We start from the raw sequence: 144179 nt of genomic DNA, 5'->3' as shown, positions 1-144179 counted from the left end.
CCTGCCTCCGACCAAAAAATAAAAGTATTTATTAATGTGGTATCTCTACAATGTTTTTATGTCCCTGTTGTGGTGCTTTGAATAAGAATGACCCCCATAGGCTCATAAGGATTAGGAGGGGTGGCCTTGTTGGAGGAAGTGTGTCACTAGGGGTGGGCGTTGAGGTTTCAAAAGCCCATGCTAAGCCCAGAGTCTTTCTTCCTGCAGATCCGGATGTAGAATTCTCAGCTGCTTCTCCAGCACCATGTCTGCCTGTGTGTCTCCATGCTTCCCATCCACCATGACGATAATGAACTAAAACCTCTGAAACTGTAAGCCAGACCCAATTAAATGCCTTATTTCCTGAGAGTTCCCAGGGTCATAGTGTCTCTTCACAGCAATAGAACTCTGATCAAGACACCTATGTATACAATGTTTTACTTAAATAATTGTATAGCAAAAGAAGGAAAGAAAGAGGGATGGAAGGGGTCATGTACACTGTGTCATCAATGGCTCTGGAAGACTGGTGCCTTACTTTCTCCGTGGTTTGTTTGCTATCAGTGTGATAAAGAGAGCGTCTTATTCCAAGTCAATGACTGAGTAGATTTTGTTGCTATCCATCATTATTAAAATAGAGTTTCTAAGCTTGGGGTTTCTCAGTTTAACCCAATGTGTGTGCAGCCTCCATCACTACACCCACGGGACTTGAGGAATCTGTGTAAACATGAAGTGCATACTATCTGCTGAAAAGGCAGTGCTTTCTCCCAGAACAAGGAGCCTGCAATCAGCACCCTGTGAGGCTGTGGCAGGCTGACTGGTTAGGTAAAAGTTTCTGTCTTCCACAGCTGTTGACATGCAGGTTAAAGGGGGCAAGAAACTCAAAACCTCGTGGCAAGTGAGGGAAGCCTGAAACAAAAGACCTCCGTCTACACAGAATACCCAGAAGAGCTGGGCTTGCGGGGTGGGAGGCAAGGCCGTCCCCAGTTCCTTAGGTGCAGAGAAGAGCAGAGACTGAGGCAAAGGGCCACCGCAGTTTCTGGAGTGACAGCGATCTTCTAGATCTAATTTGCAGCGAGGGTCACATGACTATATTTTGTAAGAATCATTAAACTGTACATTAGAATGATGAATTTTTATTGTATGCAAATTAGACTTCTCTAAAGCTATGTGCTGGGCAGTTTTATGTCAACTCCACACAAGCTAGAGTTACCTGAGAGGACAGAACCTCAACTGAGAAAACGCCTTCATAATATTGGACGGTAGGCAAGCCTGTAGGGCATTTCCTTAATTAATCAATCAATGGGGTGGGGCCCAGCCCATTGTGGGTGGCCCTGGGCTGGTGGTCCTGGGTTCTATAAGAAAGCAGGCCGAGCAAGCCATGTGGATCAGGCCAGTAAGCAGCATCCTCCATGGCCTCTGCTTCAGCTCCTGCTTCCAGGTTCCTGCCCTGTTTGAGATTCTGCCCTGACTTATTTCAGTGATGAACAGTGGTGTGGAAGTGTAAGCCAAATAAACCCTTTCCTCTCCAAGTTGCTTTGGGCGTGGTGTTTTATCATGGCGATACTAACCCTGACTAAGACAGGCAGGAATGCCAGTGGGCAAAGGTGCAGAGTCTTTTATGCATTGCTGGTGGGCATGTAAAATGGGGTAATCACTTTGGAAAAAACATTTGGCAATTTCTTGCAATGTTAAAACATGCTGAGCCTATGAGCCAGCCATTCTGCTTCCTGGGTGTCACCCACGAGAAGGAACAGGAGGATATCTGTCTGTGAAAGAGAGTGCTTGAACGTTTGTGGCAGTTTCATTCACAATGGCAGATCGCCCAAGTGTTCACCAACGGGTAAAGACACAACTCAATGGCAGCAATCAATACAATGGTGTGCTTTATGTGTTTAGAGAACATGTAGCAACATGGAAGAATCTCATAGACATTACACTGAACAAAAGACACCAGATGTGAGCTGAGGGGGTGGCTTTCTATGCAAGCATGAAGACCTGAGTTCCAATTCCAGAACCACATGAAGCTGCTGTGGTGAGACAGGAGCTTGCAGGCCAGCTAGCCTGGTGCACACAGCAGCAAACAAGATTCTGCCTCAAATAATGGAGAAGGTGATACCCAAGGTATCATCCTTTGGCCTCTGCACAATGCTGAGGCATATACACACCCCCATAAAGACAAGGTTTTCTGTTTCCGTCTCAGCTACCTGGTACAAAAGAGTACATGTATTATGCTGTTTTTATAAAGTTCAAGAATAGATAAAAATTGATGTCCAAGATAATCAACATCTAATTAATGGCTGTAGGGGTATGATAAGGAAAAGAAGGGACACAGGGAAACTTTCTGGAGACCTCCAAGTATTTTATCTTAATTGAGATGGCAAGTACCCAGTTTGTGCATTTATCAAAGACATTGACCTATGTTCCACATGTATACACTTTACTTAATATAAACTCTATGTCCATAAAGTAGAATTTTTAAAATTGGCTTATTAACTTTCTTCCAAATCATCTCTATCATGGAACAATAACATCCAACAAGTTATCAAAAGATTTTGTTAATTTCCCCCCTCTCCTTTATCTCCCAAATCCAGTTACCAGTGGATCCAGTGGATTTTCCCTTTGAACGCTCTCCATCAAATGCCTCCCTTCTCTGGACTACATTGTTTAAAGCCGCCTGGCCCAGAGGGGAGTAGAGGCAGTGTGGTGGAGGGGAGGCCTTACAGCAATGAATTCCTTGGTGTGTGTGTGTGTGTGTGTGTGTGTGTGTGTGTGTGTGTGTGTGTGCCTTTGAACTCAGTGATCAGCCTCCTGAGTACTGGCACAGGACTGGGTCATACACCCAGTTACACAATTATTTAAGTAGAAAACAAACACCCTGCGTTGACGCTGTAATAGGAGGCATTGGGGGGAGCAACGAAGAGGAGCCCCACCCACTCAGCCCAACGTCAGAGTCCGAGGCCACGGTCCCTGAGATACCTCTCACCAACTTCAGCTTTAGTTTCCCGAAACCACTGTCAGATTCTACCGTGCATCATAAAGACTCGGAACTCACAGAGCACGATCAGGCTTACGGTGCAGTTGAATTACCGGAAGTAGACACGTCTGTCAAGGGAAGAGACGCCAGCGGCAGAACGTGAGAGGGTTCCAGGTGCCAGCTCATGCTGTCCCCTCTCCTTGGAGTCAGGACTTAACCCAGCACAGTCTGTGTCAACATGTATGGAATATGACAACCAGGGATGCTCATCTGGGCTTCAGTATCCCGCGTTCCTTCAGGAGCTTCTTTACATTTTCGATTTACGGTTACTGATAGAGTGATGACCATGCTGTTGAAGCCAGCCTCCTGTTCCAGTGGTACCTCAGGACCCTAAGTCTTTACCCAGATTCACATGGCTGGGTTTTCTGCTGTGGCCAACCCCCTGCCCCTGAACAATGCTCCTTCTGTCAAGTGTGACAGAGTTCGCCCCCTCCCTCCTTCAAGGAAGGACTCCAGACCTTCCCTTTGGGTCAAGCCAAATTCTTCACCATATGAGCAGCCAACCTCAGATTTGGGAGCCAGTGGAAGTTTATGATCAGAGTTGAGACAAGCAGAAGCCTACAAAAATAAATAATATATAAAATTCCTGTATATTTTAACATTAAAGACCAGAATCGTTTAAATATTTGCCTTATTGAACCATGTGTGAGGAGGCAGAAGAAGGTTTCAGATGCCCTGGATCTGGGGTTATAGGATGTTACCAGCTGCCTGGTGTGGGTGCCGGGAGCTGAATTCGGTCCTCTGTGAGAGCAGTGCACATTCTGAACCTGAGCCGCCCCCCAGCCCCGTGGCCGCCACCCCTGCACTTGGCTCTGTTATCCTGGTGGGTTTTTTTAGTTTTTTTTCTTGTTGCCTTGTTATAAACACACATTGTTTTCCAAAAAATTAGTGCTTTATTTTTCTTTCCCCTTCTCCCTCTTCTCAATTAGAACATTCCAAAGTTTCAAAGAGTTGTAAGAACTGAAGGTTCAACACATTATCTTCAAAGAGGAAAGTTAAAAAAAAAAAAAAAGGAATAACCAAAATCAGGTTGGGACATTTATATGCTTTTAGCAATCTGTGCTTTGAACTCAATCAGTACAGACAGCTAAGAGCTGAGGGTCTTCTTTGTAAATGATTTTACTTAATTTTTGTGAGATAATTCTTTAGCAAAAGAAATTTCTAAATTAATTCTCATTTTTGCAATAATAGGAAAGAAAGATCAAATCCTTGAGCTGGTTACTTACATGAACAGAAATACTTCTTTTTGAAATACTGGATATGTAAGATTTAGTCATTAAAGGGTTAGGGTAAAATGTAAATCCTCTCAGTAATAGCTGAATCTGAGAAAATCTTCCAAAGAAATTAAACACTTGATCAAAAAGAGGAAGGGTCGTTGGTGAGAGCCGAGATTAAGCAGGAGAAATGTCTGAGAAGAGGCCCAGTTATACGAAGCAAGCTGCTAATGCTGCCCTCTCCAGGCTTGGCCCTTTCTCCAGCTGTCTCCATGAGAAAATGCAATAGAGTTTCATTTTCTTTTTGTTAAGATAATAAGACACCATACCTTTGAAAAAAGATAACTCTTTAAAAATTAAATATTGAAGAAAGTACGTAACCAGGAATTCAGAGCTCAGAATTATCATTCAAGAGACAGGAATGCACAACTGGAAACTGAGTGGTCAGACAGTCTGAATACATGCTTGACTACATTCTAAGCTGTAAACTAACAGGTAGAAGGAAATCAAAAGTGAAGGTGGGAGAGACTCACCTGACTGCATATCTATCATTTGAGCACATAAGAACAGAGGATTTAGGCTGCAGAGATGACTCAACAGCATACGGTGTCCCTGCAGAGGACCTGAGTTCCATTCCCAGAATCCAGGCCAGGGGCTCACAGCCAACTGTCACTCCAGCTCCAGGGGATCCAGTGTCCCTGGCTCCATTAGAACTGGTGTACACACACACACACACACACACACACACACACACACACACACACACACACACACACACTTTAAAACAAACAATAAAACAAAACAGAATTAATGTGGGTGAGATTGCTAAGCAGGTAAAAGAACTTGTCACCTGTAGCTAGAGTTTTCCTGCTTTGCCCACAGTCAGGACAAATCTCTCTCACCCGCCAGTCCCACAGCCGCTCAGACCCAACCAAGTAAACACAGAGACTTACATTGCTTACAAACTATATGGCCGTGGCAGGCTTCTTGCTAACTGTTCTTATAGCTTAAATTAATCCATTTCCATAAATCTACACCTTGCCACGTGGCTCGTGGCTTACCGGCATCTTCACATGCTGCTTGTCCTGGTGGTGGCTGGCAGTGACTCCTTCTGCCTTCCTGTTCTTTCTTTTCTCCTCTCTGTTAGTCCCGCCTATACTTCCTGCCTAGCCACTGGCCATTCAGTATTTTATTTATTAACCAATCAGAGCAACACATTTGCCATCCAGAACATCCCACAGCAGTCACCCAGTACTGGACCTGAGTTCAGTCCTCAGAACCCAGAGAGACAAGGGCAGCAGTAGGCACTCCATCTTAGTGTGATGGTCAACATGTTTCTACTGCAGGTGGATCCCAGCAGCAGACAGTCAGGCCCTGTGCCTGGAGGGAGAGACCACTTAGTCCTGGCCTTGTTGTTTGGAAAACTGTGCCATGGTAACAGGTATTTGGTACTTCATAATATTCAATATTATTCTTATATCATTTCAGTGCAGCATGACTTCTATTATAAAATGTTTTCTTTTAAGTAAATACAACATTAGAAATATTTCTCTGGAATATTAGTTGGAATTTCTTGGTAGCCTAATACACAACCTCACCTGTATATTCCTTCTGCATTGGGTCTCATATAGCCCATGCTGGTCTCAAAATCTCTATATATCAGAGGCTGACCTTGAACTTCTGATCTTTATTCAAAGTGCTCAGTGCTAAAGGTTTGTACCACGGGGCTTGGTTTTATGTGGTGCAGGGACTGAACCTGAGGCTTCATGCATGGTGAGCAAATATTCTACCAACTAAACCATATCCCCATCTCAAAACTAGCAACTCAATTGAGGCACGCAGATACATCAGGAGGAAGGTAGGATGATGCTTGCCCAAAGAAAGACTGGATCCAGGGCCTTAAGCACCACACGGATTGTCTCTATGACTCTGTAAGGGAGGTACAAATGGCTCAAGGCTTCCCCTTTCAGACGGCCACTCACACAGCTCCACTTTGAAAATTCCCAGGCAAGGGTTGTGTTACTCCATATCAAGCTGTATACCAATCTCTTAAGCCAAACATCATGGCCCAAGAATCAGAAACACAGGAAAAGATGGCCAAGCCATTCTGCCCACGTGACTAGAGTGCAGAAGAGAGAGAGGTGTAGAGTCCCAGAAAAGACGATGATGTCTTCAGGGCTCCATCCCAGCGGAATTATCAAGGCAACACTGTGATCCTAGTCAACCAGCTGGAAACCATATATAGCAGAAACATTTTTAAAAAGCATATTATGACATTATTTGGTCATAAGTACCCAGAGGACTGAAAAAAAAAAAAAGCTTCATTGAAGGAAAGAATATATCTCCAGGCTGATGCTTGGGTTAAACAAGCTTGTTTAGTAGGAAGTAGAGAGTCAGTGCTCTAAGTAACGCTCATGAACCACAAGGTGTACTCTTCTACCACCCCACTGACCATCTATTATCTTAAGGAATATCAATAAAATAATTGTAACAAGAGAGATCAGTGAAAGTCTGCATACAGCATAAGGTTCAGACACAGGAGAAGATGTTCAGCTCAATTCAGCTCTGATCTATCAACCTGGAGATAACATCAGATCCTTCAAGTTGAGGGCTTCATCCCACAAGGCCACCTCTGGCTTCATGTTCCAAGTGCAGGTTGTGACTGACCTGTCCTTCTGATTGGCCAGCTACAAAGTTGGGCCCCATTGACCCCTTTTCTGTTTGATTTATTTGCTAAAGGAGCCCACAGAACCCAGAGAAACACTTCAATTTACCAGCTTATTGTGGAGGATATAACAAAAGATAGCAAGGTCCACAGGCGAGTGTGAGTGCAGGGCATGGGACATTACACTTTCCAGGAACCCGCATGTGTCCAGCTCTCCAGAAGGTCCCATAACCCAGTCCTTTGGACTGTTTATGAAAGCTTTATTATGTAGGCATTAATGATTAAATAAATCATTGGTCATTGGTTTATCAGCTCAACCTTTAGCCTCTTTATCCTCCCCAGAGATACAGTGGCAAGATGGGACTGAAAGTCCCAACCCTCTAATCGCTTGTGTGGTTTCCATGGCAACCAGATCATTCTTGAAACATGGTAAGGACCCCAGCCACCAATCATCTCAACAGGACAGAGAAGACACTCAGCACCTCAGAGGCTCCAGAGACTTTTGGAGCTTTGTGTCAGGAACTTGGAAGGAGGATGGGATGGATATTGTGTAATATCACACATTGAATTTTCTTTCTTTTCTCAAGGTTTTCCTACTTCATTGTTTATTTTATTATTGCTCATTACAGTGTAAGCTCCTGTGAACACGTGCGGCACCTGCTATGTTGATGAGGAAGCTTTTTTGGCTACAGAAACCCAGACGTGGTACAAATGCAGCACACAGCCCCTGGAAATGCCTGGGTTGGAGAGCGAAGCCAACATGGGATTAATTTGATGTAATTCAATCTCTTGGAGAGATTTCCTGATATAATTGCTTTAACATTACACTTACTGATTGGTTAATTTGGACAAAGTGAAAGTCCTTCCTCTCTTTTTTTTTTCTTCCTTGATAAGTGTGAATTAGAATCCTAGGCTGATTTCATAGAGGAGATTAGGTTATTCATTTCACTTTAATGGCCTTCTAGGACTCCAGCTCAATTGTTGGTGAAATTTAACATTGCCCAGTAAGTTGACACCCAGTTTTAATTAGTTTCCTGGGAAAATTATTATAAGGAGGCAAAGACCCAAATGGCAGACCCCATTTAAAAAACACGTATCATATGATATTTATTTTCTTGGGTCACGTCTCCTGCACCAATTTATCTTACCTCTGGGATATATATTCCTCTAAAACAAATAGAACATCCGTGATCTCTACAGATGTTAAAATACCTGCACCCTAGAGTAAGATCCACCATGGACCTCCAAATTAGAGAAAAGGTAGTGTGGCATAAACTCACAGAACCAGTTACTCCACCTGGTCAGAGGTGAAGTGGACATGTGCCAGAAACCAGGGCAAAGTCGCATACCCATGTCAGTGACTTTTAAATACAAAGCCAAGATTTACCCTTCCATTTTCTTTTTCTTTTTTCTTTTGGATGGCCCCCAACTCCTGATGTAGCTAAGGACAGTTTTGGATTTCTGATTCTCTATCTGCCTGCCTCTTGGTAGGAATACAGGCTTGTGCCCTACACCAGGTTTGTGCAGTGCTGAGGGTTAAACCCAGGACTCCATGTGTATTAAACCAATGCTCTACTGGTTGAGCCCCATCTCCAGCCCCAGATCCAGCCATTCAGCAACCTAGTCCCTTCCACCTTCCTGCCTAGTTCATGTTGCGATTGCATCCAATCACAGCACCAAGTGAGTCATAATTTATCTGTGTCGGTGTGAGCTTGAGAGTAAAAGGTTCAAGGTAGACAGAGACCTAACGGGTAAGGAGTTCAGGGATGCTGGGGAAGAGTAATACAAGGGCAGGTCAGGAGGAGCACGGCCGGACGCTGCAGGGGGTTACCTCATTATAGGGGCAGTGGGAAGCCACTGACAGTGTTAAGGAACTCATCTGATTAGTTACTCACAGGGTTTTCTCTAACTGCTAGATGGAGAAAAGATCGGTAGACAGTGAGGTAGAAGCCTCTCAGATTTCCACCTGAGCCGCTAAGGGAGACAATGGACCAAAGGCAGGTGTTTGGGTTGTTTTGTTGTTTGTTTGGAGAGCATGGGGGCAGAGGATGAACTTTTCAGACACATGGAATGTGTGATGTCTGGAGCACAGAATGTTAATTAGGTCGAGGCATCAAAGCAGAGACCACAGCCTGGGTCACTTAAGCAACAAACAGCAGGTTTCTTAAGGTTCTGGAGGGTAGGAAGAGTAGGTCTCATTCTGAAGCCTTTTTTTTTTAATAGTCTGTACTTTAAATCTGCATTATGACATTGTACATGTTGTACCTAGAGTCCCCTAAAGACCACCAAGAGACCAAATCCGAGGCAAAACCAAAGAGTCTTTGTATTGTTACAAGTTAACTTGGGACTCTGTCTGTCTGACGCAGCAGCAGAGCAGGAGAGACCCTGAGCAGCAATGGGGCAGGGTTTTTAAGGCAAGGGGGGCTTGGGGTCTACAGACTGCATAGGAACAGACTCAGGATTGGTTTATGCCAGTGGCAATCATGTTAGGAACTTTTAATTGGCTAGGGTTAGTTGGGGGTCACAGTTACCATTTTTGGGCAGGCCTGGACAAGTCCCAGGCTTTGTCCTTGAGCTGCCATGGAGGCTGGCTGGCCTAGCACGTACTGACTGTGGGGGCTGACTCAGTGGCCCAGGCTTTCACAATGACCCATGCATGTAGCTCTAAGTTGGTAAGGGGTCCCAGCCAATAAACAATTGGCTGATGTTTGAGCAGTCAGAGTACGTGCAGAAAGGGAGCAAGGACTATGTCTTTTGTTCATGGCCCTCCCAGAAACTGCTTGCTCAAGTTTCAGGAAATTGAAATTGAGGCCTCATCTCTGAGAGAAGACTGAGCAGCCTGTTATGGCGTCTGCTTGGTCCTTTCAGTACATAGGGTAAAAACCATTGTGAAAGACCTGTGTAGACTGTATTAAGTACTGTAGCAGGAATCTTAGAAGGTCTTATTAATAAAAACATATCCAGGCTGGGTATTGGAGTGAATGCTGGAAGATCAGAGAAGCAGAACAAGCCACAGCCACCTCACCTTGCCAATTCCTCAGCTGATCCTGTTTCCTCAGACTGGAAGGCTCTGTGTCGTCCGAATGGATCTCAGCTAAACTGCTGGTAAAAGCCTGAATGCTTAATCAACCAAAAGCTTCTAGTTTTTGGTCTTCACGCCTTATATACCTTTCTGCTTTCTGCCATCACTCCCTAGGATTAAAGGCTCACTTCTTGGGATTAAAGGCATGAGTCACCATGCTTGGCTGTATCCTTGAACAGATGGATTTCTGCCCCTGGAATGCTAGGATTGAAGGCGTGTGCTACCACTGCCTATCCTCTATGTTTAATATTGTGGCTGTTCTGTTCTCTGACCCCAGACAAGTTTATTAGCGTGCACAATATTTCAGGGAACACAATAATAGAAAACTCAGGCCTCAGGAAAGACTCCAACCTGGTAACTACATCAATATTGACTCTTTGACCCTTGACCCTTGTCCTACCAACAGCCCTCTCTACCACAAGTGTAGGCTACTTCCAATCATTTCAGGCCCCCTTTCTCAGTGAACTCAGGCTTCAGCTGCCAGGAATAGTGGTAAGGCCTGGGCGAAGGCCACACTTGGTAAAGCCTGGTGTCCATCATACCGCTGTGCTACACCATGGGCTCCGAGCTTTCCCCTCTGCGGTGTCTGGAGGATCCAGAGCCCTGCATATCGGTCCTAGTGTAAGGGAAGAGTCGCCACCTTCGGCTGGCCCTCTGCACGTCATTTCCTCCTCCCACCCCTCGCTTTCACTTCATCTCTACTCTCTAATCCTCTGCCTTTCTTTCCCCTTTGCTAACAGAAGAGAAACTATTCAAGCTTGGCGGAGAAAACAGAAGCCATCTAAGAAGCATTCCTTGACTTCCTGAATCTTAATCTTTAAGTGGACCCGTGCCCCCACCCTGTTCCAATGGGAAAATCCCCTTCCTTCCAAGGCTTGCATTTCCTCCTAATTTCTGCTCCCAGTCTCTTCTGCCTCCTCAAGAACGTCTCCCTCCTGTTGTCCCCTGTCTTTAAGTTCTAGAACCTTCTTTTCTCTGCTGCAGCCTCCTCACCCCACATTGCCTTGAACAGCTACATCCTCTGGAGGCAGAACTTCTCATCCAGGATCTGCCAGGAACTACTGGTCTACCCCTTTCCTTCCCCTAAGAGTCACACAGGAAAACACTGGTCCATACTGTTCTGTCTGCTTGCCTTTTCCTACTCACTCCTCCTGCTGGGGTCCACTGAAGGACGCCTGCTACAGCCACCATGACCTCGGAGTCGCGAAGTCCAATAAACACTCGGGTTTGCTTGATTTCTCTTCAGTGTCTCAACTCGTAGCCCTTGGAGGTGCCTGACCTTTGGACATTGTGATATGACCCTGTCGTTTACAAGTGAAGCTTTTTTCTCCCACTGACCCTTGGGATATCACCCTTTACTGAGTTTTCCCATGTGTCTGTGGCAACTACTTCTCAATCTGTGTTCACTTTCTGCTTTTCTAAGAGAATGTAGGAAACCAGATATCCTTGTTAAAAGTCTGGCACTGACTCCGCCTCTATATGGTCCTTACGGCGATTCACATCTATGGTATCCAGATGATCAGCCCTAAGAGGGAAAAATTCTAGCATGTGTCTGTCTAAGTCAGAAGTAGAGCAAGGAAGGAAAATAACACTTAGATGTTTATTATAAGATGCCAGACATTCTTTAGACACATTTTATACATGTTACTTTACCTAATTTTTATGATTATACTGAGGTAAATATTATCAACATCATTTTTACAAACGATGAAATTATTTAACCATCCACAACCACAAAGCTAATAAGTAGAAGAGGTAGAATTTAAACCCACCTCTTCTGAGTCCTACGACTCTCTTTTCTGTGGTAGCAACTGGCTTGCTGGGATTCAGTGGAATATACGAAGGGCTCTGTGATGGTTAGTTTTAATTATCAAGTTGGCACATAATAATCACCTGGGAAGAGAACCTCAATGAGGAGTTATCTAGATTAGGCTGGCCTGTGGGCCTGTCTGTGAGGAATTGTCTTACGTTAATTGGTGCAGGAGACCCTAACCTAACAGTGGGTGGCATGTTCCCTGGACTGGGTTTCAGAGTGTATGTTAAAAAGGAGAATGTGAGCTGAGAGCATGTATCCATCCTCTCTCTGCTGTGAGCTGTGGGTGTGACGATGACCATCTGCTTCAAGCTCCTACTGCTTGCTGGCTAGGACTTCCCTGCAAGAATGGTCTGTGACAGAGAGTCGGGAGCTAAACAGACCCTTTCTTGTCAGGCTCTCTTATTACAGCAACGAGAAATGAAAAGACAGTCCCTTAAGAGGGTGACTTGGGGGAGAATGTCTTGCAGTCATTTGCATGGCGCTGGACTTGATCTGACCAGCGTCATGAGGGACACATGTACAGAAAAGCTGGGACCTGGTGGGCCGTGGGCTCTGACGGAGACACACCAGTAGCCTGCAGACTCAACTTGTTTATTTGATACATCTGGGTCAAGAAGGCAGCAGTACTGTACACGGCTGAATACGGAGGCAGGTTTAGCTAATCTCAGGAGGTCTCTTTGGGGGAACAGTCTCAGGATGCAGAAATCCAAGAAGAGGAGGCTGTAGCTGATAGTGTCTGTAGACTGACTCAGCATTCACACTGGGACCAGGGAAAGGCCTTGCCATTCCCTTGGGTCTGAGCCATCTGGGGTCCTTGACGTGACTGTGCCCATGTCAACAATACACATTGACCCAGGACTCTGTCCAGTCTCCACACAGGGAATCAGTGGCTTTGCTGGTGACCTCCGGGCAAGACTTTTCAATATAGCAGTATGTCTGAAAAGATCAGAGCCAGGGTAAGGCCTCAGCTCAGCAGACAGAAGCAGACAAGCCTCACACCATATGAACCCTGAAGACGACTAAGTAGAGAAGAATGCAGCTTGTGTAACTATTAGACTCTAGTATGCACTCACTGATATATCCCAAGCCGGGGAAATTTCTTTATGAGAACTACACTTCTAATCAGCAAGGTCCTGGGCAAGCAGCTGAGCTAAGGAATCAGGAGCAGAGAGTGGCCCTGATCCTCTCTCTTGCCAGAGCAATTACCCGATCATCTTTAATAATAAAAGGGGAAATGGGGAAACAAGTGTCCCATACTCTTCATCATGGATCAGGCAGGCGCTCACCCCAGAAACTGTAGACTGATCCTCATTCTGCCATCTTCCACCATGTATGGTTTGGGGCACATGGCAAACCATTGGAATAAAAACATTGCCGGCGCTGTGAGTCAGAAACAATGGTAGACTGTGTTGAAGCCCTGTACCTGCAAGAGCTCCAGGAACACGATTTCCTTTTGTCTTGATCACACACTGTCCCCAAGGCCTCGCTACTCAGCCCTCGCAGGGAAACAGCTGCCATTTGCACCTGATCAGCTGTGTCTGCTTGCAGGGGACGGTGACCAGCAAGCTGGCCTGTTGACTGCCATCATGCCTTCAGGGAAGGAGGCAGCAGGGCGGTCGCTGGCCCTCACCTGAGATTCCAGCTGCTCCCCTCTGCACTTCTCCCCACTTGTACACCATTCTGGCCTGACTGCACGAGGCCTCAGAATCTTGGGAGGTGAAGTATGCAGGCTAGAAAAGGTTAATGGAAGGAAGACTCCATCCATGTGGCTATGGGGAAGACTTTCTTGCTCTGCATTCCCCACAGTCCTGTAACTAGCCCCTCATCCATGCTCTGTAAGTAAGCACAGTAAACCCATTGGTTCCCCAGGGTGAACTTAGATGGAATTGTACTTTGGTTTGTGGTTGGAGCCATAAAAGGAGGGAGTGGACATGTTATGTCTCCATAGGGAAGGAATTCTCACAACATGACTCAAACTTTCACAGCAGTATAGTAGCCCAGGCAGTGTCTGAGAGCGTGTGAAGGGGGTGGACGTCCAAACGGGCCAGTTTATGTTTGGATAACATGGCACTGATGTGGACTTATGTCAGCTAAAACATGGCTGACACTGAAGGTCTGGGGAACCCAAAAGTAAACAGAGATGCAACATTGTATCCCCTTTCCTGGCAGAATGTCACTTTGTAGAGATTTCATACGAATAAAGCCTCAGGGTCAGAGGTTTGCCTTCCTGTGAGTCTGTGCTCACTTGAATGTGGGTTGGGCGTGCTGGCGTGTGTCTGGGTGCCTGCCATCATCTGTCTGCCTAGTGTCCAGTTGTCTTAGTCACTGTTATTGCTGTGAAGAGACACCATGACTATGGCAACTCATGAAAGAAAGCATTTAGTTGGGGGCTTGCTTACCGTTCTAGAGGACTGGTCCACAATCGTCATGGTGGGAAGCAGATAGGCATGGTGCTGGAGCTGTAACTGAGAGCTTTACATCCTGATCCACAGGCAGCAGACAGAAAGAGAAACCTTGGGCCTGGGGTGGGCTTTTGAAACTTCAAAGTCCACCTCTAGTGACACACCTTGCCCAACAAGGCCACATCTCCTAATCCTTCCCAAGCAGTTTATTAACTGGGGACCAAATTTTTAAACATATGATCCTATGGTGGTCATTTTTCAAACCACCACACCAATGTACTGGTGAATAAAATGTCCTATCTGCATACAACTCCTTAAATTATCTTCAGCCCCCGGCATCCCTAGGTGCACTTCCTTTCCTGATTGTAGTGCTTAGACCCCACAGCTTGTTAGCACTATGGAATATCATTCAGATACAAACCTATAGAATCAAAATCTACATTTAACATGGTTTCCCCAAGTCAGGATTGAGAGAGAGAGAGAGAGAGAGAGAGAGAGAGAGAGAGAGAGAGAGAGAGAGAGAGAAAGTTGATGTTTTTTGCACCACCATAGGTCTCTCTGCCAATGCAACAATCCAAATTAGACCAAATCAGACTGAATTAGAAAAAGCCCCAGGTTAATGGGTAAAGCTTTCCTGGGTGATTCTTTGGCCCCCCAGAGAGGAGATGGGGATGAGAGACTGGAAAAACCTCGTGTCTGTTTTCTGGGATGCAGCTTAAATACCCCGTGGGAGTGGTCTTGAGCCTCTCTGGAGAGGAGTTGTGTTTGGCTGGCTTTGAAGGGGCAAATTTGGGAAAAGAGATGGGGGAGGGGAGTTGAGGTGGATCTTCCACCAGAACATTCCAGACTCTTTGGGTATAGGATGCCAGGGTGCCAGGGGCTGAGGTGGAGCTCCCACCCACACAAAAGTCCAGGTGCTTGTGTGCTTATGAACACTCACATGTGTTTGCATGTTTGTGCAGACCAGACATCTGCTTCAGGTGTCATTCCTCAGGTGCCCTGTGCTAGTTTGAATGTAATTGGCCCCATAATCCCAAAGGGAGTGACTCTATTAGGAGGTGTGGCCTTGTTGAAGTAGGTGTGTCCTTGTTGGAGGAAGTGTGTCACTGTGGGGGCGGGGGAGTTGAGGTCTCTTTTTGCTCAAGCTTCACTCAGTGTGACAGACAGTCCACCTCCTATTGCCTTCTGATCAAAACGTAGCCAACACCATGTCTGCATGCCACCATGCTTCCTACCATGATGAGAATGGACTGAACCTCTGATATGTATGTGAGCCACCCCAATTAAATGTTTTCCTTTATAGGAGTTGCTGTAGTCATGGTGTCTCTTCACAGGAATAGAAACCCTAACTAAGAGATTCCCTTTGTAGTATTTCTTGTGTTTTCATTTTGCTTGAGACATGGTCTCTCACCTGCCTGGAGCTTGACAAGTAGACTAGGCTAAGGGCCTGTCTTAGCCTCTTCACACCACAAACACTCAGATATATCTGTCTGTCTGTCTGTCTGTCTGCCTATCATCTATCTTGTCTATCTGTCTATTTATCTATCTATCTACCTATCCATCTACCTATCTATCTATCTATCTATCTATCTATCTATCTATCTATCTATCTATCTATCTATATTTTAAGCATGGGCTCTGGAGATCAAATTGTCCACGTCTGCTCTGTAAGCACTGTGGTAGCTGAGTATCTCCTAAGCCCTCTGGTTGGTTCTTAACACTTACTAGTTTGAAAAGAATTGCCCTGTCATTCTTGACCATAGAAAGGAAACATATTATAAGTCATTAATAGAAGCTTACTAAGATCTTGTACAAATGAACTAGGGAGATAGATTTAAATACACTTAGTCAAGCCTGAGTACCACAGAATGAGGATTTGCTCAGTCTGTCTTTATCCTCTGCCAGAATACCGGTTCTGGTGCCCTACCCTAAGATAAGCAAGTAGAATTTTGGGGATCAAATAATATATTATTCATTGTTATAAGCTCTTCAGGTAATTCTTATGAGAGAAGTTTGGGAAAACTCAACTAAGGTGTGGCTCTAAATTAGATTTTATATATTCCCAGAAATGCCTCTTTTCTAATGCCTTCTCACCTGGGATATTCACTAGCAGAGCGCTCAGTTATGAGATCTTATTTCTCAGTGCATCTTTTCATTTGCCTCATATTTATCATACATATTCATGACACCCTTACTTGCATACTTAGATTACCATAAAGAGTGTATAAAACTTTAAAAACCCTAAGAAGGCTTGACAATCTAACCTTCATAAAAATCTTAGAGGCTGGAAATCCAATTATCAGGTGAATGGGGGAATTTAAACCGCCAAGTATAATTTAAGTTGTAAGTCCAGTATCCCTTAATCAGCAAAAACACATTCACAGTTTCTAGAACAAAGCAAACCCCAAAGTAAGCAATTGCCTTCATGACAGGGGGAAGCATCCAGCAGTCTGTGGGTGCTGTAACAGTATCTTTGGGGGGCTGGGGAGTGTAGCTCAGTGGTAGAGCATGCTTGAAGCCTAGCTTCTGTTTCCAACCTCTCTCTCTCTCTCCCTCACACACATACATACACACACACACACTCATGTATTGAATATATATATATATATATATATATATATATATATATATATATATTCATATAACTTGACTTTATTGGAAGTCCAACTTCAAAAATAAACACATAAAGGTAATTTATTAGCCCCTCAGGGTTCTCAATAGTGTGTACTGCTGCTTTCTTGTTTGAGTGTGTGTTTGGAAACATGGGTGAGTGATAATGCAGTGGGTGGGGCCTGGAATCCATATGTACATGTCACTGTGATAGTCTTCCAGCATAGTTTTATGCTTGAAATTTTTATAACCAAATTTGTGACAGAAGACCTCAATGTCTACCCATGACTGACTGCTGCACTATAGGACTGCACAACTCTACACAGCACCCTGAGGGCCACCGTTTCCTCAGCCTGGGATGCTCATCCCACCCTTGACCTCTAAGATCCTATTCCAAGATCAGGTCATTTCTGTTACACCATCCCAATGCAGAATCGCCCGGGGCTTCCTCTGTGTTGTATTTCCTAATGTCTCCTAATATATACTTGGGGGTACTTCCATGGTGAAGGCAAAGCCACATTCCTCTGGTTTTGAGGCAACCGTTTCTCCAGAGCTGGGTCATTTTCCAGGTGCCCTTCCTCATCAGCATCCTAGCACATCAGCACCACACCCTTCTCTCAGAGGAAGGCCTGCTTAGGGCCCACATTATCCTCTTACACAATGAAGCACTTGGAAAATCATCCTAAAGCTGGATGGTCCAAAGGAAGTAGTTAGACACGATGCCTTCCTTCCTCAAGCATCATGGTGCTGTGTCAAAGATGGTGACACCGTGTTGGGAGGCCACATTCATGAGCTTGCCTAGCAAGAGAAAGTCCTGTGCTAGTTTTGATACAAGCCCTGTAGTGGAAGCCTGAGTCCCAAAATGAGGATTATATTATGTTAGTACCATATCCACAGTGGCCTAAAGCAAAACATGTGTCTTCTTTCGCATTTCTGTATTGGAGGTAAGAAGTCCAGATCAGTCTAGTCTCCCCAATGCATTGGCATTAGCTCTCGGTGGGGCTCCTGTGTCACGTGGGTCCTGAACCTTTTGTGTCTATCTGGAGCATCCTTCCAGCCCCTGCTTCCACCAGGCCTTCCTCTCTGTGCAGCATGATCTCTGGCTCCTCCTACATAAGGACACTTAGGATTATGACATTAACGTGCTCGGCTAATCTTCTCATCCAAGTTTATTATGTCCACAACATGTCCTCTGAAGTAGACTTCACAGGTTGGTGATGTTAGGGTGAGCCTAACTTATGGGCCACTTTTAAGCCTACCACATAGATATTTTGTAAGAACAAAAATTTAGACATTGTTCATATATTCCCGAAGTTTATAACATTATTAGTTTTCAGTATTTTTCTCTTAACTTGCTTTTCTTTGTGCATGCAAAATATGTATTTGCAATATATAGCAATACAATCATTCCAGATCTGGATCGCAGCAATACATTTCAGAATGTTTTGTAGATGAGACTAATGAGAACCTAAAAATGAACAGGGTTATGATATACATTAGATAGTTTAGAGATTGTTTACAGTCAATGAGTATGCTCTCCCAAACACACACACACACACACACACACACACACACACACACACGCACACGCACACGCACACGCACACGCACACGCACACGACTACTGTCCTTTCACAAACAAAAGCAAACTCTTCTCTTTAGGAAAAAAATTTAAAGGCTATTTTATTTCTTTATTCATTGGGATGTGCATTCCGCCCCTGTGTGAAGTTCAGAGGACAACTTGCAGAAGGAGGTTCTCTCCTACCAGGCGGGTCCTGAAGTTCAAACCCAAGCTGTAGAGAGTGGCAGTGTCTTTCCCTGGTGAACTATCTCACCAGCCCTCACAGGACAAACTATTGCTGTGATGAAACACCATGACCAAAGACTTCCACTTCCACATCGTAGTCTCACTGAAGGAAGTCAGGGCAGGAACCTGGAGGCAGGAGCTGAAGCAGAGGCCATGGAGGGGTGATGCTTACTGGCTTGCTCCCTGGGGCTTGCTCAGTCTGATTTCTTATAGAACCCAGGACCACCACCCAGGGATGTCCCTATCCACGATAGGCTGGGCCCTCCCATGCACATCACAGGCTAAGCAAGGGCTCTAAAGGCTCGCCTGCAGCCAGATCTTCCGGAGGCAGTTTCTCAGTTGTTGTCCCCTCCTTCAGAGGACTTTAGCCTGTGCCAAGTTGGCACAAAACTCTTAGGGCACATTTACTCTATGGATTTTATGCACAGTAGATTGGATGAAAACTAGACCCATCAAGCTAAACTAATCAGATTCTTTCTTCCCGGGGATTTGGAATTTTATATTCAGAGAAGTAAATGCTTGAATAGTAAGTTCTAACTCTCTGAAAGCTGGGCTCAGGTAGTGATTTCTCCTCTCTATATATGAAAAAGCAGAGAAAATTGTCTGCTGAGAGAACAAAAGAAATATGCAGAGAAGGGATGAGAAAACCTGTCTGTCATTTCACAGAGAAAAATATGGGTAGAGCAAATGGTTGGAAGCCCTTGGCAGGTTCTAACTCTCCTTGATGTTCAATGGTTGGTTCTGCTCATGGGTTTGAGCTATCCTTATATTGTCCAGATAACTCCCTCTCCTGCCCTCCCTGCCTCCCTCCCTCTCTCCCTCCCTCTCCTGCCCTCCCTGCCTCCCTCCCTCTCTCCCTCCCTCTCTTCCTTCCTCTGTTCCTCCCTCCCTCTCCCCCTCCCTCTTTCCCTCCCTCCCCTCTCTCCTCCCTCTCTCTTAACTTTTTTCTTTTTTAAACTGTGTCCTCCTCCTTCTTCTCCCCATCATTTTAATTATGTATGTTTTTTGTAATGAAAATAAAATCCTCTCACACAGCATAGTGACTTGGGTTTCAGAAACAATGCGTTCTGATACTAGATAAGGACGATGGCTGTGAGTGTGTGCATGTAGATATACACTTCTTTCCACACATTCTCAGCTGTAATGAAACAAAATAATATTTATTTGAGCTTTCTCCCTGCCCCTCCATGAGCTCCCCCTTCTCTCTCAGCAACACCTGAAACTGAGCCCGGGACTTTCTCCACACTCTGCCACTGAGCTACACCCCTTATTTTATCTTATTTCCCTCCCTCCCTCTTTCCCTCCCTCCCTCCCTCCCTCCCTCCCTCCCTCCCTCTCTCCCTCCTTCTTTCCTTCTTTTTTTTTTCTCACTTTGTGGCTCTGGTAGCCTGGAACTCATCATGGAAACCAGGCCAACTTCAAACTCACAGAGCTCCACCTGCCTTGACTTGGATTAGAGGCATGACCAGCTTGTTTTTTTTTTTTTTTTTTTGTTTTTTTTGTTTGTTTTGTTTTGTTTTGTTTTTTGTTTTGGATAAAACTGTCTAGCTGGGCAATGGTGGTTCACACTTTCAATTCCAGCACTCAGGAGGCAGAGGCAAGCGATATTTGTGAGTTCAAGACCAGCCTGATCTACAAAGTGAGTTCCAGGACAGCCAGAGCTGTTACACAGAGAAACCTTGTCTTGAAGAAAAAAAAAAAAAACCCCAAAAAACTATTTATAATGACTAGTGGCTTTCTAGGTAGAATAGTATACTTTCATTAATAAATGAAAGGTCCTAGTTAAAGAAAAATTGTTTTCCCTGTGGTTTCTTTTATTGTCTAATACCATATTCTAAGTTTATTTTATCATAATTTTAATTTTATGAGGTATAGTATGAGATATTAACATTTGTATAAAAGTGTATTTATTGAATCGTGGGAAATTAATACTTCCATCTCCTAATCAGTGTTTTGTGCTTGGTACCTTTAAGCTTCTCTCTTTGGTTATCCCTAAACTATAAAATATAGTTCATTGTAAAGTAAACTAGTGTAAGGTGTTCTAGAAGACAGCATCGCATCCTGGCATCCGCCTGTGTCTTGCTAGTCTTTGTCTAACACCCCAGTTCTTCCCTCCCCCCCTTTTCTACCACCATCTCCAACCACCAGTGACCACTACTGTACACTCAGATCCATCTTCTGAAGCAAATGATGTACGTGGGGGAGAAACATGGGGTCTGTCTTTCTGTTTCTGACTCACATATCCCTCCTCTTGTGATTGCAAATGTTTCAGTTTAAACCAATTGTCCATAAGTTGTGCTGTTAAAACTCTGTCCCTTTACCTACAGCTAAGTAAGTGCCCGCTTCGCTTTGCTGTTAAGACCTTGGGTTTGTGGGCAGGAGGGGCAGCGCAGCACTGCAAGTGCTTACTGCTCTGGCAGAGGCCTGGGCTCTGTCCCCAGCACCCCCATGGCGGCCGGCCGCCCTCTGAACTCCACTCTGGGGATCTGATGCCCTCTTCTGACCTCCACAAGTATCAGACATCCATATGATGTGCGTACATATACACAGACAAAACACTTATACACATCAACATTTTTAAAATTTTAAACAAATTGACATTTGCAACCATCTAAATTTTGAGGGTTTTTTTTTTTTTAATTTAAAGATTAAGACACAGGAACCAGTTGAGAAGCCTTCTCTAAAGCTTGTATTTCCACTGTTTGGACACTAACATTTCGTGAAAGAATTTGTTGTCGTTGTTTCCCTTTCTGCTTCGAGTAAAGCGAAGTGAAATCTTGAGAAACCCCTGAAATATCAACCTTTATATTTGTTCTTTATTATGACTGAGATTTTCCCATCTGGAAAACAGAGTAAGATCTTGGGTTTATCTTACAAAGAATCATGGGATAACAAACACACTTGGCCCTTGTCTGTGCTGTTCTTCCGAGAGCTCGCTCAGTCTGGAACTCTCACGTGCTTGGTCGAATCACGTGAAGTGACTGATGTCACGCTCATTTTGCTTTTTGAAGACAATACTTCATGTCATCAACCTAAAATTTCCTTGCTTCAATAGCAGACTCGCTCTATTTGGCTGGACTTGAAAGAAAGCATCCATTGTTGTATCTATTCTTGGATACGATTTCTATTTGGCAAAATCCGCATGGCTATCAGATATATATATTTTTTTGTTTATGACGGCAAAAAAATATTTCTGCTGCTCCTTTCCATTGCTCAAGCATTTTTAAAAGCCGAGGGAAGCCATATTGCTCTTGCACAGTCAGTTCTGAAAGACTGTGTAAGCCGTTCTATTTTTGCTTCTCTGCTTGAGTGAAGGACATCTGTTTTTGTTTTCAGTGCCGCCGAAGAAGTAGAATATTGAAGTTCTCCTTGGACAAGGAGGAATGCTTCAGTTGCTTTTTCATTTCATTTTATTTATTTTAACTGGTTTAAAAATTACAAATGTTGCACAAAATGGTGGTTGGAGATGTAGCTCAGTTGTTAGAGTGTTAGCTTACCATACACAGGGCCAGGTCTCTGACCCCAGTACCACATAAACAGAGCATGGTAGTACATGCCTATAATCCTGTCACTCAGGAGGGAAATGAAGAAGATCAAAGGTCATCCTTCAATAATACTTCAATACACAGTGAGTTCAAAGTCGCCTGGGCAAAAACTGTAACACACACACACACACACACACACACACACACACACACACACACACACACGAAAGCCCCTGGGTATATATAATTGCCTTAGTCACTGTTCTACTACTATGAAGAGACACCATGACCAAGGTGACTCTTATAAAGGAAAGTGTTTAATTGGGGGCTTGTTTACAGTTTCAGAGGGTTAGTCCATTACCATCATGGCAGGAGCTTGCTGGAACTCATGATACTAGAGCAGTAGCTAAGAACTTTACATCCTGATCCACAGGCAGCAGGCAAAGAGAGGGAGAGAGGGAAGGAGGGAGGGAGGGAGGGAGGGAGGGAGAGAGAAAGAGAGAGAGAGAGAGAGAGAGAGAGAGAGAGAGAGAGAGAGAGAAACTGGGCCTGGCATGGGCTTTTGAAGCCTCAAAGCCCATCCCCAGTAACACACCTCCTCCAACAAGGCCACACCTCCGAATCCTTATAATCCTTTCAAATAGTTCTACTCCCTGGTGACTAAGCATTCGAATATATGAACCCATGGGGGCATTCTCATTCAAGGTACCACAACAATGAATTACAAACAGCACGATTCCTACCTCAAAAGCTTACAAACCAAGAGGGAAGATGTGGTGGTATTTGCTCTGCCCATTACCTTGGGCTATATGGCCAGTCTGCTGCTGGGTTCTTGCAGGTGGTTCTCCAACTTGGAACCAAGTGGGCCACACTTCCTTCCCTCTAACTTCAATAATTTCCTTCCATTTTTGTGTTTCTGGAGAAAATTCTCTATTTTCTGTAGCTATAAATTTCTCTGTTCCCATCAGGCCCCCACCCAACCCTGAGGTTCCACAGCTGCTTATCAAATAATCACTCAGAGGCTTAATATTAATTGCAAATTCTATGGCCTATTGGCTCAGGCTTCTCACTAGCTAGCTCCTACAGTTTAACTCAGCCCATTTCTATTAACCTATGCATTGCCGTGTGGCTTCACCGGTCCTTTCACATCTTGCTTCCCCTGGTGTTGGCTGGCAGCGTCTGTCCACTCTCCTTTCTTCTCCTCTCTCCCCAGTTTGAATGTCCCACCTCACCTTCTTCTACCTCACCATTGGCCAAACAGCTTTATTTATCAACCAATCAGAGCAACACATATTCACAGCTTACAGAAAGACATCCCACAGCAATTTTCTTCTAATATTTTTTTTTGGTATCCTGTGTGTATGTGATGGGGTGGGGTGGGTGTGCCATAGTGCACATGTGAAGGTCAGAGGGCAGCTTTGTGGAGTGAGTTCTCTCCCACCCTTATGTGTGATACAGGAGCTGAACTCAAGTCCCCAGACGTCTTTGCCAAACACTTTACATGCCGAGTCGTCTCACTGGCCCGACATTTTTATTTTTAAAAAAGGATTTATTTTCATTAACGTTTCTGTGTGAATGTATGCTACATATAAAGGTATCTGCAGAGACCAGAAGAGGATGTCATGTCCCTTCAATCTGGAGTTACAGGCAGTTTTGAGCCACCCAATTATGGGTTTTGGGAACGGAACTCAGGTCCTCTGGAAGAGCAGCATTCACTCTTAACCACTGAGCCATCTCTCCAGTCCCCTCTCTATTTTTAAATACATTTGATTAAAATGTGTCCTCTGAAATATTCTAGGTAATATAAACCATTCAGAAGTTCCAGGAGTTAGTGTGTTTGGCGTGTTGAAGCTGTTGTGCCTCCAAGATATTCTATGATCACATTTTTACTTTATTTAATCAAAGGAATGTGTGATGTGTGTATGTATGTGTGTGTGTGTGTATGTGATGTTCATGTGGTGTGTGTGTGGTGTGTGTATGTGGGTGTGGGTGTATGTATGTGGTGTGTGTTTATATAGGTGGTGTGTGTGTATTTGTGTGTATGTGGTGGTGGTGGTGGTGTGTGTGTGTGTGTGTGTGTGTGTGTGTGTGTGTGTGTAGGCCAGAAGTTGATGTCAGATATTTTCCCCAATCACTCTTCACCTTGTAAACTCTCAGGGGCACTGGGGATCCTCCTTCTCTCTTTCCCTCTCCTCAGGGCTGGGCTTACAGGCATGTGCTTTTTATGTGAGTGTTGGGATCAAACTCAGGTCCTCATGCTTAGACAATAAGTACCTTACAATTGGACCACCCCCACCCCAAGGCCTTTCCTTTCTTTTCTTCTTCAGTACTAGAATCAAATCTAGGACCATGCACATGCTAAGCATGTGGTGATATTTTGTTTGTGCTCTAACAAATAAACTTGCCTGAAGATCAGAGTGCAGATCTAAGCCACTAGTTAGCCATAGAGGCCAGGCAGTGGTGATGCACACTTTCAATCCCAGAACTCGGGAGGTAGAGGCAGATGGATCTCTGTGAGTTCAAGGCCACCCTGGGCTATACAAGATCAATCCAGTCTAAAAGAGAAACAGAGCCAGGCAGTGGTGGCATTCACCTTTGATCCCAGCACTGGGGAGGTGGAGACAGGAAGTGATGTGACAGTGAAAGGAATGTAAGGGGGAGGAGACAGGAACTCAGCTCCCTTTTGGCTGAGGAGTTGGTGAGGTAAGAGGTGGTGGCTGTGGCTTGTTCCTCTGTCTCTCTGATCTTTCAGCATTTACCTCAATATCTGGCTCCGGGTTTTTATTAAGACCAATTAGGATTCGTGCTACATAAGCAAGCACTCTATCACTGAACTGCATCCCCAGCCCTTGGTTTTTTGTCTCGGGTCTCATCATCTATCTCAGACTGGCTTGAACTCACTGTGTAGCTCAAGCCATGCTCAAAATCTGGGTCTTCCTGCCTCTATCTTCTGATGGCCAATATCATGGCTGTATGCCACCATGTCCAGTCTGTGATCACAGATTTCTCAGCAAGCTCTTTGAGATCATCTATGTAGAATCAAAATGAATCAAGACATTAGGTGGCTGTTCCAAGTTTATTATGGTAAAGGACTGGGCCTGAGGAACACTGGTGTTCTGGTCAGCTGGATTCAGGGATGACCTAAGCAGTGTCATTTGGTGGGAACACTATGATAAGAGACCTTCTATTTACTTGAAGATGCTGTCACATTTTGCTGCTGAGACATTCATAATCTAAAAAATACTGAAGTGGTTATATTAATCATTTTTAATAATATATCCTTTTGAGGGACTTTTACTGTATTAAGAATATAGTCCTTAAAAACAAAATTACCCTATTCACATATTCCTTTCCAGGCTATAAAAAGCATTCTGCTCTTTCCTTACACACAGCTGATGAGCCCTATGACGTCTTTCTGTCTCGATGCTTTAAATGATCTTTACAGATGTTTATTTCTGTTGATGAGGACAAACAACTAAAGCCTGGGAAGTGACTGCAGGACTCTTCAGATGTCTCAGGGTGAAAGACACGGCCCTGTGTGGACTTTATGTTGTATCAGTCTTTTAGGGGTGTTCCAGTACGGATATAAAATGTGCCCCCACCCAGGTTCATGTGTTTAAGGCTTGATCTTGAGGATGTGTAGATGTGGGATCCTCGGGAGGTGATTGGGTTACAAAGGTTCCCTCCTCATCAGTGGATTAATCCATCCGCAGGTGGGCTGATAAAATGGATTAGTGGGATGTTGAATGGTGGGATCCACTTAGAGAAAGTAGATCACCGGGGACATATGTGTCTTTCATGGTATTCCCCTCTTCCTCTCTCCTCTATCCTCTCTGGCCGTCACGAGCTGAGCAGAATGACCCCACTTCTTGGCCTCTACCATGATGCTTTCTTTACTTCACCGTAACCCCGGGTGCAAATTCAGATAAACTATTGATGGAAACTGAACCAAAATAAATATTTTCTCCTTCAAGTTGGCTTTCTTATGTATTTTTGCTGCAGAGATAAAAAGCTAAGACAAGGAACATTTCATATAGTAAGTGATCAGCATACATTTAAAGCCAATCTGTGTATTTCAGCAGAAAGCCCTGTCAAATCCACCCCAATGCCCAGGACACAGGGTTACACCAGACGGTGGTGGTGTACACCTTTAATCCCAGCACTCAGGAGGCAGAGGGAGGCGGATCTCTGGGAGTTCAAGGCCAGCCTGGTTTACAGAGTGAGTTCCAGGATGGCTAAAGGTACCCAGAGAAACCCTGTCTTGAGAAACTAATAAAAGACATATTTACAGCAGACTTCTTTGTTGGTTTAAGGACAGTGGTCCTGGCTGAGCATCTTGTTTTGTTTTTTAACTTTATCCTTACAATAAACCAGAGAAGAGGAGTTCACTACCCCCGTATTCCAGAAAAGGAAGCTTGGTCTAAGCAAGGTTACACAGCATGTCTAAATTCCACAATTAGTAAGAAGTAGAGACAGAATTGAAAGCCAGAACTGGTCCCAAACCCCATGCTCTTTACATGAGGCTCCAAGGCCAGAATGAGAGCTGGGGCCTTCTCCTTATGTGACTCTGCCTTGAGGACTCATCCTTGACCCACTTGAGTACATCATTTTGTTTGACCTATGGAGCTCATTTGGGGACTCCCCCACAGTAGTGATGTTATGATATAATTGTGCAAGTCACATCTATCCCCTTACCAGACTGAAATTCCACACCCTGAAGTCCCCAGTTCCCACAGGGCTTCCATACAGCAAGTGCTCAGAATTACTTGTCCAGAAGTGTGTGCGCACACTAATGAGTGCCGTTTAACTTCCGTGAACCTCCAGTCTGCTACCAGCGAAGGGAAGAAACGAAGACAGACTGTGCAGTCCTGAGGGTGGATTCGGTGTCCCTCCCTGTAGTTCCTATTACCCAGGGTGCACCACAGGGTGAAAATACCACATGGAAGGCTCCAGAAACAAAGAACTAAAAAGTGTGAGGTTGCGTGCTGTTGTGGGCAGCATGATAGAATCCCATGGTGCTCTGCTTCCCTTCTTCACCTCCTGTGTTGTGTGCATCATGGCCTGTGTTGTGTGCATCACTTGATTTTCTTGGTTATTCGGTTCACCAATCTGGTGTTACAAGTCACCCTTACTTTACTTAATAATGACCCCCAAAGCGGGAGGGTAATGACACTTGCAATTGGATGTAAGGCTGTAAAAAGTGCTGTAAAATGCTTTCTTCAAGTGCAAAGGGAAAGGTCATCATGGCTATGTATTCACAGGGAAAAAAACATAGAGTATATGTGTTATTTTTGCATTGCTATGACAAAATACCCAACAAATGCAACAAGATAGGAAGGATGCATTGGCTCACGGTTTCAGAGGGTGCTGATGTCAAGCTTAGAACGACAGGACAGAAGAACCCCTCACATTGTGGCAGGCAGAAGCAGAGAAAGGGGAATGTTGGCATGGTTTTGTCACTTTCCTCCTTTATTCTCTCTTGGCCCCTAGACCATGGGATAGTGTCACCCAATCCGGGATAGAAGTCTTGGTTAAGGTTTTATTGCTGTGATGAGACACCACAACCACAACAACTCTTATAAAGGAAAACATTTAATTGGCTGTGGCTTACAATTCAGAGCTTTAGTCCATTATTGCCATGGCGTGAAGCATGGTGGCATGTAAGGGGACGCCGTGCTGGAGAGGCAACCGAGAGTTCTATATAGATGTAACCAACCGTTTTATTAAATAAGAAACACAGAAATAATGCAAAAGAAAAAGCCGAGAGGTCAGAGCTCAGAGCCAAAATCTCACCCTTCCGCCTGCGGTGTCCCAGCTTCCCGAATGAGCGCTCTATTTCCTGTCTGTTAGTCTATTTAAAGAGACAGAACAAGCCACAGCTATCTCACCTCACCAGTTCCTCAGCTGGTCCTGTTTCCTCAGACTGGAAGCTTCTGTGTCCTCATCCCAATAGCTCTCAGCTGAACTGTGTTGCTCCAAAGCCTGAAAGCTTAACCAGCCAAATGCTTCTAGTTTCTGGTCCTCACGCCTTATATATCTTTTTGCTTTCTACCACCACTCCCTGGGATTAAAGGCTGGCTTTCTGGGATAAAAGGCGTGTGCCACCACCGCCACACTTTTGCTATGGCTCTAATAGCTCTGACCCCCGGACAACTTTTATTTATTAACATACAATCAAAATCACATTTCAGTATAATTAGATTACCACCACAGTTCTACATCCAGATTGCCAGGCAGCAGGAAGAGGAAGAGCCACTGGGTCTGGCTTGAGCATTTGAAGCCTCAAAGCCTACCCCTAGTGACACACTTCTTTCTTTCTTTTTTTCTTTGATTTTTCTTTATTAAGAAATCTTTTACTTACTCCACATACTATCCACAGATCCCCCCTCCTCCCTCCTCCCACCCCCAGCCCTCTTTCCCAAGCCACCCCACATCCCCACATCTCCTAAATCGAGGTCTCCCATAGGGAGTCAGCAGAGCCCAGCACACTGAGCCTAGGGAGGTCCAAGCCCCTTCCCACTGCACCAAGGCTGTGCAAGGCATCACACCATAGGCACCGGGCTCCAGAAGCCTGCCCATAGACCAGGAACAGATCCCGATCCCCCTGCCTAGGTGCCCCCCAAACAGTTCGAGCCAAGCAACTGTCTTCTGTATCCAGGGGGCCTAGTCCAGTCCCATGGGGGTGGGGGGCGCTCCACATCCACCAGTCCACAGTTCATGGGCTTCCACTAGTGTGGCTGGTCATCTCTGCACATCCTCCCATCATGATCTCGATGTCCCTCGCCTGCAGTATCTCTCCTCTCTCTCATCTATTGGATTCCCAGAGCTCAGCCTGGTGCCTGGCCGTGGATCTCTGTAGTTTCCTCCATCTGTCACTGGACAAAGGCTCTATGATGACAGCTAGGTTATTTGCTAGGCTGGTCACCAGACCCTAGGAGGGACACATGGATGACCCTGTGAAGGAGAAGTGGATGAGATCTACATGAGTGGACTGGGTGTGGGGGGAGTGGTGGCAGAGGGTGAGGAGTGGGGGATGAGAACATAGGGAAATGGGAGGGTCAAGCTGGTACAGGGGCAGAGTGGGAGGGCAGGAGGAAGATACCATGATAGATGAGGACATCATGGGAATAGGAAGAGGCAGGGTGCTGGGGAGGCTCTCAGGAATCCACAAGGTTGACCCCACCTTGGTCTGCTGGCAGTGGTCCAGAGGGTGCCTGGACTGGTCTACTCTAGTGACAGCCTAGCACACTTCTTTCAATAAGGCCAGGCCTACTCCAACATGACCACACCTCCTAACATTGCCACTCTGTAGGAGTCTATGGGGGCTATTTTCATTCAAACCACTGTAGTAGGTGTACCCCCCTTCAGACAATCCACCCTCCTTCACACACACACACACACACACAGTCAAGTTGACCATGAAGATGAACTATCACAAAGGTATCCAGGCATTTCCCAGGGGTTTTGGACCATACAAAACACAGTTAAGTAGGGCACTGGGACTGATTGATACATTGTGTGCCCTGTCACTTCTGGTCTCTCTTTCTTCCTCTGTGCTTCCCACTATAATTCATTGATGAATTCAGAGACATCTTTATGTTACTAATGTATGATCTGCAGTTAGTTCCCTTTAGACAACAATATGTAGCTGATCACAGAATAAGGTGTGGAGCTGTCGGATTTTGTGCCGTATTTACACGCAACTGTTTCTAACCACCTAGTTGTCTACCCATCTATTTCTTTTCTTCTTATAAAATTTCCATTTCAGATACAATTATTAATAACCACTTGGTTATTTTTTTTTTTTTTTTTTTTTTTTGGGTTTTTCGAGACAGGGTTTCTCTGTGTAGCTTTGCGCCTTTCATGGACCACTTGGTTATTAATAAAGCCTTTTCATGAAAATTATTAAATACATGGAATATTTTTCCTTGTTTTTTTCCTGTTTATGTGGAAATATTTCAGTCCTAATATGGCTCATTAGTAATGCTGCAGATGTACTGTCAGTAACATTATTATAGCTTTTAAAAATGTGAGGAAATGTTTATACTATACAATCAACAAAAGATTAATATCCCTCAAATATATAAACCCCTTAAAAACAAATAGAATGACTGAAATATTTAAAAATTAGGTAAGAGGGGAACCTTCCTCCATGCCGCTGCAGCATGCCCTTCCATTCCCTCACAGACTTGCTTTAATGAATATTTTAACAGAGTTGAAATGATTTTTTTTTCAAGCCAGATAGGTTTTAGGGGGTTGGAGAATGTTTTGAATCATTTGATGAAGAGGTTCGTGAAATCAGATTTTTTTTTAACTGCAACACCAAACAAAAACTCTAGCTTGAAGAATGGCTGAGGCCACTTCTCCAATAAACACGGTGCATGGTCCCGCCCCCACCCTCTTCGAGTCTATAATTAGTACTAACCTAAAAAAACGCTGCCGGGCTTCTTTTTCTCAGGTCTCTTTGCAGTTCAGTTAGAGATGGAATCTCAAAAGAGGAGTCTCGGCTGAGATGTAGGTCAGTAGCGTGCTCAAGGCTTGGCTGCAAGGCACGGTGTGAAGCAGCCATAGCCACACGTGCCTGGAACCCTAGCAATCAGGAGCTTGCAGCGAGAGGATCAGGAGTTCAGGACTATCCCCAGCTGCTGAATGAATTGGAAACCAGCCTGAGATAGAGACCCTGTCCAAACAAAGTTGAGTCTTTATTTTGTTTAAGAAATTGTGCTGCTAGGCAGAGCATGCCTTTGATCCCAGCACTTGGGAGGCAGAGCCAGGCGGATCTCTGTGAGTTCGAGGCCAGCCTGGTCTACAGAGCGAGTTCCAGGATAGGCTCCAAAAGCTAAACAGAGAAACCCTGTCTCAAAACACAAAACAAAAACAAAACTAAACAAAACAACAACAACAAAAGAGTTTCCCTAGTCATGATGTCTCTTCACAGCAATAGAAACTGTTGTGTGATATTTTGTTTATATTCTGACAAATAAAGCTTGCCTGGAAAGCAGAGGGCAGAGCTAGCCACTAGTTAACCATAGAGGTCAGGCAGTGGTGACACACACTTTTAATCCCAACACTTGGGAGGAGGAAGCAGGAAGATCAGGAGTTCAAGGCCACCCTGGGCTACACGAGATTGAACCAGTCTAAAAGAGAAACAGAGTGGGGCGGTGGTGGTACACAGCCTTTAATACCAGCACTAACTAGGGAAGTGGAGACATGAATATAATGTGGGTGGAAACAGAATCTCACCCTGATTCAGTCTGAGGATTCATAGAGACAGGCCGCCCCACTTGGTGATAGGATCCAGAGAGGTAAGAAGTCACTGGGTACTCCTTTGCTTCTCTGGTCTTTCAGATTATTACCCCAATGTTTGACTCATGGTTTTTATCATTAAGACTAATTAGGAGCACACTTTAAGAAACCCTAACTATGGCAATTGAGATCAATAGGTCAGATTTGCTATTGATGAAATCCAGGCCAAAGAATGTGAATGAGATGTGTAGGGAATACGAGTGTCTACACGTTGAACCTCGGCGTTTTGAAGGTTTACCTACCCAGGGTGGGCATGCAGCTCGGTCAGTAGAGTGCTTGCTTAGCAGGCACGAAGCCCCCAAAGCTCAAGCTTCCCTTTCTAAGCACAGGCTGTTCATTAAGAACGTGGCTCTTCAGCAACAGGACATCCAAGGAGAGTCCCAGTGAGGGCTCAGCCCTCACTGGTGTAGTGGGGACCAGAGGCCTCGAACCAGACCACTGGCTCTTTGCAACGAACACTTGCAAGTAAAGGTATGTGGACCAAGGGGCTTGCTGTGTGACTCACGGTGTCACACTGCAGCTTCCACAACAAGATTCTTTATTTTTCCCTTTTCTTCTTCTTTTTTCTCTTAAATTTTGTTTTATTTGGGGGTGCGGTTGCTGGGGCAGAGGGCAAATGTGAAGGGACAGAGAAATGAATGGGATCAAGATGCACGGTGGGAAAGATGCGTTGAATAAATAAAAAAGTTAAACAAAACAAAACTTGGCCGTCTGTAGCCCAAGAATATGCCCTCCTTGCTGACAGGCCATTCTAAAGAGAAGGCAGGAAGGGTCAGCTTTCCAACTCCAGATCTCTCCCACACTTACCAGTCATATGGGAGGAAGAAGAGATGAACAATGAAGCTAGGAACACTGGTTTGTTTTCTGAGACATAGTCTCACTCTACATGCTTGGCTAGCCTGGGACTCAGTTTGTAACTCAGGCTCGCCTCCAACTCATAGTGATCGTTCTGCCTCTGTCTCAAGTGCAAGGATTTCAGGCAAAGCTAGGGGAATGTGAAGAAAAGTCCCTTTAGGGAAACAAGAGAATTTCTCACCTCTAAATACAGTGCCCTATCAAAGACTGTTGATATTATGTCCAACATCTCTTGGACAACATCGCCTTGCCTCATTTGTGTACTACCTCCCTGGTACATGCTAACATCGCCTCTCACTCACCTGCTCACTGTTTCAGCTCCTGCAAACACCCATTCTCACCTCCTTTAAGTCACCTGCCCACATTCCATCCACAGGGACGTTTTCACGGTGCAAAGCTGGTGGCATATTTTCTTCCACCTTTCTCTTTCCTGGGTGGCCATGGCTTCTATACCTTTCTCTTTCCTGGGTGGCCATGGCTTCTATACCTTTCTCTTTCCTGGCTGGCCATGGCTTCTATACCTTTCTCTTTCCTGGCTGGCCATGGCTTTTGGGCTAGCGACCCAGATTCCTTGTAAATTTTAGTCATATCTGTTTCAAGTAGCTGCCCCTTGTTCTTGAGTTCCAGCTATAATGGGTCTTTCAGTTCTTGATCACATTGAAATCTTCTGTGTCAAAGGACCTATGACATGTGTCTTGATGGAAACTGATTTCCTACTTCCAACTCTTGAGACAGGGTCTCATGTAGCCCAGGCTGGCCTTAAGCTCATTATATAACTGAAGGTGACCTTAGATTCCTGCTTCCTCCTCCTAAGCGCAAGGCTTACAAGTGTACACCAACACACTCAGTTTATATGTGCTGGGGCTCAAACCAGGGTCAAGGCAAGCTTTGGGGCACATTCCCCAGCCTTTGCAACTCTTATTATTGTTGCTATTTTGATTTTTCTAGACAAGGTCTCACTATGTAGCTCTAGCTGTCCTGAAACTCAGTATATAGACCAGGCTGGCCCCCAAATTACAGACATCTGCCTGCCTCTGCTTCCCAAGGGTGGGGATTAAAGATGTGTACCACCCCACCCAGCTTACAATTCTTAATGTTAGTTCCTGCTCAGTCTCCAGGTCTGGGCTAATAGTCTTTCTCCTTGGGGATGGCTTTCCTGTGCCATTCAGGCTCTCCGAGGCATCACGTGCTTCCATTTCATGGCAGTTTTTATAAGTTCACATTTCAAAATAAGAAAGTGTACTTATTTATGTGTGTGCACATGTAGAGGTCAGAGGACAACTTGTACGAGTCTGCTTTCTCCTTCCACTGAGTCCCAGGACTGGGTCTTGGGCTGTCACGTTTAGCAGCTGATACCTTTATCTACCATCTTATCAACACTAAAGTTCATCTTGGTGGATGATCATTTGACACCTTCTGTCTCTCTCTTAGGCCCTGAGCTGTGTGAGTGGAAGCATTTGTCCTTTGCCCCCAAGGAAGACAGATCTGTTTCCAGATGTCACGCCTGGCTGCAGGTTCCTGGTCTGTAATATGGAAATGCCAGGGACAGGTCGAGGAGTTGTTACGAGGCTGAGGAGAGTCTAGATTAGAGGTAGTTAGGTTAGGAGGTGAGGAAAGCACTCACACAAGGAACAACAAACATAAGGGAAACTTAAAAGATGAGTACCTAGTCATACAGTGTGCCTCGGGGAGCAGAGTGACAGAAGGGCCGGAGCTGGGAGAGTGATGGACTCAGTTCCTGGAGAGTTTGGAATTTATCTTAAGGGCAATGATGGAAAAGCCTTTGAGGCTTTTGCTTGTCTTCTTTGTTTTTAATGTGGTATTAGAAATCACGCAGAGAGCTTCACTCATGTTAGACAAACCCTCTACCATTAATATACTCCCAGCACTCTTTGAAGGGTTTTTAAAAAGGCATCATCAACTGGTCAGACTGACATTTCCTGGCTGCTGGGAGAGAAGGTTTAAATGTAGGAAGGCACCACCACAGCAGTCTAGGTAGAGCCTGGTGTTGGTAGCAAGGACAGAGAAAGGAACAGACTTTGGTTATCCATAACTGGAGAGGTACAAGGGACGGTCCCGATGACTGGTTAAATGAGATCACTGAAGGAGGGGTGGAGTCAGGGCCTATCAGCACTTGGGTGGATGGGGGTGACTTGATTGAGACTGTGGGCACCAGAAGGGGTTTGTCAAGGGGAAATGTGGGATTTAAACATCCTAATTTTGAGATATTCATTAAGACAATCAGAGAGAAGTCTGCCCCCTAAACAACCGGAAATGTGAATCAACTGAAAATAGAGATAATACATACAGGAGATCTGACAAGTAGATCAACATTCTGGAATTATGTAATTGGCCCTTGTGGCCCCCAGGAAACTACAGGCATTGGATGACAGCCTAAAGGAGATCAGTGGGGTAAGGAAAGCCCTCTGGGTGGTCCTGAGGATCCCGCATATACTGACAGATAAGGTCTCACTGCAGAGTCCAGGAAAAACAGGACAGTGTGATGCCATACAAGAATTCAGGAGGCTGCATCCTCATATGGTGGGCATCCGATCCCCTGGAACAGGAGTTATAGATGGCTGTGAGCTGCCATGTGGGTGCTGGGAACTGAACCAGGTCCTCTGGACTAGCAGGCAGTGGTCCAGACATTCCACCGTATCTCAGACATACGTGTATACTTTATTTTTTGAGGCAAAATCTCCTCACTGGCCCTAGAGCTGATGGTTTTGGCTAGACTCACCAAAGAGCCCCAGAGACTGCCTGTCTCCGCTTCGCAGCCTTGGAGTCACTGACGTGTGCTGTTACCACCACAGGCTTTCCGTGAGAGCTGAGGGCCAAACTCGGGTCCTCGTGCTCAAGCCGCAGACACTTTATCCACTGAGCCATCTCCCTAGTCCCTGAGAGAAGTAGTCCTCCTCCCCTCCTCCCCCTCTCCCCCTCCTCCCTCCCCCTCCTTCCCCTCCCCCTCCTCCCTCCCTCCTCCTCCTCATGTTTACTTTACTGTACGGATGCTCTGCCCACGTGTTTATCCATACACCATGTGTGTACACTTCCTGAGGAGGCCTGAAGTGGGCGCCACCATATGGGGGCTGGAATTGAACCCTCGCCCTGTGTAAGGAACTGCTGAGCCATCTCTCCGGCCTCTGATACAAATCTTTAAAACAAAAACAAAAACCGTAATTACCCCCATGGACGATGAAACTGAAGCTAATAGCGCGAAGTCACTCTTCCAAAGAAAGACGCACAGTGGACTGCAGGGAAGTGATTGGCAGACAGGCCGGCCTAATCCCGGAGCCCAGGCCTTCAGCCGCCACCACTTTCTCCCCAAAGAAGTAAATGCTCACACTTTTCCAGACATCTGTGGAGACTTTTTTTTTTTTCTTGAACTGGCAGCTTTCCCAACTTATCTCAAATTATAGCACTCATAGCTGCAGCCTGCTCTCATTCCAAGAATGCTTTGTTCTGAGCCCTGGCGGGGGCCCCTCCTGAGCTGCCGGCCCACCTTCCCCTTCATCTCCACACCTCATCCTGCCTGCCCCAGCAGATTCTGCCTCCTTAACTGAGGTCCCCATAGTGGCTTGTGCACACCTGGTGCGGTGCACACCGTCAGCATCTGGACTGCAGGTTCCATCAGGAGTAGCGTGGCTCGGCTTTAGAACTCTGGACGGCACCGCTCCCCCGAGGCTGAGTAAGTAACCAGACTCATACACAAGAGCTTGGAGCAGAAACTCGGTTTCCACGAAGGTTAGCCTGAGATACCTGGTAGGCCAGTCCTTCAAGACATCAATCCATCCTCGGGGAAGAGAGGCAGCCAGGTACTGCAGGGGGCAGGGAGAGGAGGCGGCACTCTTCCTGGGTCACCACAGATAAACCACAACACAAACGTCTGGAGGAATTTAGTCGTTTCTGTAAGTATGTATTCTACTATCTGAACAGAGAACCACCCAGAGCTCTGTGGATATGGCAACTGTTTCCTATCTCAGGGTTTGCAGTCCCAGCTGGGTGGAGCGGAGAAAGCCTATAGTCCTGGCTACTCCGGAGGCTAAGGGCCTGGTCTACACGGCGGGGCTCTCCCCTCCCCCTCCCTCCCTCCCTTCCCCCCACTCCTCTCCCTTCCTTCTGTGCTAGGGATGAACCTAGGCCCTCAAGCACGCTGGTGCGAGCTCTCTCTCTGACACTGCGCTGCGGCCCCAGTCCTAGATCTCATCTCTAAGAAAAATAAGGTAACCTTCCAAATGGCTGAAGCAAAGCATAAATCCCAGCAGGCCGTTCTTCGCTTTCAAAGGGCCAATTCATACGCAGGTCCTTACTTATTTTCTGTCACTGTTTCAGCTATTTCTCCTGGCACACTGACCTGCCAGCTAGGCAGTGGTGTCTGGGTTAGATTTCACACTTACATTTAGTTCTGGACGGTGAGCAGCCTGGACGTTCTGGCCAGATGACTCTTCATGACAAAATGGAGAATCTGTGCACTGGCCTGCCTCGGGCAGCTATCTGATACATGGTTTCTTTCACTATTAAACAATCACCAGTGTTACCCCCAAGAGAGTTGGATACTTTTCCTCAGCCCCTTTGGGGAGGCTGAAAGACCCTTCCTCAGGGGGTCGCCTAAGACCACCGGGAAACACAGATATTTACATTACAGTTCATAACAGTAGCAACATTACAGTAATGAAGTAGCGACGAAAATAGTTTTATGGTTGGGGGTCAGCACAACTTGAGGAACCGTATTAAAGGATCGCAGCGTTAGGAAGGCCGAGCATCACTGCCTTATCTCCTCTTAGACTTGGAGTGAGTGCTGTACTGCTCTACCCCTTCCTGGTAAAATCCATCCCACAAGAGACTGCTTCGCTGTCAAGAAATTCAAAAGCTGGGTTGCTCTTCTCGGGCCCTTGCAGCATTCTTCTCCCATTAGTCAGGTTGGCCATTGCTGCTCGTTTCCAAAGCCTACTGCCAAACTCATCAATTTCTGTTCCCAACCCTTAGGGATCTGCTTTATTTTCCTCCTTACGAAAAGAATTATCCCTTTGGCGTTTGTGCATATTTTTAATATTTTTGGCTAACAACGCAAGAGGAAAGAATATTGTTTCTAGAATTTTTCTCTCAGAATGGGGTGGGGTAGGAAGAGAGACTATCTTTCTTCTGTAAGAGCCTAACAACAAATCAATGTTTGATTCCACCCAAGTTCCCTGTTAGGGAACCAGGGAGCTGTAGGGCTGACTAGCAGAGCATGGGCGAGGCTCAGGGCAGGAGGGCAGGCCATATCCAAGCTGCGCTGCTGCGAAGTCCTCACCCAGCGTGGACGATGACTCCCCACAGGGCAGAGCTCCCTTCAGCTGCTCCCCCCTAGCCTATTCTTCACTCTAGCCCTTCCCTCAGATCCCCGCCACCCTGAAACTAGGGCAGAATTACTTACAAGTGGCTAGATACTCAGGTGAGGGTCCATGACCCTCCCTGGCCCTGCTTCTGTGAGTGCACAGTCAACACTGTGCCCAGCTGTGGTGACCGCTTGCTGCTGAACTCAGATAGACGCAGGCTGCCCTGCCGGAGGACAGGCCTGTCTAACAGACATGACCACACCTCTCTGCTTTTTGATGATTGCTTCTAATTCACTTCTGCTGTACCTTGGTAGGCAGTAGAGTGACAGCCAGCTAGATGACCTCAGATACTAGATTCCCACCCAGAGTCACCATCTCCCGTGGGGGTTTCTGCTGCGTTCCAAACCCACTTGTGTTTGTTCCCTGCCTTTGCCTCTATCACCGGCTTGAACCCAGAAACTTCGGTAGGCCAAGTCCCTAAAGCAGCTCTTCCAGCGCCTGCACCCTCTTTTGAGGGGATAAAGGGATAATTTAACCCGCCACTTCCGTTTGATGCATAATAACGAATTACGTAATGTGAAAGGACTTCCTAACAATCTGTTACCCAAACTGTGGCTGAGATAAAAATTTAGCACTTAAAAAATCATTTGCATATGTGTTTATCTGAGTGTGTGTTTGTACGTGTGAGTGTCATGCCTGCAGAAGCCAGAAGATGGGTTTGGACCCCTGGTACTGGAGTTACAGGTAGTTGTGAGTCACCTAACAAGGGTGTTGGGAATTGAACTCTGGTCCTTCAGGAGAGCAGTATGAGCGCCTAACCACTGAGCTGTCTCTCCAGCCCTAACAGCCATTGTTAACCAAGGGTTAGGAACGTAGCTCGGTTGGTAGAATGCTTGTCCAGCACGCACAGAACCCCGGATTCCACCCTTGGTACACCAAAACCAGGCGTGCTGGCTTGGGAGTTCAAGGCCAGCCTGAGCAACATGAAAGTCTGTCTTAAAACAAACTTTTTTTTTTTCTAAAAAAAACAAAAAAGAAAACCTTAAGCTTCACTTTAATTTGTGAAACCCGCTTTTCAGATTTTACAATTTCACATTTGTACACCTTGCATATTGACCTTTCTCACTTCCTACCTCCCTTCCAACCAATGTCAACCCTCTCCCTTCCCAAGCTCCATAGACACTCACTCCTGCTTGTTTCATTCTGTGACTACCCCTCCCCCCCTCAAGACTAACCGGGCTCATTTGTGTAACTGTTAGAGCCTGGTGGGCTCATCCAGGGTACACAGCGAAGGTATTGACTCTCCCTCTCCTAGAGTGTGTTGATTGCTAACAGCTCAGCTGTAAACGGGGGGTGGGGGTGGGGGGACTCTGGGTCCCCTCTCCTTCCTTGACTGTCTTGTGAGTGGGTACATTAAACGCAGCTGTTGTGATTGCAGTGCTTGTTTGGAATTCAGACAACAGGATTCCAAACCCTTCAGCCTGTCTTCTGGCCCTTACATACTTCCTACCCTCTCTTCTGCCATGTTCCCGGAGCGTTAGACGAGCTGGAGCAAGTGACTTTTGGGGGCCTACATCCGTCACTTTCTGCATCTTAGGCAGCCACGAGTTTCAGCATTCACCACCGTCACTGTTAGAAGCGGCTTCTCTAACTGAGTTGGGAGGCTTTGGTCTGTGGGTATAAGTGGTATTAGAGGACAGTTTGCTGCTGTGCAGACTTAACCCAGCCACTTCCTTAATCTCACAATAAAGTGACTTTCTACTTTCTGAAATTGAATTCCTGGAGCCCATTTTTTTAAAAACTGTCTTTTTATTTATTCTTTGTGTCTTTCACATCATCCATCTGGATCCCATTCATTTCCCAACCCTGCATATCCGCCCTCTGCCCTTGCAGCGCCCCTCCCCACCCCCCAGATAAAATTTAAGAGAAGAAAGAAAAAAGAAAAGAAAAATGGGGAGGGTGTGGATCTCATCATGGAAGCTGTAGTGTGACACAGTGAGTCACACAGTAAACCCTTTTGTCCATATGTCTTTACTTGCAAGTGTTCATTGCGGAGAGTCATTGGTTGGTTTAAGTGAGGCCTCTGGTGTCTGCTGCACTATAGATGCTGGTCGCTCACTGGAACTCCTTGGTTATCCTGCTGTGGCCCTGTGTTGTGGAAATGCGGCAGCTTTGGGTCTATAGGACCAACCCCTTCATGTGCTCCCACAGATCACAGATGGGGTAGATGTTGGGGTGGGCTAACTCATAACCCTGGTTCTGGGCCTGGGTAGTTACAGGGTTGGTCAGCCCACCAGCTCTCCCCTGTCCTCACCACCGAGGTGAGCTCTCCTGAACTGCCCTGGCTGGTTCATCCTTTGCAGTGATGAGCGAGGGGCAGGGCAGTTCTCCTGCTTTCGTGTCCTCAGGGTCAGATCAGGGCCGGCTCTACTGTGTTGCCCAGGCATGGGGGCGGGGCCACTCTCCCGAGGCTGCAGCAGATGAGGGGTGGGGCCAGCCCTCCCGATCTTACGATGCCAGGGTCAGCTCTCTCATCTGCCTCAGGTGTTGAGGGGCAGTGGGGGGCATCTCTCTCCTACCATGCCACCATGTGACAGGTGAGTAGTGGGGACAGCCCTCCCATGCTCACAACTTTGGGGCTGGCTCGCCCACAGCTTTGCTAACAGGATTGGTTGGCTCTGTTGTACTGCCCTGTGGAGCCCATTTTTTTTTTATGGTGGGATTTAATGTCACACAACATAAGTAAATGCAACGGAAGCATAGAATGTATATGTGTGTATGAGGCAGAGGGCAAGCCTCTCCGAGGGAGGGATATTTAGTTGAAATGGTTGGCCCTCATACCTCACAGGAAAGTATTTATAGAACAGGGTATGAAAAGAAATACTCAGACTAGGGGGCTCAGCACTGCTTGTGAACATGTGTACTTCAGGTCATGGGCCGGGGCTGTGCAGGTTCCCGGAATACGAAGGTACTGTGTAGGAGAGCCAGCAGAAGGCTCACAGTGACTACTGCAGAGACCCTGCCAACGGGGGTGGGGATGTGGAAACTAACAGGACCACCACCTCTCCAATCTGAACAACGACAACAAAGAATTCAAAATGTTGAAGAGACATCTGCACTCCCATGTTCCAGCCAGGCTCAGAAAGACACATATTGTACATTCTTTCTGATATGGGGAATGTAAATGGGTTGGTGCCACGAAGTGGTGGTCAAGGTGGTTATCTGAGATGCAGAAGTGAAATGGGAAGCCCTGGGGGAAGGCTGGTGAACAGACACTGACCTACGAGTAAGAAGCGCTGACGAGTTAGACGGCAAGATGGTTATACACAGCAATGTGCAGCGCGTCTCAAAAAGCTGTAAGAGAGAATGTTGTTTTCACCGTAACAAAATGGTAAATGTTTAAGGAGATGTGGGATGTTCTCCATGCTGTGAATGTGTTGCTCTGATTGATTGATAAATAAAATGCTGATTGGCCAGTAGCCAGGCAGGAAGTGTAGGATAGGCGGGACAAAGAGAGAGGAGAATGCTGGGGGGTGGAGGGCTGAGGCAGGGGGACACTGATGAGAAGCAACATGTTAAGGTACCGGTAAGCTGCCGGGCGGTGGTGGCACATGCCTTAACACCAGCACTCGGGAGGCAGAGGCAGAGGCAGGCGGATCTCTGTGAGTTCGAGGCCAGCCTGGGCTACAGAGCGAGTTCCAGGACAGGTGCAAAGCTACACAGAGAAACCCTGTTTCAAAAAAAAAAAAAAAGAAAAGAAAAATACCAGTAAGCCATGAGCCACGTGGCAACTTATGGATGAATAGAAATGGGTTAATTTAAGATATAAGAACAGCTAGCAAAAGCCTGAGCCATTAGGCCATACAGTTTGTAAATAATATAAGTGTCTGTGTGTTTGCTAGGGTCTGAGGGCCGGGGGAGCTGGGCAGGAACAGGATAACTTCAGCTACAGGAATTTACCTATAAATGAACATGTCTGTATATGTCTCTGTGTGACAATATGTCCACACATGTGTGCCTATGCCCACATAGAAGCCTGAAGTAGATGTTAGGTATCCCCCTTGATCACACCCCACTTAGTCCTTTGAGTCAGGGTGTCTTCCTAAACCTAGGGTTTACATTTTTCTCAGCTAGACTAGCAAGTCCCAGCAATTCTTCTGGAGTCATAGGAGCTGGGATTAAAGGCGTGTGTTAGATGCCCAGCTTGTTACAAGGGTGCTGGTGTCTCACCTCTGGTCCTCATGATTGAGCAGCAAGTACTCTTAACTGCTAAGCCATCTCACCAGCCCTGAGATGATTACTTTGATTTAAGCATTACATGATGCATTCATATATCAAAACATCACATGAAACTCTAATCATATGTCTAGTTTTTAAGTTTTACATGTCATTCAAAAATAAAGTTAAAGGGTGGGATGATGTAACTTGGTGATGAAACACTTGCCTAGTATGCATGAAGTCCTGAGCAGAGAAAGAAAAAGAAGAGAAGAGGAGATGATAGATAGATAGATAGATAGATAGATAGATAGATAGATAGATAGATATAGATAGATGATAGAGATAGATAGATAGATAGATAGATAGATAGATAGATAGATAGATAGATAGATAGATAGATAGATAGGTAGGTAGAACGAGCAGTGAGCACACCAATAATACAGAGTACCCCCAACACCCACCCCATGTGGGTGCTTACATCAGTTGGTAATCAGGCTGCTTTCTCTAGCAATCCAGATGAGTCAAAGCCCATGATTTGAGAAGCAGACAGGCTGCCCTCAGCACATTTCACCAGTCATACCTGAGATGGAGGAGTCGGGTGGTATAATCATTCAGTCTGGTTATGTTACCAGCAGACAGCCCCGGAAAGGTACATGAGGGAGGTGAGGAATGTTTTGAGAGTGGACAAGGCAGGAGTTTGGCCCGTTAGCCTCTTCTTCCCTGGAGACAGTGTTGTCTACATCACCTTGGTGTGGTGTTGGGATATTGGTTTGTGATCGGATCTCCTCCTGGGCAGCTCATAAAGGACGGGGATTTACCTCTTTCTCTCACCACCCCTTTGGGTAGCATCGCCTTTCTCCCCTCTCTGAGGTCATACTCAGACACACTGTTTCTGGTCCTCTGAAGCCTCAAGAGTCCCCAGAGGAGGTCACCTGACCTACCTGCCTGGACTTCCTAGTCTGCTCCTCCGTGGCCCCCATCGTATCTCATTCCTCTAGTCTTGCCTTCAGCTTGATATAGGAAAGGAGTGGTTTTATCTCACACTACCTGCATCTCACCACTTAAAGTTGTCTTTATGGATATTTATAAGTAGTCTTGAAGATAAAACACCTTGAGAGAAATGACCTGTTCTGTCAGAATCCCCCAGCTTGAGCCTACATCGTGAAATTCTAGGAAAGGTTCTTAACTAATGAGTCTTGGTTTATTGATTTGTCAGATGGAAGACTTATTTCTGAGGGCAAAGAACAAAATGTCCTGGGACTGAGGTTATAGCTCAGTTAGTGGAACGCTGTCCTGGCATGCGTGGAATCCTAGACGGGATCTTCAGCACTGTATAGGTGTGGTGAGTCCTGCCTGTAATCTCAGAACGACAGAGTTGGAAGCAGAAGGATAAGTTCAAGGTCACCCTCTGCTACACAGTGAGGAATTCATGAGATCCTATATCAAAGATGGAGGAGGGGCTGGAAAGATAACCCACCAGCTAAGAGCACTGGCTGCTCTTGCAGAGGACCTGGGTGTGGTTCCCAGCACCCACACTGTGGCTCGAAATAATCTCTAATTCCAGTTTCAGGGGATTCAGCACCCTCTTCTGACCTCCAAAGGTACGAGGCGTGTGTGTGGTATACAGACATATATGCAGACAAACATTTATACAAAAAAGATAAATCTGAGAGAAAGAATCAAGTGTCCTCACGGCTACATAAGAACCTCTAATAAACTATTTAGCATTGAAAAGAAAGCCCCACTTCAGTGGAGTCTGGGTTACTGTAAAGGCAAACACCCTGTGGCTGAAGTGTCCTTGGTGTCCTGCATCCCTTTGGGACTTACTTCAGTTATGAATGCCTGATAAATTGAGCTTGACATAATTTTTGAACTGTGATGGTCTAAGTAATGATGTAGTCATACCACGGCAAAGTTCACAGAATTCAATTTACCAGAACACAGGGATCTCCTGTGAATGCCAAGCAGTTACCCTATTTGATTGATTCTAAGATATTGATGGTTGAAAGATGTGCCATTTTTTTTTTCTGAACTCTTTGGAAAGGGAAAAAAAATGCCAGTTACAAACTGTTTTTAAGGTAAATTGTAAAGATGTCACAATAGTGAACAAGTATTATAAAAATGATAAAATATAGATTTCAACATCCACGGATGTCTCATTTCTTTTTACTTTATGATACATTGTTTATATATTATTACAAATCTTTAAGGGAAATAAAAGTCCTTTTCCTTGTGAGAGTGTGTTAGTGGATCAAGCTCATCAGAGCACAATTTGCAGTCAAAGTTTCAGAAACCACGAAGCTATTAGGAGGGTTCAGCAGTTAAGAACACTTGTTCTTGCAGAGGACCCTGGTTTGGTTCCCCATACCCACAGGACCACTCACAATCATCCACAACTCCAGTTCCAGGACATCAGACACCCTCTTCCAACTTCACTCTTCCTGTCTTCCACAGGCACCAGGCACACAAGTGGTGTACATACACACAGGCAGGCAAAACATTCACACACATTAAATAAAAACATTTACAAAATTCTTTTAAATTTGTTGAACCATCTGCTAAAATCATATTCATCTAGTTCCATGTGTATGAAGCAAGTTACTGGGTGTACAGATTCATCTTGGATCTGGGATCAACTGGATAGGCTGTCGGGCATCCCTGTGAGGGATTTTCTCCATCGGGTTATTTGAAGTGAGAAAACCTACCTTAAACGGTGCAGCCCAGATAAATGGGTGGCAGCCCAGATGAAGGAGGTGGACGGAGAAAGCTTTTTGCCTTTGCCTGCTTGCTGTTGCTCTCCATGGCAAAGCTGTATTCCTCTGCTGGCTTCAGATTTCCAGTGGGAATGAAGACCAGCGGCTCTGCAGGATTCCTCCCAGCCTGCAGCACCAGACCAGCCAGCCTTGTGGAGATGGCGTCCTGGAATCCCCAGACTGTATCATGTCAGCGGTTATTTCTCTGGTCTGTCCCCAGAGCACCCTGACTAGTACTCCAGGTGTTCCTGGTATAATACCCTTCTCTACAGGCAGGAAATATTTTGATCAGTTTGGCTGAGTATTTCATTGAGCTCGGCAGCAAAAAAGTTCCCATAAATTTATATTATTTGGTATGTGATTTATGCATTTCTCTCTTATGAATTTCATCTACCCAAACTTGGTAAATTCTGATTGTGAACTGATTCTCAGCTGCAGAGAGTCAGGTCCTGGAGGAAAGTGGCTCTAGATGTCCTCACTAGATGTCAGCTTGCTGACGCTGCGATGTGACACATGATTCAGTCAACTCAGAAGTGGGAGAATTATTTATTTAATTTTTTTCCTTTTTGCTCATAGTTTCATGGGTTGGTTCTGTTGCTGTGGGGCCTGTGGGAGCATGTCACGAGACAAAGATCTCACTCTATTGTAGATGGAAGTTTACAAATCTCTCCCACCTGAGGTCCTGAAGCCACTTATAAAATAATTACACAGAGGCTTATATTAATTACAAACTGTATGGCCTATGGCTCCAGCTTCTTGCTAGCTAGCTCTTTCATCTTAAATTAACACATTTCTACAAATCTATATGTTGCCACGTGGCCATGGTGTTGCCAGTCTGCCGGCATCTTTTTGTTCCTCGGGCGGCAGGCTGGTATCTCTTCTGACTCTGCCTTTCTTCTCTCTGTATCTGTGCTTAGATATCCTGCCTGGCTGTAAGCTTTCTTGCCATGGCCCAAAACAGCTTTATTTATTATCCAATAGGAGCCACACATATTCACAGCATACAGAAAGACATCCCACAACACTTCCCCTTTTCTATCTAATAAAAAAGGAAGGTTTTAACATAGTAAAATTATATATAACAAAACAGATATGAAGCAAGAATTATAGTTACAATATCTAGTATATTTGTATTTGGCAAAATTAAAGAAAATATTCTATCATCCATCCTATTTTTGTGAGTCTGAAGTTTTATATCTAATTTATCTTTTATCATGACTAAAGGAAAAGTATAATTATAACTATCTAGTCTTCAACTCCATCAAAGATCCCAGAAGGATATAATATTACCTAAGCAAACAGAAAGTTCATTGTAAGCAACTTCTAAAATTCTAGAAATGACAGAGACAGCTGGCTGCCTGGACAGTCACCCAAAGTTCCTCTGCAATGTCCATCTTCAGCCTACAGGCCTAGAGTCCCTGGCAGACATTTTAGTGAACAGGAAATCTGAAGAATTGTCTCACCCATTGGCAAAGTTCATCAGTCACTTTGTGTTCTGCAGGATGTCTGATGTATCTTCTGTGAAGCAGTAGCTGGAGGACCATCTCATTTTGCAAAGTTCAGTGGTTACCTTCCTATGGGTCCTGCATGTCCAGTTTATACAGCATACTGTCAGGCAGTCCAGGCAAGAGCAATTTCTTGCCCAAATGGTTAACTTGTACCGCAAAGAAAGCAAACTCCATATGGAGCTTCTTCGGTGCCCATCATCTCCTCTGAAGTAGACTGGTGTTGCCATGTCTCACTGTCCAGAAACGTCTAAGTTCTTAAAACATTGTAAATGCCATATTCTGTAGGTCTTTGAAGTGTTTGAAGATTACCTACCTAATTGAAATATTCCTTTGTGCACATAAAAACTTAACTAAATTTGTATCAATAAACTAAAATCCGTAGCAATATAAAACATTTCAAACAAGTTGTTGCTTTTTAAAAGTAGATTCAATAATCTACTCTTTCATCCCATCTATATCCTCTTTTCTTCTTTAGAAAGAAATTGCATTTATAATCAACCCACTTTAAGTAAAAATAAACACTTATAAACAATATTTTGGGAATTTGGGCATAGCTTTTCATACTACTGCATGCTAATTGGGGGTGCTGGCAATCTTATGGGGGTCCTGAGAAAATTTGGGATAATGGTCAAGTCCTGAGAAGACCAGCTGTAACCTTTGTTGAGAGATACCATCTGTCAAGGTTCAGGAGGTCCAGCTTGATCAAATCTGATCCATCATAACCTGGAACAAACCCATAACCTCTTGCTTCCTGTGGAAACAAAAGCAGAGCCTCCTTTCCAAAGCAACATATCCTTAGATCCAAATTTTGAAGTCAAGATACCTTTAAAATATATGTATTGGTTTAACTTAGCAGCCTTTATAGTCAAATACCTTTCTGTAGTTAGCTCATTAACAGACCAAAAAAAAAAAATTAAAGAAAACACAATACACATAATATAAACTTTCTGTGTAATTTCCATCTTTATGTGGCTATTTCTTTTATATTACTTTCATTGTCTCTTTAAAGGCTTTATTTTTTTTAAAACTATTTATTTCTTTATATAATTGCCTATACTCGTTTTCCTCTCTTTCGAGCCTATGTACATTTTTACACACATTGTAAACCGTTTAGAATTTTATTCCATCTGAATTTGTCTTATTGTAAATCTATAATCTTTCTCTGACCAGGAGAGATTTTAAAACTGTTAGGCTGCACGGTGACTTTGGCTGTTGACTCTGCCCCCCTCAGCTTCCCAGCATGGCTGAGGTACGTTTGCTGCCAGCTCTGGGAGCCATGCTCACCACGGACTCTGGGAAGCAGTAGGTGATTAAGAAGAGAACAGCATCACTGATGTGAGATCTTCTGGGAAGTGTTTCTTTTGAGTCTACATACAGAAGCTGTGTTCTAGAGGTGGCAAGTGGCACCCAAACTTGGTGGTGTAGGAGTCACCCAGGTGGTACTGGGTTTGAAGGCATGAAGGGGCCATGGAGAACAGCTGAAGCCTGGTGCTGTGTGGTGGGGCTGGAGTCCCTGAAGAAATCCCAGGAGATGCATTTGGTGAAAATGCAGCCCAGTTGCAGCAAGGGACCCCAGCATTTTGGAGACACCACTAAGACAGCAGCAGCTGTGGAGTGAAGCCTGCCTGAGCCGAGAAGACAAGCTGTGTGTGCCGCAGAGTTCAGAGCCAGAGATGTGACCCAAGCCCTTTGGGGAAGCCCCCCAAAAGTCATGAGTGAGTCCCAGCCACTGGCCATTGTGCTACACACTTGAGTTTGGGTTTGCTTTGATTTGATTGTGACTGTGCCGTGGTTCTTCCATCTTGAAGTAAGAAAATATTTAACTTATTTTTTATTTTGTAGGAACCCACAGTTGAGAGACATTATATTTTAAAAGAGACTGAACCTTTTAAGTGTTTGAATTTTTAAAGGCCACGGGACTTTTTAAGTTTCTAAAATGTTTTATACTGTAATGTCTTTATTAATGCGTGACCATTGGGCATGAACAAGAAAGGAGAGGTTGTGACTTCACAGTGATGTGTCTGTGTGTCAAGCTGACAGGGGGTCAGTTGTGCTGGGCAGTTTCATGACAACTTGACACAAACTAAAGTCATCTGAGAGGAGGGAGCCCCAATTAGGCAAATACCTTTATAAGACTGATTTGCAGGCAAGACTGTAGGGCCTTTTCTTAATTGGTGATTGATTGCGGAGGGCCCAGCCCATGGTGGGCGGTGCCATGCCAGGGCTGGTGGGTTTTGGTTCTATAGAAAGCAGGCTGTGAGACTCTCTACAACCCCAGGGTGCTTTGCGGCGCTTGGTCCTTTCTGCTTGGCCATTCTCCTGCTCAGGAGGAAGCCATGGCGCCCAGCCGGAATGGTATGATCCTGAAGCCCACTTCCATGAGGATTGGCAGCAGCGAGTGGACAGGTGGTTCAACCAGCCGGCACGCAAGATCCGCAGATGCAAGGCCCGGCAGGCGAAAGCGCGCCATCGGCATTTTTGTGGACCCAAGGAGGCGAAATAAATCGACTGAATCACTACAGGCCAATGTGCAGCGCCTGAAGGAGTACCGCTCCAAGCCATACTCTTCCCCAGGAAGCCTTCTGCTCCAAAGAAGGGAGATAGTTCTGCTGAAGAACTTAAACTGGCCACCTGGCTAACGGGACCTGTGATGCCCATCCGGAATGTCTACAAAAAGGAGAAAGCCAGGGTCATCACAGAAGAGAAGAACTTCAAGGCTTTTGCCAGTCTTCGCATGGCGCGGGCCAATGCCCGGCTCTTTAGCATCCGAGCAAAGAGGGCAAAGGAAGCTGCAGCGCAAGATGTTGAAAAGAAAAAGGGACGTGCTGTTGGAGTGCTGCAATAAATATTCCATAAAGAAAGAAGAAGAAGAAGAAGAAGAGGAAGAGGAAGAGGAAGAGGAAGAGGAAGAGGAAGAGGAAGAGGAAGAGGAAGAGGAAGAGGAAGAGGAAGAGGAAGAAGAAGAAGAAGAAGAAGAAGAAGAAGAAGAAGAAGAAGAAGAAGAAGAAGAAGAAGAAGAAGAAGAAGAAAGAAGAAAGAAAGCCCTGGGGGAGTTAGCCCATAAGCAGCACCCCTCTGCATCAGCTCTTGCCTCTAGGTTCCTGCCCAGTTTGTGTTCCTGTCCCGATTCCTTTCAGTGTTGGACTGAGATGTGGAAGTGCAAGCCAAATAAACCCTTTCCTCCCCAAGTTGCTTTTGGTCAGGGTGTTTTATTACAGCAGTGGTAACCCTAACTAGGACAAAAGGTCACAAATGTCACTCCCTCTTTCAACATGGTTATAGAATTTGAAGTAAATAGTATTTGGTAGAGTGTAGTATGAATCTTAAAAGTTCGTATTAATAAAATCAAACCTGAGCCAGGTATTGGGGTGAACTGGAAGATCAGAGAACCAGAACAAGCCACAGCTATCGCTGGATCCTCAGCTGGTCTGGTTTCCTCAGACTGGAGGCCTCTGTGTCCTCATATCCCAAAGGCTCTCAGCTGAACTGTGCTGCTAGAAGCCTGAATGCTTAACCAGCCAAATGCTTAACCAACCAAATGCTTCTAGTTTCTGGTCCTCACACCTTATATATCTTTCTGCCTTCTAACATCACTCCCTGGGATTAAAGGCGTGAGTCACCATGCCTGGCCATTTCCAATGTGGCCTTGAACTCACAGAGATCCAGAGAGATTTCTGTCTCTGGAGTGCTAGGATTAAAGGCGTGAGTGCCACCACTGGCTATCCTCTATGTTTAATATTGTGTCTGTTCTGTCTCTGACCCCAGATAAGTTTATTAGCATGCACAATATTTGGGGGAATACAATACCACAGTAGAGGGCTGGAAATGCAGCTCAGCTATTTAAGTGCTAGCCTAGCATGCACAGAGCCTGGGTTCAATTCCCGGCACTGTATAAACAGGTTATGGTGGTAAGTGACATAATCCTAGTCCTTAGGAGGTTGAGGCAGGAGAGTCTGAAGTTAGAGGCCATCCTTGACTACAAAGGGATTTTGAGGCCAGTCTGAACTTACAAAGACCCTGTGTCCAAAAATAAACAAATAAATATAAAAATGGTTGTTAGAGAGTCCATGTCCTTTGGAAGTGATTTAATTTCATCTGTATTTAAACCACCACACCTCAAGTTATTGTTGTGTAGCTAAAGGAATGCATTTGTTCAACAGTATCTCCCCATTTTTGACTGCAGGAACAATCGTACATATGACCTAATTCACTGGCTTACTATTTTGCGCTCTTTCTTTAATAAAGCAGATGGAATAGCTGAAACTGCAGATGCCTTCTTTATTTCGATGGATGTCAAGAAAATATTATAGAATATTTGGAATCTTTGACTGGAAAAAAATGAACAACAAAGGAGTATGCCAAGTTTTATGTGTGCAAAAACTTGACGAAAGCGTAGTGGGTGTGGCTATTTACCAGGAGAAGGCTGGCTGGTTGGCGGTAGAGGTAGAGGGATTTCCCTCTGAGTTTATATTTGTCTCTCAGCTGTGTGAGTCAATTGCTTCATCTTATCAACTGTTTTAGTCAGGTTTCTATTGCTGTGAAGGGACACCATGATCACGGCGACTCTTCTAAAGGAAGACATTTATTTGAGGCTGGCTTACAGTTCAGAAGTTTAGTCTATTTTCATCATGGTGGGAAGCAAGGCAGCATGCAGGCAGACATGGTGCTGGAGAAGGAGCTGAGAGTCCTACATCCAGATTCACAGGCAGCAGGGAGAAAGAGACACTGGGACTGGCTTTGGCTTTTGAAACCCCAAAGATCATACAGTGACACACTTCCTCCAACAAGGCCACACTTACTTCAACGAAGCCACACCCCTAATCCTTCTCAAGTACTACCACTTCCTGATGACCAAGCATTTAAATACACGAGCTTATAGGTGCCATTTTTCAAACCACCGCATCAACCTCCTGTAATTGAGAGTCCCGGTTTCCTCTTCCCCCCTTTTATTTCCTTATTACCAAAACTGCTGCACTGGAAGGAGTCATTCAATACTAGAGTCACCAATGATCGTACACACACACACACACACACACACACACACACACACACACACACACACACACACACATCTTTCATGACCTCTTTGCTACATTTACTTAGGGACTCTACTTTTCCCCAGAAGTCTCATTTACCTCCATGGAATATAATAAACTACATTCTATAGTCTGTCTTTGCGGTAAGTGGGGCCCCTGCCTGGAGCGCTGGCTACTGGAAACTGAGAAGTGTTTTCTGCCCGTGTGTGATGGAGAAACGTCAGTTCCCCAGATAATGACCCCTTCCAACTGACAGCAGTGGAGTGTGACGCGAATAAGAAGGGAGGCCTACTGTCGTATACCACGGATGTTTGGGGCCACTGGTCACAACAATCTGGTACCCTTCTTCGTTGCTCCTTTGGTGCTGCTCTCTTGCCCGAGCCCTGTCTTATCTCTGTGTCCTTTTGTTTATTTTCCTGTGCTTTGTTATTCTTTGAGACTGAACTGTCCCCTGACTGCTTCGTATTAGAGGCTTGCTCGACAGCTTACAGGCCTTTGGACATGACTGGATTATGAGAATTAACTTCCCCCATGGACCAACCCGCTGATGGATTCACAGTTTGAAGATGTTACTGAGTTCTAATAGGAGGCAGCAGGTCGCTGAAGTGGGCCTTGGAAGAGGGTATTTTGACCCCCGACTCTGTCTTTTCATTCTGTCTGCTTTCTGGTTGGGATGAGATAGGGTAGTTTTCCCTTGCAGCGACATTCCACCAGGCTTCTTTCTCTGATCCAGCAGGGAGCCAGATAACCATGGACCAAAATTGTGACTTTGATTTGTTTCTCTTGGGTATTTTGAGTGATGCAAAACTAACATGCACTTCTCTACTCATTCCTTAGATATTTTACAGTAAGTTTCCATGGCCCACTGTTTTCTTTCTCAGCAGGCTCCTACAATCTCATCTGGTTTTGATATGATAGAGTAGAACAGTAGATATATTTCTTTTTTCTGTGGTGGTTGAGTGAATGATTACATGTATGTGAGGGGTGCATCTGCATACAGGCATGCCTGTGGAGTCCTGACATTGATGCTGCTGTAACCTCCATTGCTTTCTACCTCACAGGTCCAGCAGTGCCTCTTGCTGAGCCTGGAGCCTGAAGAGTTGTCTGGTTTGGGTAGCCAGCTTCCTCTAGGGAGCCCCTGCCTCTGCCTCTCATGGGCTGGGGTTATGGACCCGGTGCCATATCCATTCAGCTTTTACACATGTTCTGGGATCTAAACTCCATCCAGTCTTCACATTGCACAGTGTGTACTTTGCCACCTGGGCCATCTCGCTGACTCATGTTAAATTTTAGATAGAGTTTTTAGTAAGTAGCTGTATACTGAATCTATTTTCTACTGTTTCATGAGGTTATTCATTCATTCATTCATTCATTCATTCATTCATTCATTCATTCATTCATTCATTCACTTTTTCTTGACAGGGCTTCTTTGTGTAGTCCTGGCTGTCCTGGAACTTTCTTTATAGACCAGGCTGGCCTTGAATTAAAGATCCACCTGCCTCTGCCTCCTGGATGCTGGGATCCACCATCATTCCTGACTCTCATGAGGTTTTGTTTATAATTTTAAAATCTTTATCTTTTCATCCCCTACCCCCTACTAAACTGAGAGTTGATCTTCTAATAATCAACTTTTGTTGAACTATAGCAATTCATTTGTTCAACACCATTTATAGAATGTGAATGTTTATGTAGGATTTTAAGATATACAGAATATATTCATAGCTCTCCCTATATGTTTACATATCTATATCTATATATTTATGTACATATCTATGTCTGAAATGTGCCCCAAAGACTGAAGTGTAAAAGGCTTAGTTCCAGTTGATGGGCCTTTGAATTCTGCAGGTTAATGGATCTAATCTAAAGTGCATCCTTTGGGGCCAGGGACATGGCTCTTGGTGAAAAGCATTTGATGGTTATGTGGATGGCCCAGGTTCAGGTCCCACCTTTCACATGGCCACTTATACCCATCTGTAACTCCAGTGCCAGTGGCTTCCCTACGCCCTTACCAGGCCTCCTGGGCACCAGACAGGAAGCAAGGGTGCGCGGCCAGAGATTCAGACGAAACCATCATCCAATTTCACGAGGTTAAAAAAATAAGTAGATCTTTAATGCGCTTCCCTCCCACCCAGTTGGCTGAAAATATATACACACTTACATTTTGTTTCTCCATTCATGTGTATGAAGGCAAGCTTACATTCTAAAACAGGGCAAAGCATCGTGTGACTTTGAGAAACCAGTCTGATCTCTCTTAGCCACTTCAGGTTGCAGTTTGCTGGAACAGGTTAGGATAATGCCCAATGCACACCGGGCTAGCCCCCAAGTGTCAGCAGTTGTTGGTTGGTGAAGCAATTAGTGTGGATCGTAAAATGTGTTATTTGAATACGTTTGCTGCTGCTGAAGGCATCATTTTTGGGAAAGACTCTCATTCTTGCCACATAAATGCAATTACAGCACATTCCTCTGAATGTCGGTGACATCTTGAAGGTGCACAGTTCACGACTATGGCTTAACTAACGAAAACGTTGAAAGTTTTTCATGAGAAAAGAGTTGAGGGAAACCAAAGAATTGAATAAGGCAGGCCTAATTGTTTAGAACGTTTAGTTCACCTTCAACAGGTTAGGAACTTGTTGGCTCAGTCCAAAAGCAAAGGGAATACCTCTAATTAGTGTTCTCCTCCCCTCAGAAGCCCATGGCTGAACGCTTGTTAAAAGGGAGATTTAGAAGACCCTCAGGGGAATCTATTGATTATCTGAAGAGTTAACCAGCGTATCAGGTGTTTCTTTGTGTGACTTCAATTTGGACAATCCAGGCATGTTCCACAAGGCAGAAAATAACTCCGCAGGGTCCTCATAGCCCAAATCCTGGGTTTCTCTTAGGTTGTTTTGACTGGGCAAAATTGAGTCGCGACCCCTGACGCTTTGTCTGGCCACCAGGCATCTTCTAACTGGCACGTTTAACCTCAGAAAGCCTCTCTCTGCCGGTACTCCACGGTCAGGACTGGCACGTGTTGCGTCCTTTAGCTGGTTCCTCCAACAGTTAGGAGAGAGAATCGGAATTTTGGCCAACTGGTGACTGCAGACACCCGAAGATGGGGCCTGTTCCACCTTAAAGGGCCTAGGCATGCCTAGTCCTCGGGTCTTGCAGAGTTTGGTCGCCACCATATTTGGAGCGTGCCTACTTTGGGGCGGGAACCTCCTTGGGAGTGCTTAGGTCACCGCTGGGGGGAGGTGACCTTGTTTGGTTTTTTTGGGCACCCGAGAACAGTGGGGGCACTGTTCCTGCCGTGCCCCCGCGGAGGTCTCGCTGGCCCGGGCGCTCCCGCGCGCACGCACGCACGCAGCTCCACGGGGCCCGGGCGCCGCGCTCTGCAGCGAGCGCCGCGCTGCGCTGCGCTCGGCTCCGCGCCGGCCTCCCCCGGCGGCCCGCGGCCAGGCAGAGGCGGGAAAGCCGCGCGCCTGCGCCGTGGGCACCGAGGCCGCCGGCGAAAAGCGGGGAGCGGCGGGGGCCGTTGGAGCCGAGGAGCGTACCGTGCGAGCGGCGTGTGACGCGGGGACGCCGCGCGCTCCCAACGTCGCCCCGGTTTGACGCACACGGCACCAAACTGTGAGTTTCGGGGGGTCTTCTCGGGTCGGGTTGGCGGCGGCCCCGGCTGCGTCCCGGGCGCCCGGGCTCGGGCGGTGGCGGGGCCGAGGGCGGCGGACGGAGTTGTGGGGGGGACCCGGCCCGCGGCGCCCGGGCCCGGGGAGCTACGCCCTAGGCTGGCTCCCGACCATCCGGAGGGACGCGTTTTGCCGCACAGGCTAAGATGGCGGCGGCGGCCGAGGAGGCGGAGTTGCGGCTGCACAAGGAGCCCGGGCCGCGGGGTCCGGGAGGCGGCGGCCGCGGGGGGCCGCGGAACCTTAGGTGAGCGGCGGCGGCGGCCGCCGCGGGGCGGGACTCGGCGGCGGGCGGGCGGGCGGGGGGCCTTTCCGCTCGGGCGGCGGAGGATCCGGTGGCGGACACAAAGGGGCCGAGCCGGGCGGGCTCTCGGACTTGGCGGAGGTTGGGGCGGGGGGGGTTGTGTAGTCACTTGCAGCCGAGCGGCCAGGGAGCGGCAGCGGGAAGGGGGCCGGGGTGGGGAGGCCGGGGCAGCCTGGCGGTCGCCATCGTAAACGCCCCGAGTAACGGGGCGGTCCGGGGGCGGCCCGTCCGCGGGCGCCCGGTGCGGGGCCCGCTCCGTCCGGGCCTGGAGCTCCGGCTCCGGCGTTAACTGTCCACACACCCCTCCCCTGACTTTGGGACAAGACCTCGTAGCCCTCCCCTTCTTCCCACTGGTCTGCAACACCTTGTGCCGCTAAGTGCCTGGGAAGTAACTCCACGAGGTAAAAAAAAAAATAAATAAATAAAATCACTCGAAGTGTTTGGGTTGCCAGGATATTGGTGGGTATCCAGCTAAAGCTTTTTGCCTCTCCAGGTCTGATTCCCTGGCCTTTGTGTCCCTGGGAGCTTAATCTCTGCCAGAGGAAAGCAGGTGTGCTCCATCCACCTCTCCCGAGAACATGAAGATGAGTTGCCCCAGACCCTTCCCCGTGATTGGAAACTTAGGTGGTTTCTTGTCTCGAGACTTCCACAGACGACTCTCGTGTTGGGATCCATCCATGGTTTAGCGGCATTAGTGGAAAAGTTTTCTTCAACTGTTTAAGTAATACTGACGTAAATATTAGTTGTTATAAAACTTTTGATACTAGAGTTCAAATTTTGTGTGATAAACTCAGCGAGGGGATACTTACAGCCCGGGCCCCTGAAGTGATGGTCTTGTTCTGTGTACACGTTAACTTCCACAGAAGTACTGATGGATGCCAAGCTTTCTGCACGGGGGCGGGGGATGTATTAGATTTGCTTTACTTGTGTCGTAGTTTAGTTAGTGTTTGGTCCCACAAAGCAAAGCATTTCGGAACCTAAACAACTCCAGTTCCTCAAAGCAAGGGAACCTGCTTCAGGGCCATGTGTTGAGTCAGCTCTACTGTATTTCGGGTAGGTTTGGTAAGAGAGAAACTGAGATTCTATAGTGAAGTTATAACTCAGCATAGACATTCCGATTGGTGAAACATGGATGCTTTACTGGTTCTAGTGCAGTGGTTTGTATATTGCTGTTAGAAAATGTGGCTGTAAGTTTTACATCATGCATTGTATTGGAAGTAATGAATATTGAAGTGTGATTTTCAAAAGAGCTGGTGCCTTGTATATGCCATTAATGCAATTACTTGAAGGACTATTTAAACACATTTAGACCATTAACTTAAATTTGAACTTTCCAACATTACTTAAAACTTTAGTTTTCCTTGGTTCTTACCAGTTATGTGTTTTTGGGTTTTTGAGACAGGGTTTCTCTGTGTAGCTCTGGCTGTCTTAGGACACTCTCTGTAGGCCAGACTGGCCTTGAACTCACAGAGGTCCACCTGGCTCTGCCTCTGGAGTGCTGGGATTAAAAGCATATTTTCCCTTTCTTAGCTTTCTTTCCCATACAGAAGAGTTAACAGTCAGATGTATTCCTGGATCACACAGTTTTACCAAAGGAAGAACTCTAAGAGAGCTCCTGTTCTTACCCATTCTCTTAGCAGTATGCTGAGTATGAGTAAGTGGTGTAATGGAGATGGTCTTTCAGCTCCTGTCCTAGTTTTGTTAGCATCTGGCAACAAAGGTTTTAAAATCAAAGGGTATTACTGAGGATACCCGCTAATTTAGTGCCGTTAGTGAGACCACCTGTGACAATAAACAATGTTACATAATTTTGGATCAGTGTTGCTTAAATATGATTTTTGAGATTTTCCAAAGCAAACGTGACCCAGAAATGTGAAAATTAAAAACAAAACCCCAAAAACATGTGCTTGATAAATCTTGGAAAGTACAGGATAACTGCCATTATTGCTAGAAATTGTTAAGAAATGAAATAGATGCTGAAAACCATGCCAGTACCTTTCTTTTTTCTTTCTTTCTTTCTTTGTTTTTTTTTTGTTTTTTTTTGTTTTTTTTTTTTTTGGTTTTTTTGAGACAGGGTTTCTCTGTATAGCTTTGCACTTTTCCTAGAACTCACTTGGTAGCCCAGGCTGGCCTCGAACTCACAGAGATCCACTTGGCTCTGCCTCCTGAGTGCTGGGATTAAAGGTGTGCGCCACCCCCACCCGGGACCTTTCATTTTGTAATGTTTGGTTAGATAAATAAACATGCCTCTTAGGCTGCTATTCAGAATGACCTCTGAAGACCAACTACCATTAGTGTAGGTCGGTCTTCGGACATGCAACAAGTGTTGAGTCGCCTGTGGTGGAGCTCACAGTTTGTTGTATGTCAGCTCTGCAAAAGCAGTTGAAGTTGTAGGGCTTGTGCGGGTCACTTCAAGTGCTTTTTCAGTGACTGGTTTTGTTGGTTTGTTTTTGTTTTTCCTAAGAGAGTTTAAAGGCTAGTTGATAATTTTCAACACTGAGTAGATTTAATTACACTTAGTCTTGTGGTAATTAGGGTTACTTGGCAGTTATTTGTAATTATAAAGTGAGTGTCACTTGCACGCCTTAGATGCTTTCCAGGTTTCTTAGTTTGTTCAAGTTCTAGGAGAGAGCTCGAGTTTAAGTGAGACTGATGGGTAGCCGAAGGACTGAAAACTCAAGAAGGAAAATGGTGGAGTGTCTGTCACGCCAGAGACACCCTTAGTTGTGTAGGATTAGTCATTTGGACTCTTCTTACAGTGTGACTCTGGGGGGACAGAAGTGTGGCTTGTCTTGGAGTACCATCTTAGGACTGCTTTTTCGTCACACAGGGCAGGTATTGGCATCTAGTAAATGTAGAAGGTGGCTTGTTGAATTGTCAGTCCGAATCTGTAGAAAACAGAGTTTTTAGAAGACCTTATAGAAAAATTTAAAATTGGTGGCTTTGTAAAATCAAACGTTGGAGTGAATGGTGGATGTTGTAATTTGGATATTCATAGGTCTTCATGTTTTTCTGCATTTATCTGGTGTGGAGATGTGTTTTGTACATGGTAAATCTGTGAACATTGAACAGTGTCTGAGGTGTTGTCCTAAAAGTGCTGTTTGTGATTAGGGCTAAGTAAAAGGAGATAGCTACTTTTAATAGTGCCACTTAGGCCTTTAGGTTTTGGGGGTTTTAAAATGTCTTCTTCTAGCACTAGCTCACCCTGCTGGTTGGCTAAAGTATCTCTCCTCCTCTCTCAAAAACAAATGCCTCATGAGACCCAAGGGTGGAACACCACTGCATTCAGTTGAATCTTCACGAGGGCATGGAGTCCACCGGAAAGGGTGTCCTCTTGGTTTTTTATAAAGTCCTTGGTTTCTTTGCTCCTTAGTTTCTTCTCAGCTCTCCAAAGTTGACCTGTGAGGTTCCTTCATGTTTGAACTCACCCTGATCTTGGGTGATTATGGGGTTTGTGCTTTCGTGTTCTCCAAGATTAGAGACTGGCTAGGCGTGGAAGACCACACTTGTAGTCCTCTCACTACTGTAGCTAAGGAAGGATTGTGTACTTGAGGCCTGCTTGGGTTATAGATGCAGTAAGACCCTCGGCCTCTCCACCCTCCAAAAACCTCCTTTTCCAGTTGAGCGATATTAACAAGAAAAACAAAGAAGTCCTGTGCGGTAGCTGTGGCTCTCCAGGAGAAGACATGCTGAGATTTCAAGAGGAAAAGGAATGACTTACTGAGGTTGGGGGAGGGAGGCTGGATTAAGTCTACTTTGTGTTAAGACATAGCCTCTGTGCTAATCTCTGACTTCACTGTCTGTAGTGGGGGATCATTTAGGGTTCTTGGGCTTGTGGTTTTGTGAGTAAAAGTGCAGATGAATGATTTATTCCCTTAACTCAGTTCTCTTGGTTTAGATTGTGGTAGAAATGAAGTTGTTAGAGTGGTACATACAGATTTCATGTGTTACACCATTCTCAGCATACACATCATTCATTTATGTACAGTGTCGGAAAGACCAAGGTGGGTGAGGCTGGGGATTAAAGTACTGTTCACTAACCATGCTTACCTATATTCTATCAGTAACCGAATGTTTAAGTTTTTGTGGGTTTTTTGTTTTGCTTGTCTCTCTACATAACGTTGGCTGTCCTAGAACTCACCATGTGGACCAGGCTGGCCTAGAACTCACAGAGATCCATCTGCCTCCCAAGTGCTGGGATTAAAGGTGTACAATACCACTCCTGGCTCAGTTACTTCATTTTTTTAAAGGTTACATTTTAAATCTTCTTCCAAAGTGTTTATCTGCAAATGCACATACTCATGCATTTTAATCAATTTCCTAACAGTGTTAGATATAATTGGTACTTTCAGACCACCATTAATTGGAGAGGGAGGGTGATTCTCAATTTGCTTGCAAATGGGTTTATGAAGGTAGAGGAAAGCCTTGCTGGAGTTGGATCTGATTGCGTTTGTTAATACTGACAGATAGGAAGTGTGTATGCATACAGAGTCACAGTTGAAGCAGAGAGGGATAAAGGTTGGAAATGTGAGCCTTCAGGCAAAACTGGCAATGTTCAGTTTTAGCAGTGTGGGTGCTAAGTAAGTGATGTAACAGCGGTACAATCTTAGGAGTCTAGAATTCATATAAAGTTAGCTTTCTGGCCCATAATTCTGAGTAAATGTTGCCTAATAAATAGTAGTTACTGTCATTGTTTAGTCTTCCTACAATAATTCAAACTTGTCACCTGTGTGGTCCTAGAATTGTTTGCTTCTGTAAATGTCCCATTTTTAGGCTATATCTACAAAAATGAGAATGTTAACAAGAATGTTAGAACAGGCATAAAAATGTACTTTCTCTGGTTTAGAATCAAACCTGTGACTGGGTTACAATTCAGTGTGCTCCACTTGATGGATGAGCAGATGAACTTGGGAGTGAGTGGTTTAGTGTTGACGATCCTTATTTACAGCAGTCTGAAGTTCATTTCTGCCCTTTACGTTTTTGACCACGTGGCAGTGACAATTAGAGGAGAAGAGGAGGTGAGTTGGTTATGTGAAAGTTTGTCTCTATACATGCACACATACGTATATATGCCCTAGGGAGTAGTGAGGGAGCTAGAGAGATGTGCGGGCATGGGGACCCCAGGTTAGACTCTCAGGATGCGTGCAAAAGCCAGCAAGGTGTGTGCCTGTGAGTCAGCCCCAGCTTATGCATCTGGAGTTCCAGGTTCAGTGAGAGATGCTGACCTGGCTCCGTATACAGGTGCATGTGCACCTGGTCTAATACCGTCACCCCTAAACAAAACAAAACAAGAGGCAGGAAATGTGATCTTTTCATTGGGATTTTTAAATTTCTCCTAATAGAGCATTTGCTTTGCCCATTTTCCTTTTCTCCTGTGTGCCCACATGCGTGTGTTTGATAAAATGTTATCTTCCCCCTCATTAATGTTCAGTTCTTTCCCCCATCACAAATTCTTAAGCGAAACAAAATTGTACAATCTAGTAAAATTTTTATTTCACACAAGGAGGTATGTAAACATGAAATACTGTTTCATTTATGTTTAAAAGTTGTTTTCAGCAATGCAAAAATTAAGGGAAAGTCCCCCATCTCTTTTTTGAGAAGGGGTCTCTTGTAGTCTGTGCTGGCCCCCAATTCATTATATAGCTGGGATGATCTTGATCTTCCTGCCGCCTCCCAACTGCTGGGGGTACAGGCTGCATCATCATTGCTGGCTTGAAAAGCTACTCCTGATCCTAGCACTATAATATAATAGTGATGGCATTAATATAAAGTTACATTGTCTATTATGTGTTTTTATAATGTTCCCATTTTACATATAAGGAAGTACCCCAGACTTAAAGCATTATAGTTAACAGATCACCAGGTTTCAGCTCAGATGTATCTTGATCCAAGATGAGTGACGCAGAAAAGTTAAAGTTTGTAAGTAATTTATAATAGATTGTGGAGGTCAGCACTGCACAATAGAAGTTTGAGTTGAGCTACAAGACTCGATTTAAAATTATAGCCACACTCGAAGAAATAGGTCAAAAATCTAAATATATTTCGACCCAATATGTCCAAATGCTATTTTATATATTGAATATAACTGAAAAATATTTACATCAATTATCCATAACGAATCTTTCAAGTCCTGTGCTACTGTAGACATAAAAGCACATTTCAATTCAGACTAGACACATATTTGCTGTATGGGACAGTGCAAGTATAGAAAGTCCTTATTTTTGTTTGTTTTTTTGAGATGGGATTTCTCTGTGTAGCCCAGGCTGCCTTGGAACTCACTCTGTAGACCAGGCTAGCCTCTAACTCACAGAGATCCACCTGGCTCTGCCCCCAAGTGCTAGGATTAAAGGCATGTGCCACCACCGTCCGGCTTAGAAAGTCCTTTTTAGGGTTCTGGATAAAGTATAATGTTGAAATTTCATTAAAGGATGGTTGAGAAAAAGGAATGCCTGAGAAAAATATTCCTTTAAGCAAGTGATGGAAATAAAAGCAGCTATACATTGAACCCAACTGATAGATTGGAATTCTGGGATGGGATGTGAGAGGTATAGAAACACAGACTAATAATTATATAGTGGAGTTTGTGTGTGCATAATCTATTAGTACTTGATGAATATTGAACTGATAATTTGGAAAAAGTAATACCATACAGAGTTAAGAAAAATGCTGGGAAAATACCAAAGACTTATGGCTCTTCTGAGATTTCCCATATGGGGATATTGTTGTTTGATTTGCTGTATGATGGTGATTGATCAAGAAGACTGAAAACTGAGGAGTGGATTTTAGATTTAGTTAATAGTGACCTGTTTTTAAATGCTTTATTTAGGTAAAGCTTAAACACATGGAAATAACACTATTGAGTACCAAAGAATGTACACAGGTAGTTTTTCTTAGACTCTAGATCATGATAACATTTTTGGGGGCTGGGGAGATGACTTCATGGTTAAGAGCACTTGTTGCTCTTCCAGACCAGAAGACCGGGGTTCAGTTCCCAGCACCCACATCAGGACATTCACAACTCAGGTGCCAGGGGATCATATGCTCTCCTCTGGACTCTGGATACTGCACTCACATGGTGCTTGTACGTACACACATAAATATAATCTTTAAGTTCCTCCACCCCCAATTTCAGCACTTCTCTATAGGCAGGCAGAGATCTCTGTGGGTTCAAGGCCAGCTTAGGCTACACAATGAAACCCTGTATTTCAAAAAATAATAAAGAACATTTTCTATCCTGAAAAAGGTGTTTTATAGTACATCCCTGTCAGATGTATCACACTAGATTAGTTTTGTTTCTGATCTTGGTGCTGGCATACATGTTCTCCTTCCCAGGGGTGGGAAAAGTGGAGTCTTCTGTCCTTGTCTGCCCTTGCATGAGTTTGGAGGAGTCATATGGTAGTTGGTATCATACTTTTTATTTTTCCTCCAGTGTGATTTATGCCGAGACTGGAGAGCAGCTCCTCAGTTTTTACTGACAGGAACCCAGTAGTGGTTAGTGTTAGGACCTGGAAGTTTGTTTAGAATGTAGAGATTTGAGTTGCCTCCACAGATAACAGCTGTCTGCTTGCTTCCCAGTGTAGTAGTCTTTATGCATATAGCCAAGAAGTGTGTGGATTGCCTCCTTACATAGATGCCTTTGGGAGACTTTTTAATAGTAGCTTCTGGATTAACAGTCATGGTTTTCAGGCTGCTTAATAAGGTATTTGAGGATTTCTTACTTTAATTGTGGAGGTAGTAATAAATTGTACTTGTTTTTACAGTTAGGCATCTACCTCTTAAGTAAAAGGATTCTGGTGTTTGTTAACCTATGAATAACTAGAGTGTTACCTTATAGGCTGTTGCACATGAGTCTGAATGGTTAAATAGAGGAGGCCTTACCAACTGAAAATTGAGATGGCAATGCTGGCCAGCAGCGATGCCAGCCTGTGATCCTAGCTCTTGGGAGTGAAGGTCATTTCTGGTTCCAGGGTTAGTGAGGCCAGCCTGGGCTATGTGAGAGCGTGTCTTAGCCCTCCTCCCCACCCCTCAAATTCACAGGAAGAACAAATGGAGAATATAATTGTTGATCATGATTTTTACTTACAGTGTTTGAATTTTCCCCTCTTCTGTTGGAACCAGTAATTACATCATTGTTACTCATTAATGCTAAGCAGTGGAAGCCTCATTGTATAATATCAAATTGGTGGTTTGGAGAGAAAGAATTTCTTTTCCTCTGAAATCTGAAGGACTTAGAGTTGTAAAGGTATATAGTAAAGAAAATATGTAGCTTACATTTTATTATATCTAGTCTTGAAGAATGGATATGTTTTGTATATTCTGTAGAAATTGCCATGGAAAGATTTTATTAACATTTAATTATGAATGTGTTTAAGCTAATGAATAAAAATTTGTATTCCATGTGAAGAATTTTTGTTTTTTGTTTGTTTTTTTTTGTTTTGTTTTTTTAATAAGCGTGTTTACTATGAGAATTTGCATAGTTTCCTTGAAGATGTGACACCTGTATCTTCAGGATTTTCTTAGGTTAGGACAAATGTACAATTGGGTGGATTAGACATTGAAAAAAGTACATGTTTAGACTTGAAAATGTTAAGATTTTATTAAAAAATACTGGATTTAGGAATTCACAAAACAATAGGATGTTATTGAAGTTTTTGGAACTGACTTCTGAGTGTGTTTCATGGTGCTGTGTTTGTTAATAATCATTTGTGAATTTGCTTTTGTTTTCAGAAACATTTTGTTTGATTGCATGCCCCACTTTTCACGTCTTTTTATTTTATTTTTTTAACCTTTTGAAACTTTTTACTGAAATCACAAACACACATTTTTCACTGCAGTATATGTGACATGTTACATCTTCCAGTTTGGTCACTCCTTTAAAGCTCGAGTACGTCACACTTGAAACTGTCCATGAGCCTGAGCAGCCTGCCTTGACAAGCAGGCAGGAGACCCCACCAAAGATCAAATATTCAGGCAGACTAAATGCAGAGCATGTGTCTCTAAACATGATAGAGTTGAAAATGACAGTATCACTAAAAGTGATACAGTTCACAGGTGAAATCTGCCTACCACATGTCTTTGAACCTGGAGTGATACAATAAGTTATTTCACACGCACGCACGCACGCACGCACGCACGCACGCACGCACGCACGCACGCACGCACGCACACTCGGGTGTTTACATCAAGTGGAATTTGCAGTCTATGCCTGTACTTTTAAAAAATTTAAACAGGGTGAAAATTCAGACTAAAAAGTAATTTTCTTAGGGTAAATCCAACAACTTCTTTCATGAACTAATTGTTAAAAACCTGAAGTAACTAACAAAACCAGAAAACACATCCATACCACAGTTGTTCTGCTTTATTTGGGTTGGTTATACAATTGGCTTAGTGTCTCTGTATTAGTAGGAATGCTCCAAAGAGCTGATGACTTGGAAGCCACTTACATATATACTGGGCTGGCATAAAATAAAATGAATGATGTGAGTGGATTAATCAAGAAAGCTGCTTTGTAAAAATAATGTTTTACCTAAATTTTGAAGAAGTGCTATGGATAAATAGATTTATCAGGGAGAAATGGATGTTAAAAGAAAGTCACAGTGGTGGGAATTATAGGATGCAAACATTTTCCTTGATTAGTCAATTTTAAAATAAAGGTAACACAAACAAACTTGGTAAGATTATAACATGAACTGGAGGGATCTGAAGTTTGCATTGGAGATTTGAAGTAAAAGTTTGATCATTGACTGACCAGAATTCCATGAAAAAGGTAGGAAAAAAATGTAGCTAGAACATGCTTGGGGAAGTGACAGGAGTGGAGGGTCAGGCAGAGTCGATCTGCGTGGTGGGGACATTAAGAGGAAGGTGGGTCATGGCTTTTGTTTTTGAGACAGGTTTTCAAAGTGTTGTCCTCATATTCACTTTGTAGACCAAGCTGACCTCACACTCAGAGATCTGCCTGCCTCTGCTTCCCAAGGGCTGGGATTAAAGGTGTGTGCTCTGCCACATCCAGCAGAAGATGGATTTTTTTTTAAATGATGCCATTAAATATTGTGGCTCCTAATTGTGTTGTACAGAGCTAAATAAAAATGAAACCACTTGGTGCTGGGGAAATGGCGTGGTGGGTGTACACGTGTGGGGACTTGAATTTGATAAAAGCGGGAGTACAGATCTGTGTATTTATAACCTCAGTTCCTCCTTTTATGGGGTGGGGGTGGCGTGGGGAGGTTGAGGGGACAGGTTGATGTATAGCTGAATTGGCCAGTTCCAGGACCTCCTGCATCCACCGGCAGGCACACCTGTGAATAAACACACATGAACACATGCACTCACATATATCACATACCAAGTGGAACAATGTTACTATTTTCTGCTATTCAGTTTAGTTGATGATAAAGTTTATATATGAGTTACAGATCTTATGATATATATGTCTTTTTCCGTAAGAGACTCAGTGATTTCAGCTTTTGTTAAGTTTGATGTAAGAACACCGGAAGCCAGCCTGGCCTACATAGTAAGTTCTGGGACTGTCAGGGCCACAGAGAGACCTTTCCAGAAATCCAAAACAAAAAAACCCACTAAAATCCAAGAAAGCTAATAGAAATGGATGGATTTTGAATGAAATATTTGAGTTCAATGGAATATGGTGCTGAATTTTAATTAAAATAGTACATATTAGCCATAGTGTAAGAGATAATTGATAAAAGAGCTGATAGAAAAAAGGCAATAATTAAAGTTAATTATCTCAACCATCAGTTTGTTATTAAGTAGGTACTTGTTTGAAAAACTTGGAAAATTTGGAGACACTCCCCTGTATTAGAGGCAGAAAGAAAGCAAGTCCTCATGCTTGGCGGGCAAGTGCTCTCTCTGCCTTTGAGGTATACCTGTGCTCAGCATTAGGGTGAAATGCTTCAAGATTTAATTCCCTGGCTGGTACATGTTCTTACAGTGTATATGATTTATCTCTACTGGAATTTCTAAGGGCTCCTTAATTGAATGTAGATTATATTTTATAACATCTATAAGTATGTAATGTGTAGAAGATCATTCTTGAAATGGGATTGGGAAAAACATGAAAATTACAGCAATAATAAAATTTAAATATTTTTTCCTGCTTTTTAAAGAATTAAACAGTTTAGAAAATTTGGAGTAAATGGAGTTTTATAGTTTTAAGGTAGTAATATGTTAGTTTTGAAATACATTTACATATTAGCCATTCTAACTTACAGTTAATAATTTTTGGAAACTAGGGATAATAGTTACATTTGACTTTGTCCTGTTACCTATTGTCCTCCAAATCAACTAAAGCAAAAGATGTTTCCCTTGCTGTCGAATGGGAACTGGAAGTCTCATCTGTTTCTCAGATTGGGAGTTGGTGTAGACAGGATGGTGAGGAGAGGGACAGAGAACGACTCTCAGTGTGTGGGTGCAGGACGTGACGCTTCCCTGAAGCCCTGCTCTTCTTGCTTAGTTAGTCCAAAGTTAGGCCTCTGCGGCTCCTGAGCTGCGGGATAGGGCCACTGTGGTGGGTAATGAAAAGTGGCTATATGCAGGACCAGAGCTAGCAGTGTGAAAGGACACCAGGACACTACGCTGATGGTTCTAAACACTCCTCATCTACAGAAGTACTTACAAGTCCCGTGTGATGCAGTGACTGTTAGAGTTACAGACACTCCAGATGGACACCTGGTGGGGAATTGTCTGTCTGACTACCTTCTGGTTGCCTTGCTTTCCAAGCCTGACTCACCAGTTTTCCTTTCAGATGTTAACTAAGACTTAAGCATCATTGATTTCTGCTCTTCTTCATTAAAAATTTGCTGGGTTTTGTTTTGTTCTTTCAATTTGTTTTAAGACAAGATCTTACTCTGTAAATTAAGGTGGCTTGGCTGCAAACTCACAGAGATACACCTGCCTTCTAAGCTGGAATTAAAGGCTTGTGCCATTCTGCCTGGCCTTGCCGTGTTTTTTAAAAATGATAACAAATGATGAAAACAAAAAATGGTAATATATATTAAAACAAATGATACTTCTATGCCAAACAGTTGAATGAAGAAAGAATTGTTTCATTAAAAAGCTCGGTGTACTAAATAAAATATTAGGCTTAAGTTTGTGTGATTAACAAATAGCTTTGAGACATAAAAAAGAAACTTCCTAAAAAAATTGGTAACACTAGTCTTGGATCGTAGTTCACCTTTTAGAATTTTGTAAATCGAGTAAACAGTAACTAAAGACAGGTCAGATTTGAATAGCCATGTTTTATTTAATAAGCTATTCCTAACATCCCTAATAGAGTACATATTTTCTCAAATTCCTGTGATTCTCTTTTATTAAAAAATATTTTTATAAATTGTATATTGGTGGCCAGAGAGATGACTCATGGGTTAAGAGCGCTTACTGCTCTTCCATGTAAATCTTTTTAAGAAGGTTGTATATTGGCCTCAAAGAGAGTTTTAATTTTATACGAGAGAAATTCTATAGGTGATGTTTTACTGTGGTGTGCAGTAAAACTTGATGTCAAGTGATAGTAGCCAGAATAGCTACTGAGACTGTGCTACTGTGCTTTGCTTGAACTTGAAAAAAAAAAAGATGCCTAACCTTTATTTGAGCATGGTAGGTTAGATAGCCCTGTGTCACCAGCATCCCACTAGGATTGTAGTAGAAGGTTCAGAGAGTGATCCCCGAAGTAAAACCTGGTAACCAGCAGTGACTAACTGTAGAGAAACCCGACTAATACCCAGGGGAAGGGGCCTGCGCCTGGTCATGAGTTGGTGGCTGCAGGGGCATTAGAAGAAACTTCTAAAAGCCTGTAATGCAAGCAGCACTTGTGGGATCTTTTACCTCTAATTTTCTTTCCTTACACTGAACTGTAAGATCTGTGTAGATGAGAATAACTAGGCAGAGCTCAGGCTAAGGGTATGTCCCTAAACTCTAGGAGGATAACTATGTGTTGAACTAGAATTCCACACCAGCCTGTTTTCTCCTCTCAGTTCTGTCTGTCAGGATCCTATTCCCAGACGCCGGATTGGTTCATTCAGTCTTTTACAGCAAACTGGTGTGAGAAAGGAAAAACAAAAACTCAGATGATAATAGAGGACGATCCTGGTAAACGATGACTCAGATTGATAGGATTGTAGTGACACCTGCCCACAGACAGTTCCTAAGTGACTTTTAAGTACTTAATCCTAGGACTGAGGATCACCAAGCACTTGAGAATAAGCCAAAGATGATAGCGGAGGATGTAGAAGTACTGCAAGAGAACCGTAAATGTTAATGGTATTGTAGCTAGAGTTTTTCTCTCTGGGTCCCAACAAGCCCCAGTGGTCCCTTAGCCCACTTATAAAATAAATATACAGATGCTTATATTATTTAAACTGCTCGGCCATTAGCTCAGGCCTACCCTACCATTGTCTAGCGCTTACTCTTACTTATACTAAGCCCATTTCTGTTAATCTATATGTCGCCATGTGTTCCGTGGCTTTATTTGTTGCCTCTACATGATGCGTCCTGGACGGCAGCTGGTGTCTCCTCCTCTCTGCCTTTCTGTCCTTTCCTTTCTCCTCTGTTAGTCCCGCCTATACTTCCTGCCTGGGTACTGGCCAATCAGTGTTTTATTTATACAGAGCGATATCCATAGCATTTTGCCTTTTCTTTTTTTTCCAAAAAGGAAGGTTTTAACTTTAACATAGTAAAATCACATATAACAAAACAATTATCAAGCAAGAATTACAGTTACAATATTAAAGTAGATATCCTATCTATCTTATATTTGTGAGTCTAAGGTTTTATATCTAACCCATCTTTTATCATAACTGAGGAAATTATGTCTAGTCTTCAATCACATCAAAGACCCCAGGAAGATATAATATTACCTGAGAAACAGGAGAAGGATGCAAGCAACTTTCAGGAGTCTTGCAGGGTAGACAGAGACAGCTGGCAGCCTGGACAGTCACCTAATGTTCCTTTGTAAAGTTGGGGCATCTGTCTTTAGCCCATAGGCCTAGAATCTGTCAGTCATTTTTCTCAGTGTCCTGTAGAATGTCTGGCAGCTTCCTCTGCAAAGCAGGAACCTGAAGGACCATTTCGCCAAGCAAAGTTCAGTGGTCACCTTCCTATGGGTCCTGCATATCCAGTCGATCAGGCAGTCCAGGCAAGAACAGTTTCTTGTCCAAATGGCTATTTTTGCCAAGGTGAAGATAAACTCCATATAGAGTGTCTTCGATGCTCATCCTCCTCTCTGAAGTAAATCGGTGCTGCCAGGAGCAGACATGTCTCATTGTCCAGAAAGTCTAAATTTTTAAAAATATTTTAAATGCCATATTCTGTAGGTCTTTGAAGTGTTTGAAGATTATCTATCTATCTGAAATATATCTATGTATACCTACAAGACTTAACTAATGTGGCTACAAGTATGATTATCATAGATGACTAATTATTAATCTGTCTTAATTATCCATTACAATTTTAAATGAGCTGTACAAACATAATACCTTAAACAAGAGTAGAAATATACACACAGCATAACAAAATTAACTTTAAATTTGTATCAATAAACTAAAATATATACCAGTGTAAAACATTTCAAACAAGTTGTTGCTCTTTAAAAGTAGGTTCATTAATCTACCCTTTCATCCTATCATATCCCCTTTTTTCTTTAGAAAGGGATTGTATTTATTTATTTATTATTTATTTATTTATTTTGTTTTTCGAGACAGGGTTTCTCTGTGTAGCTTTGCGCTTTTCCTGGAACTCGCTTTGGAGACCAGGCTGGCCTCGAACTCACAGAGATCCACCTGGCTCTGCCTCCCCAGTGCTGGGATTAAAGGCGTGTGCCACCACCGCCCGGCCAGGATTGTATTTATAATCAACCTGATTTAAATAAAAATATTTTTTCTCTGTCCCACATCATGGTATCTTTGGAAAGCTATAAAAAGGCAGGTGTTTGGAAAATAAGGAAGAGCTCTTAGAAGTTTAGACTAGGAAATAGGGTGGGAAGTTCAGAGCACTAAACATTTAAAAGAAGCGTTAGGAGTTCAGAATAGAAGGCTGGATGACAAAGTTCAATCTTCCACAAAGGATAAAAAGGGATCTAGAGTGGAGAAAATAAAGTCAGAACACACTTGGAGGTTCAGCATGGGAAAAGCAATTACAGACTAGAAAATGAATGAAAGAAGTTAGTGGTTGAGCAAGAACTGAGTTTTATATGACAAGGGGAGCCTGGTGGGGGTGCACACCTGTGGCTTAGGGTTGGCTGGAGCAGAATTGCGAGTTTGAAGCTTGCGTGGGCTGTGGAACTAGCTCAAGTTCAACCTGGATGGTGTAGCAAGACAGTGTCTCAAAAATTGAAAAAGAAGGGGCGATGGAGGGTTGGGGCTCGCTGTAGCTTGAGGATAGCAGACTTGCCTAGCATGCCCAAGGCTCTGGGTTCAGTCCCAGGAAAACACCCAGAGTGTTCAGCATAGTGTTTGAAAACATGTCCACGTTGAAGTTTTAGATACCAGAAATAAAGGGAAGGTCATAAATGCGGATTATGTCTCGGCATTGGAAAATAATAATGAATGCTTCCCAAATTCTGAAGGAAAGCTATTCTTGCATGTTACTCATTTGCACTCTATTACCTTGTCACGTGTGGGAGCAGCTATAAAATCCCAAAACTGTTTAGAACCTTCACTTCAGATGCAGTGTGTTTTAGGAAGTTACTGAAAGGTGCATGCTGCCTAAAGAATGATGGGGTGAACTACAAAGAGGAATATGGTCCTATACTAGACGCAGGTGACTGGAATTCCTGGATGGTGGGGGGGACCCAAGGATGCAGGGTTTGAAGAGCGACTGGTTTAAATTGGGACAGGACAGTGAACAGCTCCCTTCCTCCCTCCCTCCTTTCTCCCTCCCTCCCTCTCTGTATATGTGTGTGTGTGTATGTATGTATGTATATATATGCATGCATGCGCACCTTCGAGGTAAGAGCCTTTAGATGCTCCTAGAGCTGAAATTAGAGATGTTTGTGAGCCACACAGTGTAGATATTGGGACTTGAACTTGGATTTTCTGGAAGAGCAGTATGTGTTCTCTGCTGCTGAGCCCTCCGTCCAGTTCCTGGACTTGGAACTTTTGCAGATTTCAGAGGTTTTTGTTTATTTTATTTTTTTTAATATTTAAGTGGAGTTTACCAACAGAGCATCAGAAGCCCCAAAATTTTGGATATGGGAGCTCTAGATTGCAGACTTTTGGATTAGTGGTGTTTGTAGAGCTTTTGTGACTTAGATTTGTAGGAGGTATTTGAATTTCTTTTATTGGCGGTCTGCTCTTGGTATGTGACTGATAATTACCCTGACAGAGTTAAGTGCTCTAGGCTTTGGAAGTTTGAGGTGTGATGCTAACTCTTCAGACATTTGGAATAGATGTAGACTTCACCAGAGAAGGCAGCTGAACCTCTCTGGTAGATCTGTTCAGATTTCTTATATCTTGAGTCAGTTTTGGCCGTTTATTTTTAACAGGAAAGTTTACAGATTTGCGGGCCATTCTTATACAGAAGTCATGTTAATGTGAAGAGGCTTAGATAAGTATTACTGTAAAGTAGCTTGGTGGCAAAGAAAATGGAATTAGGTGCTGTTAGGATGAGTGTACGACTCAGCTAGGCAGTGTTTGTGGCTTTGGCCGAGGTTTGTTCATGAGTTCATTTAGCAGCAGGTCATTTCAGGAAGGTGACTGGCTCTCTGGCGCCCGACTCACCTGTTATTCAGGGTGGTCCTCAGCGACAGCTGTTCTAGGATTGGGTGAGACAGCTGAGAGACAGCTGAGCTAGCCTGTCAGACTTCCAGTCGGAGTGTTTCAGTGCTAGCAGCAGGATTCTGAGATAGAGTAGAGGCACATGCATCCTGTGACTCTGCTGCCAGCCCTACGAGGTCAGTTGAAGAACTGCTGGGGTTGGAGAGAAGACCGTCTCTTGGTGGGTTTCACTGACAGTGTTTTGATGGCTGATATGTGGTACAGAATACAGGCTGTTGATTTGCAGTTGTGTGTTTTATTTTATTTGTATTTGTTTGTGTATGGGTGCTTTGCCTGCATGTATGTCTGTATACCATGTCTATACATTACCCTTGGAGGCCAGAAGAGAGCATTGGATCCCCTGGACTGGAGTTAGAGGTGGGTGTGAGCCCCCCTGTAGGTGGGTAGTGGGAATAGAACCTGGATCTTCCTGAAGAACATTCAGTCCTCTTTTTTTTTTTAATCATATTTTTGAGATTATAATTTAATTATATTTCTCCTTTTCCTTTCTTCCCATCAAATCCTCTAGTATACCCCTCCCCACTCTTCTAATCCGTGACTTCTTTTTTCACTGTTATTACACGCATATTACATATACACATGTATTTCTAAATATAATCAGCTCAGTCTGTATAGTGCTATTTGTGTGTATGTCTTCAGGGTTGACCATGGGGCATTGGACAACCAATTGGTGTGTTTTTTCTTGGGGAAGGCCATCTCTCCTATTCCCAGCTTTTCTCATTTGCCTATAGTTTTTTTGTAGCGTTAAGGCTTTGTGGGTTTTTCTCTGTCCACTTTGTCATGTCCATTGGTGTCACCCTGACTAGGGTCATGTCTGGGCAGTCGTGTTGGTGAGGCGTTATGATATTACTAGGAGGCACATCTCTCAGTAAACTCCCTGATCCTCTGGCCCTTACAAATCTTTCCACCCCTGAGCCTTAGGTGCAGGATGTTTTGTAGATGTGTCCATTGGGACTCCACAACTCTGCATTTTGATTGGTTGTGGTTTTCTGTAGTCTCTATCTGTTACAAAAGAGACGTTTCCTTGACAGGGGGTGAGGATTACACTTACCTGTGAGTATGAGGACACATGTTTAGAAAGTAGTGATTATGCTGCCTTAGGAAATTAGTGGTTGTAGATTCTCCTCCGTAACTGAGTTCACTAGAACTGAGTGGCTGGCTAGGTTTCTGGTGCTGCCAGGTATGACGTCCCTCTTGTTGAATGGGTCTTCAGTCCCATTAGAGAGTTGTTGGGTACCACCAAAGGATGTGTGCCTCTACTGCTCCTTAGTGTGTGGTACCCTGTTGGTGGTTGATACAGTTTGTAGGCATCGTAGCTGTGTATGACTGTTGCTTATCTTCCCTCCTTTGGAAGCTTGTGTGATACCTATGGTGATATTTTATTTGTACTGAAATGCGATTTTAATTTTATGTTAATAAATAAAGTTGCCATGGGGTCAGAGCTATTAGAGCCATAGCAAGAGCGTGATGGTTAGAAGAGCTAGGTAGATTTCTAGATTTCTGTGTGTTCAGGGATACAGCCAGTATTGGAGACATATGCCTTTAAGACCTGGAGGGCGGTACTTACAGGCAGTGATGAGGCAGTCATGTGGTTGGGTTTAGAACCAATGAGAAGGCAAAACAGAAAGACTATTTAAACACAGACAAACAAGAAGTAGCTCTCTCGCAGGGAAGCTAGGAGCACTGCAGGAGGTAAGATTTTATCTCTGAGCTCTGACCTCTCGGCTTTCTCTTTTACATTGGCTCTGTGTTTCTTATTTTAATAAGACGATTGGTTACATCTACAGGTACCTTCTAGTATCCTGAAAGCTAGTCCTCAATGAGGGGATGTTCAGGTCATTTCCCAGAGTCTTTGGGGTAGGCAGTCTAGTCTTAATTGATGAGCCGTATCTCCAGCTCCTGAATTGTGATTTGATTCAGCCTGTAAAAGTAGGTTAATTTTTTTTTGTACTTTAACAGAAATTGTGTTGTCCATTTAATAGTACAGGTGATTCTACTATGTTTGTTTCATAAAATATGTTACAATGTTTGGAAGCATTGTTTGTATATTGAATTACCAGTTGTAGAGATGTTGGTAACTCATTTGTACTTCACTCTTTTGATTTTCAGTTACATTATTTTTGAGAATTTATTTCCATTCTAACTTTTGTAATTTGAAATTGGGATTTTTTCCTCAATTCAAACCTGGCATGTTGTGAATGTTTTAAGTTATGGACAATTAGCTGTCAAGTCACATCTTTAAACTTATCATTTGGACAGACTTGGTAGCTATAGACACCCATGAAATGATCACTGTGTCATGCTGATGAACATGCTCATTACTTTTAGAATCCTTTTTACATCCTGTGGTAGTGATCCTTTCCTGTTGTACTTCCCTTGTGTCCAGGAAGTGACTGACTACATTATCATTGTGGGATAGTTTGCATATCCTACAATTTTATGAAATGAAACCAGAATTTTTTTTTTCATTTTAAACAAGAAGTTTATTTAAACAAGACGCTTGACTTGAAGGGAAAACTATCTAGGATCATTTTGTTCAAGAATAATTTACCCCTACTTAAAGACAGATCGCCCTACATGTAACAGCTACATACAAAAAAGTTATAAAATTGTCCTTGGTTTTACAATGATAAATGAAAAACATTAAAATTCTCCAATCAAACAAGGTATGCAAGGATTTTGTTGTTGGGTTCTTTTGTTAAAACGTTGAGAGCAAAATAACTTACTGGACTATAAAGATAAGAGCTGAATGAGCATGCCACTAATGGAGAAAGGGGGATATTTTCACAGAACCAGTGCTTTCCCCCAGCCATCTCCATCTGATGTCAATCAAAACAGAACATTGGCCATTTAGTTTAAAAAAGAAAAAAAAGCGCAAATGCTTGTGCACATACACCAGTTACTTTATGTACAGTAAAGACATGGGGACAGGGAAATGAAAGAACAGAGAAAACTATACTGTAGTAGTCAGGATGTGGTGGAACCAAATTGCAGCTTTCTAATTGCGAATGTATTCTTGGTCTATGACAAAATTCTGGAGTAAAGTAGCAGGTTCCCTTTTTAGTAGACACCTCTTGTCTGCTGCTGGAACACATCAATCGTATCTTCATCCTCCATTTCCAACTGTGCAGGTGTATCTGTTTCATTGATTGGTTGCCCATCAAACCGGAATCTGATCTGCCTCATTGACAAACCCTGTCGTTCACAATAGGCTTTCATTAGTTTACTAAGTGGTGTATGCCTCTTAATCTTAAACTGCATCACAGAACCATCCTGTCCCGCCACCTTCAAATTAATATGATCATTGTTCTCAGTCTTGACTCCTTCCTTGCGTTTCTTGTCGGCCATGGCGAGCGCCGGGGTCTCCTCAGCTGCCGCTTCACAAAAGAGGCACCGGGTCCACACTGAAGGTGCACACCGAAACCAGAATTTTCTTTCTTTTCTTTTTTTTCTTTTTTCTTTTTTTTTTTTTTTTTTTTGGCGTTTTTCACACAGCATTGTGAGATACAGCACTTCACCAACACTCAGTGTGAGTGTTCTACAGTGTGTAGTGTATCTTCTTCTAGCTGGTGACAGGATACCATGTATCTTTTCATGTGCTTCATCATCCAGGAATGATGTCAAAGTCCGTTTTGTTTACAGTGTACTAACAGTTGATGAAGCACACCCTTATCTGGTCTGTTTTATGTCCATGGAGGGTTGGATACAAAGTCTCCAAAATATATGATGTTCAAGTATCTTACATGAAACGGCACAGTATTAGCATTTAACTTACGCAGTCCTCCTGAAGTTCAATCTCTTGATGACTTAGTCCCCAGTGCCAGCTGAGTGTCCTCCAACAAAGTTTGTGCCCTGTAATTCTTTGAAATTCTTCCCTTCTCTATCACACTCCCCCTTTTCTATTTTTTAAATAGCCTGTCATTCACTATGACTTTCTTTTTCTACTGAGTCAAGATCCCCTTTTGTACTGATAGTTAACTAATCAGTGATATTTTCGATTCTGTCTGAAAGGCATAGGCATGATTTCTGGTTCTTTTTGAGTCGGGGTAATCTTTATTTTGGGGGATGACTCTTAGTTTTGACTAGTTTCTGTGTAGGGTTGCATAACTACATCATGGCCAGACACTTAGAGGCATTCTGTGTCTGTTCAGCTCTTCCATACTTCATCCTGATGTGGCCGGTTGTATGGTTTTGGACTTGCAGCTCAGTCTTTTGCCAGAGACCACTATATTCTCCCTGGGAATGTGTTCTGTGAGTGAGGTATGTACTTCCTCCAGGCATCAGTTTGCTGCTTCATTTATTGACCTTTTAGGTCTAACCTGAAGACTGTTAATACATTTTTATATATTTGGTTTCTTAGGCTATTTTAGCAAAAGGGTAAAGCTAATTTCTGTTACTCTACCTAGGCCATTATATGTGTTCTTACCCCTTTATGTTTTTATTGTATTAAGGAACATGTACCATTTAAAAAAATTTTTTTAAAGACTTATTTATTCTGTGTGTATGAGTGTTTTACCTGCGTGTCTGTAAGTTTTCAAAGGCTCACCCACTTCATGTGACCTCCTCCTTTCAGCTAGGCTCCACATAATCAAAGTAGTACCACTAGCTGGGGACCAAGTCTTCAAACATTTGGAAGACATTTCAGATTCAAACCATTTTAGTACCTAATCTCCTTTATTAGTTAGGGATTATTCAGACATTTTACTTGTCAAGTTTTGGTATACACACACACACACATACATACACACACAGATTTACTTTTAATTAGGCACATATAATGTGTGTGGAAGGGGTGGGTGAGTGTGCATTTGTGAGTATAGGTGTAGCCAGAAGTTTCCTCTGGACCTGCCTGGCCCTGTGGTCCCACAGCCACTTAATTATAACTGCTTGGCCATAAGCTCAGGCTTATTACTGACTAGCTCTTACACCTAAATTAGCCCATAATTCTTATTTATGTTTAGCCACGTGGCTTGGTACATTTTCTCAGTTCTGCCTTGTCATCTTGCTTCCTCTGTGTCTAGCTGTCATCTCCTCACTCTGCCCTTCCTCTTCCCAGCATTCTCCTCGTCTGCTTGTCCCACCTATGCTTCCTGCCTGGCTACTGGCCAGTCAGTGTTTTATTAAACCGGTGTATGGAGCTGGGGTTACAGGTGGTTGTGTCACCCATACTGGGTGCCAGGAACTGAACTCTAGTTCTCTGGAAAAGCAGCAGATTTTGTTAACTGCTGTCTTTCATCCAAAGTAATTATGTTTTTAAGTATATATTCACTTGCAGGTTTTCTAATTTGTTGGCCATTGTGGTTCCCAGTGTTCCCTTCAGATTCTCTGACATCAGTTCCTTTGCAATATCCTTTTTATTTCTGTTTCTAGGGGTCTTCTTTTGGGTCTGTGTCTTAATATTTATTATGCCCTTCTTTCTGACTTGCTTTAGCTTAGTTCTTTTTCTAGTTCATTTAGGCATAGTTTCTAAATTCTCTGGTGACATCTGTTTTGATGCTTTGATTGATTAAGAGTGAGCTTTTGGTTCCATGTACCACAGATGCCTGTAATTCTAGGACTTGAGATAGCCTGGACTACATATCAAGGTCTTGTCCCAAAAGTACCCTTCAGAGAACTTCCTAAGAGAACAAGGTACCTACTTCCCACTGGTGTGTGAATTCACTGCTTCCCTTCTGCTGTCAGACAGATGGGTTTATGCTCTGAAGTTCTTGACACTGTAACTAGGTGTATCTGAATGTCTGATTACTTTTCTAAAATATGTCATTTTCCAAAATACATTTGTCTCTTCAGTATATTTTCCCTTTTAATACCAGATGTTATTGTGGTACTTTTATAATTACTAAGACAATAATGTCACATGGCCTTAATAAAGATACCCCCTCTGTAGCTGGAATTTTCCTCTGCCCACCCAGCTCCTGCAGCTGCTCAGACCCAAGTAAACACACACAGACTTATATTACTTATAAACTGTATGGCCGTGGCAGGCTTCTTGCTAGCTAGATCTTACATCTTAAATTAACCTATTTTTATAATTCTATACCTTGCCACATGGCTCATGGCTATTGTTATCTGTACATCTTGCTTCTCATGGCAGTGGCTGGCAGCGTCTCCTGACTCAGCCTTTCTTTTCCCAGAATTTTCTACTTGGGTCTGAATGGCTGTGAGCCCCGGCAGGACTGGAGAAATCTCCAGCTACACGCCCTCCCCTCATTTCTTCAGGTTTTTTTCCCCCTAATATTCCTTTTCTGTTCCATACAGCACCTAACATTTGGTTGCCATTTTCTGTGGATGCCTCATGGCATATTTTTAATGACTTTAACATTTTTGAGTATTGTTCGGCTTCATTAGAAGATCTTTGTTGGAATGTGTTTTCTCAGGGTTAGGATGTAGAGATCAGGATGTAGTGGGCATCAGGATGTAGTGGGCATCAGGATGTAGAGGGCATCAGGATGTAGAGGGCATCAGGATGTAGAGGGCATCAGGATGTAGAGGGCATCAGGATGTAGAGGGCATCAGGATGTAGAGATCAGGATAGAGGGCATCAGGATGTAGAGGGTATCAGGATGTAGTGGGCATCAGGATGTAGAGGGCATCAGGATGTAGAGGGCATCAGGATGTAGAGGGCATCAGGATGTAGTGGGCATCAGGATGTAGAGGGCATCAGGATGTAGAGGGCATCAGGATGTAGAGGGCATCAAGATGTAGAGATCAGGATAGAGGGCATCAGGATGTAGAGGGTATCAGGATGTAGAGGGCATCAGGGTGTAGAGGGCATCAGGATGTAGAGGGCATCAGGATGTAGAGGGCATCAGGATGTAGAGGGCATCAGGATGTAGAGGGCATCATCAGCATGTAGAGGGCATCAGGATGTAGAGGGCATCAGGATGTAGAGGGCATCAGGATGTAGAGGGCATCAGGATGTAGAGGGTATCAGGATGTAGAGGGCATCAGGATGTAGCGGGGCATCAGGATGTAGAGGGCATCAAGATGTAGAGGGCATCAGGATGTAGAGATCAGGATGTAGTGGGCATCAGGGAGATGCATTTGACAGTGTAGTCTCCTCCCAGACCCTGCTGAGGAACGGAGTTGTGCTTCTTGCTGTTGCTTTCCTCCTTTCCTGTCTCCTTCCCTAGTGCTTATCTAGAATTCTTTTATTCCGGTTAGGGGTGACCTTGGAAGTACTGTCTGTCCAACTTCCTTACATGATCCTTCAAAACAGGAAAAGTGGAAGGTAGCTGCTGTTGGTTTTGGAGAGGGTGCAGAGAAAAGTGGACGCTTGTGGGCTGTGGTGGGATTGTAATTTAGTAGAGCCTTTGTGGAGAAGAGTAGAGGAACAAGAAGAGAATTTTCAATGTAGTCCAGTGGCCCACCCCGGGTGTATGTCCGTAGGAATGAAAGCAGTGTGCAGAGAGCTGGCTGTGCTCCTAAGTGCACTGTAGCGCTGATGACCATAGTGAAGATGTAAGGATGAAAACTGGTTGTCTACCGCCAGATAGGGGAATTAGTAAGGAAATGTGTACATACAGAGTGAACTAGAAAAAAGTGAGGTCACCTGGGACAGTGCAGACGAATGTGGAGGACTTCATGCTAAGTCAAATGAGCCAATGAGAAGATGGCATCATGTGACCTCACCGAATGAGGACTCTTGGGAAGCTGAACCACAGAACAAGGCTTACTTTGGGCTAGATATGGATGAGGTGGCGAAAGCATTGAATATTGATCGTTTTATTAGAATAAAAAATGTAATGTATTACACAGAATGGTGAATAATAGCAATGCCTGTGTATTTCAGAAGTTCTAAGAGTAGATTGAATGTTTCATCACTAAAACCTGAGTTTGTGCTGATTTATTATTATAGCTTAATTATCTGACAGTGTAAGCCCTGGTTAAAACGTGACATTTACCCTGTCAGTGACATGCACGGGCCATTTCCAAGCCTCCCCTTTCAAAATGGCAGCTAGAAGGAAGTTTGCGGTGAGGATGAACGCGAAGTTAGAGCTTTAAGGATGTCAGCGCAACTTCCGGCCTGCTGACAGGATGCCTGCGCCCAGGGGTTGCCACCTCATGAAGGGCGTTTTGTTTGCAGGAACAGGACTGGGATAACGCCGCCGCCCAAGAGGCCCCGGCTTGGGGCGGGAAGCAAGAGCGGAGGCTCCTTGTGGTGCTGGAAGGGGCCGGTCTGGAGGCAGTCAAGGTAGGGAAGCCTTAGGAGCTGCTCAGCAGAGACAGCCACAGCCCGTGTTGTTGAAGAGGGGCCGGGCCGGGGAGTCGGACTGGACATGCCCACCGGACTTTCTGATGCTGGTGGACAGCCCCGACGGAGCGGGCTTGCTAGGGTTGATGTGCACACGCGGAAGTGTGCTGATTGAGTAACCCCGGACTGGGGTTCCTAGCACCGTTGACCGCTTTTGTGGCCTCGTGGTTCAGCTTTTACGCAGACTCAGTGTCCGAGCAGCCGATGGCCCTCAGAAGGTTTTGAAGGTAATTAAGAATCCAGTGTGTGACCACTTCCCAGTCGGCTGTATGAAAATCGGCTTTTCCATCGCAGGCGTCAGTGATGTGCGAGAGCTGGTGCCCAGGAGTGACCCAGTTGTTTTCGTGGCCCATGGCAAGGCCAGTGTGGAGTACACAGAGAGATGGTGTCCATCAGCAGCTGTCCACGTTCTGCTGCCCTCACCTGGGCCAAACTTAGCACAGCCTTCGAAGAAGTGTGGGGGTCATTTGAGAACAGCGGAGCCTCGTTCTCAGACAGGACTCGTGGCATTGTGTCTGTTGACTCCTAAGGTGTCTGTTGGAAGATAATCTTCTCTACCAAGACGGCAGAGTGGGGAGCCAAGACTGTATATGTTTTTTGTTTTTCCTGTAAAGACTGTGCTTTTTTCTTTTTTGCAAAAACCAAAACCAAACCAAAACAAAAACATGTATTTTGTTTTTTTTAAGACAGGGTTTCTCTGTGTAGCCCTGGCTGTCTTAGAACTCACTCTGTAGACCAGGCTGGCCTCAAACTCAGAGATTCACCTGCCTCTGCCAGGGAGTAAAGGCGTGAGCCACCACTGCCTGGCAGTAATATGCACAATTATTATTTTTTAATTAAAAAAATTTTAAAAATTTATTTCTAAAATATACTGGTGTGATTTTGGGTGAATAGATACATTTGAGAAGTTGGGTGTTTTTTTTTTTTTTTTTTTTTGAGCAGAACAAGATTTTTAAAAAATACAAGGAGTTGTTTCATTTGTATTGTGGTATTTGAATCCTGGAGCCTGGAAGTTCATGATGAGTGTGCAGGGTTTTTTCCTACTCAGGCTTTTCTTGCAGGCAGCCTTTCCTGCTCATATGCACAGCCAGCCTCTCTTATTGTGAGGAAACTCATAAGACGAGATTATGGGTTCATCCTCAGCACTCCATATCATTTATTTACCACGCAAAATGCTCCTCTTTCACACGTAGTTACATTTGGGGTCAAGGCTTCCACATAGGAAATTTGGGGAGAAGAATAGATGGCCAGCTCTGAAGGCTGGGAGTCTGAATGTCAGCTTTTCAGGAGGCTAGGGTCAAGATGGCAAGTTAAGGCCTGGCTGAGCCACAGAGTGAGTCTGACACCAGCTGGAGGAACTTAGGTTCTTGTTTGAAAAGCTGGAGTTAAAAAAAAAAAAATTCAAACCAGCTAGGGATATAGCTCAGAACACTTTCTATATGTGTGAGGTTGTGGGTTCAGCGCCTAGTGCATGAGTGTGAGGTGGGTTCAGCGCCGTGTGTGTGTGTGTGTGTGTGTGTGTGTGTGTGTGGTGTGGTGTGTGTGTGTGTGTGTGTATGTGTGTATGTGTGTGTGTGTGGTGTGGTGTGGTGTGGTGTGTGTGTGTATGTGTGTGTGTGTGTGTGTGTTCTGGTGTGTGTGTGTGTATGTGTGTATGTGTGTGTGTGTGTGTGGTGTGTGTGGTGTGTGTGTGTGTGTGTGTGTGTGTGTTCTGGTGTGTGTGTGTGGTGTGTGTGTGTGTGGTGTGGTGTGGTGTGTGTGTGTATGTATGTGTGTGTGTGTGTGTGTGTGTGTGTGGTGTGTTGGGGGTTGCTCACTGCCGAGTGATTTGGAGAAAGAAGAGGTCTGCAGTCATTGTTACAGGCCCAGTGGTGGTGATTGGCAGCTCTCGTCATTGTAGAGGTTCTCAGTGAGTATCCATTCTTCTTAGGAGGCTGCTGGTGATGTCCCTGCCCGTGGCTGTGCTTCTTCCCCAGCTGTCAAGGCCAGCATTTTCAAAGTTCTATGCTGTATAATCTCATCGTCTTCTGTGTGTTTTGTGATTTTTCTCCTGCCTCCTAAACAGTTACATGTGCTTTCACTTAGGACCTACTCAGATGATCCAGGATAATCTGTCCACCCCCCCACCTCCCCAACACACACAAAGTTGAATGGCTATAAAAATGCACCACATTGTATAGAAATCATTCCCATAGTTTTGTGTTTCTGGAGCTTTAGAAGTGTCACTGTTTCTGCCCCACATCTTCAAATCAGCATTTTCAGGTCACAACAGTTGTCTCCAGTCTTTCCTGCTTAATACTAATATTAGTTTGGGATTTCTGGTCACAGAAGTTCCATAGGGATAGAACTCTTAACCCCCAAGGCCTGGTCCTCATAATGAACTGACTCAGTGAAGACGGCCCTGGGGGATGCTGTCAGCTGTCATTTTGAGTGGTTTGGGTTATTTCTTAGTGTTAATGTGTTTAGAAATGCAAGTCATTTTTTTCTTTGGTTCTTAAAATTATGAATTAAACTCTAAGTTTTACTTGGTTATTTTATTTCAAATACATGTTGGGTGTAGTAAGGCTTTTCTTTGGGCCGCCAGTTCACACACACACAAAAAAACAACACAGAGACTTATTATTAATTATGGAAGCTCAGCCTATAGCTTAGGCTTGTCCCACTAGCTCTTACAACTTAAATTAACCCATTTCTATTCATCTACCATGTGTTGCCATGTGACTTCGTGGCTTTTACCTCTCCTGTACGTCTCTTCCCGCTGCATTGGGCTGTAAACTCCACCTTCTTTTTCCCAGCATTCTCTCTATCCTAAAGTCCTACCTCTCTCTCCTGCCTAGCTGTTGGTTGCTCAGCTTTGTATTACACCAATCACAGCAATACATCTTCACAGTGTACAAATACCCTACGACAGTTGGGATTCCAAAATTTTAATCTCTTATTCAGTCTGCATTGCTATGGTTTTAAAAACTGCCAGTTGGGTGGTGGTGCCCCAGCACTTGGGAGGCAGAGGCAGGCCTATCTCTGTGAGTTCAAGGCCAACCAAGTCTACAGAGTGAGTTCCAGGACAGCCAGGGCTACACAGAGAAACCCTGTCTCCAAAAATGAAACCAAGCAAAAACAAAAAACAAAAAACTTTCAGCCAGCTGAAGTACTAAACTGAAGTGAGTGAGTTTATGTCCCTAATTTGTACATACTGCAGGTTCAAAAATATACAAGCAAACAGAAAGCATTCACTATTTTAGAATTATACACCATTCAATGAAATAATTGATACAACCCTATTTAGCACAGCTGATTGGATTAAAAACCAGTCTGCCAACATATGACTGCCATGTAAGAAGGCATTTCCAAAGTTAAATGTGGTAGAAGGTTGGTGAAGGGGATCACGTTAGATCAACATGTGGAAAAGCTCGGAAGCTGAGAGCTTGGGTGCTCCCCTGGGCACAGGAAAGGTTTAAATTGGTATATATGTGGAAGAGTTGAGAAAGTGATGTGTGTGTTCAGGATAACCATTATAAAGTGATCACTCAGTTCTGAAGGGCAGAATTAGAAACTAGCAAGTCTGAAAATGGAACAGTTGGAGTAGTCGAGGTTGAGAATTGGAATAAGTATGGCGCCTCTACCTTGAGAATATTAAAAGTAATAGATCACCTTTGGTGGGGAGGAGATTATTGACTTGGGGTACGGTAATACTGAGTTGGTAGAAACGGATTTTTGGTGAGTCAGTCCATTTTTTGTGGTTAATTAGTAATAAAAATGTTATATATTAAATTGAGGCAGAGTATTGATTCTTAAGAGTATCTATCTAATGGTGCTTACCATGCTCTTCATACTTGGTTTCTGTTAACATTCATCACTGACATAGTCTGTGTCATTCTATTACCATAGTCTTTATTTTGGTATGGGCACAATGTTAAACACTGACCTGACCTAGAAGTGTGTTGTATTAATAAATATTCAACCTTCCTTATACCTGGGTTAAACCTTGTATTAAAAATATTTGGGGGAATTGTGTTTGTACAAGCTTGTCCAGATTTGTCTTTGTCTTCCTGTCAGTCTCTCAATAATGCAGCACCTATGTCCATAGCATTTACATTGATAGCATTTACATTGTTAGCATCATTTTTAGAAGTACTGTAATAGCGATTTAGAGTACATGGAAGAATGTACATAGGTTCCACACAAAGATTATGCTATTTTATATAAGGGATCTGACCAGCTGCAGATTTTAATATCTTGAAGGGTTTCAGAACTAATTGCCCATAGTCTGAATTACCATTGCTCTGTTATTAAAATTAATGAAAATAAGTTACATAAAAATTTCCACAAAATATGTTTCTTTAAAAAAAAATTCTTTTAGATATATCAGTGTTTTTCCTGAATGTATGTATGTGTACCATGTGGGCAGTACCCGCAGAGGCAGATGAGAGCAGAGACAGTTGTTGCTGCCCTGTGGGTGCTGGGACCAACCCTTGGTCCTCCCTCTGAAAGAGCAGCCAGTGCCTAGAAGCACCTGGCCATTTCTCCAGCCACCTCATTGTTAAGTTCCTGCTGGGGTAGATTATGCTCTCCTTGAAAAGGCACTTAATAGTTTATTGACCATTGAAGTAGTTTAGTTGTTGGACACTTTGAGATGTTTTATGAAGAAAATAAATTTAAGTTTCTAATTTAAAATAGTGTATTGTAGATAGTTTTTCCTGTCTGAAAATGAAACAAAAAACTAAGTGATGGTTTTTCCATGTATTCTTTTAGGCTTGCTTTAATTTTGGATGAAATTATTCTTGCATCGAGATGTTAATAAGCCAAAATTTAGGTAAGTAGACCACTTTATTGAATGTCATCATTAGAAATAATAAAAAATAGTTTATATTTTGAAAGCATGCTGACGGAGTCTAGAATTAAGAAGTTTTGATAAAATTTTGCAGTATGCTGTATTAACTTTTTTGACCAACTTGTTTCAGTTGATATAATAGGAGTAAAAAGCAGCCATAAAGTGGTGAAGCTGTAGCTGTGTGTCTTATTTTTTATTTTTTTGGGGGCCCACCACCCAGCTCCCAAATAAATACATGGAGACTTATTCTTGTGAATGCCTGGCCTTAGCTTAGCTTGTTTCTAGCCAGCTTTTCTAACTTAAATTATCCTGTTTCTCTTTAACTACATTTTGTCTCTGGCTTTTTACCTTTATTTATTCTACGTATCTTTCTTTTCTTCTTACTCTGTAGCTGGCTGTGTGGCTGGGTGGCTGACCCTTGGTGTCCTCCTCTTCTTTTCTCACTCCTTGCTTTCTTTCTAGATTTCTCCTTCTATTTATTCTCTCTCCTTTCTCCTGCCTAGCTATTGGCCATTGAGCTCTTTATTAGACCATCTGATGTTTTAGGCAGACAAAGCAACACAGCTTCACAGATCAAACAAATGCAACATGGAAGAAGGCGACACGTCCTTGCATCATTAAACGAACGTTCCACAGCATAAACACATGTAACACATTTTCAACTAGTATTCCACAGCATGCAGCAGTCTTAAGTCTTCTCTCTTTAGTGCTGAGGCTAAAGCTTACAGGGCTTCATACTACTGTAACATGTTAGGAAGCCCGATTGGTGCTGCTTTAACCACTGTTACTGGCCTCTCTCTAACTAGTGCAGATGTGTTGGCTGCTTTATTTTCTCTGTAGTGGAGTAAAGTCTGTGATTTTACTTAATTTCCTTTAACAAAATTTGTAAGCCATGACTTCTCGGTTACTGTGATGCTCAGAGCCTGTGTGGCTAGTCACACATGTGAGGCTGACATCAGGTGTCCTCTACTTTATTTCCCGAGGAAAGGCTCTCCCTGAGCTTTGTCTAGCTAGCCGCTTGCCTTCCGAGGACTGGAGTTGGAGCTTTCACGTGGGTGCTGGAGTTCTGACCTCAGTCTTCGTACCTGCACAGCAAGGACTTTGTCTACTGAGCCATCTCCCCAGTCCATGAACGATTTTTCTGATTCTAAAGATGTTGACTTTTAAAAAACTTGATTTTGATGTTATTTTGTGTCTGATATCTGAAAGAATGCTTTTCAAATTGTAAGCTTTAGAAATGATAAAAACACATTGGAGCAAGTAAACATGGCCTTAAAATACAGAGTCAAAGAGAACAGCACATTGGTCAAGCTGCAGAGTGTCTTGAAGTAGAGAAGAAGCTGACACTGTGCTTTCAGGTCCCGTCAGTGTTTGAGTTGCTAGTTAAATGTGCCAGGCCAGTTAGAACCCTCTTTTCTTTGTTTTGGTTACGTGTGTGGAATGACACAGGTTTGGCCTATTTGGAATTCTGCAGGACTTGGAGAGGTACTTTTCTTTTGTTATAATTAACTTTTAGTGATATGTGAACTTTAAAGTACAGAATTGAATAACGGTATTGTAATTTACATTGAACCACTCATCTAGATAAAGACATAGAACATTTCATTATCTCGAAAAGTTCCTTAACTCTTTTCAATCTAATAGCCTTCTGCTCAGGTAAGCCTTGTTAAATTTCATTAGCCTGGTTTAGTTTTAATTTTTGAACTTCATGTACATAGAATTATATAGTTTGTATCTTTTTTAAAAAAGTCTTATTTTGGTGTTTTTTGTTTCATTTGTATTGTGAGAATGTCATTATTTTTATTATTGAGTAATATTCTCTTATATGAATATAATATGTTGTGTGTTCTGTTTGTAAGCTTTTTTTCTCAGTTGCCAATTCTTACCCCTCTACTTATGTTCCTTTTACTGTTCCCTACCACTAGCATTAGAAAATGTAAGCTCTTTGTATCATGGTATATAATTACTTAACTGTGCCCACATCCCACAGTTAAGAGGCATTGCCAGTATTCTTTCCACTAGTTACAGCCTTTCTTCTGAAATAGTCATTATTTCTTGGGTTGTCTAAACTTGGAGCCATGCCTGGCCTTATGTAGTAGGTTGTTTGAGTTATTTTCTATTGCTGTGAAGTGACACCTTGATTAAGGCAACTTATAAAAGAAAGCATTTAATTTGGGTCCCACAGTTCCAGAGGGTGAGTCCATGACCACCGTGGTGGGGAGCATGGCAGGAGGAGGCAGGCAGGCAGGCATGCTGCTGGAGCGGTGACTGAGAGCTCACGTGTTGAGATAGTGAGGCAGAGAGAGAGAGCTGATAGGGAATGGTGTGGGCTTTTAAAACCTCAACGCCTGACCTCACAGTGACTCAGCTCCTCCTGCAAGGCCACAGCCTGCCTATTCCTCATGGTAGAACTGCATTCAAATAGATGAGCCTGTGGGGGCCCTTCTCATTCAGACCCCACGGTTGTCCTCTTACCTAACTGACCCTATAGAAGGTAGAGTCCATCCATGTCTCATTTATCTTACATGACCTTGGAATACTGAATACTGTGTGTACTCGTGAATGTTTGTTCACATAGGTCAGTAACAGTGTTTTCTCAAATAGGATCTCCGAGTTGTCTAGAATAGGGTGGGCCTTGGCCTTCCCGCTGTTGTCTGGCTGTGATAGCCAGTGGGCATAGATGCAGTGTTATGGGCAATTCAGATTGAGAATATATCTTCACTCTTGTGATCCATTTGAAATAAAGTAGCTAATAATCTTACTTTTAGACTTTAAACTTGAGTATCATTGAGTTAATTACTGTTTCCATGCAAAGGTATTAAATCTGTTTTGTAGGTATTGAAGTATTTTCTAGCAGAGTATTCTCTTTGGTTTTATTATTAGTTATTTCTTTAATCTGAAGATTTAAAAAGATGTGTTGCTAATGTAAGTTTTAAAAAAGTGGGAAGATTGGTAACATCTGTAAGAGGTGAAGAGAGCACCCACATTTCCCTGAGGGTGAAAATGGAAAAGAGACTGAAGCATCCTAATCTAGAACTGTGCATGTTTTTGATTACTGTAGCTTACACAGCTTGCCATTAACATTTTTGTTTTATCATTATAAATGTGTATATATATGTGTGTGTGTATGTGTGTGTATACACAATGTACATGCAATATATATATATATATATATATGCACACAATGATTTATTTAAAAAATATAAAGCATTTTGACAGGTTTTTTTCTCCTTAATATCTGAAATTTGGCTACTTGAAACTGGATTGCCTTCTAGCAAGTCCAAAGCAAGAAGAGGTTCTTCCCCACTGGGATCAATTTGTCTTTTCTCGTTGCAGCTTCTGCAATAAGGGTAAAGGCAGAGTAGGTGCTGACCCCCTTCTCGCTGCTCTTTCTTGTAGAAGGATTTTTGTTGTAACTGTTGAACATATAACCTCGATTAACTTGTGTTTCCTTCTGGATGTAAAATGTGTGGTCTTTGTTGACACTGTTGGTTTGCCTGTCTACAGAATTTAGACTAGATTTTCTCTTCAGCAGTCTCTAGATGTCCCTCACTTTCAGATTCTTCCTCTCTGAGTGCAGCCCTGGGGAGAAGAACTGTTTTGGTTGGTTGGAGATGTAAAATTATGGGCTGACGGAGGCTTTCGAATTTCAGACGTTATTTTGTAAAGATTTCATTTAACTGGATATTCATGTTGCCAAATTTATTGGCATCTTATTTCTTTGTGGTTTTAAGACAAGGTCTTACTGTGTAGCCTAGGATGGCCTCAGACTTGATGCAGTCTTCCTGCCTCAGCTGCCTGAGTGCTGGAATTACAGGCATGGACTACCACACCTAGCTTACTAGACATTCTTAGGCATGTTTGTATTGTACTGAAGCATAGGAGTTCATTATTTGAATTGTTAACTTTTTTTTTTCAAATTGTTTAAGCAAGTCTGATTTTGAACTCATTAAAAATAATGTGGTAAAAGTCTTCATTCTAAATGTAATTATTTCAGTTTTATAGATATTGTCATGAGGTTCAGGAATAGTAAACAACTAGTTTAAGGCCAGGTGGATAATTGCAAAGCTAGACCTTGGGTCTTCTGACCTCTTCATAGTATTCTTTTGAGAAGACTAGTAAGCCAATATTTGACATCTAGTAGGGTTTCTAGTTAGTCTTGAGGATTGTGGGCCTCCCTTCCACTTGACTATTGATCTGTAGAATGTTTTTAAATGTCAATTGATTGATTTAATGTTACCTGAATTTTATACTATAGTTTAAAATTGTTTTTAGTACATCCTTAGTAATAGATATTAGATCTTAGGGAGAAAGATAACAAGGTATGTAATTATCGTGTGTTGTGATACAGTCTTGAGTTCCGGAACGACAGAGGCAGTGTGCTTTATGCACTTTATATTCATGCACTATATTCAAGCATCTAATATAACACCATACTCATTGTAGACATATGTTTATGTTTTTGAGATGGTCTTGCCCCATAATCTAGACAGGCCTAGAACTCAAGATTGTCCTGTCTCAGCCTTGTAAGTGCTGAAATTAGTCTGAATTCCACTCACACTAAGTAGAAATACTGCAGGGCCTCCTGCTGAAGTGACAGTTGATGTGTGGAGAAGCTGTTGTGTTTATCTGAATCAGCGTTGGAGGACCTGTGGCAGAAGACATGGCATCAGGAGTGAGGGCAGAAAAGATCGGTGGAGCCAAGCACACCGCTGCAGGTGGACACAGCACTTACCATGAATTGTGAGAGCTTGGCCTTAGCTTAGGCTTGTTCCCAACCAGCGCTTAGAACTTAAATTAATCTGTTTCTGTTCATCTAACTCCTGCCACGTGGCCTTTACCTCTCTTCCATTCTGTGTGTCCAACTCCCTCGTGTCTCACTAGCAGCTCATGCCTAGATTTATCCTGAGTTCCTCTCTTTTCCTGGAAGTCCCGCCTATTCTCTCCTGCCTAGCTATTGGCCGTTCAGCTTTTTATTAAACTAATCACAGTGACACATCTTCACACAGTGTGAACAAATATCCCGCAGCACCTATCTCTTTCAGTGTGGCGCTCATTGTGAGATATGAATGGGGTAGTGCTTGGTGCCAGGGAATAGAGGATGGCTGAGGGCTATTGATGGTCACGGAAACTACTTAAAGAGTTTAGATCAACAGAATCATAAGAAGTAGTTGAAGGAGCCTAAGTGTGAAAAGTGATATGATTACATCTGAAGCGGTTGTTTTTGTTTTTTTTGGTTCTGGTTTTGATCCCAAGGCCTTAGGCTATATATAGTCTACCCTAAACATCTCTGGCAAAAGAACCTAGTGAAAAAGCATAGAAGAGATCACAGGGTTGTTAGATTGTATTCAGGATGAGCTGTTATAAGTGGGTACCTAGACTGACCTTACAGTGCTAATATTGGGGTTACAAAGATGTGGTTGGATTTGGGAGAGATTTTGACAGCAAAATAGATCAGCTTTGGTATTTACGTATAATCGAGTTGGGGCTAGTACAGATAAGGAATTAGGAAGATTTATGTTTCTAGTTAGGCAGTGGTACTGCTTTCACAGATTGAAACTGTGGATAAGATGAGTATTTGGAACAAATAACTAAGTTTTAGTTCTATTGAGCTGAAATGCTAGGTGTCATTGAGCTATAAAGGAGCTGTTGTAGATGTAATTCTGAACGGTCTTATTAAATAAGAAACACAGAGCCAAATGCAGAGTTAAAAGCTCAAGAGGTCAGAGAACTAGCAAATAGCCTGTAGCTTACCAACCGCTGCTGTCCTTCCCTTGAAAAAGAGACCTACTTCCTGTGTGTCTGTTCTGCCTTCTCATTGGTTGTAAACCCAACCACATGAACTCCTCGTCACTGACTGCCTATACAGACCTCCAGGTCTCTATGGTTGGTATTGAGATTAAAGGCATGTTTCTCCAAGCTGGCTATGTCCTTGAACACACAGACTTTGCCTGCCATGTGTTCGGATTAAGGGCGTGTGCTACCACGGCCAGACTTCTGCTGTGGCTTGCTATTAGCTCTGACCCCCGAGGCAACTTTATTTATCTTCCTGCTGCCTGCTGATCTGGGTGCAGAACTTCTTCTCCAGCACCATGTCTGCCTGTGTCCTGCCATGATGATAATGGACTAAACTTGTGATACTGTAAGGAAGCCCCAATTCAATGCTTCCTTTTGTAAGAGTTGCTGTGGTTGTGGTGTCTCTTCACAGCAATAACACTGATCAAGACACATGGCAAGAAAAAATATACAAAATATTGACATCTCATGTAACACCTCTGCAGCTTCACAAGTTTTTATAGTTTGGATGCTCTGACTAAAAAGTAAGACTATAGTAAGCTTAGATTTACTAATTTATAAAAGATTTTATTTTATGTATATGAGTATTTTGCCTGTATATACATATACATATATATATGTCTGCACACCACGTGTATGCCTGGTACCCACAAAAAGGGGGCATAGGATCCCCTGGAACAAGAGTTCTGGATGGTTGTGAGCTACTATGTGGGTGCTAAGAAATAAACCTTTGTCCTCTGCAAGAGCAGCCGGGTTTCTCTTAACTGTTAGATTTTTAATTTTTATTTTATATTTTTGAGACAGCATCTCACTAAATAACCCTGGATGGCCTGAAACTTGGTACATAGACCAGATAGTCTGTTAACTTAAAATCTGCCTGTCTCTCACTCCCAAATAAAGGGTGTATGCCACTGTGCTCCCAGACTGACTTTAGCAGAAGTTATGTAGTATTAGTTATTTTTATACTTGGTAAGCTTTTAGATTTTTTTTGCCTGGTTTTAATCAAAACCATGATACCCAGGCTTACGTTATTTAACGTTTATTCAGTTCTAGGCATTGTTACTAATATTTTATAAATACTAATCCAATCTTTGTTTTGTAGCTAATGAGATGGAAATTGTTATACCACTCTTATAGCAGTAAAATAGATGTGAAATAAAATTTTTAAAATGGGGTGTGTGTGGTGGTGTACACCTTTAATACCAGCACTGGAGAGGCAGAGGCAGATGGATCTCTGTAGCTAGAGTTTTCCTGCCTTACCCACAGTCAGGACAAATCTTTGTCACCCGCCAGTCCCACAGCCGCTCAGACACAACCAAGTAAACACAGAGACTTATATTGCTTACAAACTGTATGGCTGTGGCAGGCTTCTTGCTAACTTATAGCTTAAATTAATCCATTTCCATAAATCTATACCTTGCCACGTGGTTGGTGGCTTACCGGTGTCTTCACATGCTGCTGGTCATGGCGGCAGCTGGCAGTGTCTTTCCGCCTCAGCCTTCCGCTTCCCAGAATTCTCCTCTCTCCTTGTCCCACCTACTTCCTGCCTGGCCACTGGCCAACCAGTGTTTTATTTATTGACCAATCAAAGCAATTTGCCATACAGACCATCCCACGGCAGATCTCTGTGAGTTCAAGGAAAGCCAGGGCTACATAATGAGACCTTGTCTCAACACAAAAAACTTACACAAATAAAATCTTCTGGGGACTGGAGAGCTGGCTCAGAGGTTAAGAGCAGTAACTGTTCTTCCAGAGGTCCTGAGTTCAATTCCCAGCAACCACATGATGGCTCACAACCATCTGTAATGACATCTGGTGCCCTCTTCTGGCCTGCAGGCACACATGCAGGCAGAACACTGTATATATAATAAATAAATCTTTTAAAAAAAAATAAAATAAAATCTTCTGCTAATCCCATTTAAATACTTATGCACCTCCCCCAGGTTATTTTGGAAAACACAGATATGTTATTGGTTTCCATACACATAAACTGGTGATTTTTTTTAATGATTTTAATTACTTAAATAGAATCATTAAATATTTGCCTATTTATAACTGATTTATTTCACTTTGTACTTAAGGTTTATCCATATTGTGGTGTTTTACCAAACTTCTTTTTAAGGGTATTGTATATATGTGCGACATTTTATTAGCCTATCCATCGATTGACATATGGATTTCTAACTCAGTCTATAGCTAGTGAATAATGTTCCAGTGAACATGTTATATTTTCATTTGAGACTCTGCTTTGTGTTCTTTGGGAATATCCCTAGATACTTTTGGATTACACGGCAAATGTAGTTTCAGTGTCCTGAAGACCCACCATGTTGTTTTCTGTAGCGGCTGCACCATGTGACATTGCCTCTAGCTCATTCTTTCTGTTGTCCGACGTGCGTCTGTGTGGTAGTGTGCGTTGTTAGGTTTTGATAGTGACTATCCTGATGGTGGTGAGGTGATGTCATTGCAGTTGTGTTTGTCTAGGATGGAGTCTTGCTGTAATTTCAGGTGACTCTTCTGTTGTGGCCTCTATAGTGTCGGGCGGCCATGCCTGGACCTTGTTGCTGGTTTCATTGATGATCATGATGTTAAGCATCCTTGCATGTACTTGTTGGCATTTATAGATACGTGTTGGAGAAATGTTCCTTGTTCATTAAAAAAACAGATTATTGGGGTGAATGTTGTTTCTGGGTTGTGAAAGTTCCTTATATATTCTTGATATGAACCTCTTGTCACATAAATGATTTGAAAATGGTTTCTTTCATTGCAAAGGTTACCTCACTGTTGACTGTTCCTGTTGCTGAAGAAAAGTTCAACAGTTTGATGTAATGTAATCTCTCCGTTTTCACATGTGTCTGCTTTTGGAGTCATAGTTTTCACTTAGGCCAGTCTTGAACTTGCTGTGTAGCTGAAGTTCACTTTGACTTGTGATCAATCCTCCTGCCTCTCACCTGCTATTCCATGCTTGGTTTATGTAATATTTGGAATTGAATCAGAGCTTTGATCCTGCTAGGTAGGCATTCCCACCTGATCTGTGTCCTCATCTCCATTTTTAGTTTTGTATATTTGACTTTACTCAAAAAAGGTTGTTTCAGTTGTTTGGTGCCCATTGAGATTTTTATATGTATTTTAGGATGGGTTTTTCTATTCTGACAAAATGCCATTGCCATTCTAATGGGGGAATTGCATTGAATCTGTAGATTTCTTTGTATAATGTTGACTTCTGTGATGATTATTCTTGGCTGTCAACTTGACTTCATCTGGAATTAACTAAACCCTAAGTAGCTAGGTAAACCTGTGAGGGAATTTTCTTAATCAAATTATCTGAAGTGGGAAGACCCACCTTTAATCTGGGCCACACCTCCTCCTGGCGGGTTATAGAAGGACATGGAAGGCAGAAGCGCTTGCCCTTTGCTGCTTGCCCTGCTCATGGGCATTGGAGCCTCCTTCTGTGGGGTCCCAGGACGTGCTGGAGACCAGCTGAGACGTCCAGCCTCATGGACTGAACAACTACTGCCTTCTTGGACTTCGGGTTGCTGGACAGCCATTGTTAGGTTAGTTGGACCACAGCCTGTAATCAAAGCACTGTAATCAAATCTCATATATATGTTCATTTTATCAGTTCTGTTCCTCTAGAGAACCCTGACTAACACACCTTCTTAATAATTCGTCTTACAATTGCTGTTTTCATTTATTTGTCTTTAATTTCTTTTAGCACTGTTTTACAGTTTTCAGCCTGCAAGCTGGTTACGTTTATTCCTGAGTGTTTTTGTCTCTGGGCTACTACAGGAAGTAGAATTGTTTTGTTAATTTCCTTTTTGGTTTGCTCATGGTTAGTTTCTAATAGAAACAGCTTGTCTTTGTATATTGATTTTTGTGTAGTAGAGCTTTGCTTAAATTCTTTTATTTTAACAAGTTTTGGATATGTTTTTGAGTTTTCTACAGGAAAGATCATATCGCATATCAACATAATTTTACTTATGACTTTACCTTCCCTTTCGGTGTGCCCTGCCCCTGCCTGCCCTCCCTAGTCTTCTCCTTTTGCTCTCTAGCTGAAATTAAAGTGGCAAAAGGGCATGTTTGGTCTGTTCCTGATCTTTGAGGAAAAGCTTAGTTATTGTTGAGTATGAAGTTAGCTGTGGTCTTTTCATAAATTACTTTCGCTTCTGGTTTGTTGAGTGTTTATCTTGAAAAAGAATGTTGACTATTGCATATACTCTTTTTAAGTTGATATGATGTATTACATTAATTTTTATGTTAAACTAGCCTTAAATTTCAACAGTTAATTTCAGTTGGTTAAGATGTGCAGTCATTTTAATCTGCTGCTAAATTCTCTTTGCTGGAACTCATTGCAGGTCTAGTCTCCTGAGTAAGTGAAGGCTCATAGATGACCTTGTAATGAAGCCAGGGTGGCCTAGACTGTCTTTGCTGTTAGGGGAAATACATTTGACAGAATGTAAATGATAAGATATTTTCCGGTGCACACCTTTGACCCCAGCACTAGGGAGGCAGAGGCAGGAGGATTTCTTGTGAGTTTGAGGGCAGCTTGGTCTACAGAGTGAGTTCCAGGACAGCCAGGGCTACTTAGAGAAACCATGCCTTGAAAAACCAAAAAGAAAGAAAGAAAGAGAGAGAGAGAGAGAGAGAGAGAGAGAGAGAGAGAGAGAGAGAGAGAGAGAAAGAAAAGATATTTTCTAATAAATCCTTCCTCATAGCCCCTCCCCAGGTTGTGCTTCGCACTAATCACAGTTACAGATACCTAGATTTTAGATGTCATGCTGCTTATTACAGGAGGCCACACACAAACACTTGCATGCATACGTAGGACTTTAAAAAGATTTTCAAGTACAAACATCCTTGAGAATGTTGACCTAGCTGATCCTGGCTATAGACTTAGAAATCGGAACTGGGCATGGTGGTGTGGACCTGTAAACTCAGCATTGGGACGTGGAAGCCAGAGGAGCAAGAGTCTGAGGCCAGTGTGGGCTACCTGGGGCCTTAATGGTGTAGAATCTAATTTCTGGGCAGGGGAACTGTATAGTCTGTCATTTGCAGATGTTTAAAATTTTTTTCTGAAGCACATCTGGGATTTTTAATACTGATCTAGAATTGTCTCAAGTACAGAAAAGGACCTTTAGTGTGGGATCTAGATCTAAGTTTTCTGTAATATGGGTCAAGTGGATGTTAATTATGTTTTTATGTCAGATATTTAAAAGGTAAGCTATTCTCTTACGATTAAGGAAATTGACATGGATGCCTATACAAGTTGGGATCTGTTTTATTGCTGTTTGGGTTTATATGGATACATGTAGCAGGGACCACCACTTTTCTTGGACAAATCAGTTTTTTTTTTTTTTTGTTTTTCGAGACAGGGTTTCTCTGTGTAGCTTTGCGCCTTTCCTGGAACTCACTTGGTAGCCCAGGCTGGCCTCGGGGAACTGGCAGAGATCCGACTGGCTCTGCCTCCCGAGTGCTGGGATTAAAGGCGTGCGCCACCACTGCCTGGCCAGTTCATATATTTTAATAGGTACTCTGTTTATATCAACATTTGTGGGAGTAGAGGTGACTTTAATGTTTTCAGAGGGTAGAAATCACTAATGTATTGGCCCTGGCGTGGTGGCACTTGTCTTTAATCCCATCATTCAAGAAGCAGAGGCAGGGGGATCTGTGAGTTTAAGACTGCCTGGCCTATATAGTGAGTTCTAGGACAGCCAGGGCTACACAGAGAAACCCTGCCTGGAGGGGAGTGAAGAGAAAGAACAGAAATCACTGATGTATTTACATTACAATTGAACATACATATGAAGTTTGATTGAAAACATGTTTAAGTGTGCTTGTATAGTTGAACTGCCATAAGAACATGCCACAGACATGATAGCCCCAGCAATAGAAATCGCTTTCTCACATTTCTGGAGACATGCAATCTGAGGTCACAATATTCGCATGTGTACTTTTTCTTGAGTTCTGTTGTCACTATCTAGCTCTGTTTTTGGACGTTTTCTGTGTTTGCCCATCCTTGGTATCCTTTTATATGTGTTAGTCTGCTCTTAAAGAGATGTATCAGACTGGATTAGGGCCTGCCCTCCAATTTATTTTAACTTCAGTTGTTCAAGGCCTTTTCCAGATACTGTCTCATTGAGGTATTGGAGGTTAGGGTTTCAACATGTAAATTTGGGGTGGGCACAGATTTGTAAGAATAAGTATGTTCAGATTATTCTGTGTAACTGAATGATTGTATTGCTGAAGTAACTATTTGGAATTGCTTATTAGATATTGCTTACTAAAAAAAAAATGTCTGCCAAAGAGGATAACTTTGATTTTTGTGATGAATATGTGTTTAACCATACCATCTATGATAGTTTTTTGGAGAAGTTGTTACGGGGATTGTACTCAGGGTCCTGAGTAAGCTGAGCATGTCCTCTGGGCACTGAGTTACATTCCTAGCCCCACACATCCATCCTGAGCCTCTTTAACTCTTATGATACTGACTAAAGAAAAAACTTACATTATCTGTCAGAATTATAAGATCTGAACTGGAGACAGTCATAGGCTATACAGATAGATTATTTTATAAGGCTATTGATAGAACATGAGTACTACAAAGATTTAAATTTCTCAAGAAATAGTAATGGTTAATAGAACCATTGTCTAAAGTCCATTTGTTTCTCATAAACTATATTAAAATGAGGGACTCATCCCCCAAACTGAAATACATTAGAGAACATTCTCATTTTAAAGAGAAACTAGACAGTTAATATATTTTTAATTTGGAAGCTTAAAGTAAATTACTTTTTTTCCTCAACACAATCTTTTGTCTTTATTTTATACTGTTATAAATTATATCACATACATAGCCTTCAAAGTTTTAGTGCATATCAGATTCATTTCATACATACTTGTGTGGATTTGGTCCATCATATATTGATAAGCTAGAGACTGATTATTACACACGGACGGGGAAAGCAGCCCTGACTTTGTACCTTGTGTGGAGGTGTGCAGTGTGGAGGTGTGCAGCGTGGAGGTGTGCAGCGTGGAGGTGTGCAGTGTGGAGGTGTGCAGTGTGGAGGTGTGCAGTGTGGAGGTGTGCAGTGTGGAGGTGTGCAGTGTGGAGGTGTGCAGGGGCGCATCGTGTTTTCATGTCGTTTTAAGTTGATTGCGTAGCTGTCAGATAAGCTTGGGCTTGTGAGCACACTGGTAGCTAGAGAGTTCTTAGAAACCTCATCGTATCTGACATTAATAAAGAAAACTTAATTCCTGCAGGTTACAGGTCCTTACTGTTTATTTATACTTCGCTCACTTTATTTTGTGTGCCCCTGTGCTGTCCAGCACACCATCTGATGGCCCAGATGCAGTGAGTACAGCAGGCCATGGTCTGTGTCCTTTTGAGGGGAGCTTTTGCTTGTCTTTTATAGCTAAGTTAGAAGAGAGTAGTCGGTAGCCATCAGTTGGACATTTGGACACTGTTCTGCATGAACATGTTACAGAGGAGCTCCCCAGGAGATTTAAGAAGGCTCTGTGGCAACCAGCCTAGGGCTGATAATCCGAGGGACATTTGTGTGAGTGAGAGCAGAGAGTAAACTGCATGGGAATGTGAGGGGGCCGGTGGCTGTGGGAGGAGAGTGGGACTGTGGTCGAGAGATGAACGCGGCCTGACTAACACAGCTGATGCAGATGTTGAGATGATGCTTAAACGTGAAGAATGGACACGGTTGATTCTGCCTACCAAGTGGAGAATGATTGGAAAAGAGCTGAGCGTGGTGGTTGGTGCCCACCTTCTCAGCACTTGGGAGGCAGAGGCAGACGCTGCAGGAGACCTTGTCTCTCTAAGAAGAAAGACCAGTGGGTTCCATTTAGAGTTTGAGTGGCTGTTCAGATTGCTTTCTTTTCCATTAAAGGTAGCCATATGCTAGGTAATACTTTAGATACAAGGGACATACCTGTCAGTAAACTAAACCTGTCTGTCCTCCAGAAGCTTGCTTGGTAATCGGGAGAAAAAACTGTAAATGATCAAGTAAGCACATGCTCTGTCCAATGAGAGCACTGTGTGTTAGAGAGAGTAGTTCCTGAGAGTGCTGTCACTCAATGCCGCTGCTCTGGGGAAGCTAAAGAGACAGCTGGGGACAAGGGGTCCACATGTGTGTCTGGGGCAGGACGTCAAGGGTCAAGCAAATGGTTAAAGGACAGCAAAGAGGCTGAATGAAGTGAGAACATGGGAAAAGTGGGGCAGGGAAGTCTGTTATTGCGTGTGTTAGAGGAACTTCATGGTAGTGACTGCTTTGGTATTTCATGTGGTTTCATGCTAAAATTTTAGTTGTTTTAAAAATTTAAATTCAATTAATTTAAATTAATAATTAAATAAGTTGGTAAAACTTAGTAATTTAAAATAGCATTCTGTGATTTAAATTATTTTTTGTTCTTTTAAGTAAGAAAATATACTAAAAAAAAAGTCAAATACAGAGGTTTTGTGTTTTGGATTGAATTGTGGTTTTGCTCTAAAGGCTATATATTAAACTCCTCATCCCCTGTACCCCAGAGTATGGCCTTATTTAGAGATAAGGCCTCTACAACAGATTTAATCAAATTAAATTGTTAAGAGCAGATCCTGATTCAGTTTTGGCTGATGAGTTACAAAGTGAGGAAATCAGGGGGCTAAGACTCATAGGAGGAAAAGGGTGGGCATTTATAAGCTAGGGAGATTGGTCCTCTGACCCTCTTGGCACCTAATTCTGCCTTTCTAGGGTCCAGATCTCTAACGCAGTCTGTCTGTCTGTCTGTCTGTCTGTCTGTCTGTAGGACTTGGTTGCGGCAGCCCTTCCTTCACCCCTCAGCCAGGGCGTCAGGCTGCTAGGAAAGCTTTCCTTGTTGATTGTGGGTTTTGTTAGTTTCTAAAGTGAATTATGGAAACCGGGCAGAAAGCAGAATCAGCTTTGGTCAGTATTGCAGTGTGAAGTAGTACTGTAACTTTATAACTCTTAGAAGGTACCGTATACAAACAAAAGTCATTGTTTGATTTCTAAACTTTGACTAAAATTATAAGATTGATTCTCTCTCTCATTTTGATAAAATATTGCAGTCTAACTTTCAATTACTTGGGGTATTTTAGAAAACATAATTGTTGCCACTTGGTGGCACTACATGGCCTAAAAATGATTAGATTGTCATGCTAACTGTACACTGTTATACATGATTACATTCAGGGAAGAAAGTATTTAAGATGAGAAACTTGATGTTGTTTTTGGTTCTTGTTTATAAATAAGATAACTTCTGGTACTCCAAAATAGGGTTTTATTAAAGTTCCATAAAATAGAAAATCTAAACCAAGGCTTAGTTTAGTGGGTAGGGAAATATTCAATGTTCTTTTTTTTTTTTTTTTTTTTTTTTGCAAGAAACCTCAATTAGTTCAGATACTAGTATTTTTCAAAGTGAGCATTTTTTCTTACAGAGCTAAGAAACTTATTTTTAGGTGATCAAGGTAAACATTTGGAAAACAAAAAAGATTAAATGTTCTTAATTAAGTCTTCCTACAGCATATTGAAGGCTCAGCAATTATCTCTAAAATCTTTGATTTATTTTATGGATTTAGACAAAGTGGAGTTGAAGTGTGAGAAGTGAATTATGTTTCCAGACATACTTTTACTCCCAGCAGAAGACGTCTGCAACTGTAATGAAGCATCTGTAGCGTACTGTTTTCTGGGACCCACCGCCAGCAGTGCGCACAGTGCACAAAGTGTGGCCCACACAGGTCATGGCCAGAACACCACAGCCTGGAACACCCTGTGTCTCTTCCCTTCAGAGTAGCTACCCTGGCTTCAAAGAATACACCTCTTTAGGCCTATCTTACAGCTTTCCTGTACATAGAATTACACAGGATTTTATCTGGATTCTTCTAATTAACAGTGTGGTTAGAGGTCTGAATTTTGTCAGGTGTAGCTGTGGTTCACTTGTAGTTCTTATTATAATGGTTTGTGTGACACGAATTTCTAGATGGTCTCTTAATAAAAAATAATAATAAACCTGGCACCAGATATTGGGGTAGTTGCTGAAAGATCAGAGAGACAAAGGAACAAGCCACTGCCACTAGCCTTACCTCCAGGACTCCTCAGCCGGAAAGCCTCAGCCGATAGGCCTCTAGCTTGAGCTTCTTCAGCCGAAAAGGTTTCTAGTTCCTGTCTCTTCACTCACTCCTTATATACCCTTCTCCGCCCAGCCATCATTTCCTGGGATTAAAGGTGTGTGTACTTCCCAAGCAAAGGCATGTGATTCCCAAGTGCTAGGATTAAAGGTGTGTGCCACCACTGCCTGCCCTCTATGTTTAATCTAGTGGCTTGTTCTGTTCTCTGATCTTCAGGCAAATTTTATTAGGGTACACAATATATCATCACAGGTTGTCTTTTACTACAGGACTTTTGGGTTAAGTAATCCTATTGTGAAGAAGCTCCACACGGGTATTGTTTTTGTTGGTGTATATAGGCTGGAGTTAAAAGCTAATACCTGAAGCGCCATCCTAATTAGTCTTACTAAATAAAAACCCAGAGTTAGATATTAGAGTGAAAGCTGAAAGATCAGAGAAGCAGAGCAGCCAGCCACCAGAGAGTTCATACCTCTACGAATCTTCAGACTTGGAATGGGGGTCATCCTGTCTCTACAAATCGTCAGACTGAAAGGGACTGAGATCCTGTCTCCATCCGTCTTACATTCCTGTCTCTACCTCCCTAGTGCTGGGTGAAAGTCGTGAGCCTCCCAAGTGCTGGAATTAAAGGTGTGAGCCACCACCACCCTGATGTTTCTCTTTTAGACTGGTTCAGTCCAGTGTAGCCCAGGGTGGCCTTGAACTCCTGATCTTCCTGCTTCCTCCTCCCAAGTGCTGGGATTAAAGGCGTGAGCCACCACTGCCTGGCCTCTATGGTTAACTAGTGGCTAGCCCTACCCTCTGATCTCCAGGCAAGCTTTATCTGTCAGAACACAACCAATAACCATACAACAAACCCCAGAGTTGTTTGCGCGTGTGTGTCTCACCACTGTCTGTAGTGGTTCCTGTTTCCTCACTATTGCCTGGCGTCCTGACCTCTTTAGTTCTGGCTCTCCTGGAGTGTGTTGCTTGCTCAGTTAGCTATCCTCTCTTGTGAAACCCTCTTTTTGTGTGTGTATTTGAAAAATTAATGTGTGTATGTGTGTGTGCACGTGTGTACTGCACAAGTGCCCAGGGAAACCAGAGAGGTGATTGAATCCCTTGGAGTGGAGTTAGTTGATGGACAGTTGTGAGCTGTCCTGTGTGGATACTGGGAACTAAACTCAGACCAGGCAAGAACACTGTGCTCATCCCTGTAGAGCCATTTCTCTGGCCCCCCTTGGCTTGTGTTTTAGTTTCTTCTTCTGGATCCTCCGCCTCTTTTATAAGTTTATTTGCTTCCGCGTAGAAACTGCTCTTACATTTCTTACATAAACATAGCCATGGCCTGCTCTCATCCTCTTATCTTTCGTGAGATAGAGGCCTTAATCTTAGTGTAGTTCAGTAGGTCTTCATTTGGCTTTCTAGCCAGGCTTCTTGTGTTCTGTTTTTTGTTTGTTTATGTGTTGTTTTTCCTGTTCTAAGGATGTGAATAGATGCTCTCCGGTCTGGAGCAGTGACCTCACCTGCAGGCGGTTCTCTGTCTTTGATCCTGCATGTCTGATTTGGCAGTGCTGGGGGACATGTTTTGTTTCCACAAGTGAATGGCTAGAGTACTTTGGCATCATGGCACTGGGGTAGGGATGCCACCCAACAGAAACAGTCTGCCAAGTGCTAAGCACCTACAGCACGTGGAGCCGCCATCTAGCCGGTGCTGGTAGCAGTCGGTTGGGAAACTGTCATGGCAGCTTTGTTTGGCCAGAACTGATGTTTACATCCTGTGTTACCTTTCATAGGAATATGCACTTGTTATGTGCAGAAAGACTGCCCCTGATAATGTGTCACTTTGTCATAAATAAGGTGACCATACATACACACATGGACCTGTTCTCTGTTTGTATCTTTGGTCAGTTTACCCTGGTACCAGTGCCACAGTGCTTTAATTCATGTGACACATCACATGAGTCTTTATAGACATGAAGTATAACTCCTCTTCCTTTGTTCTTTGCACTTCTATAAATGTTTGGTTACATTGTCAGTTTTATAAAAATGCGTTACTGTGAGGTAGAATCAATATCTTAATGATATGGTATTAAGTTTTTCAATTTTTATGAATGCCATTTTTATTTAAGTCAGTGAGTCTCAGATTATTTGTTCTCAGGACCTTTTACACTCTGATTTGTTTATGTGATTTTGTCAGGGTTTGTCCACCTCTGTGTAGTTGACATTTCAGGCCAGGTATCATGGAATTTGTGCCTCGACAAATGCTTATGGCTGCCCCACTGTGCTCCCCATGTGACCGCCCAGGATGTCTCCAGGCAGCTGAGAATGATGGCCGTTATATTTGAATGTGAGCAGAAGCTACGTAAATACTGCTTTCTCTAAAGACAGTATTTCTAAACATGTTAGCATAAATGGAGCAGTCTTATAAAATATACTTTCTGGATGGTAATTTGGTAAGAAGAGTAGCATTATTTTACATTTTGAAAAATCTTTTAAATGTCTTAATTGAAGACCTATGTATTCTCATATCTGATTTTTTTTTTTTAAATATGCTGGGATATCACAAGTCATACAGCCCTTGGAAAATTCCATTATACACTCAGGAGAGAATGAGAGTGAAAAAGGCAAGGAAGGTGTTAGTATGAAAATTGCTTTAATTTTGAGGACTCTGCAGAGCCTCGGGGATCCCCAGTGGTCCTCAGAGCTCACTTCTGAAACTTACCCTTGAGGATTACAACTGCATTCTTGGCTGTAAGGTTTTAATTTAATTAAGTTATTTTAATCTTTTTAGAGAATGTAAGAGATCTGAAATACTTTAATACCATTTATATCCCCACCCCCCTTCACTCAGTTTATTTGCATGGCAGTCCTTTTTTAACTCCATGTGTTTTAGTTAGCAGTGAAACAGTGTTGTTTGTGTCTGGTCAGTTTGTGATGCTACAGCAGTGTCCTGGGTTGGTGCATTTATAACCTGGAGGCTGGAATGCCAGAGCTCAGGTTGCTTGCTTCTGTTGAGTGCCTTCCTTCCGTAGGGGTGACTGGAGTGCCACATGGGCAGTAGGGAGAGCAGTGTCCTGACCTCCTTCCACACATGAGCTAAGGGGAAACACTCAAGCCACCCACATATTCAGCAATTTCAAATCACTTTTTATTCAGTCCCGCACCTTCAGTTCTGTGTGTGCAGTCGTTTCCTGTTTTGAAGAGCACTCTTTAGTGTGGACCTGAGAGATAATCACACTTTGTTTCCTGTGATATTCCTCTTCTCTCCCACCCAACTCCATGTGCCTCTTTCTTTTCTTAGTGCTGGAGACTGGACCCTAGGGTCTCATGCACACTGGGCAAAGACTTTGCACACACTGAGCTCTACCTCCTTGTCGACTGTTCCTGGTATTTAACTAGGGTGTTACTTTGTCCCGGCTTCTGCTGTTTCTGTTGAATGTTTTTCAGCCAGAAAGAGAGACGAAGGACAATTGAAAACGTTTTTTGCTTGTCTCAGTGAGAAAGATCATGCACTCTGGGGAATCTTGGGTCACCTTGTTAATTTGACATTACAAAGAACCCATTATGTGATTTGGAATTAGCTGGGTGGTTTTGGAGAGATCTAGGAAGTAAAAATTTCTTCTGCTTTGGATATTGACAGAGTGAATCATATTTTATGATTGCTCCTTTCTTTAAAAATTGACATGAAGATCATATAACGTATAATTAACCATCTTTAGTGTTAATTTTGCTTTAATGTATGTTCTTTAGCATACATTAAAGCAAAATTAGCACTAGTGTATGGTTCTTTGATGTGTGATGTATTCACATTGTTGGGCAATCATCAGCTTGTAGTGTCTAAATTGTTTGGTCATCCCGTAAAACAGATACCTATTATATGATTATTTCTTATTCTTCCCCTCCATTATCATCTGGTAGGTTTACTTCTGTGTCTGGATAAATTTACCTATTCTGAATATTTTATAAAGTCAGAGTTAATGACCTTTTGTGATTGGTTACTTTTCATTGGCATATTGATTCAAATTGTAGCTTGTATTTGTTTTTCTTTGAGGTGGAAGAACATTCCATTGTGTGGATATGGCACATGATTTATTTATCACTTGCCGGCCAATTGTTTTTTTTCCCACCTTTTGGCCTTTGTAAATACAAGCTGTAAACGGTAGTTTCTCTGTGAGCCAGGTCTGGTGGTACAGGCTAAAGCGGAAGGCTTGTAAATTAAAGGCCTGCCTGGACTGCCAAGTGAGTGGAGGGCCAGCCCAGGCAACTCTGTGGGAGGGACACTCTCTCAAAGACAGGAGGACTGTGCGTATTAGATAGTTCAGTGGTGTAGTATTTGCCTGATGTGTATTAAGCTCTAGGTAGTTGCCAGTATTGAAAAACATAATCACTTTGAACATAAGTTTTTATTTGCTCAATGCGTTATCTAGGTGTTGAACAGCTGGGTCACATGGTTCCATTTATCCCTTTCTGAATTGCCTAACTTTCTTCCTGCAGATGGGCATTTCGCTTTCTTATCATCAATATTGAAAGCCTCTGATTCCACATTTGTCTCTGTACTGGTTGTTTTCTAGTGTGTTGTTTGTTAAAGCTAAGGATCTTATGGGTATGAAGAATTATCTTTTTGAGGCTTTGATTTTTATTTCCTTAGTGACCATAAAGTGAAACATTTTTTTCATTGAGTTGGCTATTTGTAGATCTTCTTTAAGGAGACAATTTAATCAAGTCTGTTGGTAGTCTTTCTTTTTGACCTGTTTATATGTCTTGAATATTTAACATTTATCTAATACACTTAAATAATGCCCTTTGATATACAGGTCGGTCATTCATTCATTCATTTTCAAGGCAGGGTTTCTCTCTGTAGCCCTGGATGTTTTGGAGCTGTAGACCAGGCTGGCATCGGATCTTAGGTCTGCCTCTTTGCCTCCCAAGTGCTGGGATTAAAGGTGGTCACCACCATGCGCTGCATAGATATTTTACTCTGATAAAGTCCCTGCTGTGACCTTCTGCCCCTGTGCTTTTGATGCTGAGAGTCCATATTTTATGCCGTCTTCTGGGAGCTTTACCAATTGGACTTTTTTTTTCTTGTTTTTTGTTTTTGTTTTTAGAGACAGCGTCTCACCAGACAGCCCTGTTAGCCTGAAACTCACTATGTAGACCAGTCTGGCCTTGGACTCATAGAGATCCACCTGCCTCTGCCTTCTGAGTGACAGATATTTAGATTGTTGATTATTTTTGTTTTAATTTCTGACCTGGTTCAAAAGACGGTTCTTTAGCAATGGAATACCCTTAATACCTTGTTGAAAATTGGTTGGCGATAGATGATTGATTGATCTATTGATTTTTGGACTCGGAAATATAGAAAGACACCTGCCTTTCTACCACATACTACTGTAGTTGTATAGTAACTTGAAATCAGGAAGTACTTCACTTGTCTTTTTTAATAATAGTTTTGTTATTCAGGGCACTTGGAGATTTTATATGACTTGAAGACCAGTTGAAATGAGAGCATTTGGACCAGGGAACCTCATAACTGTACAACATGTATTGTGATCATAATACTCACCTCCTTCTCCTCCTAACTCCTAGATCTACCTCCACTGAGTCTGGTTTGTGCCGCCCATGTATTCAAGAGTGTGAGGCCATCCCTTTATCATGATCAACCTACCAAGGGTCACCTGCTTAAAGAAAATTGACTCTCCTTCTCACAGAAGCCGTCATCTGTGAAGACCCCTCAGCTTAAGTGCTGACTAGTTTGTCCTATGAGGTCTTGGGTAGGCAGTCCCCGCTGCTGAGATTCATGAGTGCAGCGTTCCTGTCTGGAAGAGACTGCTTGCTCTGGTCCTCCCAGACTCTCAGCGTCTTCCCGTCTCTCTGACTCGTGGCAGGATTGGATGGTGGTGATGGCAGAGGTGTTCTGTTTGTGGCTGGTTTCTCATAGACACTTACTCTCTCACTTTGTCCAGTTGTGAGTTTCTACTCCGAGAGCTGCTGTAATCTATGGGTATAAAGATAAATTTTAGAGGACAGTCTGATAACTATGTCTGTTTAGCAAAATAATAATAGTAGGTTCCCTCTTAGAGCCTATGAGCCCCCTCACTGGTTCTTGGTCAGATCTTTGCAGAACCAGATGAGCATTTCCTCAGATATTAACATATAGTACTGATGTTGAATTTCTCGTTTCTGAGTTTTAATTCTAAGACCAGGAAATAGTAGGGGTAGAGGACGTCAAATAAATGTCTAGAAAAGGAGAGCTGGTGAGATGGTTCAGAGTAAAGGTGTTTGCTATCAGCTGGAAGAGCTGAGCTCCTTCCCCCAGGCCCGTGTGGTGGAAAGAGAGAAATAGCTCTTGTGAGTCATCTTCTGACCTGCACATCTGTGCAATGCACAGCACAGCACACACAGAGACACCAATGAAATCGTGCCTGGAGCTTTTTTAATAAAGCCAAGACTATAGAATTACCTTTCTACATTATTTGCTTTTGTTCCGTGCCTGTACCCCATCATACCTCACATTTTTGTAGCTATCTACGTGTGTCTGCCTCAGGGTTCTTGAAAGTTTCTTGTGAGAGAAAGCTGTGCGGCTTCAGTGCTGTCAGCCACTTGGTGCCAGGGCCACTGTGTCAACACATTACACGCGATTATTAAAGGCTGTTCCAAGTGACTTTGAGATCAGAAAGTGTCGAGAGTCTAGTAGTTACATCTTCATCCTAGTTTCAAATGGTGTTGCAGGTTGGTGATGTAATTAAATTAAATTAATATGTATCGTACAGGTAAGAAAGGACCTTAGAAATGATCTTACTTGATCTTCAACCTTGGGTTCTGTTCTTCAGTGTTCCTGGCTGAGCCATTTTAGTTGGCTTTTGTGTGAGAGAACCATCTTCAAGGTCAAGAAGTTCCTGTTCCTGGCTTTTTTTTAATTTTAAGGTGAAATTCCATCCTTATAGTCTGAAGATATTTCTGTTCCTATGACAAGCTTTGAATAACTTGTAGATTATAAACTGTATGGGTTGTGAGACTAAACATACTAAGTTGCCTCTTTGTTTTATTATATGACATTGTGGTTAGTTTTAGCTCTGCTTTTATATAAGTGTTTATTTTTTTTATAGTGTTTCCATTCTTTGTGACACCCTCATTAAGTTACTACCTGGATGATATGTAATATGCTTTGTCTATGTAATACATGTCTTTATATTTTACTTTGTCTTCTAGCAGAATCTGGGTGAGAATTAGGTTTGTATGTTGTTACATTGTGTATAGCACTTATAGACTTAAATACTATAGTGATTTAAATATAGTTAATTGGGATTTATTTTGCAGTTAAGATGACAGTTTGTGAATGGTTTTCTCTTCTTGACCCAGTCTCTCATATTACTAGCTGAAGTTGTCATGTATTCTAAGGCTAATGTAAATGAACATAGGGTTTGTGAAAACCTGACTAGAACTCAGCTAGTGGGCAACATTATAATTTATTTATAGCTGTGTAATACAATTACTAATGAACTAACTTAGAATGGGGGCAAAATTATGCTACATTTTATGTGAAATTATACTATATGACAAAGGTTGGCATTATGTAATAAGTACCCACAAAATGTTAACCTACTTGCAATAAATACAATTAATAATGTACATAAAAGAATGAAATTAAGCTAATTTTTATCAAAAAAGAATTATTCATGAACAGAAAGTGGACAACATAGATTTGATGACAGGAAGGTTGTATCTAATCTGAATTACTGAGTGACCTAGGAAGCTTGCTCAGAGGGATTACAGAATAATTATGTTAATATGCAATTATCACCTCATTTCTTCTGTAGTAACCTCAAGATGTAGTGTAGTGAGGGTGTTATAGCAAGTGCTGATAGTTTGCAAAAATACTGATGTTTGAGATTTCTGAGACAATAAGACTAGCTTGAGGCATATAAGTGATGATCTGTCATCTTGAAGACAGATCTGACCTCTGTACTTTTTAGTGCTCACAGTATAACTAGAGGCAGTTACAGCTGGAGAACTCATTATGCTTCTCTAGAAACTGAAATACGTTTCATGTAGATTTTAAACCCCCATTTGTAGCTTTAAAAAAAAGTGTATGAATTGTTTAAAGAACATATTTAGATTCAGTTAAGAGGAAGATTCTGTGATTCAGTGATTATAGAAGGATTTTAGTAGTGCCATCTAAACATTATTTAAAGAGTCCCAAGGAGTACTTTGAATTCATCAAATTCAAGTTCTCTTAAACACTGAAATCTTTTCAATATTATACCATTATAGTATGTTTTAAATGTTAGCTTCCTTTATTTTTATTTTTTAAACATTTTTAATGATACATTTATTTTTATTTTATGCACATTGGTTTTTGTGTGCTTGTTTCTCTGTGTAAGGGAGTCAGATCCCCTGGAACTGGAGTCACGGACAGTTGTGAGATGCCATGTGGGTGCTGGAACTTGAACCCAGATCCTCTGGAAGAATAGTCAGTGCTCTTGTCCACTGAGCCACCTAGCACCAATTAGTTTCCTTAAATTTAATAAATAATGCTTATCTCTAGATGTGTTTCTTCTTTGTTTGTAATATCCTGGTACAGTGGCTCGGCTGTATGTGTTTGTCCACATAAAGGTAGTGGAAAAGTGTTTGGAAAGGTGTCAAATTAGTTGATAGGTCAAATGCCTTCTTACCTGGATGAACACACTCCTCTGTGAATTCAAGGGAATAGATGTCACGATTACAGATCCTTCCTTCAGTGCCACGGGATCTAATGATGCGTCGTGTGTCACTGGGCCCTGAAAATGGTATAAAATACTTGAAGCATTTTATAGTCAGAATATATTATGAAGATTACCCCCCCCCCCCAAATGTTAGTTGTTCATAAATACAGCTATTGTAGCTAGTTAAGCCACATTTCATTATGTGGACATAAAGAAAAACTGACTGGTAAAGACCTGATTTTATGTTTTAGCAGTGTAATTCAGTTTTCCTTTCTTTACTAGAAATGTCTTGTGGATCAGTTATGTTTTACAAATGTACTCTTCCTACGTCTTTGAGCAAAATGGTTTGGCGTCGTCCAAATGTGAAGTTAGAAGATCTTATTAAGCCATTCTGGTAACAGGGATGCAGCCTCCAAAACGACGTGATATTCTCATGGTTTGTCACCCTGCTGTTAAGGGGGTACCAATGAAGTTGCTTTAAATGGAAAGCGTCTGTTCCATCCTTGAACCTCTAACACCAGAACAGATGGGTGGAACACAGAACATGGAAGGCTTTACCTCTGAGGTGGTAACAGTGAAGCCACTCATTAACACTGAATTTACCACTTCGTTAGCAACGCTGCTTCCTGTTGAGAAAAGCTAATACAGGCTTCAGATTGACTGAGCATATATTTGTCTACTTCTGAGATTATAATAAATAGAAACAGAAAGTGTCTTCCAGGCTAGTTAAAAAACTGTCATTCATCACAGATGTATGAGGTGGTTGTTAATATTGCGGCATTTTACTTTTCTCCTGGACTCAGTGGGAAAGAAATCCCGGGACGGGGACAGGACAGCACCAGCCTCCCTTTTCTTTGACATTTGTGCCCTCTCCTCACACACGTTGGTGTGCTGCTGTGTTTAACTTCTGTGTTTGTGATGTAGACGCCTGCTGGGTGCTGCATTAGCACCATTTTGGGGTGATATCATTGAATATGATCTTATTGGAAGTCTATTTTTATTACTGTGGAAGTTTGCCAGTTTCAAAGCAGAATTCTAAAATGTGTGAGAGAAGGAATAATGATTGTTGGTATAAACAATGCCAAAGAAAGATCTTTTATGATATTTGTTTGTAATCTTTGATGCATTTATTAAGCATTTTGTTGAAAGAATGATGTGTTTTGTAAGTTATGAAATGAGACAGTTATTACAAATCCTTTATTCTTGTGCTGGAGTTAATGTTTTATAAAACATGAAATTTATACTCCATCTGAAAATCACTCCAAACATCTTAATTTCTGGATTGAATTTTAGAGCCCCGCTGTCTTAAAATAGTATTGTTCACTGTACAGTTTTAAAATACCGCAAAGATAATGTGAAGGGTTTATTTTTATCTGCAGATGAGAAGCCAAGGCTGTCTTGTTTACTGTGTTCTCAGCACAGCTGTGCCTGGCGCAGAGCAAGTGCTTAGGAAGTGTGTGCTCGGCCACCGGGCCGTGCTTCCTTCCGTCTCTCGTGGCTGCTTCCTTCCTACTGGAGTTAGGTTTTAGGCCGTGTCACAGGTGCTGAACCATGGTAGGACTTGTATTCGAATTACATGTCTAGATTTCATAGAAAGAAAGCTAGTTTTCTTTGGGTTTTGATTTTGCAGTTGCATTTTTACTTATTCAACACTTAGTCCTTTATTTAACAGACACTGCCTAGCGCCTTTGCCATGTGGTTCTGTGAAACATGGTGGTGACCAGGTTGTGTCCCTGCCCTTAGGAGTTCAAGACAAGCAATTCTGGTACATTGTGTCCACTTCTCAAAGAGCGGTGTGGAAGAGTGCCCAGTGATGTAGGGGAGTAACCATAGCCACATGTGACTCTCTGTCTCTCAGCCATGCTCTTTTCTCTTAAAGTTCTGCTCTGTCTTCTTATAACAACTCAATATATGATCAAAAGCACTTTGCCATGTTCATCTACATTATGTATGAAACAAAGTATTTGTGACATTTCATTGTAAAAAAGTTTTAGGCCTCTGCACTTCTATCAGATTATAAATGGTATAATTGCTTTTAGGGAATGCCTAGAATTTGAAATCTCAGTGTATGAAATTTTAGCATAAAACTTGATTAATTTTAACATTAGTAACTTAGAATTAATGATAACTTGAATAAAGAATGACTAGAACCTTACAAATACAACAGTTTTATAGTTGGTAAAATTTTGATAGAACACTGTCTAGAGAGCAAAACAGTTTTAAAATACTTTAGAAGTAAAAAATACTATTTTATACATAGGTAAGCCATTTATGTTGATTGCAAATAGTCTATTTGACCCAAATCAAATGATTTACTCTGTAATATTTGTTACTTTCCTCCAGGAAAGAGCTTTCAGGTGAAAAAACAGTTCTTTACATACAGTAGTTGACAGTTCCACTTCTGCTGTGTAGAGTAACTATACTTAGGAAGTCTGTTCAAGCCAGAGAATTATTTTATCATAAATTTATGCATGATATTTTAAATTTTCTTTCAATGTGTAATGCATTCATTTATATTGTGTGTGAGTGCATGCTCCATTTCCCTGGCTAGTTTGTGCAGAATACAGAATTTCTAGAAAGCTCAAAAAAGCAGTATTTGCTTTGAAAATTTTTTTAAAGTGGTTCAATTTTCTTTGAAATGTTTTCTAATTCCTAAAAAATTATTAGTATCATCAATATAAAGATAAGCCAGTGAAAACGTATACTTCCAACTCTCCCTACATTCCAATAGCATGTCTTTCATGCAAATCTAAATTTTTGTTTTCCATTTTCTAGACTAAATGTGTTAAATGATCTTGCCATCAATATGGATGATTTGAAGATAAACACCGATATTACTGGTGCTAAAGAAGAACTCCAAGATGACAGCAATTTTATCTCAGAGAAAGACAGTGGAGTTCATAAACCAAAAGATTGTCAGACATCATTTCAGAAAAACAATTCATTGACTCTGTCTGAAGAATTGTCAGAGGATAAATCAGAAAAAGCCTTAAGTGGAGGCCAGTCTGCTTTGTTTATACCTGCCGGCGCTCCTGCTGTTTCTAGTGAAAACTTTACCTTGCCTACAGGAGCTGTCGTTAATGGACCAGTTTCACGCTCCTCCTTAACAAAGACTTCCAATATGAATGAAGGTAGTGTTTCATTAACCACTGGACAGCCTGTGGATCAGCCAGCAACAGAATCTTGTTCAACGTTGAAGGCAGCAGCTGATCTTCAGCTGTCTGCACCACAAAAAGCAAGTCAACACCAAGTTCTGTTTTTGTTATCAGATGTAGCACATACTAAGAATACAGCCCATTCCATTAAAAAACTACCTACCTCTGCTTTAGTTGGTTGTGATGTTCCGAATTCAGTAGGGAGCAGTATGAAGTCAGAGAGCACTTTACTAAATCAAGTAGAGGTGGGTGAGGGTAATGAAGGTGTATTGGTAAAAGATGATTGTGTCAATACATTAGCAGGAATTTCCTCAGGTACAGATGAATTTAGGCCAGAAAATGATACAAACTGGGATCCCCAAAAAGAGTTCATTCAGTTTCTTATGACTAATGAAGAAACAGTGGATAAACCTCCCGTTCTTCCTAAAGTCGTAGGTCTCGAAAAAAAGAGAAAGCGAAAAATGGATGTAAGCAAAATAACTCGTTACACAGAGGGTGGTTTTAGTGATTCTAATCGTGTACCCAATAAATCAAAAGTGCTAGAAGTCGACTTTCTGGGGCAGAATGAGGAGGGACAAGCAATAGATTCACAGAAATACACTTTGTCCAAAGTGAAACCGGAGTCTGCTGACGAAGACTTGGAGTCTGTGGATACTTTTCAGCATCTGGTTTATAACTCAGATAAATGTGGAGAAGATAATTCACCTGCTCATACTCGCACTTTGATTTCAAACACCTTGAAAAAGAAATGTGAAGAGAGTGACTGTGAGTCCCCCGCTGCCTTCAGCCCCGAAGAGCCGTCGTTCTACCCCTGCACGAAGTGCAACGTGAACTTCCGGGAGAAGAAGCACTTGCACAGGCACATGATGTACCACCTGGACGGAAACAGCCACTTTCGCCACCTTAACGTCCCGAGGCCGTACGCCTGCAGAGAGTGCGGACGGACTTTCCGGGACCGCAATTCGCTGCTGAAGCACATGATCATTCACCAGGAAAGAAGACAGAAGCTGATGGAAGAAATTCGTGAACTGAAAGAACTCCAAGATGAAGGAAGAAGTGCGCGATTACAATGCCCTCAGTGTGTGTTTGGTACCAATTGCCCTAAGACGTTTGTGCAACATGCTAAAACGCATGAGAAAGACAAAAGGTACTACTGCTGTGAAGAGTGTAACTTCATGGCAGTGACAGAAAATGAATTGGAATGCCACCGAGGCATTGCCCATGGAGCAGCGGTGAAATGTCCTATCGTCAGTTCCGATGTAACTCAGAGGAAAACACAAAAAAAGACTTTGATGAAAGACTCTGTTACAGGATCGTCCAAAAAGTCAGCTACATACCTATGTAAAATGTGTCCCTTTACCACTTCAGCCAGAAGTATTTTGAAAAAGCACATGGAGTATTTGCATTCCCCATCATGTGTTGATTCATTGAATCCTCTTGGACTTGACAAAAGAAAAAGTGACATCCTGGAGGAATCTGTAGATGTCGATTGCACTAAGCCATTAGTTAAACAACAGTCAGCCACATTTCCAAAGAACTCTGCTTTAAAACAAGATGTTAAACGAACATTTTCATCAAGCTCACAATCGAGTAATTTATCAAAATTTCATAAGCGGCCACATAGAATACAAAAAGCCCGGAAAAGTATTGCCCAGTCTGGTGTAAATGCATGCAATCAAAACAGCTCTCCTCACAAGAATGTTACGGTTAAAAGCAGCACTGACCAAAAGCCAAAGTATTTCCATCAAGCAGCAAAAGAAAAATCTAATGCCAGGGCAAATAGCAGTTATTTATATAGACACAAGTATGAAAACTACAGGATGATCAAAAAATCAGGTGAATCATACCCACTTCCTTTCAAAAAAGAGGTTAATTCATTAAACTCTTTACATCTGTTTTCATCATCGAGTAATTCTCATAATAATTTTATTTCAGACCCTCATAACCCAGACACCAAAAGGCCAGATCACAAGCGTGTAGCCGTAAAAAGAGTAGTTAAGGCTTCCAAGAAGGAAAGTTCTGGTGGAGAAGACTTGGATAGCTATCCTGATTTTCTGCATAAAATGACTGTTGTTGTTTTGCAAAAGCTTAATTCTGCTGAAAAGAAAGATAGTTATGAAACAGAAGATGACAGTTCCTGGGACAATGTGGAGCTAGGTGATTACACTACACAGGCCATGGAAGGGGAAGCCTACAGTGGTCTTAGTCAGGAGCATGTGAACCTGTTGCCCCTATTTAAAAGCAAGATGGAAAGCCAAGGTCCTGGAGACAGTGCTGCCCTCAGTTACAATCAGAACGACGGCTTTTATTTTGAGTACTATGAAGACGGGGGCACCAACAGCTTTTTACACGAGATACACGATCCTCAGCATTTGGAAAACGCAGAAACGCCTTTGTCAAAGCATAACTCGGTTTTTCACTGGACTGATTTGTCCCTTGAGAAGAAGTCTTGTCCTTATTGCCCAGCAACATTTGAAACAGGTGTTGGGCTGTCCAACCACGTCCGAGGACACCTTCATAGAGCAGGATTAAGCTATGAAGCCCGGCACGTTGTGTCACCAGAACAGATAGCCACAAGTGACAAAATGCAGCATTTCAAAAGGACTGGCGCAGCGACGCCTGTGAAGCGAGTTAGAAAAGGTAAGTTCACATGTGGAGATAGTTGGGGCCTAATAAGTCTGTTGAGATTCAGAGGAGTTGAAAATTGTGTTTGAATTTGGTCCTTCTTAGAATCACAGAATTCATATTTCAGAGTTAATTCATTGATGGGGGTTTGTCAAAGAGTCTGACGCTGCTCTCACCAATCTCTTCTAGCTGTAGAGAAGGCTGAGACTGCTTCTGAACACACTTGTCAGCTCTGTGGTGGTTGGTTTGACACAAAGATTGGGTTATCAAATCATGTCAGAGGCCATCTGAAAAGACTTGGGAAAACTAAGTGGGATGCTCACAAATCTCCAATCTGTGTTCTGAATGAGATGATGCAGAATGAAGAGAAGTATGAAAAGATTTTAAAGGCACTGAACAGTCGTCGCATTATTCCCAGACCGTTTGTAGCTCAGAAACTCACATCGGGTGATGACTTCCTGTCTCAGAATGTTTTACCTCTTGATGAATATCGTAATGGCCTAAAGACAGAGGCTCTGTCAGTGTCTGCATCAGAGGAAGAAGGCCTGAGTTTCCTAAATGAATGTGACGAAACAAAACCCGAACTGCCCAGTGGAAAAAAGAACCAGTCTCTTACACTGATAGAACTTCTTAGAAACAAAAGAATGGGTGAAGAAAGGAATTCTGCTCTTTCTCCTCAGAAGATCCATAACCAGACAGCAAGAAAGAGATTTGTCCAGAAATGTGTTCTTCCATTACATGAAGACAGTCCCTTGATGTATCAACCACAAAAAATGGACTTGACTATGCACTCAGGTAAGAGGGCGCTTGTGACTTAGTTCAACACAGTTGAGTTGCACTTTGTGAGGTGGAGCGTCTGGGCAGTGCTTTCTGAGCATCTTCCTGTGTGAGCTGCTGCATTTGCAGAGCCTGTTGGTTATTCTGCTATGGCCGATCAGTGGATGCCCAGCAGCACTGAGTCTCTGCCTCATTTCTCGGTCTGAACGTAAGTTGAGGACCAAAGCAAAATGCACACGCACACACCCCCCTACACCAAGCCAACTGACGTGTGAACATCGGCGCTGCTGTAGTATGAGAGGCTGGTGTTTGAGAACACTTCCCGGTCGAGAGGGACAACCTCTGGCACGCCTCTGCCAGGGCTGCAGAGTGCTGTTTTCAGAACCGGGCTGCTGGTGTGTGCCCTGCTGCTTAGGCAAGACAGTGCAGAACAGCTCCTTTAGACCAAAGGACTGGTACCTGTTGTGTGATGCCGTTAACCCCACAAGCGTCTCCTCTCTGAAGCTCATTGTGTTATGGGATGGTGTGCCTTGAGAGAACTGTGGTGAATATGAAGAAATGTTTGCTCGGCCTTTGGATTTTACAGTTGCGCTCTACTACAGCAGATCAGGGGCTTCTCTTGGTGTGGTCTGCCAAGTTTCTTTCCGTTGAAGGAATAGTTTGAATGTGTTGGGAAGGATGTGGCAGGTAAATAACCAACTGTATTTTGGTATTCTTAGGTCTGGTTTATACTCAAACCCTAGAAGGGTCTTTTGGGTTTATTTGTTTTGAGGTGAAGAGTGTTGAAGGTGGTGTATGTGAGCCTATGTTGACTGTGTCTTAGCTAATAGAAATTGGCCAGTGGATTAGTAAAGAATCAAATTACTGTAATTCTGATTTGCTTCTTGGTAAGCACTAAATATCTCAAATAATTGTACTGTAATTTTGATTTAGGGGAATATTAGAAAAAATGCTTTCTCTGGTGTAGGATTCTGGATAGTAGGGTGCTTTCTTCCATAGAGACGATCTTTCAAAGTTAGTAGTGTTCTCCTTTAAAGAAGGATGAAGTTCAGAGAGCATATTAGTGTGTTAATTAACCATGAGACAGTATTGTGACCATCATAATAGTGTTGATGACACCTATTGAAATGTTTTGGGGGAGTGACAGTTGTCTGAAAAGTTTATATAGAGTTTATTTTTCAACATGGTTTCTTTCACGTGGTAGTATTGGCTTGTTGATCATTTATTTAGCACAAAGATTTTTTCAAGAAAACTTCAAATCATTAACTTGCATTATTGATTGCGCATTCAGAGTAATAAACATAAAATGCCCTGAATAAAATGTTGTGTCTAACAGCTGTTGAGTGGTGTGTTTTACCACCTCTTCTCCCAGCCTTCATCAGAAAGCCTAATTTAGAGTCAGGCCTTTTACGGTTTTGTGGGTAAAACAATTTCATTACCACTTTGTCAAGTAGACTTTTTAATTCTTTATTGGTATGTTGTAAGCTCTGAGCCTTCGCAGCAGAACTGTGCTATGCAAATCACGAAGTTGAATGATCATAGGCTTAAGAGATGATGTGCGTAACACAGAAATCTGCAAGAGAGTAGCAGTGGGAGTTAGCTGAGGGGCTTGGGGGTCAGGCCGCCTTCCACCTTTCCAAGGAGCAAGGGCCAGCTCTGAATACTAACCGCCACTGCTAACTGTTAACTCCTGCCTTAATTCACACTAAGCCAACTCAACGAACGTTTCAAAGACCATCTTCTGTGGTACTTTTCTACACACATTAAGCTAAGAAAATTTCCCTTTTTGAAGTGAGAACTGGATTATAGTTTTCTTTTGAATGATAGGTGTGCCTGTGAAGCTTAGAACATGTGTGCATTGCACTACGACGTTCACAAGTGCTGTTAGCCTGTCCAACCACTTCCGCGCTTGTGCACGAAGGAAGAGTGCTGGACTTGTGCCTGGTACAGGTAGGTTTGAACAGATGTCACGACAAGTCTGTTTGATAGAGTACTCCTTTTTTCTCCTCACCAGACTGGTGCCAATAAGTTAGATGATATCTGGAGCTCTTTTTGATAACCAGCCATTGAATACACATTAAAGTTCAGCAACTTGTAAACTGTTAGATAGAATTTTAATAAATGATTATTTTTCACCTGGCTCCTACTGATTTGATTTGGGGGAAAATAGCCCATTTGAGGTGCACTTTTGAGTCTATATTAATTCCATTCTTTTAAAAATTATACTATATTTTATTTTCAAATTTATCTTTCTTTTAGTAGGTTCTAATGATAAAAACCACAAAAAAAGATTATAGTAGTGCTACTTTGGAATAAGATGCTTTATTAGAAAAGGAAATCAGTGAAATTTCAAATATATAGAATAATTCATTAGTCTATAGATTGAATCTTCAAGGGGGAAAGTCTTAATAATGGACCTTTTTGACAGTTGTTTTAATTCCCCTAACTGACATTTAGGATTAATGAACCTAGATGTACATGTAAGTGTTGACATGCACAGTTCTGGGTTATTTTTGCTTGGCTAGTCCAGCCTTGCAGATGATGCCTTGTTTGTGAGCATTTGTCAGCTTACTCATAACACGCTTCTTCCACCTTGCAAAGTGTTTTGCTCTTGGCTTTGGACTCTCCAAGTTGCCTGCTTTAGCAAGTCTCGTGTCTCTAAGTCCTAAAATACACCTTTCTTTCTCAATAGAGCTGCACAAATCTTTTTCCTGTTAAAATCCTCCTCCTAATCTTTGCATTTCTCTTGTTCGTTTGAGGTCATTGCCTTCTGCTTTCTTGGGTAGTTGTTTGCCCAGCCTTTTGTTCTTCCTCGCGCTCTATGGCTTCCATCCTCCGTGTCTGTGCTGCTCAGGAGATACTTGGTCTGTGCTGGTGTTCTTCTGCTGCTTCTTCTTCACAAATGACAGGACCACTGTTCCTATGAAAAGGAGAAAAACAGTCCGTTTTAGTTCACTGATTCAGAGCTCTGACTACGAGGTGTAATTTTCATGTACCTGTCCTTTGATCAGCGTGCAATTGTAGACATTAAAGATGGGAGGCAGTGGAAGGCAGACACTGCTGAAGTGCGGGTCACTGTCATCATCACTGTGCCGTGTGACTGACAGGCACGATGCTTAGGGGAAGTGTGGGTCTAGGCTTCTCTTCCCATTGTAGAAGGACTTGGTCATCTGTCTACACTTGGAAAGTTATTGCATAGCTAAGCTGGAGTTCTAAACAAGACCGTCTTGGCTTGGCTTTTCTCCTGGTCACTGTTCCCTACTACATGGAAGAAGTCTTTTTCTTGGATTTCTGTTTGGTAATTCTAAAATGAAATTGGGTTTCAAGTGGGGAACATTTTGGTGAAGGCCAACTAAATGAGTCTAATTAGAAAAAAGGACCCCAATATATTGATTAGGCCTACTTTAGGTTTTTGGAGGGCTTACGAAGATGTTTCACTGAGTACTTAGTAACTTATTCTGATATTTAATTGGTGAGGTCCATTAAATACTTTCATCTGAAAACTTTTCAAAACACAGTAGTTTAAGGCACTGGTAACTGATTTTACCTTTCATTAAAACAACAACAAAAACAAACCCCAAACCCTTCACTATTAGAGAGACAAAGAATATAGAATGAACTGGATTAAGTCTAGGCCATCAAGGGAAAAGAGAATATTGCAGTTAAATACTAACGAACATGTCAGAAATGCTAGACAATCAAGTAATTACTTGGCATTTCTAGGTATAAAGAAGGAAAAACACAAGTGTGAAGAAAGTCCATAGTGGTGTTTTCCATAACTAATACCGCTTCCCTTCCTTCGGCATTCTGTAATAATTTGTCTCAATCTAAAGTTTCTTTGATCCATAAGGCTGCGTGCACGTGTACACACACACACACACACACACACACATACACACACACACACACACACCACACACTCCCCTTTCCTGCTTTTTCATGCCAGCTAAGTTTTTATTCAGCTTTATTAATGTTTTTGTTTCCCAGATAGAGAATCTAGTTAATATCTCTAAGTGCCACATGCTTATTTCTTTCCCAATACTTATATCACAGGCCTAGGGAGTTCTTGATTATCATAAGGGATCATATGAATGAGAAGCTTAGCTTTGTAAGAGATAGATAGATAGATAGATAGATAGATAGATAGATAGATAGATAGATAGATAGATAGATAGATATTCGTTTATAAACCATACCTTCATACAAGTACATCACAAAACTGGAACAATGAAAAAGAGAAAATAGGAATGAAGCTTATATAAGACTCAAGTATGTGTGCTCCTCGTTCAGTTTTTGTTCATGTCGATTTTTATTTGTATGATCCAGTTTTTGGAGAAAAAGCTTAAGTAGGGGCTGGGAAGGTGGCTTAGTGGTTAAAGTACTTTCTGAAATATGCAAGGACCAGAGATTGGATTCCTGGCATCCGTGTAAATAAGCTGGGTGTGGCAGCACTCATCTCCAGTCCCAGTGATGGGAAGTAGAGAAACACTGCCCATCCTGTCCAGTTGGCACCACAGACCTCAGGTTCAGTGAGAGACTGTCCAGACAAGTAAACAAAATGAAGGAGCGCTTTAGACAAACATCCCAGTGTCAGCCACAGGCCTCCACGTGTGCATGAACAGGCAAGTACACATACATGTGCACACAACACAAACACACAGCTTACACATTCTCGAGGCTGAGTGTGATAACCTGTGGTCAGATGAGCTCCTAAGCTGTTTAGAAGCATCAGCTCCTGCGGTCTTCTGTGTGATCCGGTGGAATTTCGGAGATAGAAATCGTTCTTCTAACGCCGTTCCAGCTAGCCTTAGACTGAAAACTCTACTTCCTAAAGTATCAACTTGCTGACTATTCAAATACTTGGAATGTGATGGTTCTTCATTTTAACGTCTTGACTCCCACATATAAATTACCTGCATGCTATCCCTGTTCATTTATTTATCTGATAACACTCTAGTATTTTTGTTTTATTTTTTTTTCACTAAAAATTAACGCTTGTCATGATGCAGTAAGTTGGTTTACTCCCCATTGGAAGTTGCTACCCACGTACTGAATACCCTGCCTTAAGTTCCCGTCTGTTTAGGCAGTGGTACGGACCAGAACCAACAATAGTAAAGCTTGACACTTCTGTGGCAGCAACAGAATTTTTTTTCTTAACCTACTCATTTTTGTATACCAACTATTTTTTAAAGTTAGATATTGGCCTTTGGAATTTCAAGTGGAAATTTATAGGGGAACATATTTTTTATTCCAAAAGTACTTTAGGGAATGATCTTATTTGTCTTATCTGAAGAGCACATTTTTTCACAACACTTTAGAAGTAATAGATATTAGTTATCTAAAGTGACCAGCCCACCATAATGAGAAATGAGAAAAAGGTTTTAAATGGTAGTCCATTCGATAGTACCGCTAGTACTTTATGCTTGTTAAAAAAAAAAAAAAAAAGTTTATATTTCAAATCATCACTTTTTAAAGTGTAATTGTAGGTTGGATCTTACTAATGGGTATTTTGCCTGTTTTCAGCTTTACTGATAGAATACCCCTCCAAGTACTAATGAGCTCAGCCAGGTGCTGAGTGGGTTCACAGAACATTAGGAAAGTCCTCCTGTGCTATGAAAATGCTCTAGGAGTGCCTTCTACTGTGACATTGTGCAGGCTTCCCATTAAATGTCAAGTGACGCATTTGTACCCTCATAGTGTGTCCTCTGTTACTGCAGTGTGAAGGCTTGTGATTCGGTCCCATCAAGTATAAGCAGAATATTGATCTTAAAACTATTCAAAGAAACTTTAACTCAAAGCCAGATACCTTGATAATTCCCTCAACTGGATTGGCTTTGAAATGAACAAGACTTATCAGCTATCAGAGTTTAAGGAAGGGTCGTTGGCAACAGTAGCCCTCAGAATTAGAGCTGTTCAAGAGTAGCGCACAGTTTAGTGCGTGTGGGCTGTAAGGGTCCAGCATTCGGGCGCTTGCTTAGCTTAGGTCCCTTTGGTGCAGACCTGGGAATGGAGGGGCCTGGCTGTCCCTGCTTCCCTGTAGTGCACACAAATGGACATGCAGGTACACCCACATACACAAAGAAGAACGCATAGTGGATTCTGCCTTGTATTTTAAAAGCTGTCTGTGAGACAGTGTCCATATTTTCTTAGCTGTGGCTTATCTCAGTACTACCAGGTATAAGGAACAAGAACATGCATCTGTGCTTATGTGGCAGTAATGTGTAATATTCAAACTTGGCGAGAAAATGAGGCGTTCTGGTTGAGTACATTTTCTAAGATTGATTCTTTAGTGCCAAACTTGACTTTTTCCCATAAGCATTGTGGACATTATTTTTGCCTTGTGAAACAGATGTGTCAATGTAACCTTGTACCCATTTAGAATAACCTATAAAGGGACTGAGTAGCTGTTTTGGTATACAAGAGAAGGTGTAGGCTTTTTGCCCAACACACCCAAGAAGATTGGCTGATTACCACTAATTCGGCAAGCGTTCCTTCACCTCCTGCTGTGGTCCAAGCCCTGTGCTAAGTACTACAGAGAGAGACTGGGTTTTACTTACAGTAGAAACACATGTAAGCGTAACTGATATTACAGCAGATGAACACGTGTCACGGACGAGCTGTGTGGAACACTGTGCAGTTGTAAAGCACGGGAAGCATAGACCAGGATCGGCGAGGCTCCTACAGAGAGTGTGTGAGGTTTGGGGGTTGTCATTGGCTCATTAGAGGCTGGACTTTGAATCCAGTGGTTCTTGCATGCTAAAATCGTGTACCAAAAAGGGGCTACACCCCATTCCAGCATGTGTCATTTGATTTGAGCCTCAGAGATAACTGGGTGAAAAGGAAAGTTAAGGTTTGGGGAGGAAAGGAACCATACTTGGAAAAAGAAGGAGTAATGTGGGGAAATCTGAAAAGTTTATTAAAAATACTGGGAGACAAGAGGTGGGGAATTAAGTTAGACGGTTGAGATACATCAAGTAGATGACATAGGGAGCTAATTAATGCTGGAACTGACTTTGCAATGAAGCAGAACCCTTTTTTCTGTGTGTTTTGAGATGGTCTCTATTATGTAGCTCTTACTCTCCTGGGACACACTTTGTAGACCAGGCAGCCTGTAACTGAGATCTCCCTGCCTCTGCCTCCCAAGAACTAGGATTGAAGGCTGGGTTCCAAATCCCTTTTAGATCCTTTTTTAAAGGATTTATGTGTTACTTTGGAAACTACATTTTAAATAGAAGCTTTGGTTAGGAGGAGGAGAAGTCGATTGTAAGAGTCACACACTTTGTAATGACATTAAGACTGAGAAGTGGGGTCACAGATGGATGGCTGGTGCGGTGGACGTCAAGGAACAACGCGTGGCTGGAGGGCAGGGCGTCTATAAATAACCACTGAGTGCTGCCCTCGGGGCTTCTCCGTATCCAGCAATCCCTCCTCACCTAGCTGTCCCGCTAACCCCACTGCAGACCAAATACTGCATTTTATTATGCCTGTTCTGGCTTGTCTGGTTACAAGGTTTAGTTCTGTTTGATTGTGTCCCCCATCCCTGCCTGGCTCCAGTCTTGTCTGTTTCTAGTATCCCCACTAGTTCTGTTGCTTGTTAATTTTCTAGGATTTGCTTTTTAGGTTAATAATTTTTAGTGTGTCCAAAATAACTTGTTATGTTCTGTGAGTTCGCTGTGATTTCTCATCTCACATGAATTCTTGAGTATTGTTGATGTCTGGGTTATGGCACAGTTACAGTATGTGGTGTTAGCCAGAGCTAAATGAGGGTGTTTTGCTATGGTTGACTTTATGGGGATTATCCTGGTTAGTTGTTTGTCAACCTGATATAAGCTACCGCCATTTGAGAAGAGGGGACCTCAGTTGAGACAGTGCCCTCACTAGATTGCCCCCGGGGTATTTGTTGGATTAGTGATTGATGGAGGAGGACTCAGCCCATCTGGGCAGTGCTGCCCTTGGGCCCACGGTCGTGGGTGGTGTGAGAGAGCAGGCCAGTGAGCAGTGCCCCTTCCTGTGGCTTCTGCCTCACTTCCTGCCTCCAGGTTCCCACCCTGAGTTCCTGCCCCAGATTCCTTCAGTGATGACCTAAGAGGTACAAGATTAAATCAAACAAGTTGCTTTTGGTCATGGTGTTTTATCACATCGACAGAAACCCTAAAACAGGTATAATGCAGATGTATTCCAACTGCCTCTTGTGAGGTTAGGCCAAGAAGATGGCTTGTTGGAGATTTCATTTCTCACTTATTCAGAGGTGCAGAAGAAGAGTTTACTATTTCTTTGTTTTATGTAGAGTTTGAGGAATAATGTTAATTCTTGCTATCCAGTATCATATGTGTGTATGTAACACACAGACACATAGACACACACAGAGCACCTTAGGTAGAAGATGCTTCCAAAAGAAAATAACCCGATGAACACCATATCTGCTTTTAGTTCTGAACTTTGTTGGAATATGTAAAGTCTTAAAAATGATTAAAAGCCAAATCAAATTCGTTGAGACGATAGAGTTGTGACATTTAGATTTGTCTGTCTTATTGAAGCTGAGTGTGACTGTCTTGCTGTACATTTGTTTAATTATTCTTTAATTATTCCTAAGATGATGTCTCAGATGATTTCAGCTTATAGAGGGCAGGAGTTTGATTAAAATGCTTAAGTAATTCTTTTTTTTTTTTGTAAGGTGACTCACGGGTTCATTATTGTGTGTTTTAATGTTTGTTCTGTTTTATGTGTGTCTTAGTCTAGGAGAAGTAAGTGCTCCTCTTGGCAAACACTTGCTTTGCTGAGTGAAACAGCATGGAGCCCAATTCACCATAACTTTCTTTCCTTGTTAACACAAAGAAGTAATATTTGCTGTCCTCTTACCATTTGTGTCTAGTTATTCTTCCTATATCTGGATATATTTATATATTGAAACAGTGGGGGCGTCTACAAATTGTGCTTTTTTTTTTCTTCTACATAGACTTCAAGTATAAATAAGAGGCTACTTTCCAAATTGTTTGCATATCCTCCTCCTGGTGAAATATTAAAATGTTTCTAGGTACATTTGCCCCTCCTTGGTTGTCTATTTTGATTTGGGGTCAATTACTATTTCATAGTCACTGTACCATTATGGTACCAGGTATTCAGGACACAACACTGAATACATTTGTATAGTCTCATGCAAAATGAATATGTTAGTAGCCTTTGTTTGAAAATTATTTAAAAAAAAAAATACCCCCCAAACTAGTTCTTTTTCTGTTGAAACTGAGAAAGGTAAAATGCTTATTTGGGTCTTTTCTGTGCTTGAGTCTCACGAACCTCCGAGGATTGCAACAGCAATGAGAGTGAGTTTCTCAGACTCACACTTGAGTGTACCTGGGGACATGCATCCTTTCCCCTCACAGCTGCCCAGCCACCTTCTTCACCAGCCTTTAATAGTGCTGGGACGGTGGTTTACCTGCTTGTGGTCATTCAGTTCCTGCTGTTTTTTCCAAACAAACCTGTAGTTGCTTTGCTTTCCCACCTTGAGCACGCTAACCGCACAGAAAAGGCGTTTTCCTCCTTCTAGCGGGGCTATAACATGCTTCTGTTTGGTGTCTGTATCATGTGGCCACTGTGCTTCAGCGCAGCCCAGGGCTGTATGGTTTGAAGAGTCCTCTCTAAAACTTGGGCTGAAATTGAATTACTATTGTAACCATATTAAGAGGTGGAACTTTAAGACGTCTTTAAGATGGCCCAAGCAGGCCATCGAGGCTGTACCGTCATGCAGGCCTCTATTAAGGGGGGGAGGAGGTTTGCTTCTGAAGGGCAGGGTTTCTCTAGGAAGAATGGCTTGTCCAGGTTTCTCTAGGAAGAATGGCTTGTCCAGGTTTCTCTAGGAAGAATGGCTTGTCCAGGTTTCTCTAGGAAGAATGGCTTGTCCAGTTTTCTCTAGGAAGAATGGCTTGTCCAGGTTTCTCTAGGAAGAATGGCTTGTCCAGTTTTCTCTAGGAAGAATGGCTTGTCCAGGTTTCTCTAGGAAGAATGGCTTGTCCAGGTTTCTCTAGGAAGAATGGCTTGTCCAGGTTTCTCTGACCCCCACCCCCGACTCACACACAATGTGCTCACTTGTTCTGGTACCATGGTGCAGTCTAAAACAAAGGTCCTCACCAGGCGTGAGCGGACTTCCACCTCCAGAATCACAGTGTGTTTATTTGGACAGTTAAGTTGTTGCCAAGAAGTGGGACTGTTGTTAGGAATACCTGAAAATGTGGAAACCCCTCTGGAGCTTCATGATGGGCAGAGGCTGGGAGAGTTAGGTGAGCGTGCTACAAAAAAAAGAAAAGAAAAAAAAAAAGGCTTGCATTGGTACGTGTGGAACATTGAGTGGTTCTGGTGCGGGGTTAGAAGAAAGCTGTAGATTCCTTAAGTGTTGTGACAGGAATATTGGTAGAAATATGGACAGAAAAGGCCATTCTGTTGAACTCTCAGACAAAAATGAGGAACAAGGTATTGGAAACTGAAGTGTAAAGGTCATCCTTGTTACAGTGTTGTGAAGAATTGGGCAGAATCATGTGGAACACAGAGAAGGAGTAGGCTATCTGGTGCCTAACATTTCCTGACAGCAAAGCATTAGGCTGCTGAGTGTCCACCTCGGCCGCCGTCTAAAGCTACAGTGTATTATAAGTAAAGTGCAGCAGGGTAGTGAGATAGGGAATCACAGCCTGGGCATGCACAGAGCAAGGAATGTGCTTGGGAGAGTCCTAAATGTGTCAAGAGACCCTTTGCTAAAAAGAGTGTTAGCTATGAAGAAGCTTGATGCTGCTCTTTCACAGGATGGTCAAAGACTGAGGGCCGTGGGCCTGTGGCGGCTTGGGCTTCGGTGGCCGTGGGGTCTAATAGACGCCCACTTTCGCTGTTTCTAAGTGAGATGAAATCTTCAGGCCCCAGAACATAAGAGCTGCAGGAGCATGGCTTCCATAGGGCTGACCAGTGAGTCCCCCCCCGGGGCAGCACCCAGGAGCCATGGGGGTCAGGAGCCAAACTGCTGCTGAGAACCTACCCCAGGCAGGTGTGGGGCTGTTACAGTCGGAGTCCTCATGTGACATGAGCCTGGGACAGCGACAGAGCAGACGTCTGCCTGGAGTCGAGCAGAACTATAGGACTGGGCTGTCTAGACTCCAGTGTGTCCAGGAAGCATGTGGAGCTGCAAGGCTTACCGTTTTTCTTACTAGCTTTTGGACTTACACAGGACAAGTTTCTCGTTTCTTCTCTTGAAATGAGAATGTCTGTCCTGGGCTCTGTCCTCATGAGTGGATGGGCACAGGTGCGCACGCCCACCCCCCTGCCGTGTTATGGCTGAGCAAGGAGGCCTCAGGCCTGTGAACTACACACTTGTGTTGTTTCCATTCACCCAGTCCTGATTTCTGTTACAGCAGCAGAGAGCTCACTAGAAACATAGACGTAGACCAGCAGTCCGCTAAAGAAGAAGCAGAGGAGGTCGAGCGCTTAAGTCACGGGCAGGGATGATTGAGAGCCATTAAAAATGTCAGTGGTGAATATTAATTTAGTCACACTGTACTTCTTGGTCACAGAAGCTTCAGGTAACACCAAATAAATCCTCTTCCTCTGAAGTCATTTGTATAATGAAGAAAAAAAAGAAAATTTCTTAGAAACAATTATTGTATACAATGAGGAGGACAACGGAAAGAGCAGAAGATTTTATATCATCACATTAGTGCTGAAAGTAACTTTTTTTTTCTTTCTGTGTATGAAATGAAATGATTGTTGAGAAAACAGGCTTGGATGTGTGTGTCATCTAGTGCCGTGCTTGTTGTCACCTGGTGAGTGCTTTGGACTGTTGCATAGCATAACACTGGGGGCTTTTGAGTTTTTTCCATATTTAGTAAAACACAGATATTTTACTAAAAGTTAGATTGTCAAACCTCTATGTATGACCTTGCAGCTCAGTCCATTGTCTTTGTGAGTAATTTTGCAGTAGCAGGTGAAGTCTTCCATAAACGCAAGTAACTTGAGTTAAGAAGGTTTCTAACCAGTCTTTTGGAAGACTCTGGTCCCCCACATTTTCTGCATTCTGAGCGGCACATGAGGGCCTGAGTCCCCAGGCCTGCTTCCGCCCCACAGCAGCAGTGTAGCTAGAGACAGAAACGGGACCAAGACACGGTGTTGGACCTGAACTACTGAAAACGGCTGGTCTGGAATGCTTCTGGGACAGACGTGTTTGTACATTGCCCTTTGCAGTGCATGGGGCATTTCATGTTGTCTTTGATGTAGCAAGGGCCATGAAAATGTCTTCCTTGTACGTGTTTTTATGTTACTCAGTTTTTACAGATTTTTCTAGTTGTGTGGACTGCATTACAGGGGTGGGTCGGATGCTAGTATTAAAAACAAAAAAACTTGTTACTCAGTGTATTTGTTTCACCTACTAAACAGTGTGTTGGGAACCAAGGCATTTTAAAATAATGAAGATGTTAAGACACGTAGACGTTCAGGTTTTATTATCAGGGATGTGAGATTTGAAATATCTTAGTCTTAGGAATAAACTTCTAAACCTGACTTGGAAACATAGCCAGCAGAAATTCCCAGCTGCACAATGATGGTGGCCCTATTTTCTGATGTCATGCCACCTCCAAAGACTAATGCTGAAATTTTGATGGCTTCATTTACAATTTTAGATGTTATATCATTCATAGAACACAGCATCAAAATTCAGAAAATACTGTTCTTCTTCATTCCAATAAACTGTTCTGAGCTTACAAATGCTGGCTGTTGAGTTGCGTTCTCCAGACCCCACAGCATGTCTGCATGACTGAGTTTGGTAGCTTATGACACAGTCCGTGACCTCCCTGACCATTTGCCAACAGCAGCACTCTGAAGATGGTTTGTAAGGGTCATTACAATGCATTCTGCTTGTATCCTACAGTAATTTATTTGCATTCTACAAGGAATTTTAAATATAGTGTGGCAAGTTTGATAGCTAGCAAGCCCTTCACAGAAAGATTGTAACTGTAATTTAATGCTAAACCTTGCTGTGTCCTGTATCACAGAGGCAGACATTGTGTGTCTCAGGTGGAGTGAGTAACTGATGGCTAGTCGTTCTCTGAATTCTATTTCCAGGGTGCAGATCACTTAAAAGTGACTTAAATTCTAAATTGCTCACTGCAGCAGCTGTGGAAAAGAAGTATATGGTGTTTGCCTCATTCATACTAGGTGTGAAGAACCTCGTTTCTACATTGTTAGACTGCTCTGTTGTACGCACCAAAGATAACGCAGAACCTGTGGTAGCAGCGGTGTCTTTAAACAGGTGGTACGGTGGTGTTAGAAAGGAGCCTTGCCCGCATGGCACTGTGCTGGAGCGGATGTCCACTCACACGTCATCTGGATGCCGGTGGTCAGATGACAGTTTGCCTTACTTCTGCTCCAGGAGCATTTGTTGGGTCCCTGCTGTGTACTAGGCTCTTGACCGAAACACCAGTGAGAACCTTAAAAGAATTTTGTAGAGCTGGGTTATTTAGCTATTCTTCAGACTTCTAATAGTTCTTTTCTTATTGGTCTCTTGTTTTAATAAATAATAAAAAAGAACTTTGGGTCTTAGATTTTTCCCTTTCAATGGACAAGTGACAAAAAGCTGGGAATGGTGACCGAGCCTTAGGTTCCCGCGGACTCAGTTGACGGTGTACACTTCTGCTGCTGGGGGAGCCGGGCTCTGTCTGTGATGGACACCTGCTCTCTAGAACAGCCCACCTGACAGGGGCATCGAGCAGCCCGCCTGCTCTCTTCCTTCCAGGAGGGACGGCCATCAGGGTGGTTCTTCAGTTACACTTGGACCCTAGAGATGAGCTCTTTCTCTTCCTGCTACTTCACATGCAGCACCCACATTACTGTCTCCCCTCTGTCCAAGGACCCCAGAGCATTGTGTCCTGTCCTGTTCAACCGATAAAAATCTTTTCTTTCATTGACTCATACTTTTGAAATAAATAATTAAAGGGAAAGGTTAAGTAATGAGAAAAAATGCCAAAACCAGCACTAAAATATTTCATCTACCCTTTGAAAAGTATTTTTTTAAATCACATTTAAAAAAGAAACTACTGGAGAAAATGTAAAACTGTAAATGAAAAACTGTAAAGAATAGTTGGCATCAAACACTGGATCCAGTTGTGAACTTAGATAATATAGTTCATAGTTTTTTCTAATAAACTCACATGTTTGCATGATTGTACATGTAATATAGGTTGAGTTTAAAAGTGAAAACTGAGCTATGTTTGCTCTTGAATATCAGTAGAAATGGACTTTTCATTGAGCTTTGTATTACATTGTTGATATTCCATTGCTCAGTTTGCTAGATTTATTTAATAGAGCAGTAATCAAATACAAATTTAATTATATAATATTTAAAAGTTGCCGTTTTCCTGGAAATATGATGTTTAAAATTATGTGTAATCAAAAGTAAAGATTCCCATTATTGTAATTATTGGCCAGCTGAGCTCCTGGTTCCTTAGCCATGGTTCCTCCCATTCTGCATGAGTGGAGGAGACCTTTATGGGAAAACAGCGGCACAGAACGCATGTGCAAATAAGATGCTGCTGCAGGAGTGGGTCCCTGTGAGTTAGTGCATGCCCTGTAAACAGGGAGCTGGACACAGACTTCTCTGATGTGATGTAGATCACGTGACCTCTGTTAGGTGGGTATGCTTTAAATATATGAGGAATGTTAAGTCTTTCTCTTCCTTTTTTTTTTTAAGCTTTAGATTGTAAGCAAAAGAAATCAAGGTCAAGATCTGGAAGTAAGAAGAAAATGCTAACATTACCTCATGGTGCTGACGAGGTTTACATTCTCCGATGCAGGTAGATGCCTCTGTTGCCAGACATCATCCCTGTTTTAGGTTTCCTTTGAGACACAGTAGCTATTTTAGTTGGCATTTTTATTTTGTGGCATACTCAACAATAAAGTTGTAAATGAGTTTGCAGAGACAGACTTAGAATCTTAATTCATCATATACTTCGGTTTGCTTCAACAGCTAGTAAGGCAGGGTTTGTTTGTTAGTCAAATGCCTGTATTATACTCTAGCTTATAGAAGTGGAGTATTAATTGTGCTTTATATATTTGATCAATTTAGTTTGGATTGTTTCTATGGTCTTGAAGTTCCTGCTTATTAACAACATGTAGCTGGAGTTTTCCTGCCTTGCCCACAGTCAGGACCAATCTCTGTCACCTGCCAGTCCCACAGCTGCTCAGACCCAACGAAGTAAACACAGAGACTTATATTGCTTACAAACTGTATGGCCGTGGCAGGCTTCTTGTTATGTACTTCTTCTATCTTAAATTAACCCATTTCTATTAAACTATAGCTTGCCACGTGGCTCGTGGCTTACCGGTACCTTACATCTCGCTTGTCATGGCGGCGGCTGCAGTGTCTCTCTGCCTCAGCCTTCCTCTTCCCCTAATTCTCCTCTCTCCTTGTCCCACCTATACTTCCTGCCTGGCTACTGGCCCATCAGTGTTTTATGTATTAATCAATCATCCACAGCACAACACATTTTCTTTTCCTCCATAACACACCTCCCTCCGTGCCCCTCACCGATACGTGTGTGGACACAGTGCACTTGTGAATTGGAGGAGACGCACACTTGGACTAATTCTTGTGAATGAATTCAGATGTCACCGAGGTGGTTAGTGCTGTGGGAGAGGCGGCTCGGCAGCTCAGAGCACTGCCTGCTCTCCCAGGGGACCCAGGCCTGGTTCCCGGCACCCATGAGAGCCCTTGCAGCTCCAGTCTCCGCATCCTACAACCCTTTTCTGGCCTCCAGAGATACCAGGCGTGTGCACATGGTGCACAGATGTAGAGGCAGGCAAAATATCCAGGCACATAGATTTTTTTTTTTTTTTAAAAAGAAGCCTATTTAGTTGATTTTAAATCAAATGATATTACAACCCCTACAAAAATTAAGGGCATTTACTAAATCCATTAATAATGGTGTAACCTGATTCAACTTAATTTAAACCAGTGGTTTCTCAACCTTCCTAATTCTGCAACCCTCTAATAACAGTTCCTTGTGTTGTGTTGACCCCCAACCATAACATTATTTTCATTGCTACTGCATAACTGTAATCTTGCTACTGTTATGAATTGTAATGTAAATAACTGACATGCAGGATGGTCTTAGGTGACCCCTGTGAAAGGGTTGTCTGACCCTCAACAAGTTGTGGCCCACAGGTTGAGAACCACTGATTGATTAGACAAGTGTTCTATGTAGTGTGTGATGAGATTTATTTCTTACATTATTGGCTTTATGTGAATTAGTTTTAAATAGAATTAGTTATATTAAGAGAAGTACTATTATCCACTTCTTCTCTTGTAGGTTTTGTGGCCTAGTCTTTCGGGGACCACTGTCTGTTCAGGAAGACTGGATTAAGCATTTACAACGACACATTGTGAACGCTAATCTCCCACGGACTGGAGCCGGCATGGTGGAAGTCACGTCACTACTTAAAAAGCCTGCCTCGATTACAGAAACTTCATTTTCTTTACTAATGGCAGAAGCAGCTTCATAGAACCAGGAATCCTTTTAAATAGCAAATTTAATTGGATGTAAATTTAAAATTCTTTGTCTTTTTTTTGTAAGCTACATCCATTTATAAATACTAAAGTAGGAAAAATGGGGGAATGTGAATTACATCAGAGCAAACTGAATACTTAAGACAGTAAGTAGTCTATATTTTATATAGGGTGGAAATGTGTTCTTAAGGTTTACTGAATTTTGTTGGCTGAGTTTACTCTATTAAAGGTCTTACATCTGAGAGCCATTTGTAAAATGTTGCACATGAATTTACAGACAGGCTTACTGAAAGATTATGTTTTCTGCAGTGTTATCAGAATCAGGACTCGGTTTCTTCCCCACACTTACATAGAAAACTAAGATATTATATTTTGTTGGTATGTATTTAGTGTTTTGTATAATACCAGGAACTGCTAACTAAATTCACTCAACTTAGGGCATTAAATATCATGTACTTCATAGTTTGAGACTGTTCACCCAAATAGGGCAGAGTACTATCTATCTAGTAGATGTGTAAGTGTTTTTTTAAAATCACATGGAACGGTTTTTTTTTATACTAAAAAGTCGGAGGGAGATTTGTTTAAACAAGTATTTCTAAAAGAAATGTGTACATAGTCCTGGAAGTTACCTGTGGTAAGGAAGTATTCTTTACCCCGTTGCATTTCTCAGACAATGAAGTGGTGCATCCATGCTACCTCCTACTTTGTCAACAAAGATGCTATTACCCTTTCCATTTTTGTATCATAATAGATTTTAAAAATCTAATGTTCTTTATTGCAAGACATACTTTTGTTAACAGATTTGTTTCTTTGTAACGTTTTACGTACAGTTTGACATGCTTACAGGACAGGGTTGTCTTTATTTAACATTGTAGAAATGTAATTAATAAACCAGGCTCACTACACGATTTAGATAGTCTTTCTCATTTATATTCACTTCCAAATTTGATCAGTTAGCAAAACTATTAATACACAAAATATTTCTACATATGATGAGAATGTTTACAATTTCAATCTTAGAGCTTGTTTTGGATGTGATTATATGTATGAAAATTGTGTAACACTATGCTCATGCTAAGGACCGACATAATGGAATTACTGAAATAAATGTGCTGTGAGGAATGGAAAATAATGGTGCAGGTGTCTTGGTCATGATAAGTTGTGATGACTTTCTTAAACTCTTTCCAAAAACAACTTAGTTCCTTTAATCCAAAATTAGCATCCTTTACAAACAAGAGTTTGTATGCAAGCACCCATTCCACGTCATTTCATGTAGTTGCTAATATAGGTGAACCAAGGATATGCATTGATACTTTTCTTCATTTGTAAATAAAGTTAAAAAACAGTTAAAACGAAGGAGTATTTTGGTAGAGTATATACATACCTCACTGCCAGTGAAATGACTTTCCTATGGTATATCTCCTTACCAGAAATCACTAAATAAAAAAACTTCAAGAATTATAATGCCTCTAATGTGAAGCATCTCTTCTTTTTTGTCATGGGAAATAGTTCATGAAGTTGTTTCATTTATTTGGATTGTTTACATTTACTTTGGTTTTCTAAAAACACTACATTGGTCGATATGTTATATGTGAAGAAATAATTTTCCCTGTTATTAATCTCTTAATTCGGGGCCATTTAATGTGTAGAATCACAACATGTTTCATTACTTTTGACTGAAAATATACCAAATCTGTATTAATATTAATTACCTCTTACTAAAGATGTTCTATTGAATTTCCATAAGGAGATTTCAATCTGTGTATGTCCTCTTGTCTGCTCTCTGATTTCCCTGGGCTGGCTTGAACTCAGAACCCTCCCATCTCAGCCTCTGGTCTCGCTGGGACTACACCAGTGTGGCACTCTGCCTGGCCCACTATAACTTCTGAAATTGAAATTGAGCCATATGCTAGCAAAGCAGGCGGAATTCACAACTTTAGTTTTTTGGGGGGTTTTAAGTCATGGCAGCTACCAAAATGTAGGAGTGCAGGTGGGATCAGTGAACCACATATTTCAGAATTAAACCAAAGACCTTCCCAAAGACAGATGCTTGCATGATCTTTCCCTTTAGGTACTCATTTTATTTATTTATTTTTCTTTCATTATTTACTTTTTTAAAAAACCCCATTTATTCACTTACCTTGTGAGGAGGGCACAGCACACTTGAGGAGAGTTAGGATGCTTGCTAGAGTTGATTTTCTCCTTGCACTGTGTGGGTTCAGGGTCAGATTCAGGTGGCCTGCCTTGTAACAAGACAAGCATCTTGTGCTGCTCCGCCTCACAGCTTCCCCCCCCCCCCCCCAGATCTTGTTTTATTGCTCTAGCTAAGATTTTCAGCATCATGTTGAGTCACTGTGTGTAACTGTGGTGAGAATGGGCATATTTGCCTTGCTCCTGATTCAAAGGGAAATACTTTCAGTTTTTCAATATCTACTTATAATGTTGGGTATAGATTTGTATAAACACCTTTGTTATTTATGTTCCTTCTGTCCTGGTTTATTTATCAGAAAAGAAGAGTCTTGAACTTTGTCAAAGGCCGTTTCTCCAATTGTGTGATGTCTGCCTTTAAGTATACATGTTGTATTTAACATGTATTGATCTGCGTATGTTGCACCAATCTTGATGCATACCTGAGATGTCAGATTGGTCAGGGCGTTGTCCTTGATGTGTTTTTAAATACCAGATGGTTTGCACGAGTTTTATCGAGGATGTCCATACTGTGATGGCTGTCTTGGTTGTCAGCTTGACACACCTGTAAAGAGGGAACTTTAGTTGATGAATTGCCTCCATCAGATTGGCCGATGGGCTTGACTAGGGGCTATTTTCTTGGTTGCTGATTAATATCCAAGAGCCCAGCCCACTATGGGTGGTACCATCCCTAAGCAGGTTCACCTCGGCTGTACAAGCAAGCCAGGGAAGCAGGCCGTGGTCTTCTGGCTGAGCTGGTGTGGTTTCCCTCAGTGATAAAGGCTGTGGCCTGAGAGCCGGAAGATGAAATAAGCCCTTTCTTTGCCAGCTGCTTTTCGTCATGGTGTTAGCATGTCACAGGAACAGAAAGGAAACCAATGTTTGCCTGTGTCCGTAAGAAACTGACTTACATTTCTCTCTGTTTGTTGGGTCCTTATCTGGCTTTTGGTGTCAGGGTACTGCTAGCCTCATAAATGAGTCTGGGTGTGTTTTTTCTTTTCCTTTGTGTAGGCTAGTCTGAGAAGTGGGACGTGTAGTATTCTGTAGACCTCAGCAGTGCATCATCTGCTTTGGGGCTTTTCTTTGTGGGGAGACTTTATAACTGCTTCGATTTGATGCTTGTTATGGACTTACACTGCTTATATTGTCTTGATTTAATGGCATGTCTTAGTGTGTTTGGGAGTCGATCCTTTTTTTTTTTTTTTAAACTATATTCTTCCAGGCTTTTGCAGTTTAAGTTTTCAAAGTCTTTCTATAATCTTCCCTCTGGATTTCATTGGTATTTGCTATAAAAGTCCTTTTTTTTTTTTTTTTTAAACTCTTTTAGTATTTTGGGTCTCTTCTCTCTTCCTTAGTTCAGGTAGGGATTTGTCTTGTCTTTTCAATGAATGAACTTTTGTTTGATAGTGTGTATTACTATTTCAGTCTATTAATTTCTGGCCTGATCTTCATTATCTCTGGCCACCGCTTCTCTGGGTTTGGCTTATTTTTGTTTTCTAGGACCTTGACTGAACTTCATCCTTAGGCTACTTTTTTAATGTAAGCACTTGGTTATAATTTTTTTCTTAGAGTTGACCTAACTGTGGCCTAAAAGTTGTAGCAGAGTGTGCTTTCATTTTCATTTGATTCTAGGGATTTTTAAACAACTTCCCTGATTGCTTCGTTGACCCACTGATCAGTCAGGAGTGCGTCTTTCCAAGGGCCTAAGAGACGGCTTGGTAAGATCCTGTAGAGGCCTGGGTTAGGTCCCCAGCACCCACGCTGGGTGGCTCACAACCACCCTTACCTCCAGCTGCAGACAGATCAAGTGCATCCGGCCTCCAGAGGCACCCATACTCATGTGCACACTCACACACAGATAGACAAATATTCACTTGTCAGTGGTTTCTGCTTTACACCGCTATGGTCAGCTAGGAAAATAGAAATAATTTGCTTTTTGTATTTTTAAGTTGCTATTTTGTGGCCTATAATGTGGTTCTATAGGCACTCCGTGTCTGTAGATATGTGAGGACCATTGGGTCCATTGTGAGTTTGGACCCTGAGGTTTCTCTGTTGTCTAAAGAGGAGCACAGGGCACGAATCACCCACTGTTTTAGGTACCTTGCTGCTGTGCAGAGAGCACCAGGACCAAGGCGACTTGAAGACAGCATCTAATCGGCTGCTTGTAGGTTTAGTTAGTCTGTGGTTATTATGGTGGCAAGCAGGCAGGCATGGTGTTGGAGCATTACATTCTGTGGGGGTGGGGCGGGAAAATTGAAAGAGGGAGGAGAGAGGGGCAGAGACAGAGAGATGATTCACCTGGCACTTCAACTACCTTCCTGAGTTTGTGCCTCTTGCCTCCAGATCTGGAGACAGACTCTGGAGTCACTCCCAGGGATTTGGGCATCACAGAGGTGCCCAGCCGAGCTTCGCGGTAAGCCAGCCATGCCGACTGCACCCCAGAGGTGCCTGGATGAAGTGTCCGAGTCTGCACTAGTGTCTACTGGTCAGACGGTCTAAACATGGAGAGAGGGAGGAGAGTTTGCATGACTGTTTAAACCTCAAAGCCCATTCCCAGTGACACACCACCTCCAACGAGGCCACACCTCTAATCCTTCCCAAGCAGTGGGTGCCGTTTTCATTTAACCACCATACCCACTTCTGTTGTTTAGGACCCTTCGGGTCCATTAACATAAGCCTCAGCGTTTGGAGGGGAGTGTGCTCGTATGTGTCGACCTCTTCTGATGTTTTAAGTCTATTATATGTGAATAGCGACATTGACTGACTTTCAGCTACTGTTTCCTTCATCGACTTCCACTGTGATTACCAGGCTGGGTATTAGTACGATGTGTTTCCTTAGAGACAACAGATTTCACTCTCTTAGATACATTTTTCTAATTGTTGTTGCGGGGGCATGTGCACCATGGCGTATATTGTGAGAGGAGAGCTTATGTAGCCAGGGCTTCCTCCGTGTGGGCTCCATGGTTCCAACTACTAAGCCCGCTTGGCAGCCAGTACCCTGGCCGTTAGAGCCATCTCGTTGGCCACTGGCTTCACTTCAGTCCAGCCAGCTCATCTGCATCCCTTGATAAATTTTGGTTTTTACATTTTAAATTACTGCTGAGAGATGCTAATTTTTATGATTTTACCGGTTGTTCTTTCTGGGTGGCTGGATTGTTTCTTTTCTTTTCCACGTGTTAGTATGAGGAGTGTGCTGGTTGCTATCTTGGGATGATAGATGTCTTCCTGCGCTCCTTTGTGCAGACATTCCTCCCACGATCTCTTCCTTGTGATTGCAGCTGTCTTCTGCGTGCGCAGTTCTTCAGGACTGTCACCTGCAGGGCTGGCTTGGTGGCTGCTGCCTGCCTTAGTTTGCACTTGTCTTGCACTGACTTTCTCTGTCAATGTTAAAAGATAGCTTTGCTGGATATGGCAGTCTTGGTTGGTAGTTATTTCCTTTCAGGGCCTGGAATACGCCATTCCAAGTTTCCCTGACTTTTAGGGTTGCTAGTAAGAGATCCGATGTTATCTGAGGTGATTGCCTTTTAGTTTGACATCTGGACGTAGTGTGCCACCGAGAGACTCTTCTCTGGCCATGTCTGCATTCCGAATGCCTCTTGGATCTGAATATGTATCTCTCTCTCTCTCTCTCTCTCTCTCTCTCTATATATATATATATATATATATATATATATATACACACACACACACGTGTGTGTGTGTGTATCTATACGTATATATGGGGGGGTTCTGCTATAGTTTCATTAGGTAGATTTTCTGTCATTTGATTTTAAATAGAATTTATTTTATTTATTCTTTGGCAATTTCATACATGTAAACAATGCGTCTTGATCATAACGACCCCAGCTGCCTGCCTCCCGTTCTCACCGGGCAACCCCAGGACACATCTCTCCCTTTGTGTCCTTCCCTTTTTTCTCTCCGTAAACCTTTGATCTGGGTCCTAGAAAATTAGAGCCTGCTGGTTTCCAGTGAACTTGTAGATTCTTGCCCTTCTTAAATGCTGATCTGAGCCCGTAATCTGGCAGGTTGATGTCTGCCGGATCTATCTGTGCCTGAGTAGTTTTGTGGGGTTTCCCATCTGTGACACTGAGCTTGGCAGTCTGTGAGCTGAGCAGGTCCTCAGTGTGTACACCCTGCTCTGGCTATTGCTGGAGTGAAGCTTGAATCTGACTGGGAGAGTTAGCAGCAGCCCAGCACTGAGGTCTGTACAGACAGAAGCCTCCGCACTGGCTTACATACTCAATTTACAAGACAAGACCTCTGTGCTCACTTGTTTATGAGACAGCTTTCTGTGTGTAGCCTGGCTGTTCTGGAACTTGTTCTGTAGTCCAGGCTGGCCTTGGATGTGAAGCCGCCTCCCTCTGCCAGTGCTGGGATTAAAGGCCTGTGGCAGATTGAATTCAGACTTTTAGTCTTCTGGTTGTCTCTTCTAAGGCTACCAGGACAGCTCAGTTTTAAACAGCAGGCCCTTTCTCTCAAGATGGCAGCTAGCCCTTAGCCCTGCTTGCCCTTTGAGTCACACAAAGTAAGAGAACCTAGACCCCAGCCGGTCTGGGGGCTCGTGAGGGCTGTGACCCCCAGTTGCTGTGCAGTGAGGCCTTGGCGTGCTTTGTGAGTTTTTAGCCCCCTACCCTCGCATGGGTCTGCACAGCTTCGCATCTGTGTCCACGTGGCCGCCTTCCCTTGAGTCCAGGTGTTGTGTCTGTACTCTTGTGAATTCTGATATTCTTCCTCTTCTTTTTAGAGCTTATTTTCTTGTTCTGACTCTTCTTACACAGCATCCTTCTTTTCTGAATAATAACCATGGGTTATTTGCTGACTGCTACCACAAAAGTGGTTCCATTACCAAGAGTGCTGTCTTAGGCAGGCACTTCCCCAATGGTCCTAACATTTCTGTGTACTTTTAATTGCTACAGTGTTCCATTCTATCACACTTGGTTGGTTATATGTTGACCCTTTATATTGTCTCAGGCTTTCCCTTTATCAAACACTTTAGATAAATGTATATATGAGGGTTGAGAATTTTATATATGCATATGATGTATGCTGAGCATATCCACCTCACTCCCCCCAACTGCTCTCAGATCCCCCCCCCCACATGTTTCCCTCCCAAATTCATGTCTCCATTTTATTTTTATAACCTATTGAGTTTAGTTGGTGTTGCCCACATGTGTACATGTGTGGGTTGTCCACTGCATCGTGGGCAGGTAAATAAGTTGTGGCCAGCCAGGGTTGCTTTCTTAGGGAAATTTTCTAGTACTGTAATTCGTGCATCATAGAGTTGGGTGTGTTCACACAGCGGAGGCTTTACGGGGATTCCAGTTGCTAAGGAAGCTCACCTCAACTCATCCCTGCAGTGTTGGAGAATCACTTACATTACTCTGCTGTCCTTGCCAATTACTGATCAGCTTCAATCATTGCTGATTTGTCCAGTTTTGAGTGATGGATGAAATATAATATGTGCACTTTGGATGGATTTTGTTTTATGTGTGGCAGGGAAGTCTTATGTTTTCTTTACTGAGAATGGCGTATCTTCTTCTCAGTTCTCTTTATGGTTTCCTCCCCAAGTTCTCTCATTCTGTTAGGATCTAAGACTGTGACTCTCCTGTGTGCCAGTCTTCGTCTGTCAGTTTCTGTCTGTCTGTCTGTCTTGTTGAACTCTTGTAGTTTTTCACTTAATTCCTTTGAAATTTGCTGTCAGTCATATCATCTGGAAAACTGGTATGTGCCTCTTGGTCTTCAGTTGACCTCATTAAGGAGACACCTGCTGTTGCTCTCCTGCCTCTGCCTGTAAGAGGTGTACTTGTGTGCCACCATCAAGTTCTTAATGGGTAAGAGTTTGCTCTCCATGGTGAAGAAAGCTGTGTCAGCTTCAGCAGCTGCTTCTTCTCTTCTTTAGATTGCCACGTCAGTTTTCTTTAACTTGATGATGTTTATAAAATACAGTAATTGGCTGTCTTTAAATTTCTCCCTACATTAATACTATGGACTTGATTTACATCTGTTTTCTTGAAACTTTTCCTGTATGTGATTGACAGTTTTGATCTGTTCTTGGGTTTCACTTGTCTGGGTTTTGTGTTAAACTGAGTTGCGCTAGCCTCAGAAAATGTTGTGATGCTTGACTTTATGCACACTTTGGAAAGTCTTCACTGCGTGAAGCGTACTGCCTCCCTACCTCACCAGTGAGTGGTTTCTCCTACAATCATGGGTCATTAGACTTTTTTCTTTAAAATCTCCTTCTGTTACTTCCCCAGGGAAAACCCACTGTTGGTATTTTATTCATCAGCTCAACTTTGATCCTTTCCAGCCTTGTTTGATTCCTAGGAAATACCCAGGAGGTTGTTTCCATGTGTATCCATTTGATATCGCAGGTGTAGATGCATTAGAGATATCGCTGTTTACTCATTACATGGCACTTCAGAATTGATTTCTTTTTAACCAGTTTCTCCATGAGGGGTTTCAATAGGGTTTCTATTGCTATGATGAAACTCCATGACCAAAAGCAAGCTGTGGAGGAAAGGGTTTATTCAGCTTACACTTCCACCTTGTAGTCCATCACTGACGGAAGTCAGGACAGACTCAAGAGGGCAGGAACCTGAAGGCATAGAACACAGGACCACCAGCCCAGAGGTAGCACCACAGTGGGCTGGGCCCTCCCCCATCAATCACTAATTAAGAAAATGCCCCACAGCTGGATCTTACTGAGGCATTGTCTCAATTGAGGCTCTCCGCTCTCAGGTAACTATAGCTTGAGTCAAGTTGACATAAAACACAGGAGAATTTATAAAAATTTTCTCTGGGTTTAAGATACAAATTTATATGTTGGTAATATTATATTTGAAAACAATGTAATCTCTGGGTTTTAGATTGCTGAATTTTGCATGCATTGTAAATGGTTTATATACATACGCTTTATTTGTGATTTATATCATGTATCTTCAGGATTTAAGTGAAGCCATTAAACTGGTCTATATTGTGTCCTACAGTTTCTGCTTTACCCGTTAGGTTCTGGGAGATGAGCTAGGGTCACAGTACCGGTGCAGTGTGGTCCGTTCATCCCCACCCTCCGCTTTGCTTTCTCTATTCTCAGACACTGTTTTTAAAGTGTAAAGAAGTTCATCACTGTTCTAAGTGTTCGGTATTTCAGATACCAAACGAAAAGACGTCTTTTTCTCCTTCTTGTCTGATGTCTTCTAGCCTTGCCTTACTCATTTTGAGACTTCCCTTGGAGACAAATGAAATACCCGTTCATGGCCGGACGTAGGGGCATGTGCACTGGTTCTCGCCATACAGTTTAGAAACACCCCTTTCCTCAGGTGCCACACGCCCTTCTAAAGTTCCTTGGTTTGTAGCGACCTTCAGTCCATTCCCTACACCACAGCACAGGAGTCGACTGTGTCTCCTGCCAGTGGACGGTCTTTGGTATCTCCTGCCAGTGGACAGTCTTCATATCGCCACCATTTTCTTTGTCCTGTAGCAGGTTCTCCAGCGCCTGGGGTCTCCTCTGTAGGGGCTCTGGTGACGTTCTTTTCCTTTCTCTTCTCTAAATCAGAACAGCATTTACTTCGTAACTGACACAACAGACTATGCTGGTTTTTTGTTTGTTTGTTTATGTGCTCAATGACCTTACTAAGCTCTGTTTGAAATACTGTCACACCCTTCAGTACCTGCTCGCAATGTGATCTTGACAGTGACTATACGACCCTCTGTCTTAAAAATCCTAAGACCCTTTTTCATAATCTGAGAAATCATTTGTTTATTTACTTACTTTTGAGATGGGTTCCCACTCTGTTCCTGCCTGCCTGGGGTTTGCTGCTTAGACCAGGTTCTGCTTCCGCGTCCTCCTCTGGAGTGCTGGGACTGAAGGTGTGTGCGACCACGCCTGGCTGACTCTACGTTTTATTTTAAGTCTATCTGATTCTCCAATATTTTTGTCTCATTCTATGTGAGGTGTCATTTCTAGTTTATGTTTGCCTTTTGCTTCAGTTGGACTTCCTTCCTTAGGTAATTCTGTCTTTCTGCCTGGGTGTCTGCAAGCTTCCTGTTTATCCCTAGCATTCAGGAGCTTTACTAAGCATATCGTACAAGTATGGAAGTGTGCGTGTGCGGGCGCACGCGCTCGGGTGTGTGTGTGTGTGTATGTGTGTGTGTGTGTGTGTGCGCGTGTGCGTGTGCGTGTGTCAGCCTGAAAGCAGATTCCAGGCTTTCCTTAATTCAGATACAGTTTTCTGCCTTTACCTAGTGAATAACTTTTCCCTTCATCTGTTCCCTTTTCTCCTTCTGAGACCCCCCACTATCTGTTAATCAGTCTTCCCTTCTTGATTCTGCTTTGTACTTGAGATGTACAAATACTGGGCTTATGGGAACCATCTGCTTTCAAAGCCCTCGTTTGAGACTATACTCCAGGGGCTGGAAAGAGGGCTCAACAGTTAGGAGCACTTGCTGCTCTTGTAGAGGACCAGACTTGATTCCTGTCACCCGTGTGGTGGTTCACGGTGACCTGTAACTCCACTTGTAGGGCTCTGATGCCCGCTGATCTCCAGTGCCCCTGCACATGCATGGTAAAGTCATGCACACACACACACACACACACACACACACACACAGTCTCAATTTTTGTAACAAAATCCTATTTTAGGACTAGCATTACTAAGAAGTAGTTTGTGTGTGTGTGTGTGTGTGTGTGTGTGTGTGTGTGTGCGTGCGCGCGCGCGTGCGCGCGCGCACATATGTGGGTTTTCAACTTCTAAAATGCTCTCGTTTTTGTGTTTTTCTTTTCTAGCATTTTATTAAGGATATTTAAAATTTTGTGTGTATGTTGTGGGCCATCATATATATGTGAATGCATGTGGGTGCCCATGGAGACAGGAAGAGAGGATCCGGAACTGGAGTCATAGGCAGTTGTGAGCCACTGTGTGGGTCCTGGGAACCGAAGCCAGGCCCTCAGTCAGAGCAGCAGTGATCTTAACTGCGGAGCCTTCTCTCCAGCCCTTGAGGGCATTTTCCATTGATTTCCTTTCTCTGGCTCTAGGCTGCTTCAAATCGGTTATTTTTCCTTGTAGTTTATTGGACTGTCCTACATGTTAATAATTATCCTCTAAATGTGAAAATTGAAGTAGCTAACCAGAGCGTGGTCTTATAGACATGTGATCCCGGCACTCCTGAGGCTGAAGGATTACAAGTTTAAGGCCAGCCTTGGGACCCTGGTCTCTCTTTCCCTTTGTGTAAGTTCTTTGGTACCGAGGTCAAGGCTGCTTCTGTCTTTTGTGTGGAGGAGGTTATGAAGTCAGTAGCATCTCAGGGGGAGCTGTTAATACATGTAACCGGTCTGCCGATGGTACAGAGTCGGCATGGTAGTGACCACAGTGGCGGGTCAGAAGT

The 144179-nt window shown here is 42.9% G+C and overlaps 1 protein-coding gene and 3 pseudogenes across 26 annotated transcripts; 3 read left to right on the top strand and 1 right to left on the bottom strand.

Annotated features, from left to right (window-relative positions):
* Positions 1 to 47300: 47300 nt before the first annotated feature.
* LOC143267500 (large ribosomal subunit protein eL13 pseudogene) lies at positions 47301 to 48897 on the top strand (annotated as a pseudogene).
* Positions 48898 to 54557: 5660 nt separating this feature from the next.
* Positions 54558 to 134075, top strand: Znf644 (zinc finger protein 644). Of its 26 annotated transcripts, none has more exons than XM_076546881.1 (8): positions 54558 to 54694; positions 84839 to 84899; positions 112299 to 114514; positions 114614 to 115318; positions 115493 to 116098; positions 117908 to 118030; positions 130797 to 130899; positions 132415 to 134075. In XM_076546881.1, exons 2-8 carry the CDS (start codon positions 84856 to 84858, stop codon positions 132605 to 132607), a joined length of 3990 nt encoding a protein of 1329 aa, XP_076402996.1. In that variant the 5' UTR covers positions 54558 to 54694; positions 84839 to 84855; the 3' UTR covers positions 132608 to 134075. The 26 variants fall into 26 exon arrangements, with proteins under 26 accessions (XP_076402996.1, XP_076403007.1, XP_076402992.1 ...); XM_076546879.1 differs by adding an exon at positions 55545 to 55675 and having other exon boundaries at positions 54559 to 54694; positions 112299 to 115318; XM_076546891.1 differs by lacking the exon at positions 117908 to 118030 and adding an exon at positions 55545 to 55772 and having other exon boundaries at positions 54559 to 54694.
* LOC107402330 (small ubiquitin-related modifier 2 pseudogene) lies at positions 74715 to 75244 on the bottom strand (annotated as a pseudogene).
* On the top strand, positions 80033 to 80761 carry LOC102919926 (ribosomal RNA small subunit methyltransferase NEP1 pseudogene; annotated as a pseudogene).
* Positions 134076 to 144179: the final 10104 nt, after the last annotated feature.

Source organism: Peromyscus maniculatus, chromosome 10 (genome assembly GCF_049852395.1).
Source record: "Peromyscus maniculatus bairdii isolate BWxNUB_F1_BW_parent chromosome 10, HU_Pman_BW_mat_3.1, whole genome shotgun sequence".
Classification (NCBI taxonomy): domain Eukaryota; kingdom Metazoa; phylum Chordata; class Mammalia; order Rodentia; family Cricetidae; genus Peromyscus; species Peromyscus maniculatus.
The sequence above is the reverse complement of the archived record's forward strand: the minus strand, read 5'-3'. Positions and strand labels throughout refer to the sequence as shown.

Bases quoted from the DNA above. Each gene is read 5' to 3' on its own strand.
- Znf644 (XM_076546877.1), top strand. From the start codon at position 84,856: ATGAAATTATTCTTGCATCGAGATGTTAATAAGCCAAAATTTAG. The intron at 115,319-115,492 runs GTAAGTTCACAT...AATCTCTTCTAG, and splicing joins TGTGAAGCGAGTTAGAAAAG to CTGTAGAGAAGGCTGAGACT. The intron at 130,900-132,414 runs GTAGATGCCTCT...CTTCTCTTGTAG, and splicing joins GTTTACATTCTCCGATGCAG to GTTTTGTGGCCTAGTCTTTC.